The 144,179-nt window shown below is 38.8% G+C and overlaps 1 protein-coding gene across 2 annotated transcripts; it reads right to left on the bottom strand.

Moving 5' to 3' along the window:
- Nucleotides 1-26,560: 26,560 nt before the first annotated feature.
- On the bottom strand, nt 26,561-138,837 carry LOC149255516 (protein TRI1-like). Of its 2 annotated transcripts, none has more exons than XM_089457243.1 (3): nt 138,445-138,837; nt 34,212-34,352; nt 26,561-26,857 (listed from the first exon to the last, which is right to left on the bottom strand). In XM_089457243.1, exons 1-2 carry the CDS (start codon nt 138,700-138,702, stop codon nt 34,230-34,232), a joined length of 381 nt encoding a protein of 126 aa, XP_089313369.1. In that variant the 5' UTR covers nt 138,703-138,837; the 3' UTR covers nt 26,561-26,857; nt 34,212-34,229. The 2 variants fall into 2 exon arrangements, with proteins under 2 accessions (XP_089313369.1, XP_089313368.1); XM_089457242.1 differs by lacking the exon at nt 26,561-26,857 and adding an exon at nt 33,418-34,073 and having other exon boundaries at nt 138,445-138,835.
- Between the last annotated feature and the right edge of the window lie 5,342 nt (nt 138,838-144,179).

Here is a 144,179-nt window from a genome sequence, read left to right as displayed (position 1 = left end):
GATGGAGTAACCTACTTTGCAAATAAGTGAAAGCTCAAGCCATCAGGGCTTGGCACCATCAAGCTCAAATTGTTTGGTCTTTCAGACATTCTTCTACATAATGATCTCTACCTCCTAGAGTTGAGGAGAAACTTGTTGTCCTTGGTTCACATGTGTCAACAAGGACACTCCATTCACATATTTGATGGCAAGGTTGAGGTCAGAAAAGCATCAGACAACTCACTTGTCATTACTAGAATAGAAGAAGAAAGACTATTGAAGTTGCAAGGAACCTATGCTCGTGCACAAAACTTTTCATACAATTCTCACTAGGATGAAGGTACACTTCCATCAAGTCTTTTATGGCATGCTAGATTTGGTCATTTGAACTATGAAAACCTTCGTTTGTTGAAGAAAAATGGTGTTACTAGTTTTCCAACAATTCCTATGAAAGTTAAGAAAATGTAATGCTTGTATCTTAAGAAATGTAATGAAACTTCCATTTATGTGGCCTAATGCTTGTTCCTTTGCAAATGGTAAAATACATGATAACATTTATTGATGACTACACCAGAATGAGTTGGGTATATCTATTGAAGAAAAAATCTAAAGCTTTTGAAACTTTCATGCATGGATTGAAAATGATACACAATCTCATATTGGCTCTATTCGTACTTATAATGGAAAAGAATATACTTCATATGAATGTGAAAACTATCTTTGTCATCATGGGATCAAACATCAAACAATTGTGCCTTATAATCCCCAACAGAATGGTGTAGTTGAAAGAATGAACGAGACAATTTTAAATATGAAGCATTCATTGATGTTTTTCAAGAATGTTACGTTGATGTTTTGAGTTAATGCACTTCTATGTGTTGTGTATATTAAGAACAGGTGTCCATCTCACGCTCTCAAACAATACTTCCTGTGAAATGTGGTATGGCCACATTCCTTCGGTGAGGCATCTCTGAGCTTTTGGTTCCACCTGTTATGCCTTGATACCTAAGGAAAACAAAAACAAAAAAAACTCAGTGCAAGGAGTCAAAAACGTATCTTCTTGGGGTACTCAGATACCTCCAAAGCATATCGTTTCTATGATGAAGTAATAATTTTATAATATCCAAAGTTGTCATCTTTCCTGAATCTTCCAAGACTGACAATATTGTTGAGCGACAGCTTGATCTCTTGGACAGATTCGGGCATGCAAAAACTTTTCAAAAGTTTAATAATAAGATTCCACATCTTGAAAGGGGGATCCCTATATTGGATCAATCTATGGAATCTTCTTCTAAAACACTCTCTCCCCCTCATGAAGCTCCAACCACTGATCAAGAAGACACTTTGAGTGATGTGATTGAGAGAATTGGGCGGCTAAATCTTGATTCAGCCACATCTTAGTCAACTAAATAACCTGGGCCATCTCAAAGTCCTCCAAAATGGCTCACAAAGACACTTGAAAGCGTTCGTCCTAATGAGGTTGGAAAGACAGGGACAAGAGCCATTGCTAGACATAATGGAAGTGATATAGATGATTATGATTCACCTATTGATATGGATGTTTCGTATGATCGTGAATTAAACTTGTCTACTAATTTTGAACCAACTTCCTTCAAAAAAATCGCTTCTCATGATGAATGGAAAGAAGCGATGAAAAAAAATATGATGCTTTGATAAAGAATGGCACCTGGAAGCTGGTTGATCCTCCATTGGGAACCAAACTGATAGCCTACAAGTGGGTCTTCAAGGACAAGTATAAAGTTGATGGCTCACTTGATAAGCATAAATCTAGACTCGTGGCAAAAGGCTTTGCACAGAAGGAAGGGGTCGATTATGAGGAGACTTTTTACCCATAGCAAAATGGGCTACCATCCAGACTCTCTTTGCCTTGACAAATCAAGATGGTTGGAAAGTCCATCCGATGGATGTAAAAATTGCTTTCTTGAATGGAGATTTGAAAAAGAATCTTTTTATGTCCCAACCAAAATGACTTGTTGTGAAGGGTTGGGAATACAAAGTGTGCGAGCTTGTCAAATCCTTGTATGGCGTCAAGCAAGAACCACGAGCCTTGTACAAGAAATTGATTGAGCATATTCTAAAACTCAATTTCAAACACTATGATCTTGATGATGCAACTTTGTTGGTCAAGAAAGTTGGAAAAATAGTTGTATCTCTTCTGATGACAGTGAAAGAATGAGAATTGCTTTGCATCCATAAAGAAATAACTCAGGAAAGGTTTTGAAATGATAGATTTGGGATATGTTCACTACTATCTTGGTATTGAAGTGACCCAAAATATGAAGTTTATATTCCTCTCTCAGAAGAAGTACATTGGAGATTTGTTGAACAGGTTTGGCATGGTTAAGTGTAAACCTTTGACTACTCCAATGGAACAGAATTTAAAGCTCACATCCACTGAAGGAGATGAATTTGAGGATGCAACAAAGTATAGACAGCGCGTAGGAAATCTCAACTACTTGACTACTACTAGACCAGACATTTCATTTGTTGTTGGAATCCTCTCCAGGTTTATGAAAAAGCCTTGTGAGGGTCATTGGTCCACTGCAAAAATAGTTCTAAAGTACTTGAAGGGAACTCAAGACTTTGGACTCAAGTATACATAGGTGGATGACTTCAGCTTGATTGGATACTCTAATTCCTATTTTGATGGAGATAAATAAATTGAAGTATCTACTTCAGTTTGTGTTATGAGTCTTGGATCAGGAGTTGTCTCCTAGAAGTTATGCAAACAATGAAATCCAGCAGATTCCACAATTGAAGCAGAATATGTAGTGGCAGTTGAAGCAACTAAGGAAATTGTGTGGCTTAGGAAAATTCTGGAAGATTCGTAAGAGCAACAAGTGTATTCAACTCCTCTTTTGATTGACAACACTTTTGCACTAAAGTCGGCCAAGAACCCAAAGTTCCATGATCGAACTAAGCACATCAATACAAGTTATCATCTGGTTTGACATCATGTTGAGGCCACGACTGTTCACCTACGACATTGTTCCACAAATGAGCAGATTGCAAAGATCTTCACCAAAGCACTAGGAAGAAAAAAGTTTGAAATATTCAGAATTATGCTTTGACTCACCAACATCCCTTCGGATTAAGGGGGGATGTTGACACATAATCCTAAAGGATTGGGATTATTGTAAATATTGTAAATAGTTCAATCATGTATTGGAGAAAACCAAGAGACCTTGGAATTGGAATCCCAAGAGTCTCTCCACTCATGTATATTCATGATTTGGATAATGTAATATACAAGTCACACTGTGGAGTTACTCACCTTCCCTGATTACAATAATAATGATCAATCATAATGAAGCAACACAACTTCATGAGTTAATCATTTGGATGGGTTGTTTGAAGTGTCAATTCAATAAGAGCCTTGATGGTGTCTGTATGCATACCCGTGTGAGCTCCTTCTTGTATATAATCATTTAGGGCATTAACTGAGTACAATAACCCTCATTTTGAAGTGTCAATTCAATAAAAGCCTAGTTGCTACCTGCATGTATACCAACATGAGTTCCTTCCTGTAGGCGATCATTTAGGACATTAGATGAATACAATGACGATCATTGCTAGATTGTCCCTAATACTTTGTAGTATACCCTTAAAAATACTTAGTACTTGAAAGTATACCCCCCCATATATATATATATATATATATATGAGAGGGGTTTCACCCCTCAAACTTGCAAATGAGAGTTCAGATTGTTGGCACTAAGGAAACGAGCCCACACTATATTCATTTAAGAATGTAAACTCATCACTTATAGGACTTGATCCTAGGTAAGGACTATAACACCCAATCCTCCTAACCATCCAAATTAAACCCAATTGACATGTATGAATATGTTTGTATATATATAAAAACTTTAAAAATTTACTCACTTTTTAATAGTAAAGAACCCCCATATATATATATATATATATATATATAATGGTTCCTTATTGAAAACTCATAGCCATAAAAATATTATTAATATAAGAATGTGATGGTATATATATGCAATAACCTTTTCCTTCATTACAATGGAAATGAATGTTTTCTTGTCCTTTCCTCTCAAATACAAAGGAATGGTTTTGACTCGCAACAAAAAAATGAGTAGGTGGTTTCTTAACATTTTCTCTCTAAATATGATAGAACTACAATCAATTAAGAAGTCATTGTGCCGCAATGATTGAGTTGTGGCTACAACACAATAGCTCTCTTTGGGTCGTGAACTTAATCATACCCCTTTACTTTTCTAGAGTAATTGTTAAACCACATTATTTTTTCAAATTAATTTTAAACCACTCATAAAAGGTACAAGCCCTTGGAAATTTCAAATAAACCCTCCACCCCAAGATGTCAACCATTGCATTGAAGACTTTGGAAATAACATCAACATCTCTGGAAATAGATCGGCAATGCCCCACGATACTAACGTAAGTCACCCTTCGAATGTGTTGGCATACTCCACGACTTGTAACAATATTTAGATTCTTCTTGATAACATGTTTAGAGAACACTTTATAGTGGTTATACAAAACATTTGAACCCTTGTTCATGCTTTCATCTTTCTTTCGACGATGGTAAAAGTGTAGATTGATAACCTAATGTAGAAAAGTTGTACATAAAACAAAATTGTGGTTTGGTGGCTACAACTTTGTTCCTACAATTTGACATCCTATGAATCAATGGCAGTGGTCTTATTATCTTCCAATGATGGCAAAGATTAGACTAACAAACTAATGTAAAAGGTTTTGTCTAACTATTCTACATTTTGGATTTTCTTAGCTGGAATTTAGCAATACAATTATGGGGTAAATCATGATCTTTCATTGTCTAAAATGATTTTTTGACTACATGGATTCAGCGCCCTAAAAACCCCTCAAACACTTGAATTGTGTAGATTACACAACTCAAAGTTGTGATTCTTACAAATCTTTGTTGGGTTTCTCACAAAATTGGCCAGAAAAGATATGTTTGAGCTCCTTTTTGCATATAATGACCCTAGATATTAAGTGTCAATTCAATAAGAGCCTAGATGGTGTATGCATGCATACCAACCTAAGTTCCTTCATGTGTGTGATCATTTAGGGCATTAGATGAATACAATACAATGACCCTCATTGCTAGACTATCCTTAAAACTTTGAAGTATGCCCTTAAAATTCCTTAGTATTGAAAGTATACTCTTTATATCGTTTAGGGAATTAGATGAATACAATGACCCTCATTTCTAGACTACCCTTAACACTTTCAAGTATGCCCTTAATACTTGAGTATGTTGTCATCGATGTCAAAGTGGGTGCAGGTGCAGTAGTATATCAAGTAGGTGCAGGATATGTTGAGCAGATGTAGGGTGTCATCATTGATGTCCTTGATATGATGATTGTCTTGGATTAGATGGTGCAGTCATGAAACCCTAGTGTTATCACTCAGGTTGTCCCTTGGCTCCTTAAGGGATACGGCCGAGGTAACCACAAACCAATCTTTGGGCTGCAGTACCTAGCCTACCTGTAGTCAGAGAGGGCTCTCTCTTTAAAATTTAGCTTTGTTTTGGGTTGATTTTAGGCTAGTTATGGTGTACATGGGTTTTGTTTTGATTTTGGTGGAAAGATGATGTTTTCAAGCAGAGTTGGGATGCATAGAATGATAAGTTCAAACTATTAGGCATGGAGTCATGGATTAGGGCTTGCTGTTGCGTTTTCTTGGTCACAAGAGGAATACAAAGCAGGATAGCTATACATAGAACAATATCAGGCTGGAATAAAGATGGAATGAAGGTCAGATATGAAAGGCAACTAAGAATCTTTCATTAGCTAACAGAGAGGAAAGGTGAATGAAAGTTTGTCTAGGAGCAGTCAAGAATTCCTAAATAACAGTCATATGTGAAAGAAACAGGGTAAACATGATCATTTAAGTATGCATATTCATAACCGTTTCTAAAGAAAACATATAGACATAACAAGAACTGAGCATAGAGTGCAGTCAAGCAAAGCCTAAGCTATTCTTCTTTCTTGCTATGTAGATGGTAACACAATGGTGATGTAAACATATATAAACTGTAAACAGAGATAAGAAAACACTTATCAAGCCATGTAGTAGCACATGAATTCCACAGTCACTCTTTGTCCATTAAATAACACAACAGTTAGTTCTTCATCCAAAGCATTCCAGCAGTCTTTGATTAATAATAGAGTTCTCAAAATATACAGCGCAAGTCTAGAATAAGGATTATCAACCAACCAACCCTTTAAACAATGAATCAGGGTGGTTTATATAGAGAAAAATATCCAAAAATATCTATTACAGCAGACCTTAAACAGATCTGAGGGAAATGAGTTCTTTAATCTAATCTTGTCCTGAAATTAATGCAAAAAGATATCTATTTGAGTTGTGCTGGAGGCAACTGCATCAAAATGAATTAATATGGTGTCCTTGGTGGCTCGGTGCAGTGTTTCTCTATAACTGTGCCTTTAATCTCTTATCTGCACCTCTAAGGCGGTTCTGTTGCTTTTTAGGTGGCTTTAATGTGCACTAATCTCGATCCGATGAGCTTTGAATGGCCTTTACTGCTTCTTTGACTTGGATGGAGGCCTTTAATGTTCACCTGCTTTGATATTGCCAATCTGATACTCTTTGCCGCTTCACTGATACTCTTTAATTTAATCTGGGCTTTATCTTTCCTCTGATACTCTTTAACACTTGAATCGGGCCACTTTCTCTCCCTTGATATGCTTGAAACTATCAAATCGCCCATTTTCTGCCCTTTCAAGGCAAAAATAACTGTTGCAAATGCTTTTCGTGGCCTCTAGAATGCTATCGGCGCTGGCCAATTGAATATGAACATATATGAAGAAATCTTGTCAAATAATGGCGGAGGAATGCAACCTGATAACCGTGCTGGGCTGAGGCTGGCTTTTAATTTGCGTTTTTTGGGCCTGCTCTCCATTTTGAGCAATTTTTCTTAGAGCTAATCGCGCATAGAAAACTACCTCTGTTTCTCGTTTCGGGCACTCTTTGACGCGATTTTCGCCCTTTGCGCCTTTTCTATGATGACGTCAGCGGCGGGTCCCGGTACGGCAGGGTGACGTGGCAGTACGGCAGGATGACGACGTGGCACAGGACATAGTGGCGGGGTAGGGACGGAGGCAGATGCAGTGGCAGCGACGTGGTGCTGACGTCAGGGGTGGAGAGACAGAAGGCGGTTTGTGGTTTCATCGGACCGCCTTCTGTACGAGGGCGGTATGTGTCAGAGCCCTTCCGATGCAATAAAAGGCGGACACGCGTCCTTTGTACGATGGCAAAAACGTCGTGCCATCGGATGCTAACTGTCAGACGTCGGGGCGACTCCGAAATCGCCGAGAGCCGTCGGATCTGGGAGGGCGGATCGGAGGGCCAACAGAGCGCGAAGCTGGCGACAGGTTAGTGTACAGGGGCCCGCCATATATTTGATTTATTTATGTGGCGGGGGGGTCAAAACTTTGGGTTTGTGGGTAATGTGGGTTTTATTTGGTTTGTGCGTCGGGGGTAGAGTTTAATCAAATAATTAAACAAAACCCGAAAATGTGAACGAGCAGGGTAAAACATTAAGGTTTATGGGTAAGAGAGGGGAAGGGGATGGTTATTAATTTAACCAAATGCTAAATTAATTCCAGGTTTGAACGTGGAAAGGCTAATGCCAAGCCCCAAATGGACTTAGCATTTCCCCCAAACTGATGTTATAGGGCTATAGTGCCAGGGGATGGGAATATGTACATAGGGGAGCTATTTAATGTTTTTTAGTAAGGGGAAGGGGAAATAGATAGGGATTTACATAATAATGTTAGAAGTTAATATGAAAATGACAAGAAAGCGCTAAGTTTAGAGATCTTAGGCCACTTAAAAGGAAAAACGACTTATAGAGTGAATAAGAGTACTCCTAAGCAAAGCAAACCTTTACTTAGGCCAATGATACGACAAATGATGAAACTTAAGAGATATCAAGCAGATCTTGACCTCTTTGGGGAAGTTAGTGAATGATTTGGGGAATAAGAAGAAGGGGGAGTTAGACATGCCTCGCTTGAGCTCCTCCAAATGAAAAACTGTCTCATAATTGTGATCTGAATAGATATAACACTTGAAAACATGAAATGGATCACATAGCTTGATTCTGCAACCACAAAACTACTTACCCAGCCTACTTACCTAGCATTTTTTCTTCTTTTTGCATGGGTGCACTTAGACTTGCAGACCCTGATTGTCTTCTTTTCTTTTAACTGCCCTCCTATCTAAATGTGCCCTTATTTCTTCCAAGGGCCCAGATTAAGCAGTTGGGCTCCATTTCTCTACCTAACTACTCATCTGCCAAGCTTAAGCTGTTTGGACAGATATTCATTCTCTATCTTCTAAAACAAGCAATTTAAACCTAGGGAAGCCAAGATTAAGCTGTTTGGCTTTCCCTTAACTGTAAAACTCTTCAAAAATGGTATGATTCTTCAAAATGGAACTTCTTGGAAATATGGAACCTTGCAGCATGACAGGATGACATATTTGGCATGTAAAACAGTCAATCATGAAATATGAAACCTATTGCAATAGGAGGCTAACAATGGCTCCACTTGGGGATGGTTTTTCAGGATGAAAAGCCAAGAACAGCAGGTCAGAATGCCTTGATCTTCACTTGTTGCTGTAAACTGAAATTCTCCTTCTTGTCAATGCCTTTGACTGAATTCTTATAAGTTGATATGCAGTATCCTTTTGAGCTGAATTGCAGAAAAAATGCAGTGCTGCTTCTTGCCTTTTGGGTGCTTGTAAACATATTTAAATCTGCTTGAGCACTTCTTTGGATTTATTTCAAAAACGGAGATCTGAAATAGAGCTTTCTTTGATCTTTCCTTCAAAATTTGTTGCGTTGTTCCCTCTTATTGGCCTGCTATAAGAAAAAGTGTTGAAAATACAAATATTAATGTACAAATAGTATACAGAGCTGTGTTGCGTTCAACAAAAAGGATCATGATAGTGCTTTAACATTCGGCCATTGACAGGGCCTTCTTCCGCTATGCTGCCATCCAAACTCTTCAGAAAATATGTGTTGTTGCCTTGAACAGCAGAAATAATAAAGGTGCCTTTCCATAGGAAATCAAACTTGCCATGCTTTCCTTTGTCCTCTCTTCTTGAATCCCATATTAAGACTTTGTTGCCTATGTAGAAATCTTCAGCCTTGGTTCTTTTGTCAAACATTTTCTTGAGCTTCTCTTGTAAAATCTAAGGTCTGTCGTACACTTGCTCTCTTGTTTGCTGCAAATGGATGGTTTGGTTTATTCTTCTTTGGATATTATTTGGCTCTGCCTGAATCTCTTGCAGCAATTTGATAACAGGGATTCCCAAAGAAGAGGGGAACTTGGCCTCCATGCCATAGACTAACTCATATGGGCTCATCCCAATGGATCTCTTGGTTGACAATCTGTTTGCCCATAGGGCATTTACAAGCTTTTTGTGCCAGTTCTTCTTGTTCTCCTCCAAGACTTTCTTAATGATGTTAATCAAACTCTTGTTGGATGATTCGGCCAAGCCATTACCTTGAAGGTAATAGGTTGTGGAGTGACCTAAGGTAATGTGGAATTTGTGGCAAAAACTGATCATTTTCTTGGATTTGAAGGCAGCAGCATTATCTGTAATGATCTTCTCAAGACAGCCAAATCTGGACAAAATGTTGGTTTCAAGGAATTGGATGATGGTGGAGTCATTGGCTTGCCTACATGGGATGGCTTCAATCCACTTGGTAAAGTAATCTGTGGCTGTTAGAATCCACTTATGCTGGCCAGACGAGGGTGGATGGATTTCTCCAATGAAGTCAAGACCCCATTGTTGAAAAGGCTTCTCGGTTGAAATGGGCTTAAGGGGCAAGGGTAGAAGCTTTCTTTTGCCTTCAAAGATTTGGCATTTGTGGCATGAAACAGCAAATTTTCTCACATCAGCAAACAAAGAGGGCCAATAGAAACCAGCCCTTAGTATCTTATCAGCAGTGGAATTCCAATATAAGTGCCCTCCACAGTCCCCTGCATGAAATTCTTTCATGAAACTGTCAGTTTCATCCATAGTTAGACAATTCAACAATATTCCTTCATGGTTTTTCCAAAACAGGGCACTATCTAAGACACAAAACTTTGATGCTTTCATCTTTAAAAATATCTTTTTGGTTCTGGACAACCCTGGAGGAGCACACAGGTTTAACAATATAAAACATATATCAGCATACCATGGGGATTGCAAAAAAGCTTCACTGATCTGTGGAGTCGCCAGCTCCTGTTCATTGTCCATTTGATTAATGTCTAAGGCTTGAAAATTTGTTTCGGACATCAGTTTGGTTAAACCTTGTCCCTTTATCAGCTTGGTGGGTTTTATCTCAATGTCATACTCAAGGATATTGGCAATCCATTTGCCTCTTTTGCCTTCTATGCCCTCCTGAGTTAATATGTCTTTTACCACAGCATTTGGCACATAAGCAATCACATGTGAATATAAAATGTAAATTCTGAAATCTTTGATTGCTTTAACAAGGGCATATGCTTGCTTCTCCATGATTTGGTACTTCAAGGGTGCATCTCTAAGGCCTCGGCTGAAAAATGCAATTGGCTTTTCATTTCCCTGATCATCTTTCTGCAAAAGGACAGCAGCAATGGTGTGTTCAGATGCAAATGAAAAAATGATGAAATCTTTATCAAATTGAGGACTTGTGAGGACTGGGGCTTGAGTTAAGGCAGATTTTATGCCCTCAAAGGCTTGCTTGGCCTCTAAAGTCCATTTTACCTTGGAATCCTTCTTTAACATTTTATTTAGCATTCTTATCAGCTCGGCCAAGTTTGGGATAAATCTCCTTAGGAAATTGATCTTTCCTAGGAATGCTTGCAATTCTTTGATGTTTCTCGGATAAGGGATTTGCAAAATGGCTTGGATTCTTTCCGGATCTATTCTAATTCCATCTTTTGAAATGATATGGCCTAGCAATTTGCCTTCTTCTAGGCCGAAGAGAGATTTCTTAGGATTTAAGGAAATGCCATATTTCCTACAGGTTAGGAACACTTGTCTCAAATGTTTTAGGTGCTCTTGATCAGATTTTGAGAAAGGAGTAAGGTCATCAAGGTAAACCACTAGGAAATCATGGATTTCCTTGTCAAATGCAATGTCCATGGCCCTTTGGAAGGTGGCACCTGCATTCTTTAGTCCAAAAGGCATTTTCACATATTTAAAGGTTCCCCACGGTGTTGTAAAGGCTGTCTTGTCTTGGTCATTCGGGTGAACAAGTATTTGATTAAAACCTGAAAAGCCATCTAGCAAAGAAATTCTTGAAGACCCCACTACTCTTTGTAGAATGTGGTCCATTTTTGGCAGTGGGTAGTGATCTTTAAGGGAGACTTGGTTCAGATTTCTTAAGTCCACACATAGTCTAATCTCCCATGTTTTCTTCCTTGTGGGAACAAGATTGGATACCCATTCTGAAAATCTAATGGGTGCTATGATACCAGCCTCAAACATTCTTTTCACTTCTTTCTCAATCAAAGGGAGAAGCACAGGATTGATTATCCTTAGTTTCTGTTTAAAGGGCTTTTGATTTGGCTTTAAGGGAATGGTATGTTGAATAACGGAGGTGTCATAGGACTTAAGGTCCTCATAACTCCAGGCAAATACATCTTGAAACTCTTTAAATAAATCAACATATTTTGGTTTTTGATCGGGAGGCAAAGACTTGGACAGTTAATCATTTTGGGCTTCTCTACTGTCCCAATATTACAATCTTCCACAGCAGTGTTTAAGGGCTGCATCTTTGGCTTTTTGGGGACATCGTTTGAATCAAATATGTCTTCTAATGGAGTGATGCCATCGGGTAGAAAATTGTCTTTTAAATCAATCACTTCGGCCTCTGCTTCAGCTATTTCATCTAAATGCATTTGCTTCAGCTCTTGCATGTTTTTCTAATAAAAAATGGTTGGGTGCAACATTTGATTTGCTGCTTCAGCTGTTATAGTTTGCTCATTTTGGCTCATTTGCTGTTGTGGGTCATCCATGGCATCTTCATCAATGTTTGAGCTTGAGAATTCTTGCTGTAAGGTAAGAAAATTGTTGATTTGAGCATCATCCTCAAACACTTGCCAATCTTTGATATTGTTAGAGACAGCAGGTCTGTGCTTTATCTCAGCAGTAAAGTGGTAATTGGGCTCAAAGGGCAGCTTGCAAGTGCTAGCAAAAATAGCTAGACTATGAGCATGCATGTTATGGCTTCTAGAAATCTTAGCAAGCTTGGATTCGGTGAAGGAATTGAGTATCTTTGTGGCAACAGACCTATAAGCTCTTAGCCTATTGTCATTAGTAACAAAGTTACCTTTCATCTGTTGAATGATCAAATCGGAGTCACCTAGAATGGACACTTTTGCAGCTCCTAGAGCTTTGAGCAGTTTAAGGCCTAAAAGGAGAGCCTCATACTCTGCCATGTTGTTGGTGCATTTGAAGTTTAGTCTGTAAGCATGACCCTCTGCATGGCTGTTATGTGTATTGCGGATCCATATTCCTTCCCCTGCTCCTAGCTTATTAACAGAACCATCAAACTCTAAATACCATGTGATTTCTTGCTTGTGGTTAGTATTGAGAGTTTCAGTTATTTTAGGATTGGGCGGACCTAGGTTTTGTGCTTCATGTGGTTCTTCTTGTATGCTGGTTGCACTAATTGTTTTAACAGTTTCACGGGTATGGGAAACCGACTCTTGATTGATGCATGTTTCTTGTTCTAAAGGCAAAGGCTTCTCATCAGTGGGAGGGCAGCTATCATCATTGAACAATATAAAGGAATCCATATCAGAATGGATTGAGTAAATGGGAAAGTTTTGGGGTTTTTCCTCACTACTTACCACATACTTCATCAGTGTTTCTCTATACAGTCTCTTTGGTTGCCCAAAGACTGAAATAGTGGCATAGGAGAGGTCTAGTTGGAGAGATCCTTGGAGTTTTGCTCCCCAAGATCTTGATAAGAGCATGCCATACTTTGGTGGAATGTCAGCAACCACCACGTCCATTAGGATCGTTTTGTTGGGAAATTGGACTAAAGACACACAAAGGTCTTTGATTAAGCCTAAACACTTGACCTGACTAGAATCAAATGAGAATAAGTCTTTATAGGGTCTAGTGACATCAAGGTTTAGCTTCTCCATTACAGCTTTGGGCATTAGATTGTGTGAAGCACCTGAATCAAACATAGCATTGTGCAACACTTTATCATGAATGTGCAAACTGACATAAAAGGGTAGAACAGCTCCATGTCCTGATTTACCATTGACTTCAGGACCAAAAAGTAATTCAGGTTGATTATCTAAGACATTAACATCATCCCTGTTCTCTGGCATTTGCAATGATCTTTTGATTTGTTGTCTGTACACATCATGTTTGGCAAGCTCAGAGAGAGGAATAGATATCTTTAATTTACGAATTTCTGCTTCTAAATCAAAAGGTTTTTCTGACTGTGTTTTAGTATTGTGACTGGCAGATTTTCCATTTTCAATTGTATCTTCAGTGATCTTCTCTTGGTTATCAGTGATTTCTTGAGATTGCTCTGTTTTGGGAAGGCTTTAAGGAGTGCTATTTACATTGTCTTTTGAGGGAAAGGATACAAACGGCTGGTTATTAGAGGGTTGCATGTCAGATACATCCTCTATGGTCACTTCTTTTCATTTTGGGTCTGTTTTATCAACAGGTTCTGTGATAGCGGCCTTGTCTTTTACTTTCTTAGCTTGCTTGGCATCCTTTGGCTTGATGGGATCAGACACATCAATGGTTCTTGTTCTCAATTTGTATTGTTTATGGACTTCGTAGACAGCTAAATCATAGCCTTGTTTGAAGTCAAATGACTCTCCAGACTTGGTCTGAAATTGCTTTATATCATGGTCATCTTGGTCTTCTTGGGTTAGGAATACTTGTTGTTCACTCCTCAAACCCATCAAGTTTATGTGAGTGTCCTCTATATGCTCACTAGATGTGGATGCTTCAGCATAGTTTTCATGAAAAGGAGGTCTTATATCATGGTCAGGACTTGCCCTTCTAACGTTTGGGTTCTGATTTTTTCTAAAGTTTGGATTTCTGATAGGATTGTTTTGTTGTCCTTCCCATGAGGCTTTTCTTTCAATAGTTCCCATTCTATTTTCAAAGTTGTCCATGCCTTTGATGATTGTGTCCAATTTTTGCTCAAAGGCTGAAGGTTCATCTTTAAAAGTGGTTCTTCTCTCAGCTCTTGCTCTATTTCGCTTGGCAATCAGATTTGCCTCCACACTAACAGCTACATTCTGCATGTCTGCTAAGGTTTGAGGGGCTCTTTCCCTTAACTGATAAGCCATCTCTGAATCAAATCCATCAGGGAATTTGTATAAAGCAAGATCAGGTGGAGGTCTAAGGTTTTGTGGAACAGCGTTGTAAACATTGTTAGACCTGGCACAATAGTCTAAGACAGCTTCTTGAGGGCCTCTTTTGATAGTGTCATACTCGGATAATATGTGCAAAGGGTCCTTCTTCTTCTCCCATCTGTTAAGAAATGTTTGGTAAAGGGTCTCTGGGTCAGCTATGGAATTTGCAGGAAGAGCTCTAAACCAGGGCCTTACATCTCCTGTTAAACTTTGGACAAAAATCTTCATTCTTACACTATCATCATCTATTTCATAACTCTCAAAATAGTCCTGCATTTTCTTGGTATGTTGCAGGGCTGTGCCAGAACCAGTACCTTCAAAATATGTGATTTTGGTTTGATAATCCTGAGGCATAGCCCCTGGATTTGCAGGTAACTGTAAAGGTGCATATCTATTAGCTATGTTTACAGGGATAAGTGGAACGACTGGAACAAATGGAAGAGTTGTAATAACAGTGGTGGTAGTGGTAGTACGTGCAGTGAATGGAGGTGTGGAAAAGGTGCTTGGAGAGGTTGATGACGAACAAGGGGAAGTAGGGGTTGAACGAAACAAAACCTTAACAGGGGTTGGAAAACAGCTTGGTTGAACTGTTTCAGGACTAGAATCAGCAAACTCTTCTTGTTTTTGTTTGCTAAGGTTTCTAGAGATTAAATTGGGATTCTCAAAAACAGCTGGTGGATTTGGGTCTGGATTTGACCTAGTATTATGTGTTTTCTTCTTGGGAGCTAGCTTCTAACTTGTTTTTTGGAATTTTCTGAATAAGTTCCCCAACGGAGTCGCCAATGATGTTATCACTCAGGTTGTCCCTTGGCTCCTTAAGGGATACGGCCGAGGTAACCACAAACCAATCTTTGGGCTGCAGGTCCTAGCCTACCTGCAGTCAGAGAGGGCTCTCCCTTTAAAATTTAGCTTTGTTTTGGGTTGATTTTAGGCTAGTTATGGTGTACATGGGTTTTGTTTTGATTTTGGTGGGAAGGATGATGTTTTCAAGCAGAGTTGGGATGCATAGAGTGAGAAGTTCAAACCATTGGGCATGGAGTCATGGATTAGGGCTTACTGTTGCGTTTTCTTGGTCACAAGAGGAATACAGAGCAGGATAGCTACACATAGAACAATATCAGGCTGGAATAAAGATGGAATGAAGGTCAGAGATGAAAGGCAACTAAGAATATTTCATTAGCTAACAGAGAGGGAAGGTGAATGAAAGTTTGTCTAGGAGCAGTCAAGAATTCCTAAATAACAGTCATATGTGAAAGAAACAGGGTAAACATGATCATTTAAGTATGCATATTCATAACCGTTTCTGAAGAAAACATATAGACATAACAAGAACTGAGCATAGAGTGCAGTCAAGCAAAGCCTAAGCTATTCTTCTTTCTTGCTATGTAGATGGTAACACAATGGTGATGTAAACATATATAAACTGTAAACAGAGATAAGAAAACACTTATCAAGCCATGTAGTAGCACAGGAATTTCACAGTCATTCTTTGTCAATTAAATAACACAACAGTCAGTTCTTTATCCAAAGCATTCCAGCAATCTTTGATTATAAAGTTCTCAAAATATACAGCGCAAGTCTAGAATGAGGATTATCAACCAACCAACCCTTTAAACAATGAATCAGGGTGGTTTATATAGAGAAAAAATATCCAAAAATATCTATTACAGCAGACCTTAAACAGATCCGAGGGAAATGAGTTCTTTAATCTAATCTTGTCCTGAAATTAATGCAAGAAGATATCTATTTGAGCTGTGCTGGAGGCAGCTGCATCAAAATGAGTTAATATGGTGTCCTTGGTGGCTCGGTGCAGTGTTTCTCTATAACTGTGCCTTTAATCTCTTATCTGCACCTCTAAGGCGGTTCTGCTGCTTTTTAGGTGGCTTTAATGTGCACTAATCTCGATCCGATGAGCTTTGAATGGCCTTTACTGCTTCTTTGACTTGGATGGAGGCCTTTAATGTTCACCTGCTTTGATATTGCCGATCTGATACTCTTTGCCGCTTCACTGATACTCTTTAATTTAATCTGGGCTTTATCTTTCCTCTGATACTCTTTAACACTTGAATCGGGCCACTTTCTCTCCCTTGATATGCTTGAAACTGTCAAATCGCCCCTTTTCTGCCCTTTCAAGGCAAAAATAACTGCTGCAAATGCTTTTCGTGGCCTCTAGAATGCTATCGGCGCTGGCCGATTGAATATGAACATATATGAAGAAATCTTGTCAAATAATGGCGGAGGAATGCAACCTGATAACCTTGTTGGGCTGAGGCTGGATTTTAATTTGCGTTTTTTGGGCCTGCTCTCCATTTTGAGCAATTTTTCTTAGCGCTAATCGCGCATCGAAAACTGCCTCTATTTCTCGTTTCGGGCACTCTTTGACGCGATTTTCGCCCTTTGCGCCTTTTCTGTGATGACGTCAGCATGATGCCAGCAGCGAGTCCCGGTACGGCAGGGTGACGTGGCAGTACGGCAAGGTGACAACGTGGCACAGGACACGGTGGCGGGGTAGGGACAAAGGCAGATGCGGTGGCAGCGACATGGTGCTGACGTCAGGGGCGGAGAGACAGAAGGCGGTTTGTGGTTTCATCGGACCGCCTTCTGTACGAGGGCGGTATGTGTCAGAGCCCTTCCAATGCAATAAAAGGCGAACACGCGTCCTTTGTACGACAGCAAAACCGCCGTGCCATCGGACGCTAATTGTCGGACGTCAAGGCGGCTCCGAAATCGCCGAGAGCCGTCGGATCTGGGAGGGCGGATCGGAGGGCCGACGGAGCGCGGAGCTGGCGACAGGTTAGTGTACAGGGGCCCGCCATATATTTGATTTATTTATGTGGTGGGGGGGTCAAAACTTTGGGTTTGTGGGTAATGTGGGTTTTATTTGGTTTGTGCGCCGGGGGTAGAGTTTAATCAAATAATTAAACAAAACCCGAAAATGTGAGCGAGCAGGGTAAAACATTAAGGTTTATGGGTAAGAGAGGGGAAGGGGATGGTTATTAATTTAACCAAATGCTAAATTAATTCCAGGTTTGAACGCGGAAAGGCTAATGCCAAGCCCCAAATGGACTTAGCATTTCCCCCAAACTGATGTTATAGGGCTATAGTGCCAGGGGATGGGAATATGTACATAGGGGAGCTATTTAGTGCTTTTTAGTAAGGGGAAGGGGAAATAGATAGGGATTTACATAATAATGTTAGAAGTTAATATGAAGATGACAAGAAAGCGCTAAGTTTAGAGATCTTAGGCCACTTAAAAGGGAAAAATGACTTATAGAGTGAATAAGAGTACTCCTAAGCAAAGCAAACCTTTACTTAGGCCAATGATACGACAAATGATGAAACTTAAGAGATATCAAGCAGATCTTGACCTCTTTGGGGAGGTTAGTGAATGATTTGGGGAATAAGAAGAAGGGGGAGTTAGGCATGCCTCGCTTGAGCTCCTCCAAATGAAAAACTGTCTCATAATTGTGATCTGAATAGATATAACACTTGAAAACATGAAATGGATCACATAGCTTGATTATGCAACCACAAAACTACTTACCCAGCCTACTTACCTAGCATTTTTTCTTCTTTTTGCATGGGTGCACTTAGACTTGCAGACCCTGATTGTCTTCTTTTCTTTTAACTGCCCTCCTATCTAAATGTGCCCTTATTTCTTCCAAGGGCCCAGATTAAGCAGTTGGGCTCCTTCATTTCTCTACCTAACTACTCATCTGCCAAGCTTAAGTTGTTTGGACAGATATTCATTCTCTATCTTCTAAAACAAGCAATTTAAACCTAGGGAAGCCAAGATTAAGTGGTTTGGCTTTCCCTTAACTGTAAAACTCTTCAAAAATGGTATGATTCTTCAAAATGGAACTTCTTGGAAATATGGAACCTTGCAGCATGACAAGATGACATATTTGGCATGTAAAACAGTCAATCATGAAATATGAAACCTATTGCAATAGGAGGCTAACACCTAGAAAACCCTAGAACTAGTGTTTGCTTTCCTAGACGATGGACACACCCTGCACTTGTTGGAGATTTTTGATGATGCAGATAAGTGAGTTTACCTTAGAGATCCTCAACAGTAGATTCCCCTTGTCATGCTTATTTTGTTGATGTGTGGAGCTCTTCATGAGTCCTTGCGGTTGGAGAGATACACATGGTCAAAGTCCACTGCCTCATGTTGTGGTCAAAACCCTCAAAGGTTGATGATGTGGAAAATTTTCTTTGGCCCCAAAGGATGACAATGTGACATGTATCAAGAAGCTTCCATTAAAAAAATAAATGTATGGCGGTCAAGTCATGAATACAAAGATGGAAGTGGTTAAAATAAATTTGAATAAAGTCTAAAAGTAAAAGAAGTAGTTATCATCATAAAAGAATAGTCAAAGATGGAGGTAAAGGGAATTTTAATTCATTTTGAAATTAAATAAGGTTTCATGATACATAATTATTATGGAAGGCTTTCAAATATTTCTCTTAAATTTTAATAAGATGACAAGTCAGCGCTTATGTTGCCTTCCAAATTAAATTTGGTAGGTCTCCCTGTAAACCCTAAGTCAGCTGGACTCATGTGTTTCTCCAAAACTATATAAACAAATCAATTACCTCTCCAAAAGGCAATCTAATGATGCAAAGTCTCTTTGTAATCTACCTGCCGCTAAGAAGATTGAAGTTTTTGGATTGTTGTTTTGAAATAGGGTTTAAGGGTCATCTTGGTATTCGTTGTTTCTTCTACACAAGGGCTTCATCTTGTTTTTTTTGCAAGTTTTTTTGTATCCTTCGCGGCTTGTATAGCTTTTGCACTGCAGATCTGGAATAGCGCATTCTGAACCTTCAATTCCCTGCGGCCTATAGAACAATAAAGTGTCCCAGGAAGGCGAAGTTTAGACTCTGATCTCTTTTGTTGTTCGTTGAGAGTTTGTGAATTGTTAATTTATTTTTGGGCTTATGATCAAACACTTTCATCTCACCGGTTTCTAGGCAAAGTTATGGTTGTTGTTTGTGTAATTTTTGAAGAAACCTGAGAATTCGTCTAGATCCTGTAACTTCTATCAAGCAACTAAACCCAAATATATTCCTTGTGTTCCCTGTAATGGTGAAGTTTCGTTGTAATACATTACTATTGACGCAACAATCTTGTTAACATGATGATGAAAACCTGATGCAAGCAGATTAACTATTGTGATGTATTGCATGTCACAAATCTAGTGGTGGGGCTTGTGGTCTATATAGTAATTTGCGTGGAAGTGTAAGGCCCTTATGGTTTTTGGAATCCGTGAGCATGTGGATTGCTACAACAAGAGGAGGATCACCGTGAATGTCAGTCAATATATATACCTTTGCGTGAATCTACAACGTAGTATGATTTATAACCAATGCCTGTAGCGTGGACATACCTTACGTAGTAGTTATAGTTGTTCTAAGATGCATAAGAATATATTTGTTGAAGAGATCTTGAACCTTGATGCAATGAGTTAAGGATTTGTTAGTGGTAACGATCATTTGTCTTATGTTCCTGTGTGCATTGACGACATTTTGAACACAATGGCCTTGAAGATGAGACTATAAACAATGAAGTACTCGGCCCCATCAACCGCTACTCTGTTCATACCATTTTCTCAAGAATATTTATGCCCTAAGTATGTTTGCGGTCTTGGATGATGCATTCGGCCCTCATACTGTTAATGTGCAAGCCTCACACCAATCTGGAACAAGGTTGCAAGTTTTTTGGGCACATATATCAGTGCCTTCTATGCATTTTAATGGTACGGTCTGATTGAACTCCTATACAAGATTGTATGCAGTCCGAGCTACAACAATAAAACGCTTTGACAGTATAGTTCTTTACAGTCATACTGCTCCCCATTCTAAAAAACAATCCCAAGTATGATAGAGTTGTGAAGTAAGTATCCTTGGCAGAATATGATGAGACAGTCTAACCGGCGCAGCATTCTCTGGTTGGCAGTAGTTATGGTTTGAGAATTATGGTCTTATTGTCAGCAAGTTTGACAATCTATGTGGCAGTGACTTTAACATATATGACAGTGCACTTGTTGGCTAAAATTAAGCTTCATACATAACAGTGACACTTAATGTGACAGCAGCAGCAATGGTGATGACAGTGTTTGGAATTGGGCAGTAAGCATGAGATGTTGGCTTTTGGCAACCTAATGCTTGAATAAGAACACATATGAAGATTGAATTTGTTAATGTAGTTGAGAAAAACATGCTTGGATCAGTTAACAAATGCTTGACAGCAGAAGGAGATATGTGTTAGAACCTGTAGTCAACGATAAATGACAGTATGATAGTGAACTTGACATACAGCAGTGACCTTAAATCTTGTTGCATTACAATGACCCTTACAGTGTTCTTTGACAATGATATTGTTGAATGATTATCAGCTATTAAGCTGCTAGGGTTTGTATTGATTATGGCAGTATGACTCATACAGTGACAGTGATATGAGGCAATGTTACTTGTGCCAATTAAGCAAAGTGATGAGGATGGATGACTAAATGTGCAGCGTAGATAGGAGCAGTAGAAGTTGAAGTAGATTGTAGCAGTGATTTGTGGTTGACAACAGCAGTGGCAGAGGACAGTAGAGGGAAAAGGACAACGGAGGGCAAAAGACAGCAGTGTTAGTGGTCAAATTGAAGCAGGGGCAGTTGAAGTTGGAAGTAGTTAAAAGCAGAAAAGATAGCAGCGACAGTAAGAGCAGTAAACTGCAGCAAAGGTAGTGTGGACAGTAGATAGTGAGTGTAGCAGTGGGCAGCAGTTGTGGAGCAGCAGTTATTGGTTGACTTGTTGATTGTAAGAGGGACTGAAGACTCTTTCAGACTAGGTCTGCAAATATCTTCAGAACTTGGGGAGCATTAGCTTCCTTGGGGAGTATTTTACTTCCTTCCAATTCGACTGGTAAATTGTGTAAGTAAACCATACATAATGCAAAGCTTGTTTGGACGACATATCTTGTGCATTGATCATTGATGTGATGTTTTTTATATATGTTCCATTGCTATGAATAATTGATAATAACCAATTAATTGTAAATAGTAACAAAATATTGATTCACCCCCCTTTCAGTGTTTCCAACATATACATGTGTGTGTGTGTGGGGTTTCGCTCCTCAAACTTGCAAGTGAGAGTTCAGATTTTTGGTACTAAGCTAGCCAACCCACAATATATTCATTTTAAGAAAGTAAACACATCACTTATGGGAATTGATCCTAGGTGAGGACTGTAACACTCAATCCTCCTAACCACCCAAATTAAACCCAATTCACATGTGTGAATATGTTTGTCTGTCTCTCTATATATATACATTGACTTTTTGTCAAGTCCCACTAGTACCACTGGTTGAGGACAGGCCTCGTCAGCTAGGCGACCTAAGATCAACCTCACAAGGGGTGATTGTGCCCTATGGTAGGGGGAGAAGACATGCTAAAAATATCTAGTCAATGTAGTGTTGGTGTGGCCTAGGCCGGTGTGATCCCTGGGTGACTTTGACGGCTTAGATGCCCTTGGGTCGTAGTGCCTCAAGCATCAGGGCAAGCCTAGAGAATCACAGACAACTTGAAAAACAAATATATATATATATATAGACTTTTTAATAGTGGAGAACCATACATACATATATATTGGTTCCCTATTGAAAACTTGTGGTCTTTAGAATATTATTAATGTAAGAATGTGATGGTCTATCATAGGCAGTGACCTTTCCTTCATCACAATGGAAATGAACATTTTCTTATCCTATCCTCTCAAGTACAAAAGAAATAAATGAGTAGGTGGTTTCTTACCCTTTCTAAATATGATAGAACTACAATTAGTTAAAAAGTCGTTATGCCATGGTAATTATTGATTTTTCTACCACACAACAACTCTCTTTGGGCCACAAACTTAATCAAACCCTTTTACTTTTCTAAACTAATTGTTAAACCACATTGTTTTTTCAAATTAATTTTAAACCACTCATAAAAGGCACACCCCCTTGGAATCTTCTCCATCTTGGGTTGTCAAGCATTATATTGAAGACTTTGGAAATAATATCAACTACTTTGGAAATAAATTGGCGATGTCCCACAATACTAACATAAGTCACCCTTCAAATGTGTTGGCATACTTCACGGCTTGTAACAATTTGGAGATTCTTCTTGATATCAAATTTAGAGAAAACACTATAGTGGCTATACAACACATTTGAACCCATGTTCATGCTTTAATCTTTCTTTCGATGGTGGTAAAAACATAAACTGACAATGTAATGTAGAAAAGCTACACAAAGAAAAATTGTGGTTTGGTGGCTACAACTTTGTTCCCACAATATGACATACATACTATGAATCAATGGTAGTTGTCTTATCATCTTCCGACAATGGAAAAGAGTAGACTAACAACCTAATGTGAAAGGCCTTGTCCAACTATTATATAGTTTGGTTTTTTTTGCTAGAATTTGACAATACAATTGTGGGTGAAATCATGATCTTGGGTTGTTTAAAATGTATTTTTGACAACATAATTTGATTCAACATCTTAAAAAACCCTTGAAGCACCTGAATTGTGTAGATTACACAACTCAAACTTGTGATTCTTATAAATATTTGTCGAGTTTCTCACCAAATTGGTCAGAAAATATGTATGGGCTCCTTGTATACAATCATTTAGGGCATGCGCTGAGTACAATGACCCTCATTTGGAAGTATTAATTCAGTAAGAGCCTAGTTAGTGCTTGCATGCATACTATGTTGAGCTCCTCCTTGTATGTGATTGTTTGGGGCATTACATGAATACAATGACCCTCATTCATTGATTATCCTTAATGCTTTGAATTATGCACTTAAAGCTCAAGTACTTGAAATTACACCCCATATATATTAAGAGAGTGGTTTCACCCTTCAAACTTACAAGTGAGAGTTCAAATTGTTCGTACTAAGCCAGACAACCCACAATATATTCATTTAAGAGTGTAAACACATTGCTTAGGAGATTTGATCCTAGGTGAGGACTATAACACCCAATCCTCCTAACCACCCAAATTAAACCCAATTGACATGTAGCTGTAAAAATATTATTAATATAAAAATGTGATGGTCTATCATTTGCAATAACCTTTTCCTTGATTACAATGGAAATGAATGTTTTCTTGTCCTTTCCTCTTCAACACAAAGGAATGGTTTTGAGTCGCGGCAAATAAATGAGTAGGTAGTTTCTTAACCTTTTCTCTCTAAATCTTATAGAACTACATTCAATTAAGAAGTCGTTATGCTATGACAATGATTGATTTGTGTTTATTGCACATTAGCTCTCGTTGGGTCATGTACTTAATCAAAACCTTTTACTTTTATAAAGTAATTGTCCAGCCACATTATTTTTTTTAAATACTTTTAAACCACTCATAAAAGGTACAACCCCTTGGATATTTCTAATAAACCCTCCATCATGGGTTGTCAAGCATTGTATTGAAGACTTTGGAAATTATATCAACTACTCTGGAAATAAATTGGCAATGTCCCACAATACTAACATAAGTCACCCTTCAAATGTGTTGGCATACTTCACAACTTGTAACAATCTGTAGATTCTTCTTGATAATGTGTTTAGAGAGCACACTATAGTGGTTATACAACACATTTGAATTCATGTTCATGCTTTTGTCTTTCTTCCGATGATGGTAAAATCGTATAATGACAACCTAATTTAGAAAAGCTACACATAAAGCAAAATTGTGGTTTCGTGGTTGTACTATGTTTCTACAATCTGGTATCCTATGAATCAATGGCAGTTTTCTTATTATCTCCCAACGATGGCAAAGAGTAGCTGACAGCCTAATGTGAAAGGCCTTGTCTAACTATTCTACATTTTGGCTTTTTTTTACTAGAATTTGACAATACAATTGTTGGTGAAATTGTTATCTTTGATTGTTTAAAATCTGTTTTTGACTACATAAATGGATTCACCACCCCAAAAAACCCTAGAAGCCCCTAAATTGTGTAGATTACACAACTCAAACTTGTGATTATTACAAATCTCTATCGAGTTTCTCACAAAACTGGCTAGAAAATATGCATGAGATCCTTATCGTATACAATCATTTAGGGCACTAGTTGAGTACAATGACCCTCATTTTGTCAATTCAATAAGAACCTACTTGGTGTCTACATGCATACTAGCCCGAGTCCTTATATGTGATCGTTTAGGTCATTAGATGAATACATTGACCCTCATTGTTAGATTGTCCTTGATGCCCTTAAAACTTATATATAAAATGAGAGTGGTTTAACCCCTCGAACTTGTAAGCAAAAGTTCAGATTGTTGGTAGTAAGCCAACCAGCACACAATATAGTCATTTAAGAGTGTAAACACAACACTTATGGGATTTGATCCTAGGTGAGGACTATAACACCCAATCCTCCTAACCACCCAAATTAAACCCAATTATATATGTATATATATAACAATTCCCTAATGAAAACTTGTAGCCTCAGAAATATTATTAATATAAAAATATGATGGTCTATCATATGCAATAACATTTTCCATTGCAATGGAAATGAATGTTTTCTTGTTCTTTCCTCTCAAATATAAAGGAATGGTTGGGTCGCAACAAATAAATGAGTAAGTCGTTTCTTAACCTTTCTCCTCTAAATCTGATAGAATTATATTCAATTAAGAAGTTGCAATGCCATAACAATGATTGATTTGTGTCTACCGCACAATAACTCTCTTTTGGTTGTGAACTTAATCAAACCCCTTTACTTTTCTAAAGTAATTGTTAAACCACATTACTTTTTGAAAATAATTTTAAACCACTAATAATAAGTACAACCCCTTGGAAATTTCTAATAACCCATGCATCCTAAGTTGTCAAGAGTTGCATTGAAGACTTTGGAATTAGTATCAACAACTTGTAACAATCTATAATACTAACACAAGTCACCCTCAAATGTGATGGCATACTTCACAACTTGTAACAATCTATAGATTCTTCTTGATGGTGTGTTTAGAGAACACACTCTAGTGGCTATAAAACAAATTTGAACCCATGTTCATGCTTTCGTCTTTCTTCCGATGATGGTAAAAGCATGGACTGGCAGCCTAATGTAGAAAAGCTACACAAAGCAAAATTGTGGCTTGGCGACTGCAACTATGTTACTACAACCTGACATCCTATGAATCAATGGAAGCTATCTTATTATCTTCCCACGATGGCAAAGAGTAAACTGACAACCTAATGTGAAATGTCTTGTCTAACTATTCTACATTTTGGCTATATTTGGTTGAAATTTGGCAATACAATTGTGGGTGAAATTGTGATTTTTGGTTGTTTAAAATGCATTTTTGACTGCATAAATAGATTCAACGCCTTAAAAAAAAAAACCTTAAGCGCCTTAATTGTGTAGATTACACAACTTAAACTAGTGATTCTTACAAATTTCTATCGGGTTTCTCACAAAATTGGCCAGAAAATATTCCCTGAAAATACTCCAGGCATAGAAAACTTAAGGCATTGTTGAAAAGCTAATATAAAGGAAGATTCTGGTTTTATGGCTGCAACTCTATTCATGCAATCTGACATCCTACAAATCAATGGCAGAAGTCTTACTATTCTTTTTGGACAACTTATTTTTATGGCCCCTCTAATATTTGAAGATAGTAAAGCAATCTTTAGTTAGCAACAAAATACCTTCTTTACATAATTTCAAAATTTTTAACAGAACAACTTATATTCAATGACCAGATGTTAGGGAAACAACGAAAAAAATTTGAAAAATTAGAAGTATGAAAAAGGTTATAGATCAAAACATGCAAAGATTATTCACTAAATATCCAATACCAAAAAGACTAACTTAAAATCCGAATTTTTAAATACATTGTTATATGCAGTTGTACTTGCAACATCAACGAGTCACTAGCCACCTTGATTGATAGGCCATATCGCTTAATTTCAATTTTTAAATTATATGCAATTGTACTTACAACATCAATGAGTCACTAACCACCTTGATTGATAGCAGTTGTACTTGCAACATCAACGAGTCACTAGCAACCTTGATTGATAGGCCATATCCCTTAATTTCAAAGTCTCACTTCATTCATGTTGTTTTATTTACTTTTTTTTTCAGTAAGAGAAAAGCCAGATGCATATATTATATGAGTAGAAAATTACATAGATCATTTTCCAGATGCATTTATACATGCTACAGAGCTAGTAAGAACAGCTCTCAAGATATCAAAAGCAACTTGTTACAGCCGAGAGCCAGAGACGCACTTTGAGCAACATAGACTACATATAGAGCAAGATACTATACTGAGTCGATTTGACTGAAAGCAGCATATACAAAGGCAGGTATTGCAAGAAATATACAGGATGGAACATCATTTGTTGCTGCAATGATAGTCCACTCCCTGGAGTCAAAATGAATTCATTGTACAGCCTGTAGCATTTAAAGTGCCTGTGCAGAGAATAAAAAGTTTACTTATTATTTGTATATGTTTTTAGGTTCGTTACAAATACATCGTGCCCTAAATATTTATTTTTGAAAATGCAAAATTAAGTTGATTGATAAGCCATATCCTTTAATTTCAATGCCTCACTTCATTCATATTGTTTTATTTACTTATTATTTATATATGTTTTTAGATTTGTTATATGCATCGTGGCTTAAATATTTATTTTTGAAAACGCAAAATTAAGTAGAAATTTAAATTAAGAAAAAAAAAAAAAAATATATATATATATATATATAATCACAACAATCAAAACCATAAAAAACCTTACCATATATGTTAATCACAACAATCAACACCGTAACTAACCTTTATTACAATGATGATTAATTAATCTATCAAATTTAGAATTTAATTTTATGAAAGAAATTAAAAGATCTTAATTGAAATGTACTAACATGCTTCTCATCATAACCTAGAGTAGTCACAGAAGTCCACGTCCTAAGCTGATTTATTGAATATTTACTGGGTGGCAATATCTTTTTATTGTGAGCTCACTAGAACGTACTTGAAATTAAGATGTCGGTTGCAGTGAGATTGCCTTCAAAAAAAATTAACACATTTTCTGTTTACGGAATGAATTGGTTTTTTTTTCCCTCCTTCTTCTTTTTCTTCTCAGCCATCCAGAAGTGATACCCCAATTAATGACGTGAGTAGTTAACGGCCATAGCAAACTAATGACATCAGAACTCAACGGGCATAACCACTACTAATCCACAGTTAATTGCAGAGCCAGAGACCGAAAAAGAAAATATGTTTACTTTAACAGGTGTGCAACAACGCCCCTGCTTTTGGTCCCATTTGACACATTTTATGATGTCATCTAATACCTATACCAGGAATGCATGCGAGACACATATCCACGAATGAGGCAGCACAACCATATTGTCCTGCGCAAAACAATAGTGACTAGGCTGCAATCTATCTCTAGAAATATTCTGTATTTAATTCGACTTGTTATGCAATGATATGCTGTATTTAAATCAATTTAATTTTTAAGCTAAAATTATGTTGCACTTATTCAATTTGATTTAAATATCGACGTCCACTTGCCTCAAAACAACAATAAACATTAATGATTAAAGTAATAACTAAACATTGGAACTCAAGCATCATTACAACAACACGAACACTGAACATCAATATCAGAGTCCAAAAGAACAAGGACTAGGGTTTCAGATTATCCATAAGACCCAAACTAGGAAAGCCATAGATCTAGGAATGTCTAGGCTACATATTGACAAATCACTTGATTGATATGGCACCAGTATTTGCATTTTCTTTTGTAGACGCATAAGAAGGCAGTTATTCTATAGCAAAGTTCAGGTGGAAATTAAATAACTCCTCTCGTGAAATTTTTGCAGAATGATTAGAACTTGGCATCATGGAAAATAACACCATTTTCAAACTTACCACACGGACAGGTAAAATGAAATCAAACATCAAACACCCTACATCTGGAATCTAGCTTCTAAAGTTGCTAAAAACAAAATTCAGCGCCTCGAACCTAACTCTCGACTCTATTCTCGATTTTAGCTCAACTCACGTTTCCTAATGTCTTCACTGTCCAGACAAGTCAAACTCGGCATTGATGACATGCCCAACAATTAAAAAAGCTGTCTTTGTTTTTCAGAGACAATCTGAAAAATTTTAGCAGAAAAGTTGCGAGGAAGAGCTGTAGAATTGTAATTCAATTTCCTTGATTGGCAGATGTGCGATGGGTTGCCCTGCAGTGTACTCGCTAGGAAAAGCTCTGGATAGTGGCCAGTCTATGCATGGATCTGAGAACCACTATGAAAAGATAGAACTAGACAGCGATAAGAATTATATCAATTCAAAATTATCAATTTTATCAAATATAAAACTAGACCAACACAAGAAACAAATGAGCAAAAAGAGCTCCACATGAGTACACACTTTCGATAGTTGCATGACCTTTTTCCGAAGGAGAACCTCATGGAGAAACTGAAGGGTTGTTTCCTTGCATTAATGAATTACATCCCTATTAAACTTGTCAACATAGACTAATGCCCCTCATCCAACGGGACTAATGCCCCTCATCCAACGGGATTCGAACCAGATACCTACTAGCATGGAACTAGCCAAATGCCCAACAACAACATTAGCGACAAGGGGTTGAGCTAAGCTCTTCAGCTTAAATGTTTGATTCAATGTTACAATAATCGCGATTAGCATTACCTCGGGGAGGGTCCCAAAAAAGATAAAATCATTAGCGACAAGGGGTTGAGCTAAGCTCTTCAGCTTAAATGTTTGATTCAATGTTACAATAATCGCGATTAGCATTACCTCGGGGAGGGTCCCAAAAAAGATAAAATCGTAAAAATTGGCAAAATTAACAAAGAACAAATAAAATAAAAAAACGATTTTTTGGGGTTGGATAGCAATTTTTTTGAAAAAAATCATGAATTAATCGTGATTTTTTCATTTTGAAAAAATCGCCAATTTAATCGGCCAATTTAATTGTTTCAAAGAAAAACTCGGGCGATTAAATCGTGATTTTTGCAACACTCAGTTTGAAAACATCTCATCCAACCCTCAAGCACTTATGCAAGAGAGACTAGTGGTACCTTGCAAGCTGTATCGACCCATGAGGAAAAACAAGTCGCATGCAGGATTAAAATGTGGGTGGGGAGGATGACTATTAACAACTTTGTTTAACCACCCAAACTAAACCGACATAACAAACAGTTGCATGACATACCTAATCACAAAGGAAAACATCTTCTAAGATGAAATGAAATTCATCTAGATGCATTATACATGAAAAATAAGACTGGTTTATGGAAAATATTACATTGCTAATGAAATTCAAAATACTTGTAGACAAACTGTCATTTCTTAACCACAAACAATTTACAAAGAACATAATCAGGAACATCAAAACTTGAGAACCCACGAGAAAACAGTACGCAATGAAAGAGGATCTTGTCGGAACTCCAAAACTAAATGCCTATGATTTATTTGCAAATTTTATAAGTAGAGGTGATCCTGAAATTCTATTACGATAAGAACCAAATGTGGTGAGAAATTAGCTTGCACACGTAACACAGATTCACTGCAACGTTGCCTTTCGTAATATTAGGTTCTGTTGACCATTACGTGTCAACTACCCATAGCAGTACACCCCCTTTTCTTCGCAAAAAATGGATAGCGCTTGATCGACATGTTCGTGCCATTCGACAATCATCGTCGACTTGATCGCATTATGTTGTAAACCCAGTCTGCATGTGTGAATTGTAAATAATCTTAGCAGATATGAGTCATGTATGTAAATTGCCTAGGTAGACCTAATTTTCTAGTGATAATCTACGTTCCGGAAGATTTTTTGTCTCACCGATCCATGATCGGCAGCGTTTTCCTTCAGCCTAACCCCAAAGTCGAAATGAATTTTGTCATTAGAATCTTAGGATAATCCTAGTGTGTTGATCTGCTAGATTATAGTTGTGTCGCAGAACTGAGTGGTTTATGAGGGTCTATGTCAAATGGGTTTTCCCCCTTGAGATGTAAAGTTGTAAAAGTCATGATGTAAAGCGTCTTAAGGGTTAGAAAATGTTTTAATCCCCTCATAAGTCCTAAGTCCTAGGTCCTAGGTGATTTTTCCAAAGGCTAAGTTCGAGGATCCAATAAATTTAAAAAATTTAACTAAAAAGTAAACATTTAAAAAATTATAAAAAATTAAAAAATAAAATAAAATTTAAAAAATAAAATAAAATAATAAAATAGAATAAAAACTTAAAAAATAATAAAATAATAATATTTTGAGTAAATAAATGCAGAATTTCAATTTTTTAATGCATTAAAAATCCGACGGATGAGATTAAAAGATCTTTTGATCCTCATCAACGGTCGAGATCGTTTTGACATGGATCACTCGAACTAGTTGTTGGGAATTTTTCCTTTAAATAGGGTGCTAGGGGTCATTTGAGATCAGATTGGATCTGAGAGTCTAGTGCTAAAGAAAGCTCTCTTGTAGTCATTTTTTGTGCAATAAAGAAAGACTTTGGGGTTAAAAATCTTGCTGGTGTTACTCTTCTGAAAACGCTGTAAGATTGTTTTATTTTTCTGCATAATTTTATTTTCAGCCATTGAGGATAGCTTAATGAAGATTGATCTAGGCACAGGTATCTTGTCTGATCTTTGGGGTTTGAATGATAATTTAGATTCTGAAACATAGTGGCAGTTATCTCCATTTGATCTGGGTTTCGCTATTGTTTTCTCCCTCTATGTTAATGGTTGATTTTAAGCTGTGCAAGAAATCCTTTTTTTTCATATTACCGGGCATTAGGGGAAGTTCTCGACTGAACCAGCGAACTCCCGGATTGTGTTTTCTGAAAAAGCCCAGCCAGTTCTTGATCCCAGGCTTATCATTTGAAATTTTTTTTAATGCATTCAGGGTTTTCTAAAGCACCTCACATTAAGTTTGAAATTCTGAAAATATAACTATGGATTATTGACAAATCTGGCTGCTAAAGAGCCTTAGATCTGTAAATACTGTAAATTTTTAGCTAGGTTTAGGGTTTTCAGCTTCGTTTCTTGCACATATTATTTTTGGGTTTTCGGTTCTTTGTCATTGCAGGTTGCAGGTACAGGCTTTGAGAAATTTTCAGGGTTTCATCAGGCAGTTTGGAGCAGGAAAGATTTAAATTTTTTATCAGGTTTCTGGACTGCAGGTTTGCAAACTGCGTTTTCATTTTTCACTGCTGCCTGGGGTTTTACTGCTACAGAAAAATTTCAAAATTTTTTTAAGGGATCGCAGTTTTCGCTGCTACCCTGCACATGCAAGTCTCCCTTCAGCTGTTGTCACCAATCATTTTTCGAACCTGCGCAGCAAACGACAAGCAAAAAAAAAAAGGTCAAAGATCTGTTTTGTGTGGAATGGCATGATCAGGTTCTGAGGATAGCGTATCATTTTTTTTAAAAATCGATTTTCAGATCTGCTCCCAAATGCTCCACGCTACCACTGAACCATCGGTCCTCCCTCAGCAAATCCACGTTGTCCGAAAATTGTAACCTCTGCCTGCACGCTGGTTTTTCCCTTTCTCCCTGCGCTATTCCATCCAGCTCACTCAAACCCTGGAGCCCTGCGTCCTCTCATCCCTCACGTGAAGCCTGCAGCTTGTCCACGAGCAGCGTTACACACAGCCAGATCAGCATCTATCTACGCAGCTCCATCAAACCCCATCTGCTCTTCATCGATCAACCTGCAACAACACAAAAAAAGGAGTCGGATCCCATCTCCCAGTCCCTCCTGTGTCTAATCCTCAACCGGCGGCTCTATTTGTTGCAAACCAACGCTGCTACATCCATTTCCTCCCTTACGCAGCTACTCCTGCAGCATCCAAGCTCTCCTATCATCGACGTCTCTGCCTCTAACTTGCAGCAAAACCAGCACCTCTTCCGCAGCATCCAAAGTCTGTCGTTTATTCCCTTCCAGCTCTCACGCAAACCTGCACATCTACAACAGCAAAAAACAAAATAAACAAAAAAAAAATCGATTTTGGGTAAGTCGAATGAGTTGAGGTTAGCGTGAACATATAAGAAGTTTGAAAATAAAATAAAAAAGTCTATTCTCATTGTTTTAGGTGTAGAATAAGATTAAGTTAGCATTAGATTTAGATGAGATTAAAGTTTTATTTTTATTTCAGTACTTTAATATATATATATATATATATATGTTAGGATTTAGCTCTGATTTTACTTTTTTTTAAGTTTAAAATTTAAATTAAACAAAAAAATCTTGGATTTTCTTTTCAGTTTACATATATGCGTATATCCATTTCCATTTTGGTTTTTACTTTAGTTAGGTTGTGTATATATATTTTTCTTACTTTATGAATTTAACTTAGGACTTCATAAAAGAAACAAAATAAAAATTTAGATTTGATTTTAGGGTGGTCATTTGGTTTTTAAAAATTTCGATTTGGTTTTTGTATATATACATTTTTTATTTTTTATTTTTTAAATCATTTTAAAAAAAAAAGTTTTAACGGGTTGGTCTTTGGGTTATTTCTTTAATTTAGATTAGTTTAGTTCTATTTTAGAATAAATCAAAATTCAATAATAAAATCATAAAAAAAAAAAAATTCCACGTTTTAGATTTAAGTTGTATTAGAATTAGACTTTATATTTTTGTTATAAATTTAGAGATTAGGCATTAGTCTTTCCATTTACCTTTTTAGTTTAGTTTAGTTTTATTTTTGTTTTTAAAATAAATTAAAAATTCATAAAAAGGTTTAAGTTATAATGTTTTGGTTTCATTTTTTAATTTATTTTTTTTATTTATTTTAGGTTTATTTAAGTTTAGTTTTTGTTTAAATTTTGATTTAAAAATAATAATAATAATAATAATAAATAATAAATAATAAAAAAGGTTTCATTTAAGTTTTAAATTTTGTTTTATCTGAAAAAAAATATAAAAATATTTCGAGAAATTTTTTGCCAATTTTAGTCTTGGCTCAAGAATTTCTTATGTTTTTTCTTTTACGCTGAAGCTAAAATTTTGATGTGGAATTAATGTTTTTTTCATTTTTATGTGATTTAGCATGCTTGAATGATCATATTTTGAAGATTAGCTACATGAATGCGATACCTTGTTAGCGTTTAAAATTACGTGGTTGTGTATCGGTCGTTATCTTTCGAAATTTTAAATCGCTGAAGTATCATTAAGCCATTAAGCATTTTCTCGCATTTGATAAAAGTTAATCTTTGTTGTTTGAGGGTAAAACGATTGTTAATAAGTTCATATCTTTGCAGCATTTGATAAATGATCGTTTAATCAGGAACTGGTCCATTATCTTCTAAATCAATTAAGTGCTTGTTCCCCCTTCGTGTCTCCCAACCCAACTGGTCCCCAATTGGTCATCTATTTTCCTATAGGGTCTACCCCCCTTAGCCCCGGGAGACAAACTTAAACAGAGAGATCGGGGATCAGGGTGTCAGCCCCCGTTCTGAGCGTTGTCGTGACAATCCGTGCGACAACAGGTCCAAAGCTTGATCTACAACACTCAATAACATGACCTCCAAAACATATCCAGTCAACATTGTTGTGAATCCACTATGCATACTTCTGTGAACTGGATACTTCGTGATTTTCGCTAGACCACAAGCATTCCAAAATGATGAATTGACATGTTCTTATCACTGAAAATGAAAAACACAACGAAACACATCAAGTGTCAATAAACTGAGCTTTACATTAAACAGGGATGATTTTCGATTTATCAGCATCCTAATGAAGTCTAGGCGATTTGCTTGAACTGGACTGAATTCCAAATTTACCTGAGTAACCACCATCGCTTATTTTTTGTGAAAGTGTGGAGAGATTAACTTTGAAACCTCAAACATATTAACATTCTCCTTTTGACCAAAGATGCCTTTCAGTTTCTCGTCACACAGTATCTCTCGCTTGTTTGCAGGATTCTGTGAGTCATTAAGAAAACAATTTACCTGGATTAATGATTGTAAACAACAGAAAGCTGTGCATGATCTCAGTGAAAGGACAAAGTTAAGCGAGTAAACATGTTTCCCAACAAAATAACACAATTAATGGTGCCATATGTCAACGTAGCATAGAAAGGGGAAGAAAATAAAGGAAAAACATTCCTTTACAATGATGATACAGAAGTATGTGCAAATCGATTGCATCCATCATGTAGCTCGATTCTATGTACAGACCACGTAAGTAGACATCAAATCCGTCTATGGAACAATCTTACTCTAAACATAACCTAGAAAATAATATTCTACAAAGGTAAATACCCTCTCCTTCGAATAGCAAACATTATAAAGTCTCAGTAGCTTGCTTACCTAACCCAATTATTCTTCTGAGATATGTCGGGATTCTACATTTGCAATAATAAAAGAAAAGGAAATATCAAATTAAATTACAGTATATTTTCCCAACACTGTCATAAGCAATTTTTTAGAGCCAAACCAAAACCAATAAACTTTGAAGAAAATCCCAACTTCATACTACTCTAACCACCAAACATTTGTATCAAGCCTGTGAAAAACCTAACCATTCCATGCTACTGTAGTGATTTCTTCCATGGAAAACACAGATTCGTTGACACACACTGATAAAGAACATTTTGATCCTACTTCTCACATTACATACTACAAAATTGGCAAATCTGAAGGTAGTTCTCTCTAGGCATGAAAAAGATAAGAGTAAAGCACTCCATCAGATGCTATTGTTTGATTATGATGCCGCTTTTTATTGCACTGAGAAGTGCTCTCCAGCCCAGTATGGAAGAGATGTAATGTCCTGTTATGTTATGTAAGTATTTGACTTGGTCAAATTACATAAAAATTGAAATTAAATTAAATTAAAAAATTATAACTAATGCTTATAAATACTGTTATTACAGTACTTAAGGTAAAATTGAGATCATAGAGTCAATTTACCGCCGGCAGTTTTTGGGCTCCAGGTTTTGACAACTCATGGTTTTGCCAAATAGTATTCTTATGTGTGCACATGTGTGTGTGTATTTTAACTCCAGATCTCTCAAGCGCTGAGAGGAATCAAATCTGTCGAGGTGCAAATCTTTCCTCATGTTTTGCACTCAAAAAAGGTGTTTGCACCTTGAGAGATTGGATCCTTCTCAGCAATTGACAGATCCAGAGTTAAAATGGATCTAGGTTCTTACAATAACTAAATACTGGAAGTTAAAGTCTTATTCTTTTCATATAATTATATAGGTCTTGTGAATTTACAAATAAAATTTACAATAACCAAATACTGGAAGTTATAGGACTTATGAATTTAACTAAAATATAGGTCTTGTGAATATACAATAACTAAATACCGGAAGTTGAAGTCTTAATCTTTTAATATACTTATATAGGTCTTACAATAACTAAATACCAGAAGTTAAAGTCTTGATTTTTTAATATACCTACACAAGTCTTGTGAATTTACAAACACACAAAAAATTCAAGAAGCTCTGGACTGATTTCATGTTTAAGTGCTGATAATTTCAGACCATTCCTTTGCAAGGCCTCAGCATCCTTTGTTGCCTATACATCTTTGCACACCTGTATGATTTACAACTCAGCGATTTTGGAGTTCAAGCTTCCAGAAACTTCATGATCCAATACATATTAGCATGGCTTTAAAAACTGCAGTCTGAAGCGGAACCAGGTAAACCAGCCAGTTGGATAGGGCTAAGGATCAACCCGGTGAACAACCCAGACCGGTGGACCAAACCAGTGAAAACCAATCCGAACTAACCAGTCATGCCATGAACCGGCCAAGCAGCTCATAAGACCATATGCCTGAAACTAATACATGGGAAAATTTCTTATAAATAGAATGTTGGAAGCTTAAACTGAAAACCCTGCTAATAATAGCAGAGGATGTGCTATTCCCCTGAAACTGTTATCTGAACACTCCTAAGTACTCAAAACTAGTAAACTCTGGAACAAGGTAAGGCTAGAACAAAACTTTGAAACCATGTACCTAATAACTTATGTACTCATAAACCACCAATGTGGAATGGTGAACTCTGAAATTTGGCTCACCTTAAATTATATTCATGAACAAATGCCCGAAACAAATGCTCAGATTTACAAAAGTAAATCTGATGTTAACAGTGAACATTGCTTCCCAAGGGGTTGCAACTTGCAACCGATCTAGTTGGCTGTTCTATGCCCTGACCCTCAGATTAAGCTCCCACATCAAATGTGTTTGATGAGTGGTCATGTTGTGTCAGGCCAAGAGGTAACTCCACGAATCTGAATTGTGTTTTGCATTAACATGTAACATGAATATATACATGGAGAGGGAGACTATTGGGTTTCATCTCCCAATGTCTCTTCGTCTTCCAATTCTCTTTATTTTCCTATTTACATGGATTTACCTAATCCCAAAGATTAGGTGTCAACATTCTCCCCCTTAATCTGAAGGGATGTTGGTGAGTCCAAGCATCATTCTGAATCTTTCAAACTTTTCTCTTCCAAGCGCTTTGGTGAAGATGTTTGTGATTTGCTCATTTGTGGAACAATGGCGTAGGTGGATTGTCTTGGCCTCAACATGATGTCGAATCAGATGGTATTTTGTATTGATGTGCTTCATTCGATCATGGAACTTTGGGTTCTTGGCCAACTTTATTGCAGAAGTGTTGTCAATCAAGAGAGGAGTTGAATGCACTTGTTTCTCTTGCAAATCTTCTAGAATTTTCCTGAGCCACATAATTTTCTTTGTTGCTTCAGCTATTGCCACATATTCTGCTTCAATTGTGGAATCTGTTGGAACTAATTGTTTGCGCGACCTCCAGGAGATAGCTCTAGATCCAAGACTCATAACATAACCTGAAGTAGATACTCCAGTTTCTTTATCTCCATCAAAGTTTGAATCAGTGTATCCAATCAAAGCTGAAGTCGCTCACCTATGTATACTTAAGTCCAGAGTCTTGAGTTCCATTCAAGTACTTTAGAACTTTTTTTGCAGTAGACCAATGACCCTCACAAGGATTTTGCATAAACATGGAGAGGATTCCAATAGAAAATGAAATATTTGGCCTGGTAGTAGTCAGGTAGTTGAGACTTCCTATGAGTTGTTTATACTTTGTTGCATCCTCAAATTCTTTTCCTTCAGTGGATGTGAGCTTTAAGTTCTGTTCCATTGGAGTAGTCAAAGGATTGCACTCAGCCATGCCAAATCTGTTCAACAGATCTCCAATGTACTTCTTCTGAGAGAGGAATATAAACTTCAGATGTTGAGTTACTTCAATACCAAGATAGTAGTGAACATAGCCCAAATCTGTCATTTCAAAACCTTTCCTCAATTCCTTCTTTATGGATGCAATGTAGCTCTCATTGTTCCATGTCATCAGAAGATCATCTACATACACCACAAGATATATAGCAATTTTGCCAACTTTCTTGACCAACAAAGTTGGATCATCAAGATCAAAATCTTTGAAGATGAGTTAAAGAAAATGCTCAATTAACTTCTCGTACCAGGCTCACGGTGCTTGCTTGAAGCCATACAAGGATTTTACAGGCTTGCATCCTTTATGTTCATGACCCTTCACAACAAATCCTTCAGGTTGGGACATAAAAACGTTCTCTTTCAAATCTCCATTCAAGAAAGCAGTTTTTACATCCATTTGATGTACTTTCAAACCATTCTGTGTTGCCAAGGCAAAGAGTGTTCGGATGGTAGCCCATTTTGCTTGGTGGCAAAAGTCTCCTCATAGTCGATCCCTTTCTTTTGTGCAAAACCTTTTGCCACAAGCCTGGCTTTGTGCTTGTCAAGTTTGCCATCTGCTTTATACTTGTTCTTGAAGACCCACTTGCAGCCTATTTGTTTGGTTCCCAATGGAGGATCAACCAACTTCCAAGTGTCATTCTTTATCGAGGCATCATATTCTTTCTACATCGCTTCTTTCCATCCATCATGAGAAGCGGCATCTTTGAAGGAAGTTGGTTCAAAATCTACAGACAAATTCAGTTCACAATCATAAGAAACATCCATATCAACCAAGGAATCAAAAGAGTCTACATCACCTCCATTATGTCTGGTTGAATTTCTTGTTCCTGTCTTTCCAACCTTATAAGGACGAACACTTTCAAGTGTCTTTGTCAGCCATTTTGGAGGACCTTTTGAAATGGCCCATGCTGCTCAGTTGACTCAGATTAATCTGAAGTTAAACAAGAACACAACAACTTACAGATTTAATCATAAATACAGAGATGCAGCAGAAAAACACTTCATTTTTTTAATAGAAAAATATTGAACTATGCTTACAAACAAAATGGAAATAAGATAGCTCAGGCGATGGTAGCTGGCAACAAAGTGGACGAAAATTTATGGTCAAAGACCAGATCAAATTGGTTCTCTGCAGCGATTGAGCGGCCAAAAGATCAAATAGCTCTAATACCAATGTTATGAACAAAGTTCAACTCTGCAATAATCTTCATAACACTTCGAAGACAAAGACATCAATTGTAAGACAAGTAATTGTATATAAGAATATTTGAATATAAGTGAGATGATTTGATTACAACTGAGGGTCTCATATATATAGCTAGGTAAGTACCCTTTCACGAATGGTCATGTCCATAGAGGCATGCCTCTTCAATACTAATTATTAATTAATTAATTATTATTTATGATTATTATGATTTACATTATTTTATATATATTTTATTCATAACAGCATATTAATGCATCTTCCACCCCCATGATTTTTTTTGTTGTGGGAATTAAATCTCTGCTACAGGGCTTCCGAGTTGGTATTCTTTGCACAAATAGTGCCACATGTTGTATGTTGCACCAAGCACAGCGGGGGGTCACATGGGGGGGCGCCAACGCAACAGTGCCCCCAAACAAATGAAAAATAAATAAATAGATAAAAATTGAACAGTTTTTTGCATCTATTTTTGGAGGTTTTCAGCATAAGCTTTTTGCTAAAAGCAATTTTGTGGCACATGGTGGTTTTGCCATCCTTTTGTAGTTTTGGTTAAGAAACTACAGTTGTATTCTAATACAAGGTAAATGAATTTCTTGTCCATGGATGTTGCGAGATGGATATTGTCTCCTAATACTATACAAAAGCATATACTGAAAAATCTTGCTGGATTTCCCAATTTTGGGTTCCAAGATAAATAAATAAAAAAAAAAAAGTGTTAATGTGTGTGTGTGTGTTGGCAATTGCATCTTTTCTATTTTATTGAAAACTATGTTTGCAGCGATTAATTATACAGGGTTAAAACCTACATTACGTTCATAGTAAGAATCTCTTTTACATATCAACAATGACATGAGAAACGTTGGGATAACGATACTCTAGGGATTCTCATCAACAATCTCCCAAGAAATTGTCTTAACCAAAGAATCTCAACCTCCACTTTAACAATTTGACTTGCAAAACTATAGTGCACTAACAAAGATATCTCAAAAACTAGTATACAAGAAGAAAAAACTAGTGGAGCTCTTGTTTGTTAATTTTTGGCAAGAAGGGAGAAATCCCCTAGTCCTCCCTCCTAATTGAGCAAGTAAAGAAAATGAATATAATTATTGAAAGGACTTAATTATAATTTTATACCAAGTCGGCCTTAAATCTTGGAGGGAAAATTGTTTAATAAAAATTCAAATTTTCAAATTTATGTCGGCTCATTTGATCAAATCGACTTGGCAAATAGACATGTCCTTTCAAACCTTCAAACAACTATAAATACCCTATTGTGTTAGCCACTATGAGGATAAGAAACTCGGATCCCTCTCTGCAATTTCGGATGGCAATTTTACTCTGAGATATTTGGATGGCTCTGAGATATCAAATATGTTTCTAAGGCTCGATGTACCTTCCGGGGATTGTTATAGCTCCCTATGGTGCAGATCTCTCTCTCTATGGTGCGGATTTCAAGCTCTCTATGGTGTGAACTATACCTGCAGATTATATCTCTCATGTGACTCTGAGGTGATGGGTTTTGAGTATTGTTATGGCATTATATTAATTGAAATCTCTATGGCACTTTGTTCTCTATTAACGTCAGATCTCTAGTCTCGCTCTTGGAATATTCTTATAACCTCGCTATAATATGACTACAACCTCGCTCCAGCATGATCACGAACTCGCACTTATGGCATCTTTGTAATAGCAGTGGTCTCCTTCTTGTTTTCACTGATCTTGCATTACAATGATCTCATTTTGACATGACCTTGCATATGGATACAAGTCTACTCTCTTGCTCAAGGATTTGTTCATCACTATAGGACTCTTGCTATAGCACTATACTTTTGCACTTACTCTTTAGGACTATACTCTTGCAAGAATTCACTCTCGCTCATCTACCCATGACTACTCACATTATAGTACATTATCTATCTTTTTGCGGTATGCTATTTATCACAAATGTCATTCGCATTTGTCTGAAGTATGTTGTTATACTCCTGGGGTTCACATTATATTCTTGTCAATTTTTTTATGGTTCAATTATGTTCCAATGGCTTGCATTCCTGCTAGACTCACATCACATTCATTAAAGTGATATTTGATATACCCATGTACAGTGACATACAATATATTCATTGATATTGCATTACAGTGGTGCAGCATGGTATCTCTATATCCCTATGATAATCTAATACATGATTGCTTATAATAGTGTACACATGTTTGTACTATTTTTAACAGAGATTTCCTATGACCAAGTGCTCTGGCTTCATTGCTCAAGCGATATAATATTAGTGACCCTAAATAGATGATGATATAGTGATGTTGTAGTAACCCTACTTCATGATGACAATAATTTTTCTATTATCAATATCATTATTTGAATCTTGTTCACAAAGAAAGTTGTAAACAAGATATATTTAGGCCCTAGGTAGCCTGATGCGATGGATTATGTCTCATGATATTGTCCTTTGTATCTCAACTGAACAATTGATGAAATTTAATAGAAGACGAAGAATTGAATTTCGGGATTTTCCCCTTGCAGGGTGTTTCCCTGGTCTCCGACCAAATCCTAGTGTCTATATTTGCGCATGATGTTCTTTTGAAGTTCCTTTTATTTTTTTCGTTGCATTGTTGATGATATTGTTCTTTCCACATAATTGTTAATGATGTGATGATGTTATGATGTTGTGGGGTGAATTTAATGTGTAAAAGATTTAATGCAATTATCAGCAAAGAACAATATAGCCCTAAGAAAAATTAGCATTGTTGGTATTATATACCCACAATATATTTCCATTATCTCACTACCAATGTTATCAAAACCAAATCGGACCGATCAAAACCATCCAATCCGACTGGTTGGAGGGAAAAACTGTTTTGGACCAGTGAACTAGCCCATTTCTAGCCATAACAAACCAGTCATTTTTTACAATGCTACAAAGGACCCTTTGAACGCAAATTTTATTTTTAAAAATGATTTATGACTGGGGAAACCTAGATTTGACCATATTTCGCTACTAATGCGATGCAATTAATGGAAATGTTAAATTCTTAAATTAAAAGGTCTCCTTTTACTTAAATTTTTAACATTAGCAATAATTGACTTAGGCTGTTTGAGAGTAATTCCGAACTCATTGGATTTCATATGGAGAAAGTAGAATTTTAGATCCCACTCAAAATCTAACATGCTTAACAATTTTTTAAGACTTCAAGATTGGGGGGTTGCAATGTTGCAATTGGATTTTGTCATATACAACGGTATGGAACTAGCATTTAATCAAGAGCAACAATGCCTGTATGTACCTTAATATTAGTGGCATTGATTGCTGAACTCCTCTACCATGATCCTACTAAAAATTTAACCATCACTCAAACAAAATCTTGCCTTGACATGCTAAGCTTTTTCTATCTTATTTTAATGCTTAGAGGGTGATATTGATGACGAAGATCCCAGCATAGCCAAAGACTTTGATGATATGTAGGTATTTGTTGTAGCATGATTTCATTTGGATGCTAGAGACCATTTAGGGCCTATTTGTTGATGTATTTTCGATTCAGAGATGGATTGCACATTTTCCTATTTTGGTTATGTGCATCCTTACATGCCATATAAAGGAGAACTTTTGCTTCTTTGTGTATAAATGGTTTGGATTTATATGGATGCACATGCATTATATATATATATATATATATATATATATATATATATATATATATACTTTTTTCTTTAAAATTTGAATATTTTATATTTTTGGTTGACTGATTTTTTGGTCTGATTATTTTAGCAGTTATGGCCCAATTCTGACTGATTCCCATTTTGGGGGGTCTACCGGTTCAATGACCATTCTGATAACATTGGTCACTATGTGTTAATAATTAATATGTATCATTAAGACCCAAAGGTCATGTCCTCCACAAAGTTGAAAATAAAATAAAAAATGAAGCCGCAATTTGTATACTTGCTCTCTTTTCTTTCTATAAGCATCCTAACTACTTCCTATGTAGTCCCTCCCTTCTTCCCCCACCATGTTCCATCCAATTCCATTCAGAGAAAGGAAAGAAAAAAATATGAACTTCTAACAATAAAGTGGAGCAGCAAGAGAAATGTGGGTAAGAGAGAATAAAACATTGTCACTAGATAAATAATGTGAACCACATCACTTTAGATATGGGCAAGAAATGTTGTTATCCAAAGATACGAAACAATTCAAAGAGAATTAATCACCACAATTAGATACAAAGAAACCAAAGAAGAGATAGGAATAAGACCATGGCCAGTTTTAAGAACAATATGTTGGAAACACTGAGAGGGGGGGTGAATTAGAGTTTCTTTCAATTGTTATATTATGCCATTTAAGATTTTTATCACAAGTTAAACCAAAACACAAGAATTTGAACAAAAATAATTTTATTAACAGGATAATGAGGACTACAATCCTCTTTTTACAATAAATCAAGCTCCAACTTGTACAACAACATCTTTGACCTTTTCAAGGCTCCAACCTTGAACAAATACAAGCTCCAACTTGGACAAATTGAGGACTCCAATCCTCTCAATGATTCCAAGCTCCAACAATATCTTCAACAATGCTCCAAAAATAGTCAAGGATCTCAGCTCCAAGAAGTGGCTAAATTTTACTTTCAACAATACTTCAAGTCCGCTCAACAACTCTTCAATGAGGTTGCCTCAAGTCTGCACAATAAGTCTTCTAAAAGCTGCTCCAATGATTGCTTCAAGGTCAGCAAAACAAGACATCTAGAAGTTGCTCCAACAGGACTTCAAAAGTGTCTTCAACAATGCTCTATAATGCTTCATGAGATGCTTCAACAATACCTCAAATCTATCCTCAATAATGCTTCGACGATGGTTCCAAGAATGTCTTCAAATTTAGCCCAACCTTTGTTATAGCTTTAAAAATTTGCTTAAGAAATGTCAACAAGTCTATGAAGTAAGCTTCGCCCCTAAAGGTTGAAACTCAAAAACTTTCCATAGGTCTGAATGTTAAAGTTTGTCATAGGTCCAAGGCTACTTTCCACAGTTCGAGGTCTGTTTAGGCATGTCCTTGCCTCAGGTCCGAACCACAGGTTGAGGTTTGTCCTTGCCTCAAATCCGAATTACCTCTGTTTATTCTTGGTCGAGTTGGATGGTTGGAATGAGGAGCCATGTCCTGTATTTATATGAATTAATCCTTTCATTGAGGTCGACATGTTAGGGTCTAAATTAGGGTTTTTTAGCCTTAAAAAATTGATTTCTCTTTAACGAAGGGGAGTTAAAGTGCAAGTAAACGCTCATTGGAAAGATCATGGAATCCTTTTTCAGCCTGTGTTTTTTATCTCCATAAAGACACCCTTTGACATCAATAACAAATTCTTTCAACAATCTCGCCCTTGTTATTGATGGCAACAATATCCTCATATGTTGCTCCCCCTGTCATCGTGCTACTCTCCTTGTCATCGTGCTACTCCCCCTGGCATATTATCCCCATTTGACATCAATAGCAAAGGGTTGCTTTAATGGGATGCAAGAGAGATGACCCCCCATCTTTTGTTGAAAATGTTCAAATGCTTCTCAAGGTAGGGGTTTTGTGAAGATATCTGCAATTTGCTCCTTAGTGTTGACATACTCCATTTTGAAGGGTTGCTTTAATGGGATGCAAGAGAGATGACCCCCCATCTTTTGATGAAAATGTTCAAATGCTTCTCAAGGTAGGGGTTTTGTGAAGATATCTGCAATTTGCTCCTTAGTGTTGACATACTCCATTTTGATGTTCTAATCTGCAATTTGTTCTCGAATGAAGTGATACTTGATTGGAATATGTTTTATTTTGAATGCATCGCTAGATTCTTTGAGAGGCTGGTTGCACTAGCGTTGTCACAGTAGATGGTGATAGGCTAATTTGTTTCTATGTTGACATCCTTCAAGGCTTCCTTTATCCATAGGATTTGTGTCCAACAATGTGTTGTTGCTATGTACTTGGCTTCAACTATGGAGAGATATAGATTATTTTTTTTGCTTAACCGAGATACAAGATAGTCTCCCAAGAAGAATGCATTCCCACTGGTACTATTTTGATCATCAATGTTTTGTTAAAATTGGCCACTGGCCAAAGTCCATGTGGGTCACCTTATTTATGGCAGCCGATATTTTTTTTGGATTCCTCTCATCGAGAGGTGTAGGATTGATCTAACGATCATCCAATTCTGACATGTCTTCATGGAGATATGAATTTATTTGTATTCTTGACAATTTGTCAAGGTCGACCAGCAAGCAAAACAGTGTTTTACACCCCCAGCTTATCCTCAACGTGGCATATAAAAGGAAGAGACCTTGTGGCATAAACTCACTCATCTCAACACACATTCTTCTCTCTCTCTCCTACGCTTTAGAGGAGCATCTCTCTCTCACATGTGTAGCTGAAAGGAGGATGCAGATCTGAATTAGGGCAACATTGACTTGGGTTGACCGTGGAGCAGAAATGCTGATTCTTGGCAGCGTTGACCAACGTAGGGTCTCCTTGACTGCAGATTGGGTTGACCAGCCTCTCCTAGGCAGGCCACATTTCTAGGCAGCCTCGTTGACCTGTTTTGACCACACATTTGACCAACGTTGACTATTGAGGGTTAACCGCAGATTTGTCAGTGTTGACTGCAGTTTGACTGATCATTTCACACTGCTTTGGGCTGCCTATACTTGTTGTTGGAGGCTGCATTGATTGAGGTTGACTTGAAGTCAATTCTAACCTGTTTGACCAGCTTTGACTTTGCTAGTTAGTGTTTTGTTGCAGCTGTCATCAAAATTATAGATTTGTGTAATTGTACTATCTCTCTCTCTCTGCGGAATTATTGAAGAATATAAGAAGAATTGATCAAGGGTTTCCCCGCATTGGGGTTTGTCCTTGGCTGGTGCCACATCTTGTGTCTCTTGTCTTCTACTGTTTACATTTATGTTCTATCTGCATTTTACTATCATGCTGATGTGATTGCTATTCTGGAAATTGATATTGGGCTAATAAGAAAATTTGCAGTAAATTGCTCTTAAGCATAGAACATACCATAATTTAACATGGTATCGAAGTTGAGGTGAAGACAAAGCCCAAGCAAGAGTGAAAGAGCAATTACCAAAGACAGTTGGAAAGATCAAAAGGCCTCATGGGTTCCTCATCCCACTTCCCAACCGAAGACAAGCTCCGTGAGAAGTCTGACTATCACGGATGGAAGATGTCTCTTGCTCTGACATTGGAAAAGCAAGAAGTGTTGGACTATGTGCGGGGTAAAATTCCTGAGCCTCCATCAAATGCACCAGCTGCTACAAAGAACGAGTACACTAAGAGTGAAGTCAAAGCGAAGAAGGTTATTTGAGACTCAATTGACAAGCGTCTAGTGACCTACATTTCCGAGTTGAACACCTCCAAGGAGATCTACGACAGATTGGTAAGCTTGTTTAAAGCTATTGATGCAAATCAAGTTTCGTTCCTCAAAAATAATTGAAGGATATTAAGAAGGGCAAGGACAAGGATATTCAATCCTACTTCTTAAGGATCACTGAGATCAAGAATGATCTTCTATCGATTGGAGAAGTCATTCCTGACAAGGAACTAACTATCACTACCCTTGGAGGGCTCCCATCCGAATGGTATATATTTAGAACCACTCTTCTCAACAATGATCGAATTCCAGGGTTTGAAGAATTGATGTCGAGATGCATTCAAGAAGAGACAAGGATGGTGGAGCAAGAAATGCCTTCAAGCAAAGGCAACCCCACTGCTTTCTCCTCTCATGCCAAAAGGAGAAATAATTTTGGGTCTAAAGGTCATTTCAAAGGAAAGCCCAGATCGAAGGGTGGAAGGAAAGGAAGATGCTTTGTTTGCAATAAATTTGGCCACTATGCGAGGGAGTGTCCAAATAGAAAGGACACATCACATGATGATGATCAAAATCACTCCAGGGGAAACTCCAACAACAATCAAAGGAATGGCAGGTTCAATGGCAAAGGAAAGAGGAATGTGGGAAATCAAGGAAATGGTCAACCCTCCAAGAAAGCAAGGAACTCCAGGTATGAATCAAATGTTTTTAACAATAAGCAAGATGAGTATTATCTTATATCGGCCCTCTCCACTACCTCTCCTCCAGGCACTTCATTGGTTACAAGGAAGCTCTCTCTAATCTGATAGAGAAAGAGACAAACTTGGAGATTATTCTTGGAGACAATTCCACCTATCCCATAAAGGGTGTAGGGAATGTTACTCTTCAATTAAATCAGGGTAACACGATCCATTTGCAAGAAGTCTTATATGTACCTGATCTCAAGAAGAACCTGGTGTCCATTTCGGCAATGGAAGACAAAGGCTACAAGGTGGCATTCATCGATGGCAAGGTACGTGTTTGGAAAAGAATTTTAAAGATGCTTTCACTCTTCGGTTTCGAGTTGACTCTTTATATCAAGTTGGAGGAAGTCTGTTGGGAGTTATGTCTTGCGACACATCTCTACAGTCTGAACTATGGCACCAGAGGTTTGCCCACCTTCATTATAAGGCTCTATCGGACGTGAGACAGATGGTGACAGGGATGCCCAAGTTCAAAGTAGAGCATGAAGGTGTATGTCTAGGGTGTGCCGAAGGAAAGTTTAAAAGGGGACCATTCCCCTCAAGTAATAGCAAGACTACAAATATACTGCAGTTGGTCCACTCCGACATATCTGGTATGATGTCCATAAACTCTTTGGGAGAATATCTATATTATCTTAGTTTTACAGATGATTATTCTCGCAAGACATGGATCTACTACTTGAAAAAGAATGATGAAGTGTTCACCTGGTTCTGTCACTTCAAAGCCCTGATCGAGAATCAAACCAAGAAGAGAATCAAGATATTAAGGACTGATAATAGGACCGAGTATGAATCCAATGAGTTCCATGACTTTTGCAAAGAAGTTGGCGTTAAGAGGGAGACCACAACACCATACACTCCTGAGCAAAATGGTGTGGCTGAAAGGAAGAATCGTACGATTATGGAAGTTGTTCGTGCCATGCTCCATGATCAAAGGCTTTTGAAGTTTCTATGGGCCGAAGCTGCGAATACCGTCGTATATGTTCAAAACCGATGCACACATCAAGCATTGGATTCCAAGACTCTCGAAGAAATGTTCACTGATAAGAAACCCGATGTCTCTCATTTTAGAATTTTTGCAAGTCCCGTATATTTTCATGTGCCGAAAGAGAAAATATGCAAATTGGTTGCATCTGGAAAGAAAGGAATCTTTGTGGGCTATAGCGAAAATTCTAAGGACTATAGAATCTATGTGGCTGGTCAAAGGGAAGTTGAGATAAGTCATGATGTTACCTTTGACGAAGATATGGCTCTTAGAAAGGTTGACAATCTTCCTATTCTAAGGAAAGATAAAGAAGCTAACACCGGGAAGCCGGATAAAAAGGAAGATGAAACGATGCCCAATGTTGAAGAACCTATGGCTCTTATTAATCCCCCTCCGCAACAGCCTTCCTCCTCTAGGAAGAGGCCCTCATGGCTTAGGGGGACTCTTGAAGATGCCGAGAGACATATTGCACCCAAAGGAACTTTCTGTGAAAGCAAGAAGCCGACCAGGTATCAAGGATACTTGACCATTATGAGCACCATCATTCAAAACGAGCCTACATCGTTCGAAGAAGCCGTGAAGCATCGAGTATGGAAGGATGCTATGAATGAAGAATACGGGTCCATCATGAAGAATGATGTCTGGGATGTGGTCCCCAGACCCCAAGACAAATCAGTTGTCACCTCGAAATGGCTTTACAAAATCAAGAATGGAGCATATGGGAGTGCTGAAAAGTACAAGGATCACTTTGTTGCTCGAGGCTTCTCTCAAAAGGAAGGTGTGGATTACGATGAGATATCTGCACCAGTTGCCCGATACACCAACATCCACTCGATCATAGCCCTTGCTGCTTCGCAAGGATGGAACCTACATCAGATTGATGTCAAGACTATGTTCTTGAATGGTTCGATTAAAGAGGAAGTTTATGTGGAACCCCGAGGGGTTTGAGATTCATAATCGGGAATCTCATGTATGCAGGTTGAAGAAACTCTCTATGGGCTAAAGCAAGCAACCCGAGCTTGGTATGAGAGGATCGTTAGCTATCTGATGAAGTCGCGATTCACTAGGAGTGAAGGCGATTCAAACCTTTACTTAAGGTTGAAGATGATAAGCCTCTCATGCTAGTGTTGTATGTTGATAACCTCTTTCTAACAGGTGCAGACCCTCTCATTCACAAATGTAAGAGGGAGTTGGCTTCCGAATTTGAGATGAAGGACCTAGGACTGATGCACTACTTCCTAGGGTTGGAGGTCTGGCAAAAGCCAGGAGAAATTTTCCTATCTCAAGGAAACTACTGCAAGCCCGTGACTACCCTGATGGAGCTTAAGTTCAAGAAGTTATGTGGTAGTGTTGTCGTACCTATATTGGGAAATGCTTCTGAGAATCGGCAACTCATAGGAGCACTGATGTTCTTGGTGAACTCACGTCCGAATATATGTTTTGCAGTCAACACATTGAACCAATATATGGTTGAGCCTCATCACTCACATTGGATTAGTGCCAAGAATCTTCTGAGATATCTTCAGGGCACAATCACTCATGGACTAAGATACACTACTAGAGATGTGAGAATGCATGGTTATTCTGATGTTGATTGGGCAAACAGTGTGGTGGACCAAAAGAGCACTTCCGGGTGTTGTTTCTCTTTGGGTTCTGATTTGATATCCTGGATGAGCAGGAAGCAGAAGTCAATGGCATTGAGCACCGCTAAGGCCGAATACATTGTTGCGAGAATGGCCTCCTATGAAGCTGTCTAGTTGTGGAATCTCTTTAGTGAGTTGTTTGGACATATGTTGGATACTATTGTGATCCTCTGCGACAACCAGAGTGGGATTCGTTTAGCAGAGAATCCCATATTTCATGATTGCTCCAAGCACATCGATATCAGGTACCACTTTATCCGGGATATGGTACAACGAGGAGCAATGAGGCTCCATCATATTGGGATTGATGAGCAAGTCACCGACATTCTGATGAAGCCCCTGGGACAGGTCAAATTCTCGGCTTTCAGAGAATGACTAGGAGTCGTGGAGAGACCCTCTTATGAGGGTCTGTATGATATGTACATTGAGCTCTAGGAGCTCCAAGGGGCTTGGGGTACTTCTTAGAGCGATGAGCAACCACAGGGTGAGTGGTTCAACCTTTCCCTAGTGGTTTGCTGTGTACAGGGTGAGTGGATCAACCTTCCCCTGTGATACCCTATGTCGACATGTAGGCAAGATGAGTGGTTCATCCTTCTCCTACTGAGACATCCTACCCATGCAGTTTGGGACTCATGGAAGTACCACTCATCTGGCCAATGAAGGGAAATGAGAATAGGGACCATAGTACTACTGATGGACGCATCGTGTAACTACTGTACTCCCTGTTGAGCCACCAAATTAACATACATTTTCACTCCATTTTCACCTTTATCCTCATTTTGTCACATCATTTCATCACATTATCATTACATAACTCTATATTTCCAATACCTTATGGTTTCATATCTTCATTTTCCAAAGTTATTAATTTTATGTATTTAGCGTGAATTTATGATTAAAAGTTAGAGAAATAACATGTATTCGCTTATACCTAAAAGTGGCTTGAGTTTGATGACATGTGTAGATCATTTGGAAGCTTCCAAGGCACCCTTATGTGGCCTCCCAAGATCAAATTCGAATTTCAACTCAAGAGGTGGACCATATTCCAAGGAGACAAGTATGGATCTAGTAGATATTTAAGGGATCTACATTTATTGAGTAGATATCCCTAATTCATGTATAAATAAGAGGAGCATCCTTCAAAAGGAAAGAGAACAATTATCAGTTATTCATTAGCATCAGATTTATGTTCATTCAGCATGAATAATACCATTTTCTCCAAATCATGAGTTATGAGTGTTGTTTGATTCTTAAGGTGTGATAGTTGTTCATGTGTGCTCATTGAGGAATGGAAGGATCCACATACCGAGATAAGTATACTTTGTTGTAGAGTAATGTTGTGAATATACTAATTTTAATTCTGATGTTCATCTTATTTCTTTGATGTAAATACTTGTAGATAATTTCAGTATGAATTCATGTTATGGCCATGTTTTTGTTGTGTGAAGGTTGATCTCCTTCCAGTAGCCAGTTTTTATGTGAGAAGGACAACTAGGATCTCCTCAATTAGGAGCCTCTTCTCCATGAGCTAGACCAAACTGAAACAAGATTTACTTTCTTACATGCTTTCCTAGAATACATTTATGTGAAGATTGATTTCCTTTCAGTAGCTAGTTTTTATGTGAGAAGAACAACTAGGATCTCCTCAGTTAGGAGACTCTTCTCCATGAGCTAAGAACTGAACTAAAAACAATATTTACTTGCTTTCATTTATATGCTTTCTTTCTTGCTTTCTTAGATGTTTGGCAATGTTATTATAGAAAGATTGTAGAAGGACAATCAGGACTCTTGAACAAGAGACTCTTCTCTATCTTCTAAAGTAAAACAATTCCATTGATGATCAAACATTTTTATGCTTTCATAAAATAGATCTAATAGTTTAGATTTGTAATATGCATTTCCATTTTAAACAAACTTCCTACACCTGTTTCATCTGAGGTCCCATATATTTTGGTTCGCTTCTAAGTTTACGAAACCCCCAAGTTGACAAATTAAATGACAGGGATTTAATAAACAATTAAATAGCTCAAACATCCTATACTTTACTTGACATTTCACTATAGGTGATATGCCAACAAGAAATTTGTTGACTGGCCATTCCATATTCATCCCAGCCACTCTTTGTTGCAACTATATCATCACCTGAGACAACATGGCAGTTATCAATACGCAATATGAACAGGAATCTGGATCAATTCCATCGGTGTTTGGTCAGTCAAGTGGTGTATGTATTCTGAAAGCAATGATTTCATAATGGTCGGATCTTGTACTGTTCCTCCATTCTTTGTAGGCAACATATTTCTGAACTGTATTTCTACGAACCTGTTCAGGAAAAGATCAGGAAAACCAGATCTTCTCCTTCTGTCATGGCCGCAACTTGTATGTGCATTAAATTCTAAATCCATTTTTCCATGTAATCTGGCAAATAAGGCTCCAAAGAACCCCGAAAATCTATTGGTTATGAATTTGAGGAAATTGTTGATAGAGAACACAATTCACCCAGTTTTGAAGAAAACCCGTGTTTTATTTTTTTTAAATTCGCTTCCATTTGGTCATAAAATGAGTTTTAAAATGATGGGTCAAAATTGCTGCGTTTTTGGCCTCTGCTCAGGTAACTTTGAACAGGAGGACAAAAACCACATAGGCTTGTCTGGTTTCTGCAATGTTTTGACTTCTGTGTGTGACAACACTATTAATAACCCATTAAATTGAAAGATGAGTGGAATTTTTTCATTAAAATAGTATGCGTTCAACTGGAATCCAACCCCAGATTCTCAGTAATATTCTAATACCAGCTTACCTTCGAGTGACAGATCCAATTCCACGTGCATAGTCCCCTGGCAAAGATCCCAATCCGGTGCCAGAAGCTGGTTAAGTGCAAAATACAGATACATATACATATCCTGTTTAATAGCCCACGGCATCTCTTCCAGTTTGAGATTGAATTAGAACGGATGATGTTTGTATTCCACCATCTACATCACCAATAATTTGATCTTCCGGATGATGTTTTTCAACAAACTTTATCTTTGATGGAGTTTGAGATGGTTCTTTTTTATTTTTTGGCTTCTTTGCTTCTTTTGCGGCATCTTCTGCTAGATCTCCAAGGATAGGATCTTCTCCATTGATTTCAACATCCTTTTTCAGGAAGAGCCTTGTCAATCTTTACATCAATACTTTCAACTATATTTTGCAACTGTTTGTTGTAGCATTCGTGGGCCTTGCTTCTTGTAGAGTATCCAAGAAATATTCCTTCATCAACCCGAGAATCGAACTTGCCTAGTGAATCATCATTGATCTTCATAAAACTTACTTCCAAATATTCTGAAATATTTCACTGAAGCAGGTCTTCCTCTTCATAATTCATATGGAGTTTTATCAATATTCCCCTGAAGTTGTGCCCTATTCATATGATATACTGTTGCCCCAACTACATCTCTCCAAAATTTAGGTTGCAAATCAGTTGCTAATAACATTGTTCTTGCAGTCTCTTGTACAAATCTACTCTCTCTCAACCACTCCATTTTGTTGTGGAGTCCTAGCAACAAATAGTTCCCTCTTGATTCCATCTTTTTCACAGAATTCATTGAATTCCCTTAAGGTAAATTCTCCACCTCTATCTATCCTTAAACATTTGATCTTTGACTCACTTTCATTTTCAACAATTGCTTTGAAGGTTTTAAAACATTCTAGTGCTTCTGACTTAAATCTTATGAAAAATACCCACATCATTCTAGTATAATCATCTATAAATAATATAAAGTACCTTTCTCCTTGTAGAGTTGGAGTTTTGGTTGGCCCGCACAGATATGCATGAATGATTTCTAGAGGCTTTGATGACGAGCATTGCTTTGTCTCGAAGTTGGTCCTTGTTTGCTTTCCATGTTCGCATGGTGCACAAATAGAAGTGGTCATTGTTTGAGTTTTTCTAATCTTCACCAAATTATCAAAGTTTAGATGTCCCAGTCGCTTGTGCCATAACCATCTTTCATATGTTTGACTGAAATAACATATTTCTTGTATCTCGCTAAGAATGTATACATTGTATGTTGTTCTTACTCCTTTTCCCAGTAATTTTCCTGAAGAGGACTTTCTTATTTCACAATCCTTGGCAAGAAAGAGGATATCATGTCCTTGGTCACATATTTGGTCGATGCTTAGAATATTGTGCTTAAGTTCTTCAACAAATAGTGCATTTTGTGCTTTTCCTTTACCATTTATGAGACTTATTGTGCCTTTTCTAGCAATTTTAGCATAACCACTTCCAAAAGTAACATTTTCATCCTTCCTGTTTAGCAAGAGGAACCTCTTTTGGTTACTATTCATGTGCCTAGAACATCCACTATTTACAAACCATTTCTTTTCCTCATTTTGTGCACACAAAGCTAGCCCACACTTTTCATGGGTGGGTTCTCTAGTCTTCCTTCTCCATACCCTTTCTCTTGATTATAGTGGACAATTTTGTGCTTCATGACCTGGATTATTGCATTTGGAGCATTCTAGGCTATACTTTGAAAGAGGAGTAAATGAATTGTAAGTTTTGATCTGGTTTTGTCTCCTTAATCAATCGTATTATTTTGCTAATTAGTCATGTTACCACAAAATCTAGCAGGCCTTGGAGGGGAAACCCTAAAAGACAAGAGCTAGACAAAGTGCTAACAATAGGGTAGAGGCCCAATGTCACCTCAGCCAAAACCCCCTGCTCTTTTAATACGAACTTTCACCATGGGAGGAGTCTAGGTAGGAAGGAGATCACTTAGAATAGATATGCTAGGTATGGGGCACGAAGTGATCAAGCTAGAGCCCATTCGAAAAGAGAAAATCAATAAAGGTACAAGGCTTCAAGGAAGCAAATCGCTCTCTAAGAAAAGCCCTAAAAAGAGAAGGCATAAGACCAATAATCAATGCCCAAAATTCCCAAGAAAAACAAACTTGATTGCACAATGAAAAACATTCCTTTTGGGTTGGATTGCCCACCTTCTAACATATTCTCTCAACAGTTGGGCAAGGAAACACACAATCGATGCAAGGAGCAGAGATGAAGTGGCACATCATATCAACTATGGGTGGCTCTTAGGGGTTGTTGGTTATCAGCTGAAGAAGATGACTAGGAAAGAAGCTCTCCTAAGGGTCCCCACTTTTGGTGGGTAACAAGTCCCATACTTTCTTGAGGCAACATTATTACCTCCATAAGCCTTGCAATGCTTAGCCTAATGACCAAATTTTTTATAAAAGAAACAATGACCAAGGAAAATAGTTTGATACTTGTTGGTATAAACTTGGCTTGATGTGACATTCCTTTCTAGATAAGACAGCTTCTCATTCGTTAGATTATTGTGAAGAGGTTCTTTTGGCGTGCCATTTCGATAAAATTGTTTCTCACATCTTGGATGATTGCGAAGAGCATCAGCATAGCTTCTTGGTTCTTCTTCATGATGGGCACTAGTGTTCTCCTTTGAATTAGATGATTCACCTATATAGCCAAGTCTTGATTTGTCATGTTGTGGTCTTTGAGTGTTGAGGATGACATCTAGGGTTTGAGAACTTTTCAAGCTTTTGTTGACCTTATCCAATTCTCCTTTTAGAGAGACAACTTCAACTTCTAATTTCTCGCAGGTCTCTTCCTTTTCCTTTAGCTTGTTGTTCAATACTTCTTTTATCCTCTTTGTTTCTTTTTCGGTTTTGAGAGAGATTATTTCTTGTAATAACTTTCCATTCTTTTTCTTTAGTCTGTCATTCTCTTCAATGGCACTAGTCAGCAATTCATCCACATTTCATTCTTCTTCTTTAGGTTTATTTGTGTCATATGTGAAGGCCATGTATCATACTTCTCTGTTTCCTACATAATCATCATCTTTGTCAAAATCATCACTATCTAGCTTGGAGAAGAAATTCCATTTGTTTGAGCTTTTCTTCTTGAATGTTCTCTTCTTAGGTTCATCTTCATCAAAATCATCACTGTCTTGTTTAGAGAAGAAGTTATTTTTGTTTGAAACTTTCTTTTTGAATGTCCTTCTTTTAGGTTCATCTTCATCGTCATTGTCATTCTTGAGAGGGTACTTCCCTTTCAATTTGGATCCTTTCTTTAGCTTCTTGACAAATTGCGCCAATTCTGCTTCAGTATTAGAATCATCGTTGTTGCAATCACAGCTCTTCCCCTTTCTTGATGTTTTGGATGCCATGAAAGAAGCTTCCTTTTGAGTTGAATTTCCCGAACTCATCTCGTATTGCGTTAGGATTCCATGAAGTTCATCCATTAATAGAGAATCCAAATATTTTAATTCTTCGATGGCACATACCTTGGCATCAAAATGATCTGGAAGGGATCTCAAGACCTTTTGGACAATCATCTTTTCATTGATTTTTCACCTAGTCCTCTAAGAGAGTTGACTACCTCATCTACTCAGAGAAAGTAAGCAACAATATCTTCTTCATCATTCATTTTGAAACTTTCAAACTGCCTTATATAGGTTTGAAGCTTTGCCTTTTTGACCTTGTCATCTCCTTCATAAATATTGACAAGCTTGTCCCACATCTCTTTAGTTGTTTTAATACTCATAACTTTAGTGAATTTTGAATCTGACAGACCACTTGCTATAGAATTCAAAGCCTTTGCATTTTCCACATATGCTTTCTTCCTGTCTGGATTTGTTGGAAGAGGATATGGGATCTTGTATCCATCTATGACAGATTTCCAAACTTTGACTCCAAGAGACATTAAGTAGAACTCCATTCTAACTTTCCAAAAGGTAAAATTTATTCCATCAAATTGGGGGACCTTACCATCTTTACTGGCCATTGTGATTCAAAAATCCTTCTTCCAACCATTAGGTTGATCTTGAAGAAGCTAGCTCTGATACCAATTGTTGGAAATACTGAGAGGGGGGTGAATCAATATTTTTTTCAATTGTTATATCATGCCAATTAAAATTTTTATCACAAGTTAAACCAGAACACAATAATTTGAACAAAAATAATTTTGTTAACAAGATAATGAGGACTCCAATCCTCTTTTACAATAAATCAAGCTCTAACTTGTACATCAAAATCCTTGACCTCTTCAAGGCTCCAACCTCGAACAAATCCTAGCTCCATCTTGGATAAATTGAAGAATCCAATCCTCTCAACAATTCCAAGCTCCAACTAAGTCAACTCAAACTTTACAAAGAAATACTTACTTCAAAATGTGTTCAACAATACTTCAACAATGCTCCAAGAATATCTTCACCAATGCTCCAAAAATAGTCAAGGATGTCAGCTCTAAGAAGTGGCTAAAGTTTGCTTTCAACAATACTTCAAGTCTACTCAACAAGTCTTCAATTAGGCTGCTTCAAGTCTGCACAATATGTCCTCTAAAAGCTACTTCGATGATGGCTTCAAGGTCTGCACAACAAGACTTCCAGAAGTTCCTCCAAAGGGACTTCAAAAATTTCTTCAACAATACTCTATCAATGCTTCATGAGATGCTTCAACAATGCCTAAAATGTATCCCCAATAATGCTTCTAGGATGCTCCGCCGATGCTTCCAAGAATGTCTTCAAATTTAGCCCAACCTCTATTATAGCTTTAAAAAATTGCTTAAGAAATGTCAACAAGTCTGTGAAGTAAGCTCTTCTCCTAAAGGTCGAAACTCAAAAACTTTCCACATGTTTGAATGTCGAACTCTGTCACAAGTCCAAGGCTATTTTCCACAGGTCCGGGCTTCTTTAGGCATGTCCTTGCCTCAGGGCCAAGCCATAGGTTTGAGGTTTGTCCTTGCCTCAATGTCGAGCCACAGGTTTGATGTCTATCCTTGCCTCAGATCCAAATTATGTATCTTTATTCTTGGTCGAGTTGGATGGTTGGAATGAGGAGCCCTGTCTTGTATTTATACGAATTAATCCTTTCATGAAGCAACATGTCTCTTGGCAAGGGGGCTGACTTGAGCCTCGCCTGTCAGGGCAAAATTAGGGTTTTTTTAGCCTTAAAAATTTGATTTCTCTTTAACGAAGAGGAGTTAAAGGGCACGTAAATACTCATTGCAAATATTTGGATCCCTCTTTCAGCTTATGTGTTTTTTTATCTCCATCATGACACCCTTTGACATCAATAACAAATTCTTTCAACAATCTCCCCCCTTCGTTATTGATCGCCACAATCTCCTCATATGTTTCTCCCCCTGTCATGGTGTTGCTCTCCCTGTCATCATGTTGCTCCCCTTCTCATATTCTACCCCTTTGACATCAATAGCAAAGGGATGCTTTAATGGGATGCAAGAGAGATGACCCCCATCTTTTGACAAAGATGTTCAAATTCTTCTCGAGGTAGGGGTTTTGTGAAGATATTTGCAATTTGCTCCTTAGTGTTGACATACTCCATTTTGATGTTTTTCTCTGCAACCTGTTCTCGGAGGAAGTGATACTTGATTGGGATATGTTTTGTCTTTAAATGCATGATTAGATTCTTTGAGAGGCTAATTGCACTAGTGTTGTCACAATAGATGGTGATAGGCTGATTTGTTTCTATGTTGACATCCTTCAAGGCTTCCTTCATCCATAGGATTTGTGTACAACAATCTGTTGTTGCTATGTACTCAGCATGAGCTAGGGAGGGAGATATAGATGATTTTTTTTGCTTAACTAAGATACAAGACAGTCTCCCAAGAAGAATGCATTCTCATTGGTACTCTTTTGATCATCAGCACTTCCTTCCCAATCTACATCAGTATGTGTTGTCAAGGTAAGATTTGTGCTCTTAGGGTACCACAGTCCAAAATAAGGAGTGTCTTTCAAGTATCTGAGTATTCTCTTTACAAATATCATATGAGATTCCTTAGGGGCTGATTGGAATCTTGCCACTATTCCTACTGGTTGCATGATGTTTGGTTTTGAAATTGTCAGATATAAAAGATCTCCAATCATTAATCTGTAAAGAGTAGCATCCACCATATGAGATTCGTCATTCTTACTTAGCTTTCAACCTGTAACCATAGGTGTGCTCACAATAGCACATTCTTCCATCCCAAATCGCTTAAGCATATCACTAATATATTTTGCTCGTGACATGAACATACCTGCTTAGTTAGAGTTATATGAAGTCCAAGAAAGTAAGACAACTCACCAATCATCGATATTTCAAATTATTTTGACAGGTCTTGGGCAAATTCATGACTCATTTCATCATTCTTTCTCCCAAAAATCAGATCATCCACGTATACTAGTGCAATTAGCAAATTGTCTTTGTCCATCTTCATGTAAAGATTGTTTCCTGCAATGCCTTTCTTGGAGCTTGCTTTAATTCATATAGGGCCTTCTTCAATTTGCAAACAAAATCTTTTCCTTCTGCAAAGTCAAACCCTTCTAATTGTTCCATGTATACTTCTACCTTTAGGTCATCATTTAGAAATGTTGATTTCACGTCCATTTGATAGATTTTGAAGCCTTTAGAACAAACAAATGCCAAAAACATCCTTATAGCTTCTAACCAGGCAACAGGAGCTTCAAAGTCAATTTGTTCAATTTAAGAGTACCCCTTGCACACCAACCTTGCTTTATTTCTGATGATTTGTCCATCTTCATTCATTTTGTTCTTATACACTCACTCAGTTTCTCCGACATTCTTATCCTTTGGACAAGGTACTAGCTCCCATGACCCATTCTTTTCAATTTGATACATCTCTTCTTCCATTGCTTTTATCCAATTAAGATCCTTGCTTAAGTGAAGCAATATCATGCCTTTTTGGTGTATTTGTTATCTTTCTTCGAGTTTGTATTCCACCATCTACATCACCAATAATTTGATCTTCTAGATGATGTTTTTGAACAAACCTTATCTTTGATCGAGTTTGAGATGGTTCCTTCCATTTCTTCTTTTTTAGCATCTTCTCTTGGATCTCCAAGACTAGGATCTTCTCCATTGATTTCAACTTATTTTTCAAGAAAAGCCTCGTCAATCTTTACATCAATACTTTCAACTATCTTTCACAATTGTTTATTCTAGCATTGTTAGGCCTTGCTTCTTGTAATGTATCCAAGAAAGATTCCTTCGTCAACCCGAGAATCAAACTTGCGTAGTGAATTATCATTTACCTTCATAAAACACACACTTCCAAATATTCTGAAATATTTCCCTAATGTAGGTCTTCCTTTCCATAATTCATATGGATTCTTATCATTGTTTGCCCGACGTTCCGCCTTGTTCATAGTATATACTATTGAAATAAGGAATTGTTGGGAGGGGGGATGAATCCATAATTGTGAAACTCTTTTCCTTTTTATGTTATGCTTACAGTCCCTTCTTATATTCATTTACTTGTGAGAGCATTCATTCATAAAAGTAGTGAGTCAACAATTTCAAACACACATGTTCATACAGCAATCACATGTGCAGCACACACACATTTGACACATTATTTTTCACATGGAAACCCAGAGGGAAAAAGCCACCGAATTTGTTGTTTGTTTATGATGTAAATTAAGCACCCACTCACAGGAGGCACCGACCCCCTTTGGTAAGCAAGCACCAACTTGCCAAGAGGCACCAACTTCTTTAGTGTGCAGACACCAACCTGCTCTTGCCATTGTTCTACTATTTCATTCAATTTTCAAACTGAGAAAAGAGGCATACAATATTACAAGTAGAAATACCAAAGTGGTTGTTTGCATATTCAACTTCTGCACTCCGTCTTTTGTGCTCTCATGCAGCAGATCTCTACTTGCTGCTCACAGCAACACCTCTTTTGCACTCTGCCTCCTCTATCAAGGGCTCTTTGCTGATTCATCTTTAGCACTTATTGTTGTATCACACAGTATGCTCCTTGGTGCTTCGACCTCACTGTCTCTTCGCACACCACACTCTTCTCCACGCTTTCGCAATCTGCTCAACTCCCCATCTCCTCAATTGCAGGCGATGGTTTTGTTTCACTGAGGCACTTTGCACAAGGTAGTCTTTGTTGTCTGTACTTTACCTGCCCAAATGTACTTCGGCATGGCTTCCTTTTCCATTGTTGCGTCCCCTAGTAGTTTCTTGTCACAGTACCAAATCAGAGATGGACCTTGCAGTTCTTTGTCGTCTGATTGCGTAGAGCTCCATGCTGAGAAATTAATTCTCAAGTGACTTGCACACTCCTCTGAGAGCCCCATTCTCATTTATCGCTCCATAGAACTTGACAGTTCACAGAGGTGACCACTCTGATTCTCATTTATCACAACCATTCGTGCATGCGAAGCAACCGATTGCTTCCTTCATTCACCCAAATTTGTCTCTACCAGAAATGTCATCCTCGATTCCTTGTTACAGAGTCTTGTACAGGTTTAGCCCATTTCAAGGATCAACTCCCCTAAGCCTGCATTCAATTTCACAACTGCCGACCCATACACCCTTTAACTTGTTGTACTGCTTCATCAGAGAAATGCCATATCATAACTTTACAAAGGCAGAACATTACGATGTTGTACTCCTCGATATCCTTGGCTCCCTTTGCCTTCAACTCCTATGGCAACTGCTTTCTCATAGGACCAAGAGTTGTGACCAGGGCTTAGCATTGTATCGGAGCTCCTCAATATCGTAACTTTCACAATTGAAACGTTACGATATTTCTCAGTCCCGATATCCTTAACTCCTTTGACGCTTAGCTCCTTGAGCATTTCTCCTCCATGGGACCAAGAGTTGTAACCAACAGCATAGCTTTTAAGTGCTAAGGAATTTTGTTCCTATCGGGGGCCAATTTTCCTTTGTTAACTTCTCTGTGCCCTTGGTTCTTTGGATTCTCATGACCAAGTGCCAACCCAATATCAAAAGCCCCTTCCATCATAACTTTTCCAAAAACCATCTGCACTAAAGTTACGAGGTCTTCATCCTCCGATATGACGTCATTACTCCACGTGGCGACTCCATAATGGTGACATGTGTCACGCAGATTTGGCCCATTAGGCCACCCAATAATGTTAAAATTGCCTACTACACGTCCTGTCGTACTCCCACATCACGCTGAAATCAGATGCCAATGCAGCTTCTCGGAGCCAATCTTCTGCCTCCATGTGTCCTACCAGAGGGCCCGTCAAACCTTGGTTTTGCAACCAGATCCTTTGTTAATTTTATTCAGCATTTCTCAGCTCTTTTTAGTACTATTGGAACTATCAGATATCATAACTTCTAACGATTCCTCTCTTAAGAAGTTTTGATACTTCGATACCCGATATGTTGATGTCCCGATATTCCGATGCCCCAATGTGCTGATCTATGGGGTTTTGATATCTGATATGTTGATGTCCCAATGTGCTGAACTCCGGGGTTTCGATATCCGATATGTTGCCTACTCTGATATCTCATCCTTCTTAAGGTTGCAAATCCCTGGACTTCGGCAAACCATATCTTTTGATCTAGGAGTCCATTTTTGGACTTCCGCATATCATTGGAAAAATTCGGCAGACCATATCTTTTGATCCAGGAGTCCATGTTTGGACTTTCGCATATCATTGGAAAACTCTTCCAGGGCACTTTTCATTGGATAGGGTCCGATGTAGGCTTTGAGTCCATTTGCTACCTCTGAGATGGTTGCAAACTCTCTGCCACACTTTGCTCCTTGACTCTTCTTCTTGTGCTTGGAAAGCTGAACTCCCAACCACCATAGTCATCTTTTTATGGCTTCTCCAGTAAGCTTACTACTGTGATGATTCTCTACATAAATCCTACAACTACCATGGAATTCCTCCCGAACACCCAATCATCATACTGACCCTTGTTGACATCAATTCCAACACTAACACAACCACCCATACACCACCAATTGTCCAACATATACTGCTAGCCCCACTACTTCTCTCCAAAATTTAGGTTGTAAATCAGTTGTGAACAGCATTGTTCTTGCAGTCTCTTGTACAAATATGTTCTTTCCTTCAACCACTTTGTTGAGTATAATGTTGGCATTGATGTCAAATGGGCAAGGATGGCAGATGCATGATGTGTCAATTTCATGGGGAGTCCTATGGTTGTTGCAATCTTTTGTAGAGAATCATCATAGTAACAGTATAAGTGAAGAAGCTATAAAATCTTATAGCTATTATGGTTGGGAGTCTCAAGCCTTGAAGGCATTTTTGCCTAAGGAGATTAGCTCAAAGGTTCCTGGAAATGGCATAGTTGGATTGTGCTTGGAAAGAGCTTTCCAACGATATGCTCTAAGTTCCGAAAAGGCCTTCTAGATCATAAGTTATTGACAGTCAAAGGTAGCTAGCCCCAAGGTCAAAGTTATCAGCCTCCAAATATGGTGTAGGGTTAAGATTGGAGCAATTTAAGTTTGGTACCTTAGTCGAACACAGCGGAGTCATTGGCAAAGCAGCTAATAGAGAGTCAGGCAGACATGGGAAGACAATAGAGCAACGCAACAAATTTTGATAGGCCAGCAGAAGATCCCACAACCACATCATCCCAGATGTCCTTCCCCGGAAGAGCAAGACACAACAGAGTTTGGATGAACCAAGATGATGTCAGCATGACATCAGTACAAGGGGTACACGTGGCATGTGTTTTTGGCGTTTTCAAGTGGTCAATTGGGCCAAAAATGTGTAACACGTGTCACCACTTAGGAGGCACCACATGGGATTGTTGATGTAAGCATGACATCATCTCAAGAGAGCTTCCCCAGAAGGTTTAGAAAGGTCATAAGCAACAACATTCGAGCTGACTGGGCATCGAGACACAAAAGCACTGCAGTGGCATTGACAGCTCATTATGGATGGCATTTAATTGTTTTACGAGAGTGGCAGAGGTCCCACTAGGACATGTCATCCTGGAGGCTTGACCCCGAAAGGTTTCAAAAGAACACAAGAGAGCGAGCTCTGGGCTGACTAGGTGTTGAGATGTGATCCCGACATGACTAAGATGCTAGGGCCCACTAGCATCTTAGACCTGTGATCCCAAAAGGTTTTAAAAAAGGCGCAAGAGAGGTAGCTCTGGACTGACTAGGCACCGGGACAAGTTGACAGAGAAAGCGGTAACACAGGACCAATGGAAAAGGGCATAGGGCGGACCCACTAGACATGTAAACCCGGAAGGCTTACCCTGGAGGAAAACAAAGGCACATCACGAAATGAAGGCAGGGTAGCGGAGCCGAGAGACAGGGTTTTTGCTGACATTTGATTGTTCCATCAAATAACAAAAGGTGTGCCCAGGTCTTGGTTATGTGATGTTTTCGTGTTAAGTGATCAAGGGCCTTCTGGCTTATTTCAATAAAAAGAGCATTGCAGGCTGAGGGTTGTATGCAAAGCATTGAGGACTTGAGCACTGCGTGCATATTAGAAACAACTTAACGCTTGTGGACATGAACGGGTCAGCAATGTACTTGGCAGGGTTCCTCCCTTTATGGTAGATACACCAAAAATGGCTATTAGCCATATTGGAGTAATGTAGGCATTTGAAAACATTAACGGGTTGGCAACATTTGATGAATCCACCACACTTAGCAGTGCACCAAAGGCATTAACGAAGCACCACCTATTAAAGAGCGCCATCCCTGGTCACAAATGGTGACAAAGGAGAATTGAGCTAACAGTCAACAAGAAGACAACAAGGGCCACGATCTGCAAATGAGTGTTGGAAAGCCATGCATCTATACATACAAAATTCAATAGAGGAACTCCTTGAGTATGCAGGTGGACTAAGAATTAATTCTCGGTATGGGAAACACTCAAGTTCCCATTCTCTTATTTAAATGTTGTTGCAGTGGCCAACTAAATTGTTGAAATTGTTGCATAACTAAATCACTGATAACATAGCCTTACGAAGCTGCAATTGAGACCATGCTTATACTTGTTGGTTGAGTAAACTTGAACCCATACACATGTTCTTAATTAAAGACCAGTGTGCCATAATGCAAGTTGAATGCACTGGTTAATGAATTGACAGGTTGCATCGTTCCCTGTGTTGTTGTTGAACAAGAAACCTGGAAAACACTGAGTCTAAGGGGGGTTGAATGTTGAATATGAGTGTGGATTGCAGTAAGAGACTGTCTGTGTGTATAAGGAGTATAGTGGTTGAGAGTTGATATTTGCTTAGACAAATTGAAGGCCAAGAGGAGAGTTAAAGGAGCAGTGAAGTGTGTAGTACAGAGAGGGGTTGCAGAACAAAGTGGAAGGAGTTGTGTGTGACAATAGATCAGGTTCTTTATATTCTATGTAATAGTTGTAGATCTTTGTTTCTCAGTTCGAAAATTGTATGAAAAGTAGGACAATTAGCTGAAGTAGGTTGGGGCCTCCACCTATAAGAGGTTGGTGCCTCTTCGCTAGTTGTGGGTTCTTATTTTTAAGGGGTTGGGGCCTCCTTTGAGTGGGTGCTCACAAAAAGCAATAACAAACAGCTTGTTGGTTTTCCCATTTGGGTTTCCACGTTAAATCTTTGAGTCCATGTGTGTATGTTGCTCATGTTGATGATGTGCATTCATGAGAATGTTTTACTCTGTTGCTTATTGTTAAAATTGGCAACTAGGGACAAACTCCATGTGGGTCATCTTATTTATGGCATTTGATATTTTTCTTGGATTCCTCTCGTCAAGAGGTGTAGGATTGATCTAAAGATCATCCAATTCCAACAAGTATTCATGGAGATATGAATTTATTTATGTTATGGGACAATTCGTCAAGGTCAGTCAGCAACCAAATAACCCCCACTTGTGCTCAACGTTATAGTATAAAAGGAGGTGGCTTGATAGTCATTTAGACACACTTCATTCTTCATTTCTCTCCACTTGTTTTGGGTTTTAGTGGCAAGAGAAATCTAAGAGGATGAAGCCCTAAACGCAGGTCTAGAAGGAGACCCTATACGCAGCTACAGAAGGTAGTCTAACCGCAGTCCAAACAAGGAGACTTAGCCATAGTTCATGAAGCCTAGCCGCAGTCCAAGCAGGGAGATCTATCCACATTTAGGGGAGCTTCTATATGCAGCAAGATTCGTTGTCATGAGGAGGCCTTAAAGGAGCCCTCGCCACAGATCTAGGAGACCTAGCCGCAGCAACAGAAGAGCCCTAGCAGCAGCAGAAGGAGCCCTATGACAGCGTGAAGTATGAATGTGTTTGGGTGTTGGCATGTGCTGTTAGTTAGGCAGAATTTATGAGAAGACAACACTGTTGTTTGGGATTGTTTGGATGTCAAAACTTTGTTAGGGAGATAGGTAAAAGTTTTGGGCTTGAAACTACCTCAAAGGAGCGGCATGGAGGGCAGCATCTCCTTGGAGGACAACCGCAGTCATTAGGAGCAATTCTGGGCCAGTTTTGATGGGCAGTCAGGGATTGTGGTTAGTACCCTAACCAATCCCAGAATTGCAGCATCGCAGCAAGGCTAAGTGTTGTTGCGTTAATGATGATTGGACACTATCTGGGATACGTTTGCTACAAGGGTTGCCACATGCTAGGTCGCAGGCCATAGCACCATATCAAGGGTTGCTAATGGCAGTCAAGGGTGTGCAGCACAAGTGTCTCAAGATGCAGCGCAAGGAGGTGCAGCATGATGATATGGTGCAGCAGTATGATGTGTGCAGCATGATGATGGAGAGCAGCTAAGACTAGTAAGTGCAAATTGCTGATGGTTGCAGCATATTGGATGCAGTAGTGGTTGCAACATATTGGATGCAATGATGGTTGCAACATATTGGATGCAGTGATGGGTGCAGCATTGGGTGCAACTAAGTGATGGGAGCAGCGCAGTGATGAGAACAGCTCAGTGATTAGGTGCAACACAGTGTCAGTGCAGCACAGTGAGGAGTGAATGGTGATGGAGTCACCTTGGATCAATGGAAGCAGTATGCCTTCTACTCAACTCAGATCAGTTGCCTCATATGCTATCTTCTTGGAGAAGATCTCTGCTCTTATTTAGATAAATCAATATGTTGACTTCTGATGTATATGTATTATCTCTCTCTCTGCTGAACTATTGAAGAACATATAAGAAGAATTGATCAAGGGTTTCCCCACATTGGGGTTTGTCCATGGCTAGCGCCACATCTTGTGTCCTCTTGTCTTGGCTTGTCTTCTGCTATTTATGTTTATGTTCTATCTGCAATTTACTATTATGCTAATGTGATTGCTAATCTAGAAAAGCTATTGAGCTAATTGGAAAAATTGAAATAAATTGCTCTAAGCATAGAACATAACTAAAATTAACACTTATGTTTTTGTTATGATTGCTCATATTGGTGATTTCTAAGTTAAAAGAGATTAAAAGTTAAAGCTTACATCCATTATGATTTAGCTGTAGTTCATGAAGCCTAGCTGCAGTCCAAGCAAGGAGATCTAGCACGGTGAAGGAGGCCTGACAGCTGACCCTAACACAGTCCTATCATGCCCTAGCCACAAGTCTTATCATGCCCTAGCTAAGCACAGTCGTGCCCTAATCCTATACGTTGTTTTGGAAGGGTTTGAGACAACCCTTAGATGTAGTAGAAAGGGATGCCCTAACCGCAGTCAAAAGAGGCTCCTAGCCGTAGCAAAAGCAAGATCATTGAAGGGAGATCTATCCACATTTAGGGGAGATTCTATACGCAACAAGATCCGTTGTCATGAGGAGGCCTTAAAGGAGTCCTAGCCGCAGATTTAGGAGACTTAGCCACAGCAAGAGAAGAGCTCTAGCAGCAGCAGAAGGAGCATTATGACAGTGTGAAGTATGAATGTGTTTGGGAGTTGGCATGTGCTGTTAGTTAGGCAGAATTTATGAGAAGACAACATTGTTGTTTGTGATTGTTTGGATGCCGCAGCTGTGTTAGGGAGATAGGTAAAAGCGTTGGGTTTGAAACTACCTCAAAGGGGCAGCATGGAGGGCAGCATCTCATTTGAGAACAACCGCAGTCATTAGGAGCAATTCTGGGCCAGTTTTGATGGGTTGTTAGGGACTATGGTTAGTACCCTAACCAGTCCCAAAATTGCAGCATTGCAGAAGGCTAAGTGTTGTTGCATTAATGATGATTGGACACTATCTGGGATACGTTTGCTACAAGGGTTGCTATGTGCTAGGCTGCAGGCCATAGCACCATAGCAAGGGATGCTAATGGCAGTCAAGGGTGTGTAGCACAAGTGTATCAAGATGTAGCGCAAGGACGTGCAGCATGATGATATGCTATAGCAGTATGATGTGTGCAGCGTGATGATGGAGAGCAACTAAGACTGGTAAGTGCAAATCGCTGATGGTTGCAGCATATTGGATGCAGTAGTGGTTGCAGTGATGGTTGCAGCATATTGGATGCAGTGATGGGTGCAGCTCAGTGATGGGAGAAGCACAGTGATGGGTGCAGCTCAGTGATGGGAGCAGCACAGTGATGGGAGCAGCACAGTGATTAGGTGCAGCGCAGTGTCAGTGCAGCACAGTGAGGAGTGCATGGTGATGGAGTCACCTTGGATCAATGGAAGCAGTATGCCTTCTATTCAACTCAGATCAGCTACCTCATATGCTATCTTCTTGGAGAAGATCTCTGCTCTTCTTGGAGAAGATCTCTGAAGTCAATATGTTTACTTCTGATGTATATGTACTATCTCTCTCTCTGCTGAACTATTGAAGAACATATAAGAAGAATTGATCAAGGGTTTCCCCACATTGGGGTTTGTCCTTGGCTAGCGCCACATCTTGTGTCCTCTTGTCTTGGCTTGTCTTCTGCGATTTATGTTTATGTTCTATCTGCAATTTACTATTATGTTGATGTGATTGCTAATATGGAAAAGATACTGAGCTAATTGGAAAAATTGAAATAAAGTGCTCCAAGCATAGAACATACCTAAAATTAACACTTATGTTTTTGTTTATAATTGCTCATATTGGTGATTCACGCCCCGCCCCCCTCTCGAGTAATTCATTATTCCAACACACTCCATTTTGTTGTGGAGTCCTAGCAACATATGGTTTCCTCTTGATTCCATGTCTTTCACATAATTGATTGAATTCCCTTGAGGTTAATTCTCCACCTCTATCTGTCCTTAAACATTTGTCTTTAACTCACTTTCATTTTCAACAGTTGCTTTAAAGGTTTTAAAACATTCTAGTGCTTCTAACTTAAATCTCAAGAAAAATACCCACATCATTCTAGTATAATCATCTATAAATAATATAAAGTACCTTTCTCCATGTAGAGTTGGCGCTTTGGTTAGCCCGCATAGATCTACATTAATGATTCTAGAGACTTTAATGATGAGAATTCCTTTGTCTTGATGTTGGTCCTTATTTGCTTTCCATGTTGGCATGGTGCACAAATAGTCTTTTCAGTTTTTAAATTATGGGGATATCACTCACTGCTTGAGTTTTGCTAATTTTCACCAAATTATCAAAGTTTAGATGTCCCAATCACTTGTGACATAACCATCTTTATTTGTTTGACTAAAATAACATCTTTCTTGTATCTCGTTGAGAATGCATACATTGTTGTTCTTACTCCTTTTCCCACAAGTATTCTCGAAAAGGACTTTCTTACTTCACAATCCTTGGCACGAAAGATGATATTATGTCCTTAGTCACATATTTGGCTAACGCTTAGAAGATTGTGCTTAAGTCCTTAAACAAATAGTGCATTTTTTGCTTTGCCTTTACCATTTATGAGACTCATTGTGCCTTTTCTAGCAATTTTAGCATATCCACTTCCAAAAGTCACATTTCCATCCTTCTTGTTTAGCGAAATGAACTTCTTTTGGTCACCAATCATGTGCCTAGAACATCCATTATGTACAAACCATTTGTTTTCCTCATTTTGTGCACACAAAGCTAGCCCACACTTTTTAGGGGTGGGTTCTCTAGTCTTCCTTCTCCATACCCTTTCTCTTGGTTCTAGTGGACACTTTTGTGCTTCATGACCTGGATTATTGCATTTGGAGCATTCTAGACTATACTTTGAAAGAGGAGCAAATGAATTGTAAGTTCTGATCTATTTTTGTCTCCTTGAATCAATAGTTTTATTTTGGTAATTAGTCTTGTTACCACAAAATCTAGCAGGCCTTGCAGAGGGAAAAAGTTCCTAGTCAAGGGAAGTATTCCTAAAACGTTAACTCAAGCCTAATTGTTGTACTAATAATGAGAAATATGGTTTTAGTTAATTTAAGATACAAGTGCAAATCACATAAGTGAATGAATACGTTTAAGTGTGATTTGATTAAGGAATTGATTCAACTCAACCATGCAACCGAAATACATCAAGGTAATTATGCCCATTAGAAAGCAATTGTTTAAAAAACTGATTTACCAATGAATATAGCCAATGGAAACATGAATTTAGGAGCCATAATGTGTGTATGTAGCACATCTGAGCTAAACCATGTGATAACTTGTTATTCAATCAAACCCGGTGAAGATTGATTATGTCACAATGTTACTCAAACCATCAATTGAAAATTGCAAACCATGAACAATTAGCAAACAGAATTTCTCCACCACGAATTAGCAAGTGTTAAATTTGATATTGGATTCAATGACACATCCCATATGTTTGATCATCCATGTAAAGGTAATACAGCAAGTGATTTGGGGGGTCTGCAATTTTTATGTTTATGATGGCACGAGCCTGAGGCCACAAGCCCCAAGGCCCAGTATGGGCATATAGACGAGGTCTCGGCTTGCGAGATTTAACAATTTTGGTTTGTCTATTCCGGTGGGTGCTTGTCGAAATTCTTTTTTCAAGCAAAAGGCTTTTTCTCCTATGTCATGTGTCATGATATGGCTTTTTCTCCTTACAGCCCGCATGCGGTGTGAAGTAGTTCGAATAACCCAGCAAATCCGAGTGGCATGTTGGAGGATCGACATGGCAGAGGGTGTGTAGTCACAAAGATAACAAGACTTATTGTGCTACTAGATCGGCTCATTTCATTAAACCCTTTGAAGCGGATCATACAATCTTGTTTAACAAATTTCAGGTGATAAATGTGGATTATGTTGGATCTTTCACGAAGCTCAACAAAAAAATCCTCTTTCACCTCAATACATGGAATAATCTCTCCTCGTGCACAGTTAAGCTCGACCATTTTGTGCTCCCAAACCCCTATGATTTCTCGAAGGTGTATTCGCTTGAAACAAAGCAAGGTGTCCATGGTGGTTGGTAGAGACATGGAGCTTGGTGATACTTGACCACTAATGGACACAACAATGGTTGGGCAATTTTGTGGAAACACTATGCACAAGGGGGCCCTCATACCTTGGTTCTCTAAGCACTAAGTATCAATACTCGATTACTCTTCTTTGTTTCATATTCTTGCAAGAGGAAGGCTCTTATTTCATGCTTAGGTCGAGAGAGGATGTACAATTAATACGCTCAAAGTATTGGTCTTAGGGGCCTTCAGACCTCATTCTCCAAAGATGGTCAATGGACTTTGAACATATATGTGCCCCAGTTGAAATACAACAGGTATGGGCCATTTTATGTAGCCTTCCTCTTGGGTTTTAGTTTGATACGGTTTCCAAGATATTAGGGAAAAATTGAGACGTTATATATGTTCTGACCCAAATTGTTCTTTGGATCATGATTGAGGTAGATAAGATGATCTGGTTTAAATGATTGAGTATGGTCCCAGCGTGTTGATTACTAGAAGCTATTGTTTCAAATGCCATGAAACTAGTCATATTCAATGTACTACGAATTCGACGCCTTTTATTCGGAAGAAGCAGTGGGTGCAGACTATTCGATCGAACCACAAAGGGAAAGCTCGTGACAAGTCGGAAGTCCCCTTGAATTTGGCCTCTCTCCATTGCATCCCTACCATGGCGAAAGATTCGCCTTGGGAGACATGTCTTCATTTCTTTCTTCTCCTTCCCATGCATGCACACTCACGAAAGTTGAAGAGTCCAAGATTTCTCCTCCCCTTGGTCATGTGTTCGCGCCTCCCTCATTCCCACGAGGTTTTGATGTTGTTTTTATGAGGTTATTTCACTTCATCTGAGACAAAATCTTTCTCTAGTCTTACAAGAAATGTCAATACTCCTCTGGTGCCATATGCTCTTTGTTTGAAGGTTGAAATTGTAGAGGATTGTGTGTCAAAGGGAGGCCTATCTCTTATTGGTCGCAAATCACATCTTCTTCACGCACAACAAAAGGCTTTACAAGAAAAAAAAGGAGGGAAATAGGTCACTATCTCTCTGGCCCTTGGAGTAGGGAAAGCTCATTCCTTGGTTCCTCCGTGATCATCCTCTCACATAATGTCTGAGCGATGGGGAGCTCCCACAAATAATTGCCCCTCAAGCGGCTTATCCAAAGCCAAAGTCCGAATATTTCTTTTCTACAAGAAACTATGTTTGCATGCGATAGACTCATTGTTATGGTCAACTCATGGCTAAAAGACTAGTCCTTTGCCTCTTTGGATGCAGATGACATGTCGGGCAACTTGGTCATTGGCTGGAGGTCAACTTTCTTTGCTCTATCATCATCAGTTGCTTTGTCCTCCATCTCAGTCTCTATGGAGCACAAGGGATCTAGCCAACATTTCAACATTTTAAACATTTATGGTCCATATGCAAGTAGGAAGGATTATTGGGATCAAATGGGGGGTTATAGAAAGTTGGATGCACCTTCTCCTATCATTGGCAACATTGAGGAGTTATTTTCAATTACTTCTATAAAATCATCATCTCCTAGACCCTGAACCTGTCAAACATATGCCTACATGGAGGAATTTTAGGAGTTGCAACGAAGATGTGGCTAAGCGACTAGATAGATTTTTTTATCAATGACAGTTGGATGTCGAACAACTATATTGTCAAGACTTGGGTCACTTTTGTGGGTTTCTCGAATCATCTTCCTATCATTCTTATGGTTCAAGATGAAGGTATTCTATCATGTTGTCAAACAAACATGTAACCCCTCTCTGAAGCTTCTACTCAAACATATATGGCTCAATTTGTGAACAACATCTCTCAAGTGCGCACAGTGGCAAAGAAATGGCAAAAAGCTTCCAAAGCCAAAACTTCAACAGCCTTGAGGGAGACCAAATAAAAATTGAGGCCTTTCTACAAGAAAAGGATCTTAACTCTTTCGAAGCCCGAGACCTCTCACATATTAAGGGAATGGAAGAGTTAGAGAATTATTCCTGAAGATGGAAGAATCAGTGTGGAGAATAAGACGCAAGGCCTTATAGATTAAGGAAGGTGACAACAACACGAAATTATTCCAAAGGTACGCTAATCTTCAAACAAATCTTAATACCATTTGGAACATTCATTCGAGAAATGGTTCTACTCTACACTCTTTCTCAAATATTGCAAAGGAAGACATTAACTATTTTAGTCACATGTTCACTAACCTTCCCAGATGTCCCATGTGGGAAATTTTGTAAGTGGTCAATCTTTTCCCACAATCGATCATGGAGGAAATGAACTCTAAAATGTATGCCAAAATCAATAAGGCAGAAGTCATATATGCTTTCTCCTCCATTCAGAAAGATAAGAGTCCAAGTCCAGATGGCTTGCTAGTAGGTGGACATCCTACTAGTGGTTGGAAAGTCCCGGGTTTCCAAGAAAATTATGGGTTCTCTCAAAAAAAAACTCTAATTGCTCTCATTCCTAAGAAGCAATATGTGACATCCTTTGTGAACTACAAGCCAATATAATGTCGCAATGTCATATATAAACTGATACCAAAAGATTGTTGTCCGTCTAAAGCCTATTTTGAGATATGTCATCTTGAATGAACAATTCGATTTTTTACAGGGTAGGCAGATCCATGACGTAATGGCCATTACACAAGAGACCATCCACTTCATAAAAATATGTAAATATCTATGGTTATTGTGAAAATAGACTCTAAAGCCTACAATAGGATGAGTTGAACATTTATGCAATCAGTCCTAATAAAAATGGGATTTGACCTCCAAGTGGTCGATTGGATCATGAGATGCCTACAATCAATCTCATTTGTTGTTCCTATTAATGATGCACCCTCTTGTTTTTTTGGAGTGACTAGAGGTCTGAGACAAGAATGCCCTTTGTCTCCTTTTCTTTTCTTGATCGTGGTTGAGGCTCTTAGCAAACTGATTAGTCTTGAAAAGAGTTCCAAATTATTTTCAGGCATCAAGGTGACTCGAGGACAATCTGTTGAAGAATGTAACTAGTGTCAGTCTTCATAATTGTACTTGAGTCATGTAATAGATTTGTCAAAAGAAATTTTATTATTATTAAATTGACTTATTAAAGCATGGTTTTCAGGCTTGGGTCAATGGTCAATAGGTCAAAGCACCCATTGAGTGCTCAAGGATTCTTGTATTAAGTCAAAGTCGAAATTATTTTTGTAAGAGACCCTTCTTGGGCTCCTTAATGTTTAGAAAGAAAAATATCTTAATGTCATATTCCTCCTCCATCAAGTCAGCCTCTTCAACAGTCTACAAGTCGGCCTTAACAAATTCACAAGTCGACCTATTATTGAACAGTCCAGCAACTATTTAAAGGAATGAACTCGACCTATTGAGAGACACTACACACACATTCGATTTGCAGTTTGGTTTGGAGAAAAATGATGCAAATATCTTAAAAAAGGAATCTAGTCAAGAAAAGATTGTCATGCTATGGGAAACCGAATTTTTTATGCTACTCTTGATCTTGAAGCTGGATACAGGGGTCGAGATTAAGAGAGCGAGTTGCAAAAGTTGCAGGGAAGAAGAAGACAAGGATCCAAATGAATACTTGTGTTAGCGGCTGACATGGTGGATGGAGTGAGTATATTTTGGTCAAAGATCAGGATTGTATCACTTTTATTTGAATCTACTGAAGGAAGAGTTCTTGACTGGGTATTCCCCTACCTAGAGGTTTTGCCCTGCCTGAGGGCCTATATCTTGTGTTCTCTTCTTGTCTTTGAAGTTTTTGGCAATTGTCTTCATGATACAAGTATAATAAAAAAAGGCAGAAGAATTAACTAATCACAAGAAATTGTCATATAACGGAGAAATCAATTAATAAGAAGCCCTCACAGTTTTGCCCTAGATTTCTCAACATGGCATCAGAGCTTGATTCGTTTACATAAGGGTAGGAAGGAGATCACAAGGACATCTAGTCAAGCAAAGAAGTCTGATTATCCAAGACCGAGCTCCTAGAAATGGAAAAACTGAATTTTGAGCACTCTAATAAGTCCTAAATACAGTGACTAGGCCACAGACTTATGATTGGACAGTGAAGAAGTATTAGGAGGATAGAAGCAATATTTTGGGAGACCGAAAGGATAAAGAGATAGCTCACTCAATGTTTAGTTTCTTGAAGAAATGATCAAACCCCTGAACATAACTCCCATGAGCTGAAATCATCATTAAAGAAGTCTACATTCTGGCACCTTCTTCAAAGGTCAGTGCATAATTATGATCTACCGAATAAAGGAATGAATTGTCTGTTTGGGGATTTAACAAATCACTTGTTAAGAAACTAGGACTGAGGCATTGGAGGCCTATTTGGAAACTACAGTCGCAAAGACTTGTACATACATACAAAGACCAAGACCGAACTTTGGAAGATCTGTTACAGTCACATATATATGATCTGAATTCTGGACAGACATATGGCAGACAAGATAACTGTGGAGAAAAGCGAAGATTTGTATGATTAGAAAAATCTGAAAATGCCATCCCAAAAAATTTGTGAAGTCTGTAGTTTTGTGCTTAAACTAGTGACCAAAAATTAAAAGTTAAGGACTAGAGACAGTCCTTGTAGCAAGCAAAAAAACTACTTGAAGAGAAATCAAGCCAGAATCTCAGAATACTTCATTCAAGTTTTGTTTTACCAGCTAAGGAAGTCGTTATTTCATGTGGTCTGTATTCATAAGGACCTGGGAATCTATATAAATAAGATCTGATCCCCTACAGTAGCAAAGAAGTCAATCATATTCCATCAACAAAGAATCTTCTATAAGGATAAACAAAAATCTTTGCTTTGGGTCAACTACAGTGCTTGCTTCTTTGTCATATCCTGAAGTCGAGAAGAGAAGTCTTGTGAAAAAGGGCATCCCTGTTTAACGTTTTGAAGACATATTGGAAGAAAATTATAACAGTAGTCGTCCAGCACAGTGAAAGTATCTTAAAGACCTTATCAAAATTCAAGTAAGTATTGTTTTCATTCTTTATAACAATATGTCCTCAGTTTGCAAGAAGAGTAATAAGAAGACAAAGGTATATAATCTAGAGGTATATATAGCATATTCACTTGTTAAGATTTTAGCAAGAAATGTTTTAAGAATTAGTTAGGTTGGCAAGTTCTCAACATGTTACAATTGTTAATATCTAGAAATTGTAAACCCTAGATAGTTCATTCACTTACTCCCTCTTAGAAATCCTAACTCTTTCATATGGCAAACTTTTGGAATTAAATGATGTCTAGGTTTTACTCAAAATCCTAGGAATTCATTTAATAGATCATAGTCTTGTACTTTATGATACTTGTCAAGAAATTACTGCAGGTACCTAGAAAAAACGGTATTACTTCAAGAAGGTAACCCTACAAGGTTTGTAAAGGAGTAACTCAAGGTATGATTTATAATAATTCTTCTTCATATTAAAAGGTACAGTCATTCTAAAGGTTTGTTCTACATTACTAACTCTTTCATGTCTAGGTTTCTGAATCATGAGGATTCTTGTTTGGGTGATTAATCGTTACATTTAATCTACCCTCATTATATTATTATTTGATCATTCTTATGGAGCCCTAACTCTTAAGGTTCGTTGTAAAACCCTAATCTAAAGTTATGTCGATGCTAATAATAAAACCCTTGTCTACTTAAGGGTTGCTGATAAAGTCTAGAACATATAGTGAAATCCTATTCTTTTGATAATGTCTTGTTAAAAACCCTAGTCCTTTAGGGTTTGCTATTAATGTCTAAGTTGTGTATTGAAATCCTAGATCTTTAGGGTTTGGTGAATTAGGGTTTATGAGCAAAACCCTAGTAATAGTTAAAATAAGATCCTACGAATGAAACCCTGGATATGCATTCTTCCACATAATCGAAACCCTGGCTCAATTGAAATTGTTGTATATCTAACTTTGATGTATTGATGTATGTGTCTTAGGTTTACCTAGTAGTTATTGATGTGAAATGTTGGTGCATCCTAAATATGTATATGCGAGTATGTTAACTTAATTATTGATGCTCATGTTTTAGTTTGTGAAATCCAGGGTTTGTAACAAAACCCTAGTAACAATTGATATTCTAGGACATGATGATATTGTTTTCGATTATTGATATGATTTAGCTTTGATGATAAAATCTAGGAGAGTCTAACATACAATTCTAAAGGCATATTTTTGAAACCTTAGATGCATAGTAGAATTGTTATTTGATTGAATCACTGACATCTAAGGCTTTGTATCTCAAAAATGGAATCTAGGGTTCATGACAAAAGCAAGGAGTTGAAGTCTAGTATGTAAATAGATGTGTCTCTTATCAATTATGAACCTAACTAGGTTTAGGTATTTGATATCTGAAGTCTGAACGCTTTGATGCTTCCATTGTAATGGTATGATATGATTAACTTCATGCTTCTATATATATATGTTTGTATTTGGTTGTACTTGCTATTAAAATTTTGCATGTACATAATCTTCAAGAGTTGAAGATGAGCATGATGAAAGAAGCTATAAAGATGATGATGATCAAGATGACCTTGATGAAGTCGCGAAAGATTGAAGCTTTTACGATGTTATAGAAGAAAAAAATTGTTGATCTCCCTAAGTTAAGAGGGAGCATGGTTAGAAGAAAAGAGTACATCTCCCCAGTTAATAGGGAGGGTATATTATGAGAGTCATGATGGATACCTTCAAGAAGAAATCAGAGAATGAATGAAAGTACTACAAAATAGATTTACAATGTATTGAGGATGTCATGGTGTTGCTGAAGAAATGAAAGAAGAAAAGCTTCCAACTAGTTGCATATGAATAACTTGATATACGTGGCATCAGGATGATTGAGGACCCCAAAGGTTTGTGTTTACTTATATATGTATTTGAAAGTTTATTGTTGATTGGGGTTTGTCTTTGAACGAGTTAAATCTCTCCATAAAGAAGGACAAACACTTGGGAAGCATGCTTGGACAAATGGATATGTCTAGTTTATTTGGGAGAGATGAAGCATCTAATGGTGGATGCTTGGGAGGACATCTGGTTGGCCTATGTGTTGATGTCAAGATACCGAAGAGAGAGGGTGGCGTTGGTCATGGAGCTCCAACCTTGGATACACACCTAGATCCCTGGGTTGATGGTTACCAAGTAAGCCTGATGGTATCTAAACTCCAAAGTGGCTGAAAACTTGAGTCCATCTTAGTCCCACCCGGTTAGAATACCCTAGTCAAGTATCAAGTCTGTAGCACTGAGTGTGTTAGAACTCTTCATAGTTCATTTCATTTTGAGATCTTCCATGTACCTTCATATGTATGTAATTATGAATACCTCCCTAGTTAAGAGGGAATGTTGAAGAATGTAACTAGTGTCGGTCTTCATAATTGTACTTGAGTCATGATGTAATATATTTGTCAAAAGAAATTTTTATTATTATTAAATTGACTTATTAAAGCATAGGTTTCATGCTTGGCTCAATGGTCAACAGGTCAAAGCACCCATTGAGTGCTCTAGGATTCTTGTATTAAGTGAAAGTCAAAATTATTTTTGTAGGAGGCCCTTCTTGGGCTCCTTAATGTTTAGAAAGAAAAATATTTTAATGGCATATTCCTCCTCCATCATGTCAGCCTCTTCAACAGTCTACAAGTCGGCCTTAACAAATTGACATGTCAGCCTATTATTGGACACTCCAACAACTATTTAAAGGAATGAACTCAAGCTATTGAGAGACACTACACACACATTCGATTCGCAGTTTGGTTTGGAGAAAAATGATGTGAAGATCTAAAAAAGGAGAGTCTAGTCAAGAAAAGTATCTCATGCTATGGGAAACCGAATTGTTTATACTACTTGTGTGATCTTGAAGCCGGATACAGGTGCCGAGATCAAGAGAGTGAGTTGCAGAAGTTACAGGGAAGAAGAAGACAAGGATCCAAATGACTACTTGTGTTAGAGGTTGACTTGGTGGATGGAGTGAGTATATTTTGGTCAAAGGTCAGGATTTTCTCACTTTAATTTGAATCTACTGAAGGAAGAGTTCTTGACTAGGTTTTCCCCTACCTAAGGATTTTGCCCTGGTTGAGCGCCAATATCTTGTGTTCTCTTATTGTCTTTGAAGTTTTTGGCAATTGTCTTGATGATAATAGTGTAATAACAAAAAGGAAAAGAATTAACTAATCACAAGAAATTGTCATATAAAGGAGAAATCAATTAATAAGAAGCCCTCACAGTTTTGCCCTAGATTTCTCAACACAACCAACACTCATATTTTGTTTCTGGACGATGTACTCTAAATGGACCACAAGAAGATTTAAGATCATTGAGATCAATTTTGACATAGTTTTTGTATATCTACATGTATGGAGAATAATCAATAAAATTCTATCATTCTACATTAGTTCAGTTTGAGGCCTTACACACACTTGAGCTTTACTTCTCTGGATGTGGCTCTTAAATATTTTGGTTTTTTCTTCAAAACTAATGATATCGCATTTCAAAGTGGTCCTAGCTAATCAAAAAAGTTGAGGCTAGCACTAGAATTTGAATAAATCATTTTCTTACCAACGGTGGAAGATTAATTTTGGTTAAGTTTGTGCTGGAAAGCATCCATGTGTATCCATTGCAGCGATTCCTTTGTCCTTCTTGAGGCAGATCAAGAAGATAAGTTTACATTTCTTGTGGAGCAAGTCGAAGGACTCTTCCATTCCCCTTGCCATTTGGGACCAAATTGCCCCCCCTAAGTCCCTAGGGGGTAGGTGCTTAAAAAATATATCTTTCAATTTGGCAAGGCCCTAGTCATGAAAAGCTTGTGGAGGTTAACACTAAACAAAGCTTAATGGGGTCGCCTCACGAAGTCTAAATACCTTCGAGATCTCTCCATGATTCACTGGTTCCAAGCTCCCAATAAATCTGTGGCAGGTCCCATTGTATGGAAAGAGATTGTGAAGTCATTCCCCTTGATTGGTAATTGGCTATCATGGAAAACTGGCAATGATACAAATATAGGAATCAATGAAAATCCTTGGCTAGGCACGAAAGATCACTACAGGCTATCAAAAGAGCTAAAAGGAATCCTAAACAAGGAAAACATCTGGATTCTAGCAAATGTCAAATCACAGTCTCCACAGCCTTTAGGCTCATCTTGGTGGAAATCAACTCTATGGCTAGGTTTGGCAAGAAGAATAGCAAATAAATGGAAGGCCTTTACAAACCGTTTCTCTATTTTATCATCTTCAAGGATGATGTAGAGGACTCTCTGGTTTGGTCTAAAACTCAACTTCAAGGGCATACACAATAAAACTTGGATATAAAGCCTGGTGCAAAGACACTTATGTCGAGGAAACTGAATGGTGGTGGAAGATACTACGGAAGACCCATTCTATTTTTTTGTTAGCTACACACAATAAGCTTCTTACACAAGATAATTTCCAAAAGCTTGGTTGGAGTGCACTGAGTCGTTGCCCTCTTTGTAAATCCACTAGTGAATCATTCGTGCACCTATTCATCACTTGTCCTTACATGCAGCGGATGTTCTCTCTTCTAAGAGAGGAGTTGAGGATAGTGGTTGATTGGAACAAGCCTACTCTTTAGGAATGTCTCCAAGTTTGGCTGTCTAATTCCACTTTCTCTTGCTTTGATTGTTTTCCTTTAATTTTCAGCTTTCACATTTGATAGACCATAAATTTTTTCACTTTCCATGGAGAGGGAATATTGTTGACTTTTCCTTGGCACTTCAAAATCAACTTTATGTCTAAGACGCGGTCACAAACACACCAAAATTCCACAAGACAAGAACTTTGCACAACGAAAAATGTACAACAATGAATCAATGTAGTGCACAAGACAATTTTCAACCCAAAACTTGTTATATTACAAACTTTAATACAACAAACATAGGGCTCTTGTACCAGAGATCATGGCCCTTACAATTAGTCATGATATAAGAACAACTATGGTTTGAGATCAACAATGTATGATCACCAATCTACCCTTGAACAAGATACACTTGACTTACTTGTTGAAGGAGCGCTCAACTAAGCCCTTTCGATCCAGTACCTTGAACACCTAGCAAGTCCTTTGCCACCTCTTCGACTGCTCACAAGTACTTCTACAACTTCAGAATACTTGCATCTTCAGCTAACCAATCTCCCTCTATCAATGGCAATACTACTCCAATGACACTGAAATTAGGCTCACAAATTTTCCCTCTAACAACCCTCTTGCTATTCCAAGAAGTCTGCTCTTAGGGTCTTCACAATCATGCCCTCTCCCAAACTTCTAGATGCTCCCAGAATGTTGAACTTATGGCTTCACAAAGCCCTCTTATCATTGATTTGCCACACATCAAATCTCTAAACTAGGGCACAAACAACCAACCCTCACACAACAATAAGATTGTTTCTTTGTCACTAAACTTAGGGCTTACTCAGATCAGCCCACACTAAGCCCCTTAACAAATTATAAGATGACTGAACCGAGGCTATATGACACGTTGTCCAAACTCCTTTTGGACAGACCTTGTTACTACATCTTTGCAATCATTTTGCTCCATCAACAGACCCACTTTCACAGCCACAAGCCCAACTCTTCTTCCCTCCTTACTCGCTACTCCTATGCCCAATCTGAGACAAGTCTTGGCCTCACTTAAGACTGTTTATACCACAGAAAACCCATGCAAACTTCCTGTAGCTTTTGCGGCCCTACAACAGAGGTCTGAGGGCACCTTTAAGGGTCTCAACCCTCCCTTTCTCCACACAAAACAAGAGCTAAGATCCACAAAAGTTAGGTACAGAAATTTCAGTGATGTTGAGCTTGGATTTTGCAATAACTAGGGCACGAATAGCCTCCTATAGCCAACGTAGTCTTCTACACAAACTCGGCCTCTTTCCCTTTACAAAAAGACCATAAACCCTTGCTCCTGTGACTTCTTGAGACCATTGGCACTTCAGAACTGAAGATGACATAAGAATGAGATGTGATGTGTGTAATCCAATGGCTCATCCTTGTCTCTACTTATACTATTCTTGGTAGAGTTGATTTTCCCTCAAGGGTCACTACTGCAACCAAGCCGACTTGAGTTTGTGTGCTCAAACATAATTAACATAAGAGATAAGATTTCTTTAATGTGTTTTAGCCCCATCATTGAAACCTTAGGTGCCCCTTAGCTCATCAAGGGTACCCCACATGCATCCAATGATTAAACAATTATTTTTCATTTGGCCTTGCACCAACAACTTTGGGTACATTGCCCACAAACCACTTTTGTAGGTCAACTCCTCAAAAACACAATACCCTAGGGGTTGTGGGAGTACCTCCCAAGCTACACATTTCAACAGATCCCTCTAGAGATCTCTGTTTTTTCTATCACCGAATGACTAAGGAACATGTCAGACTCACTAAACTTGAAATACAAATTTGATAGGTGCAAAATGCATTCTTATTGACAAAATATAAATATAACTACAGTTCATTGACTGTCGGTTTTCATTTTCCAAAAGGTCCCTTAGACTTCTCATGACATTTGGCGTTCACTTGAGGAATTTCATCTTCCTCTCAAGTGAATAAGCCAAATATGCATAACCGAAGAGGATTATGTTTCCAACATTACCCCCTTTAATCCAAAGGGGTGTATGTGAGTCCAAGAAGAGAGCTAAAATACAAAGGTGGATACCAACCCATGGTTAATTGTGCTCTTTGAAATGGTTGTTTGAGGAAGACCACAAAACAAAAGAGTACCAAAAGCCAAAGTATTCTACTGGTGGTGGTTTAAGGTTGACCAGCAACTCTAGAAGTCAGCTCGAAGCAGTTCCAGGAACAATTCTGAATCTGGCCAAAAGTTGAAGTCTTCTATGAAATAGAAGTGTTCGCTGATGTCGGTTTAAAGATGACAACAAACTAATAAAATGGGTAGTAGAAGTTGAAGTATTCTATCAGTGGTGGTTTAAAGTCAACCACCAACCGAATCGTGCTCATGGAACATGACTCTAGCTCTAGTTGGCCCCAGCTCTAGGCTCTAGCTACAAGCTTTGGTTCAGGTTGTGGCTCAGGCTCATATAATATGACTTCAAAGCTAGTAGTTAACTATCAATTTTCCCCTATCAAATACAAGGTGAGAAGAGGAAGATCTATCCATTACAAGACGTGTCAATACTCTAGAATGACCTTTGTCATATGAACAATATATATTTTTGGCTATCGAACACCATTATCAAGAAGCAATCCATCCAACGTGAATCTTTTCTCTTGCAAGAATCTTGTGTCTGGAACATTTTCCTAACTGATGAGTATCTTTTCCACAGTGCTCACAAGGGTGGAGATCAAAACACTGATCATTCATGTGGCCAACTCGATCGCAATGTTGGCATTTGATAATCTGCAATCCCTATGGAGCTGGAGCAGGTGAAGAAGAATTGTCCTGGAGAAACACAATAGTGTAAAATGGGATTGGTATAGAATAGTCCAAAATGTGAAAGGTCGCTTCCTTTTCGTATTTGAAATTAGTTCTATGCTTGTCGCTAATGACTTCTTCCCAAGGTCCGATGTGCGGTAAATACTAAGAGGGAGGTGAATCAGTATTTCTTATCAATTAGTAACTTATTAATCTTTTCATAGCATTAATTAATCTTCAGCATCAAATCCAAAGCATAAACCAACAATAGATAGTAGACACCAGAATTTTTAGGTGGAAACCCTTCCGGGAGAAAAACCACCAAACGCTTTTGTAATAATTTATGAGTACATTAATGCTTCAGCTCCAACTGAAAAGGGAAACTCCAACTCCCTAGTACTCTAGAAAAGCTTTCAATTTACCAGCTCCAACTAGAAGGATGCTCCAACGCCCTGGTTTTGTCTGCTACTACTGAAAGGATGCTCCAACACACTTGCAAGCTCCAACTTGTCGTAGCACCACCCTACCACCCTGAAGTGTTTTCAAACTCCAACTTGAAAGTGACTTCAACCACTTGCCTAGCACCACTCAACCACCCCAAAAATGATAATGAATCTAATAACCATTGCAGGCTCCCGTACCAAAGACAATGACCCACTTACAATGAATGAACTCGTAACATGAAACCCCAACCGTGAAACCCCCTTAATGCCAATACCCTTCAGATGTATAATGACAATGATGAGAATATTACTGTTGGACACCTCTACCAGCTAATGTCAGAACCACCTTTATTTGTTCTTAGTATGTTGAAGTTTTGCTTCATTGTTGAAGATCTCTAAAACCCTAACTGAAACCCTACCGCAGAATTTGAAGACTTGTTTATTGTTGCCAAATAAGTTGATGCCTCTGTCTGAAAAGACCAATTGTAGACTTGTAAATAATGAAAGTGTACAATAAAACCCTAATTGCCAAATCTTACTGCAACCAAACTATTTATTCCAAACAATGACTGTAAACAGGTATCTCTATTCTATTCAACTCAAGGACCCTTGTTTGTTTATGGCATCCATTATAGTCACCAAATAAGAGGAACAATATTGTTATAAGACAATACTCCTATTGATGATAACACTGTTGTAAATGACAGAGAAACCCTTTGACAAAAATGTCCTTACCTTTGTAGGATTGTCGTGATAATAAGACCCTTGTTCAACTTAATTCAAAAGTAATTCTTCCATATGCTTCCAAATAAGATGCCCCTTTACGTTATAAGAAAATTCAAATTTTCCTTAGCATGTGCACAAGCTAGGGATTTTCAAAAAAAATCTAACATACCTTGGAAGTTACGTACACTTAAATTAGGTCGCCTTAGTTTAAAGCCATAGATACAGGTACATATATTAGGCCAAATACTTCTGAGTTAAATCACTTCTTTCTTAAGACGGAAATTCGCTTCAAGACTTCACAAAAGATCCCAAATTTTTATATTATGGTCCTTAACAGAGATGTTGCCTTGCAAAAGGGTATGCCAAAACAATGAATGATGGTTTCCACTAGTCAATTAGAACCACAGAGAATAGGCCTCAAACAACACCATTGTAATTCTTCCAGAACTGGAACAAGTTTTAGGACTAAAACGTTTTTGAACTGCTTCAAATTTTTGCATAGAGACTTACCTTTTACCAACTACAAAGTGCCAATAATAATAGTCCAGCAAAGCTTATGGCATGATGACCACATGGATTAATCGTTTCTTTTCTTCCTTGATAAGCCAAAGTGATAAATAATTGAACCTTTATGCACAAACAAAATGCTTTAAGAAGACCGAGACTGGGACAGAGTCATCAACAAATATTCTCGCGGTCCTAGTGAGCCATACCACAGATGTTCAAACAGTTGTGTGCCCAGAAATTAGTCACCAAGGTTGCAATTAGGTCACTGTGATTTGCTTCAAAGATGTTCTTTCCTCCTTCGTTGATCCTGCAATTTACCATAAACCCTTATCCCAAGAACCATAACCAAAAACCCTTCACAAATTCTACCTCTCGTCTAATTTTTCAATGACTCTACGAGGCCAAGAAAATCAGAGCTCAATCACAAAGATATGCATTGAATTGCATATCATTGGAGATGAGATGTAGCTCCTTTTTAGAGTTTGGAGGGGCTCCTAAGAGGTAGCTGAATTCCTATTTTGGAGGGAGATTGATATTTGAATTTCAAATATGTTGAAGGGAAAAAAAAAAACCTTTTCATGGTTTTTGACTTTTGAAATTCAATTTTCCTTTAAAAACATTCCATGGATTTTTTATTTTAAAAATATTTGACAAGCCTCAAAAATAACCTTTTCATTTTTTCTATTTGATGGAGAAGAGCCACGTTACATGACTATTTGACTTGGCCAAGAAGAGTTGCCACATCATCATTCTTTGGGGTTATTGCCCACAAGTTTGGGGCTTTAACTTCAAACAAGGATATCTCTCAAACTGTGAGGGTTTTCAGGGCGTGCCACATACCAATGGAATCGACTCGACGAGGAGAATCCATCAAGGATGTGTTGAGATTTGTAGCTTGAGAGGTACTCCAAACCCTAGGGTATAGGGTTGTGGAGGATTTGGCACCACAAAAGGGATTTGTGGGCTAAGCACCCAAGCTTGTGGGTGTGAAACCAAGAAGACTTGATTATTTGACACTTGGAGATGGAAGAGCACCCTTAGAGAAGCAAGGGGCTACTTCAAGCACCAAGATAGGATTTATATTTTGAGAGCAAATAATTTATTTGTGTTTCATGTGGACTTGCAACAAAGAATTCAAGTCAGTTGGCTTGAAAAGGTGCTCGAAAGGGTTGATAGTTGCACACCCTAGGAAGTATATAAATAAGAGAGAGTTGGAGGCTCAATACACACATCCAAGGAGTAATGTATCATAAGGAAGACATTTGAAATAGGTTACAGATCAAAAGGAGCTCAAGCGAAGGTGAGAAGGATCTATATTGTGACTTCTTGTGACTATCTTGAGGGCGAAGTTGATAAGGAGCAAGGCCGAGCAGGAGAGGATCATTTCTAGGTAAATTTTTGTGTGCAATTTTATGTGGGACAAACCTCTAAATCAGACCGCATTTTCTGTGATTGTTGGGAAGAGGGTTGAACCCTGTAGCTCAGGTTTGAAGGGGGGCAAAAGGGCTAAACAAGGGCTAGAAGCAGCCCTAGGAACCAGCAAAGGATGGTCGCAGCTAAGGAGAGTTTTTGGGAGTAGGAAGGAAGGGTTAACAAGGACTGTTAGAAGCCCTAACAAGGAATAGATTCTATAAAAGTATGCACAAGCCCAGAATGTGTGAAAAGGTAATTTGTTGATGTTTTCAAGTTGATTTGTTGCTGGTGGATGAGGTGTCCTAGTTTACGACAGATTTGTTGGACATTTAAAGGTCCATTTGGAGGGCAGCAGTAAGGTGTCATTGCAGCCCTAGATCAATCTGACAAGAAAGAATTTGACAGTTGTAAGAAGGGCAAACATGGAGAAGCCTAAGGGTTATGTTCTTGGAGAAATAAGAGCAGCCAAGTAGGCCTATGAATCAACCCCAAGTTGACTATTGGAGAAGGACATTTGACAGTCATAGTGGGCAGCCCTCCATGCCCTAAGTTTGTATTCATTAGAGCAGCACAGGAAGGCAATAAAGGGAAGAAGTCCCCAAGTTTTGAGGAGCAGCATTGGGCAGTCTAGAAGTTGTTCACAAACGAAGTTGTGAACAAATCACAAGAAGGCCCTATGTGTTGATTTGTTGATGGACTAATGATCAGCTAAAGGGCATATTATGGAGTCATGTTCAGTGACCTAAAGAAGCGAGACACATTGATAGAGGCAGATTGGTGTTGCTGCAAATTGGGAGCAGAAGGACCATCAGATGTGTTCAGGGTGCACTACATCAGCTAGTAGGTCAGTTGTATCTTCTTCAGGGTAGATTGGTTGTCATAGTTGTTGACACCAAACCCTAGTTAATATTCTTGTATCAGTGATTGCATGAGAGCCATGATCCTTGGTACGGGAGCCCTAGACAGTTGCATTACAGTTTGATAATATAACAAAGTTGGGGTTGTTAAAAAATTGTAAAAAGTTGTCTATTTGTGCACTGGTTGATTTACTGCTATATTTGTTTCGCTATGTAAAGTAGTTTATTGTGGAATATGAGTTGGTTGTGTCATATATTTTAAGACCCTAACCTAGATTATCCAGTCTCGTGGAAAAACAACAGGATTATTCAAACTCAAAAAACTATGATTTTCCATCTCATTTTGGTCAACAAAGGCGGGGCCTCTTCAGGTGTTGCTTCGGTTGACATCAATGACAACCACAATGCAACAATCTCCGCTTTGTCATTGATGGAAACACACGTACTCCCCCTACGACCACTACTTCATTGACTCTATGCCTCTGATCTTCTTGACCTATTTTTCTCCCCCTTTGACATCAATGGCAAAGGGTGACTTGCCTTAACAATTTGTCTATTGTTGTGTACTTTGTTGAAATTTCATGACCTTGGATCTATGTTAGTCTTAAATCACTGACGCTACCAAACCAAGAGTCTCAACCATAAACTACTTTGCACAGCGGAAATATAAAGCAGTAAATCACATATGCACAATACACACAGTTTTAAACAAAATTGTACAATAATGTACAATCACCAATCTTCGTTATGTTAATCCAAACTGATAAATACAAGTCTATGGTTACAAAATACAATGACAAACTTGGTTGCAACACTTCTATGTCGTATTTTGTACTATCGGTTTGTCGCACCCATACTACTCACTAGTAGTGCCTTAGTCCATCAAGGCATTTGCACATCAAGACTTCAAGAGAGATGCCTCCTATCACTGCTACATGTCACGTCTGCTACAATGAACACAGGGTCATCAACTGCTCTCTGGGTAGGCCTAATTCTTGAGCTCCAATCTGCCACGCTAGCAACAACTTTAGTCCATCAAAGTGTTGCACTTCGGCATCATCCTTCACCCAACCTTCAATTGCTCTTTGTCCTTCAAGATAGCTTGTCAAGGGCTTCTTTGGGTGGTCAATCACACTACCCTCCACCAGCTCTATGACTCCCAATCTACGACTATTGGATCTACACCTAAGAGGATAATTGCACCCCACAATATGTCTTTTACTTGGCTCCAACAATCACCAACAAAATTGATCCACTTCTAGTCAATACTTTGACCCAATCCTCCACAAAACATTGTTGTCACTACTGTCTGCATTGTTGCTCCTGCAATTCTAGTTAGGGCACACAATACAACCCTTAATCCTCCACACAGTCAGTAGATAAGCCCTTCTAGGGTTGCGGTCTACCTTGGAGAAGGCCCTACCATGCCATGTTGCCTTGTTAAGAGACTATTCTTCCTAACAGAACCCTTAAACTCCTCCAGCTGCTTGCTATGGCCTACGGCCTAGCAAAGCAGCTTGTTGTAGTTGCGTCTCCCCTCCAAAACTAACCCAAACAATCACCTAACAACCCTGTTTTGTCCCTCTGCTCCTCGGCCTATCTGCCCAAGAATTACGGCCCTAGAACAACCTTCTTCTGACCTATCTTTAGCCCTAAGACAATCCCAAACAAATCCGCAATCAGCCCAACACTTCGGCCTTCAAACAGACCTCTCCCACGCTGCTCCTCAGCCTCCACTTCAGACTTATCCCCACGTTGTCCTTGACCCTTTCTTGTTGCGGCTAGGGCATCCGAATTTCAGAGCTTATTCTTGGAGGAATGTCTCACAAATGGATGCTCAAAACAACATTCATTTGACCTCTATTTATACCAATAAAGGCCTCCATGTTCCTGTTTTGTCCCTTTGCTCCTCGGCCTATCTGCCCAAGAATTACGGCCCTAGAACAACCTTCTTCTGACCTATCTTTAGCCCTAAGACAATCCCAAACAAATCTACAATCAGCCCAACACTTCGGCCTTCAAATAGACCTCTCCCACGCTGCTCCTCAGCCTCCACTCCAGACTTGTCCCCACGTTATCCTTGACCCTTTCTTTTTGCGGCTAGGGCATCTGAATTTCAGAGCTTATTCTTGGAGGAATGTCTCACAAATGGATGCTCAAAACAACATTCATTTGACCTCTATTTATACCAATAAAGGCCTCCATGTTATGAAGAGACACCACTCTTTTGAACTTGTCAAGTCGGCCTACTTAACAAATTCATAATTATGTCAACTTCAAAAATCAATATCTCCCAAACGACAACTCGAATTTTGATGATTTTCGATGCGTCGGAATCGTCTTTCCGAACACTATCATCCTCACCCATCATATGTCATGTCTTCATCATGGTTTTGCCCCAAAATATGGTGGGTGCCAAAACCCCTCTCTTGGGTTCCAAGCCCACAAGCTGCCCTTGTGGTGCTTTGTCCTCCAACCCCTGAACCCCTGGGGCTTGGAGTACCTCCCAAGCTACAAAATTCAACATACCTATCACCTACCTTGTCTCCCCCTGTTTGCTTGCTTAGATAAAGAGTAGTTCAATGTGAACTTGGGAGAATCCCAAGTTTTTGTCAAAGATACTCAAACGTCTCACGAGGTAAAGGTTTGGTGAAGATGTTAGTTATTTGCTCCTTTGTCCCAATATATTCCACCTTTATGTTCCTCTCTACAACCTGTTCACGAACAAAGTGGTACTTGATAGGAATGTGTTTTGGTTTTGAACACATGACAACATTCTTGGATATGCTTACAACGTTGGTGTTGTCGCAGAACATCGGAATGGGCTCATCAAATTTCACCTAAAGATCCTGCAGTGTTTGTTTCATGCGGAGGACCTGAGTACAACATGTTGTTACTACGATGTATCCTTCTTATGCTGTGGATAAGGGGATTGAAGACTGCTTCTTGCTGATACAAGACAACAACATATGTAGAAAGCTATTGCACTGGTGTTTTTACAATCATCAACGTCGCCTGCCCAATCTGCATCTATATAGATTGTGATAGTTAAATCATTCCCTTTTGAATACCATAGGCCTAAATCTATTATTCCTTTGAGATATCAAATGATTCGCTTCACAGCAACAACATGGGATTCTTTTGGTGCTACTTGGAAACGTGCAACCTGACCAACAACTTGCATCACATATGGCTTGGAAGTTGTTATATACAGTAGACTGCCAATCACAGATCTATACATTCCCTAGTATGCATCTTTGGATATATCATCCATGCTCAACTTGCAACCAGTCACCACTCGGGTGTTAACTGGTTTGCAATCTTCCATCTGAAATATGTTCAACATTTCTTTAATATATTTAGTTTGACAGATGAATATGCCCCTGTTTTCTTGAGATATGTTGAGTCCCAAGAAGAAATCCAACTCACCAAGAAATGACATCTCAAACTCACTCTGCATATCTGAAGCAAACTTCTTGCTTAATGTGTCATCGTCGCTACCAAAGATGATGTCATCCACATATACTTCAATGATCCTCATGTTGAAGAATGTACCTAGGTTCGGTCTTAATATTTGCATTTGAGTCATTATGAAATGTATTTATCAAAGAATGAAAACGAAAAATTTTATTATTATTACAATGACTTATTAAAGCATGGGTTTCATGCTCGGGTCATCATTTTATAGGTCAAAGTCCCCATTGAGGACTTCTATGTTTTATACTGAATCATTAGAGTCACTTTCCATTTAATGAGACCCTTCTTGGGATTTTGAATCATGTAAAAAGAATTATTATTGAGTCAAACATGTAATTTGTCACCTTCACACCAAGTCGACCCTTGCTTGATGAAGTCGGCCTACATGAGGACAATTCAACCCACAGAAGAGGCTATATATACAAGTGCAGTTCGATCCATTTGCTCACCAACTCAACAAGTTCGATACACAAGAAGGAAGTGCAAAAAAGTGTGAAGTTCAAGGAAAAGAACGAGAATTGTTGGAGAAGAACAAGTCAAAGTTTTTGGGCTATCTCTACCTCTCTTTCGTACGAAATTACTGGGTTGTTGCTAGGGTCAAAGATCTCTATCGAGTAGGTCGAATTTCTAGAGTTGTTGGGGTCAAAGTTTTGTTGATGCATAGGTCGAAATTTTGTTGTTGGATAGGTCAAAGGTCTACTACTGAAGAGTCGAAGATCTAGATCAAAGTTACTGGAAGGAAGGGCTAACTTGGTGATTGGAGGAAGTCTGTGTCTAGGTCAAAGAGTCTTGGATTATCTCATCTTGTCTTGTGAAAACTATTGAAAGAAGAAGTTTGACTGGGTTTTCTCCTAGATAGGGGTTTTGCCCTGGCTGAGTGCCTACATCTTGTGTCTTTTGTTCTTGTGATCTTCATGCACATATAATTTGGTAATTTATGATGAAAGATAAGATAATAAAAAAGTAAAAGAAGCCAACACAATTCACAAGTAATTATCAAGAAAGAGAAATCAAACCCTAAGACTACTAGCGATGATTTCTCAACATCGTATCAGAGCTAGGGTGAAGAAGGAAAAAGGCAGCGTGAAGATCTATTAAAAGGAGAATAAGGAAATTTCAAGAAGTTGAATAAGGGTCATCAAAGGCGATCATATAAGGAGAGAAGACTACTATCTTCAAGAACCATGTCTAACCCAATAAAGGGAGAAAACAAATTAGAAGGAGCATCCACTTACAGGGCATGGAAAAAGAGGATAGATCTCATCCTCGAGAAGAATAAAGTCTTGGATCTAGTCAAAGGAAAAGTAAGGAAGCCCACAGATGAATCAAGTGAAGCAGTGAAAGCAAAGTTTAGGGAAACAAAATTTTTGGCCATGAGCATAATAGTGGATAGAATAAAGGATAACCTCATCCCATATATATCCAACATAGACTCTGCTCAAGAGATGTATCAATAGTTGGAAGGAAACTCCTACATTCGAACAATTATGGAATGCATATAGTCAAGAAGAAGTCATAATTTCATTAGTAAGTGATCCAAAATGGATCCTAAAAAACCATCTAAGTCTTCAAAAACCAAAAAACTATCACAAAGGATGAACCTTTAAAAATGGCGAAAAACACTATCGAGAGCAAAAAACATGAAGAAACAGCGAAAAACAGAGCTATTGGAGGTCAAAAGAACGATGCACAGGAGCCGTCGGATTTGGCCGATCAACGATCTAGATCCGATCAGCATATCGCAATCGGAGATGGCAAGGGGAGGCTATTGGAGGCTATCATGTGAAAGTTGCGACAGCGATCAGCGCAGGTCAACGAGGACCGCCGATCAAGCGCGCAGATCGACGGCCCAGGTTAACCCGCAATATCGCGTCGGCAAAACACAATGGAGCGCTTACCAAAGGCCCAGGGACTATGCGATATCGCAATATCGCATCGGAGCAATACAAAAGAGCGGGGAATGATTCATGCGACTTGCAATAACGTTGGACCCGATAGGTCTTATGGGTAGAAATATATATCTTTTAAGTTCCGTAAAAAGGCGTTTTTCAATGTAAATTCGCGTTTTCGTTAAATAAACGAAAAACAAAGGAAATGCGAATTGGGCGATAAAGCAGACCATAAAGGGTTTTTATATGAAGCGAGATGTGTTTTGAGTTCCGAAACAAGCGGGATTTCGGACAGGCCTTAGGTGGTAAGTGGTATTGGTCGGGCTCTGCCCGAGCCCATACACTGGCCGCCACGTGGCCAGGCACCGGAGAGAGAAAACCACCCTTTTCGGGCAGGTAACCTCCGTGCACGTTAGCCACCCAAAATGAATAGCAGTCGTTGGATCAACGATCATATAGATTAACAGTGGACATGCAATAGCAATATAAAGGCGGACCCGATGGAGTTATAAGGCAAAATTAATAATATTTCAAGTCCGGAAAAAGGCGTTTTGGCGGATTTTTACCGTGTTTCTCTGTGTAAACAGGGAGTGATTGTTTTTTTGGGGATTTCAAGCGTCGATGGTCCCTTCCGTTATAGAACAGGTGGTCACCATCCCTGAAAATGTTTAGCAATGATTGCTTAACGTTTAGAGGGGAGATTTGAGCGGACAAAGGCCGGGAGCCAAAGAGCCCAGAAGTGGAAACGAACAGACAGTGCCAATTGGCTTAAAAGCCACAGAATGACAGAGACAGAGGCAAGCAGTGATGATACACAGAGAAACAGAGACAGAGAAGGAGAGGGAGAGTCTGTGTACTCAGAGAGACTTGAGGGATTCAAGCACACTCCTGTTGTTTTATATCTGTTGTGTTGAGACTCAAATTGAGCTTACTTTTGTAAAACTCTGCTCTTGAAGACATAATAAAGAGGTTGCCACTGAAGGCTGGACCAAGAGATGTAGCCCAAGAGTTTTGGGTGAACTCCTTGATTATCTTGTTGTGTTATGTGTGTGGGTTTGTTATGTATCTTTAACTGCTTCATTGTCTACATCATTCGCAATCTTATCAATCCATGCACATGAGTCTGTAATACCTTAATATTAGTCTAAGATCTCATTTACAGATCAAGTGGTATCAGAGCTTTAGGTTTGCTAAGGTTAGACAAGCTTGTGCTGGATTGTTGAATGCTAACTAGGTCAAAGCTCAAACTAGGAGAAGGAGAACTTGTTGAGGGTAATCCAGAAATTGGAAAGTCTATCCTAGGAGGAGAATGGCAAAACGAACCCCATTGGAATCAGAATCTCAGTTCATGGACAGTTTCATGCCCATGAAAGCCATGGTGGAAGAGATGTATCGAGAATTTAAGAAAGGTCGAGGTGAAAGTACTTCAACCCCCAAACAATACAAGGGAGCACAGGAACCTTCTCTAGATGCCCCAGAGGGCAAAGGGAAAGGGGAAAAGCTTCCTCCATCATCTCCTCCACCATCACCCCATCATCCTCATCTGCTAGCCCTGAAAAGAAAAAGAAGAAAACATCTTTGATTAAATTAGATGTGAAATTTAATTTGCCAATCTATGATGGAGAATTAAATGCAAAAAAGCTAGATCATTGGATTAGACAGATTGATGTATATTGCAAGGTGCAAAACATTGATTCAGAAAAGAGAAAGATTCAGCTAGCTAGCCTTCGCCTTGGAGGAATTGCACTAGTGTGGTGCGAAGGCAAGACACGAGTTGATTTGATGAAGCATGGTAAATTTCTTTCTACCTGGAATGAATTTGTTTCTGCCATTAAAAAACAATTCTATCCACTAGCTTATATGCAACAAGCAATGATGCGCTGGGAAACTCTTCGCCAATTAAAGGGCCAAAGTGTACAAAGTTATACCCAGGAATTTAGAAAAAGAGCTTTAACACTAGGCATTTCTCTAGACTCACCTGAAACTTTGCTGAAGTATATAGGTGGTCTACATAGCTATTTGAAGCACACCATTCTCATGTTTAACCCCACTAGCCTAGATGATGTATCAATTCAGGCTATACATCTAGAGGCTAGAGGCAAGAATGTGAACCCAGAGATTGGGGGATCATCAAAACCCTCTGCAAGCAAGAACAAGGAAAAGAAGAAGCAGAAATGGAAGGAGAGGAAGGCAAACACTGTACAAAAAGACAAACCTTCATGCACTCACTGCAAGAAGGATGGACACGATGATGAACACTGCTAGTCTTTGCATCCGGAGCTGAAACCCAAGAAGTTCGGTGGTAAGAAGAAGAAGAATGTTGCTACTATTCAAAAAGACTTGGGATCAAACTCAGGTGATGAAACAACAGTCACAGCCACATGTATAAAAGGTAAAAATTCTGAAGCATCTACAAGTAATTCTGCACAATATATTGATAATGACGATAATGAGTGGAAAAGACATGAGCTTTTTCATATTAGAGTTATTTCCAAGCATCAAAAGATTGATACTTTATTTGATAGTGGATCACAAGTAAACTTGATTTCTGAAACAATTGTGAAGAAATTGGGCTTACTAACAACACCTCACAAGAAGCCATATCCATTAGGTTGGGTATGTCATAAAGCAAAGCTACAAGTGACTAGAATTTGTAGATGAGGTTGAGTTAGATATAGTTCCCTTGGATATATGTGGTATTGTTTTAGGAAGTCCTTACTTGTATGATAGAAAAGCCACTTTCTATAGAGCTGAAAATAAGTATCAACTCACTAAAGATGGAATAGAATATACTGTAAGAGCTCATAAACTCAAAAATAACTATTCTCTCATAAACTCAGGGCAGATGAAAAGAATTGTAAATTCATGCAAGCAATTTTTACTAATGATTGTAAAGGAAAAGACCCCTGATAAAACCAATGTATTTTAAGGCTGTGATGCTAAACAGAAAGCTGATTTAGATAAAGTTGTTTCAGAATATGATATCCTATTTCAAGAACCTAAAGGTCTACCACCCAAAAGGGAAATAGTACATGATATTCATTTGCAGCAAGATGCTCCATTGCCTAACATCGGAATGTACAGGTTATCCACTTTAGCGAATACAGAGATCAAGAAGCAGGTACAGAAGCTCCTCGATAAAGGGTTCATAAGACCAAGCACATCGCCATGTGGATCTCCAATTGTGTTGGTGAGAAAGGAAAATGGTTCGTGGAGGATGTGCATTGATTACAGAGCACTGAATAAAATAACGATCAAGAATCGTTATCCTCTTCTTCGCATTGATGATCTATTAGATCAGCTGAAAGAGGCAGTTTACTTTTCCAAGTTGGACTTGCGTAGTGGCTATCATCAGGTCAGAGTTGCAGAACAAGATGCATGGAAGACTGCTTTCAAGACAAAGCAAGGGATGTATGAATGGCTGGTTATGCCTTTTGGCTTAACTAATTCTCTTGCCATTTTCATGAGAGTTATGAATAATGTACTCCGACCTTTTATTGATGATTTTGTAATTGTATATTTAGATGAAATTCTTGTTTTCAGTAAAACATGGGAAGAACATTTGAAGCATGTAAAGCAGAGTTTAGATTTTTTGAAAAGAGAATCTCTATGTAAAGTTATCATAATGTGAATTTGGCAAAACATCTTTAAATTATTTGGGTCATATTGTAGGGGGTGGTGAATTGAAGATAGATCCCTCTAAGGTTGAAGTCATTGTGAACTGGCCTAAACCCAAATCTGCTACAGAAGTTAGGAGCTTCCTCGAAGCAGCGCAACATTGGAGAAAGTTTATTGCTAGCTTTTCCTTGATTGCAGCTCCCTTACTTGCTTTAACAGGATTGAACAAGGTGTTTCAGTGGGGAGGCAAATAGCAGAAAGCCTTCGACACCTTGAAAGAAAAAATTAGTACAGTACCAGTACTAGCACTGCCAGATCTTCAACGACCATTTGAGATTGAAACAAATGCCAGTGACTATGCCATGGGAGCAATGTTGATGCAACACGGTAAACCCATATGTTATCATTCTGAGACATTTACTTCTACAGTAGTTAATTATCCCACATATGATAAAGAATTGTATGCATTAGTATAGAGTGTGAAAAAGTGGAAACATTACCTAATGGGCAAAGAAGTAGTTATACATACAGAGCATCAACCACTTCAATATTTGCACTCACAAACTAAATTACAGCAATCAAGACACTATAGGTGGATGGGTTTTCTATAGCAGTTTCATCTTGTCATCAGATATAAGAAGGGCATAGACAATAAAGTTGCAAATATGCTATCAAGACCAATCATAAATGCATCTACCTGTTGGACATAAATTGTCATTGATGTCAATATGGCAATATTCGAGGAGCAAACGGAGCCAAGAGGATCCAAGAGGAGCCAAGGGGAGCAAACGAAGTCAAGAGGAGCAGACAGAGCCAAGACGAGCAGACAAAGCCACATATGTATATGTCACAGAGCCACATATGTATATGTCATACATATATGCCAAAGAAGAGGAGCACACAGAGCAGACGGAGGAAACAGAGAAACAAAACCATCGAAGAGCTTATATGCATGCGTTTAACAGCAAACAGAGCCATCGGAGCCACAGAGGAAGCAGACAGAGTTATCGGGAGCCATCGGGAGCCATATATGCCACAAACTCATATATCGGAGGCCAAAACTCATAAACACATATATAGATAGGGCTATATACACTATCGGCGGAGAGAAAGCCCATAGATATGTGTTTAACACTATCGGAGGCGCAAACGGAGGCCAAGGCATGTACATAGGCAAATACACTATCGGAGGTGGAAAGCGGACTTCAAACTTTATACATGGGAGCGGTAAGTCATATCGGGTCCGACACCTCATATCGCATCAGCACTTCGGGAGCGGCGTTACAATATGTCCAATGGACCATTGCAATCGCCGATAGCGATTATCGCATCGGCATTTCGGAGTGGAGGTAATACAACGTTAAGCGGCCCTTTTCTTGCAATCACCGATAACGATACACACACACACACACACACATATATATACGCGGACCCGATGCAATATCACAACTAACTTAATATAATATCGCGTCCAGTGGTGGATCGGCCGTCGGCCATCGGCAGTGTCATGGGTCCGATATATAAAGGACCCCCGGGTATCATGAATCGCCGATTGCGATTTAAGCGCGGACCCGATACAGATATTGACGTGGGTGCAATATACCCTGAAGTCCGCCCCTTCAGTCTTTTCGACTGTTTCGCACATATTTCCTGTGTAATCGAGTTTTTTGGTTTGCGCAGGGTTTTTAGGCCGAAAGGCCTATGATAACTATTCCGATGAATCAGAAGGTTGAGCATCAATTACATGGGGTGCATCAGGGCAATGGAGATTGCAATTGGAGCATAACACCTACGTTAAACTGGAAAACTGTGTATGCTTGCAATCATTGTCAAAGGAGCACTGTTACAATTGTAACCGGGAAGATGTGTTCTCAATGGATTATCTGGACCTCTCTAATGAATCTACGTGTCCTCAGAAAGTCAGTAAATTTGCACAACGCAGAGGAAACCGCAGCGACCGAGGAGGAAGCCTAAGACGCGGTGTAAGCGGAAACGAATGGACAGAGGTATGGGAATGAATAAAACAGTAAAAACAAAGAATTATTGTTGTTGTTGTGGTGAAGAACTAGAGTGTGAGGTAGCAGAAGCAGTAGAGGCAGTAGAGACAACAGAAGCAATAGAGGTAGCAGAGAAGGAGTGAAGGAGAACCTCAGCTGAACAAAGATTAGCAGCATACCACTTTATACCAAGGTTGGGTTGGAGCCTCAGAACTGAACAGGACTGAAGTCCTTAGGGGTAGGTGCTCCTAAGTGCAGAACCACTGCAAAACAGAGTTGGTGCTCTGGAGGTTGGAGCCTCACTAAAGTCCAAGTTGGAGCTTGGCAACTAATCACAATCAGATATATTCTTATATTGTATTTATTTCATTGCACTGTGTTGTGTTTAATAAAAGCATTAATTCCAGCTGTTGATTTCTGTGTTCTATATATATGTACATACATATATATATGCTTTTGGAAATAACTAAAACAATTAAAAAGAAACACTAATTCACCCCCCCCCCTCAGTATTTCCAACACTACCATCCTTAAGCATAACTCAGTATTGCTTGAAAGCTACATTGAACAATATGCTCAAGATGTAGATTTTAAAGATGTATATGCAACTTTAAGTCATGGCAAACAAGTAAAAGAATTGGATTATCATGTTAACGGCCAACTCTTATATCATTTGGGAAAGTTATGCATTCCTCAAACTGAAAGAGTTAACATAATCCGAGAAGCACATACTTCTCTAATATCAGGTCATTTTGGTGTAAGTAAAACAGTTGCAAAGGTTCTGTTATTGGCCAAGAATGCATGAAATAGTTTATAGATATGTTAAAGGGTGTACCATGTGTGCTACAAGCAAGCCCAGTAATAGAAAATTAGGCTTGTACACTCCACTTCCAGTTCCTTCTCGTCCTTGGAAAAGTGTTTCCATGGACTTTGTTGGGGGATTGCCAAAATCTAAAAAAGGTCATGATTATTTATATGTTATTGTGGATAGGTTCAGCAAAATGTGTATTTTAATACCTTGTAACAAGCAGATTACAGTTGAACAAACAGCGAAGTTGTTCTTTCAGCATGTATGGGTTCATTTTGGGTTACCCACTTCCATTGTATCTGATCGAGATTCCCGATTTGTTGGGAAGTTTTGGTCAAGTCTGTGGGAATTGATGGACACTAGATTGAAGAAGAGCACAGCATTTCATCCACAAACAGATGGCCAAACAGAGGTGGTCAATAGGACAGTGATCCATTTGCTCAAGGGTTATTGCAGCAAGCATCCCAAGCTTTAGAGATGAACATTTGTGTTATGTGCAACATGCTTACCGTGCCAAGCACTCTTCTACAAAGAGATCTCCTTTTAAGACTTGTTTTGGTTTTACACCAAAGTCTCCCTTGGATTTTGTCTTTAGTAAACACATAGCAATTGATGGACACAGTGATGTGGACAAAGCAACCAAATTCATTGAACAAATCCAAGATATTCACCAGGCAGTGCAGGAACATCTGGAAAGAATCCAGGCCAAGTATAAGGCAAGGCATGACAAGCATCGGATTGAGCATAGCTTCCAAGTTGGTGATCAAGTCTCGTTGTACATCAGCATTTACCAGGCTATATGCATATCTATTCAGTCATTAATGCAGAGAACTTGAGACTATATGAACCTTCATTGATTGAAGATCCCGAAGAGCAAAGTCAGTTGCCTTCTATTGATGATCAGTTGCCTGAATATCTCAATGAGTTGCAGGAAGACACAGTTCTGGACAGGAAGGTGAGAACTACGCGCAAAGGAGATGTTGAGTACCTGAGAATTGGACTCAAAGGTTCAAAACCAAGCAGTGCAAGATGGATAGAGACTGGACAAGTGAGGAAGTTGTAACCTCACTTGATCGATGCTTAAAAACCAACTTTTGGTGGTCCAAAAGCTTTTTCAGTGCGAAGGCGTGATCCAAAATGGATCCTAAAAAACCCTTTAAGAAATCAAAAACCAAAAAACTATTGCAAAGGATGAACCTTTAAAAATGACGGAAAACACTATCGAGAGCGAAAAACATGAAGAAACAGCGAAAAATAGAGCTATCGAAGGTCAAAAGAATGATGCACAGGAGCCGTCGAATCTGGCCGATCAACGGTCCAGATCCGATCGGCATATCGCAATCGGAGATGGCAAGCGGAGGCTATCGGAGGCTATCATGTGAAAGTTGCAACAGCGATCAGCACGGGTCAACGAGGACCGTCGATCAAGCGCGCAAATCGACTGCCCAGGTTAACCCGCAATATCGTGTCGGCAAAACACAATGGAGCGCTTACCAAAGGCCTGAGGACTATGCGATATGCGATATCGCAATATTGCATCGAAGCGATACAAAAGAGCGGGGGCCAATACATGCGACTTACGATAAAGCAGGACCTGACGAGTCTTATGGGTAGAAATATATATCTTTTGAGTTCCGTAAAAAGGCGTTTTTCAATGTAAATTCGCGTTTTCGTTAAATAAACGAAAAATAAAGGAAATGCGAATTGGGCGATAAAGCGAACCCAAAAGGGTTTTTATCTGCAGTGAGATGTGTTTTGAATTTCGAAACGAATGGGATTTCAAACGGGCCTTAGGCCGTAAGTGGTATTGGCTGAGCTCCGCCCAAGCCCATACATTGGCTGCCACGTGGCCAGGCGCCGGAAAGAGAAAACCACCCTTTTCGGGTGGGTAACCTTTGTGCGCGTTAGCCACCCAAAATGAATAGCAACCATTGGATCAACGATCATATAGATCAACGGTGGACATGCAATAGCAATATAAAGGTGGACCCGATGGAGTTATAAGGCGGAATTAATAATATTTCAAGCCCAAAAAAAGGCGTTTTGGTGGATTTTTACAGTGTTTCTCTGTGTAAACAGGGAACAACTGTTTTTTTGGGGATTTCAAGCACCGATGGTCCCTTCCGTTACAGAACAGGTGACCACCATCCCTGAAGACGTTTAGCAATGATTGCTTAACACTCAGAGGGGGGATTCGAGCGGACAAAGGCCGAGAGCCAAAAAGCCTAGAAGAGGAAACAAACAGACAGCGCTAATTGGCTTAAAAGCCACTGAATGACAGAGAAAGAGGCAAGCAGTGCTGAGACAGAGAGAAACAGAGACAGAGAAGGAGAGGGAGAGTCTGTGTACTCAAAGAGACTTGAGGGATTCAAGTACACTCCTGTTGTTTTATATCTATTGTGTTGAGACTCAAATTGAGCTCACTTTTGTAAAACTCTGCTCTTGAAGACATAATAGAGAGGTCATCGCTGAAGGTTGGACCAGGAGATGTAGCCCAGGAGTTTTGGGTGAACTCCTTGATTATCTTTCTGTGTTATGTGTGTATATGTTATGTATCTTTAACTGCTTCATTGTCTATATCATTCGCAATCTTATCGATCCGTTGCACTAAGTAATATAGGCAAATCCATGCACATGAGTCTGTAATACTTTAATATTAGTCTAAGATCTCATTTACAGATCAGTAAGCAACAAAGAGAATGAAGAGGAGAAAATTTCAAATGCATATTCCGCACATCACAAGAATAAAGGAACCTTCAAGAAGTCTAAAGGACCAAGAAGGAAGGTAGACCTATCCAAGATAGAATGCTACAATTGTCACAAGATGGGTCACTATAGAAGTGATTGTCCTGAAAATCCAAGAAATAAAAGGAGAGATAGGGATCAGCAAACTTTGTCAATGAAGGTTCACCAAAGAAGAACAAGATGAAAGAATTCAAAGTCAAAGACTTATTTGCTAGGAACTCTTAGGGACTCTATCCCTTACATATCCTTCTACTCATGTTTTGAATAGTTTTTCCTTAATGCTTTGATTTCTAGTACTTGTAGGTTTAACATGCTTTGGAAAAATAGTTTTGAATTATTTTGATAAAGTTATAGGTCTCCCTCCAGATTTGATTGAGAGGGAGCCCTCACCATTTTTCAAAAGTAAATATCTTATTCCTTGTATTATCCTTTTAAATTCCCTCTCTTTTCTAGATGTGTTTGTATTAGATGCTAATAACATTTTTTTTTCATATTTCCTTGTTTAGGAAAGGCTTGTTAAATGCTCAAGGACTATTGAGAAAACCTCACAAGACTAAGCATGATAGAAGTTCTATTAGAATTGATCTCCTATAACGTTTGTCTAACTCAAAGGTATGCCTTAGACTATAAGCTTTATTCTCTTCATGATAAAGGTATATTCATTCATTCTAATAAATTTTGTTTACATTACTAACAAGTGTTATGTCTAGGACCTTTGAATTGTAAAGATTCTTATTTGGGTGATTAATCATTAGATTGAATCTACCTTCATTAAAATCATCATGTTTGTGAAACCCTAATAGGTTCTTTGTAAAACCCTAGCCTAAAGGTATGTCAATGATAATGTGAAAAACCCTAGTAACATGATATTACCATCAAAACCCCAAACATTAAAAGAATAGTATTTTTCTAGATTACTCATTAGGTTGAATCTACCCTCATTAAAATCATCATGTTTGTGGAACCCTAATAGGTTCTCTGTAAAACCCTAACCTAAGGGTATGTCAATGCTAATGTGAAAAACCCTAGTCTACTTAAGGATATTGATGAAAACTAGAAAAATATTATTCTTATTAATGTTTGGGGTTTTGATGGTAATATCATGTTTGGAGTTTTAGTATTGTTATGGAAAACCCTAGTCCTTTAGGGTTGAATGGTAATATCTTCCTTAAGGTTTTGATAACTTAGGGTTTATGACCAAAACCCTTACATATCTAGAGTAAGATCCTAGGAATGAAACCCTAGGTGAATGTTTTTTTGGTTGTTTTTTTGGTTGATCGAAACCCTAGCCTGATCAAGATTGTTATATGTCTAACTTTACTTTTATTGATATTTGTGTCTTGGATTTACCTAATAGATATTGTTGTGATATGCTTATGCATTGTTATGAAATCCTAAAACATGTATATGTGCTAACCTACTCGTTGATGCTCATAGTTCTAAGGTTTGTAACTAAGCCATAGTAGAAGTTTGATATTCTAGGATATGGTGATATTGTTTCCATGATGATGATAAAATCTAGGGTTTGTGTTAAACGCACATGGACAGCAAAGACAATATGAAAGATAAATCATGCAGTACATTTTTTTTATTAACAATAGATATACATTTATAGTACAAATATGTGACTCTTGGGTTTCAGATCCCAAGGTCTCTTGGACTGCTTTTGTCCATTCGACTTCCACACTAACCCATTAGGATTAGGTGTCCAACATTCCCCCCCTTAATCCGAAGGGTTATGTATGAGTCCAAGAAGAGAGCTGTAATACAAAATGTGCAAATATGCATGGCAGCACTAGGCTGAATGTGCTCTATGAAATGTTGGTAAAAAAAGGGCGGTGGTTTAAGGATGACCACCAACACTGGAACGCTTAGTGCAGTTCCCGGAACTCTTCCAAACTGGCGAGAAACTGAAGTTTTCTGCTAGAGGAAGTGATCCTATTGTTTTAAAGAGGGAAACCTTCAACCATAAAAGGGAGGTCTCACCCCGCATAAAAGGTAAAACTTCAACCTGAAAAGGGAAGTCTCAACCTGTGATGGTTTAAGGATAACCAACAACTCTGGAATGCTTAATGCAATTCCTGGAACTCTTCCAAAGCTGGCAAGAAGCTGTTGTCTTCTGCTAGAGGAAGTGTTCTCAATTTTGTTCCTGGAACTCTTCCAAAACTGGCAAGAAGCTGAAGTCTTCTGCTAGAGGAAGTGTCCCAGATCGCCAACTGAAGGCATGTTCAGGGGCATCTTTGTCGCTGGCTACAACTCTGAAACTGGTGTGGCAGGTTGTGGCTCAGACTCGCTTGATGTGACTTTGAAGCTTGTAGATGACCATCATTTCCCCCCCTGTCAGATACAAGGTGAGATGATGGAGAAAACTCAACTGCAAGACTGTTCAATACTCTGGAACAAATTCTGACATGTGTTTGGAATATCTTCTTGGCTGTTGATGCCCATTGCCAAGAAGCGATCCATCCAAGATGAATCTTTGTTCTTGCAGGACGTTTGTTTCTGAAGCATCTGTGTGAAGAATGGCTGGTTTTATGACAGTGCCTACATGGATGAAGATCAAAACAGTGATCTTTCAGATGGCCAACTCGATCACAGTGTTGGCATTTCACGATCTGTTGTTTTTGTTGTTGTTGTTGTTGCTGTGGAAGAGGTGCAGAATCTGGAACAGCTGGAGGTGAACTGTTATGAGGAGCAAGTGAACTGTCATGAATGAATCCAGCACTCTGAAACTGAATGGGCTTGGCATAGTCTGGAATATGAAAGGACAAGTCCTTGTCATATCCAAGACCAGTTCTGTGCTTGTTGTGGACAAGCTGTTCCCAAGGTCTGATGATGGGCTTGGAAGGTGCAGACTGAGTTTCTGCATCTGCATGTACAATTGCTGCTTTATTGGGTACTGGATCTGAATGAACTTGAACAATATTGACATGCTGTTTATGGGAGTCTGTTTCAATCCTCTGAACAGAAACAGGTTCAGAATGATGACTCCACTGTTGTAATTCTTCCTGCTGTAGCTTTGTTTCCAGCTGCAAAAACTCAATATTTTCCTGTGCATTTTGTAGACATGTCTGAATTTCTGAGAGAAAATCCTTACTGATTCTGACTGTCCCATCAACGATGGAAAAGATTAGACTATTTAGTAACTGTAATGCATCATCAATTTGCTCCATTTAATGACAATGTTGCACAAATATCTCATACAATGCCAAATAACCGCAACTTTAAAGAATATAAATAGCCCCCAATGCTTCTGTCGTTCCAATTAATCCTCCAATTGATGAGGGTGCCCTTTTAACAGCTCAGACCACATTAATAGAAATGTCTCAGTTCTTTGATGGAATGGATGAGGATGGAAATCTTCGAAATACCAATGGACATGACACAGATGGAGATGCTGGTTATTTTGAAAAATAATGCAAAGTGGCACCTTCTAGTAATGGCAAGCAGCAATGCTATAAGGGAAGGTGCAATCAGTGGTAAACAAGGAACCCCAGGAGATAAAAAAAAGGCAATGGGAGACACAAAATCACATATTCAAAAGCAGAAGAATATTGATCATAGACATTCAATTACTATTCCAAATGATGGAGCTGCCACTTCTATGCGTGTTAAGAATACAAGTGGATTGCCTCAGAGGAATGAACTCAGGGACAATGTCCGTTGGTTTCGCAGGCGTGCAAAGCAAGTAAAGACTGTAAAAGACAATAAAAGTGAGCAAGGGTAGCAATGGCTGATCAATTTCAATTTGGAGATCACAGCACCGCTGACATTCAATTACAGTTAATCTACACAGATGGAACTGAGTACCAAAGAAAGCTTCTTCATCTTCATTCCATTGTGCTCAGAAAATCTGAATTCTACAACACCTTGTTGTCTGAGCGCTGGTCCTTGGAGAAGACGAAGCCTTTTGAAATCACTGTACCAAGCCGTTACAGTGGTGAGATTTATATTAAATGTATTCAGCTCATGTATTCTTCTCAGAATGTATGAAATATTTGAGTGTCGTTCCTTGGAGCACTAAACAAGAAGTCAAACTGCCTGCTGTGCGGACGGTTTAGCACTTCGGAGGCCGGTAGAGACCGAATTCGGGCGTCAAGATGAAGGTTTCTGTCAAAACTCGAGTGAACAGCGGCTGCTGATTTATCAGGGCAAGGCGCTGAAGGAGGAAACTTGCAATTCTCGAAGCAGAACCTAGCGAAAATCTTCAACTCGGAAAATTATTGATGCTACACAAGAAATATCCTTCAGCTTAAAGAAAACGGCAAGCAGGCCAGGTATTTCTTGATGCTTCTCAGAAATTTTTTAAAATGTTACCAAATCCTTCGATATTTAGCAGACAGTTACTCAAATCCTCTAATATTTTGAAGAAATCCCTCGACTGCTGCAAAACCGTCAGCTGCTAAATATCTTCAAGATAAAAATGTTAGCTGCTAACCATCGTAACGCTAGCCAACAAAACTGTACACAGTCTCTGTAATACAGATCAGTGGAAACTCCAATGAATCGGCCTCTTCACGCCCAAAGAAATTACAAAAAAATTCATCTTCCGTGTCGATATGGCCTTCAAACTAGCTTCTCCAGCAAAGGAAGCCAAATCAGCCCGGACTTTGGTGGAAAGTTAAAATTCCTTATAAAATTCATCCAGAATGGCTTCATAAAGCAGCTTTTACACCTCGCCGAAGATTTTCAAATAATAGGCCAAAAGTTCCAAGATTTGGCTCGATAAAGTCTTCAACAAGTGCAGAAGAAGGTCCAGTGCTTAAAAACTTCACCTGCTACTAATTCCTCCAGCATTTAAACGCATCTCTTCCCTGTGTTACTCCACTGAACAACCGAGCAAAAATCTCCTTCCGCATTCATGCACTCATCTCCTCTCGTCTCCTCTACATCGTCTGGCTCATCAGCGACGTTTGTCAACGACCTACTTACTATAAAACAGGTAGGTTCTTTAATGCGAAAACATTAATCAATGCTTCCAACGCACAACCAGCAATGACATATCAGAACCTTCAACAATCAATTCTTCAAAATCAAACTCAAAAAGGCCATCATCCATGGCTGGCTATCCACTGCAATTAACCACCATTTGGCAAGTCGGACCAGCGATATTCACTGAGCATAATGGCTGGAGGGCGGCCTATTCAGAGAATAAAACGTATACTGACACCATCTGCATGGAACAGGCTTCAGGCAACAGCAGCGAATAATACGCATTCAAACGCATTCAACAGGAGCAGACCATTCTGGGCGTTCATCAAAACGGCTCATCATTCAACAGCGTTAAGAACAAGAATTGAAGAGAGAGTACGTTTTGATTCTTGGAAATGATGGGAGTTTATGGGAGAGAACGTTTCGATTCCAGAACTGATAGAATGTTTTGATTACAACAGCCACTGAATGGTCTCCAGCAGCGTAACGCACCATTACACTCATGAACCATTTAATACCGTAACGCACCATATACCATTCAAATGATTTAAAAAACCAAGGCAATATCAAGCATCAACCATTCAAATGTTATTATTCAAACGCATTCCACTGGAAACGCATCGTTAATATGATTCAATACCGCATACCAGGAGCTGGAAAACTTCGGACCTTCATCGATGGTGGCGTATCTACCATTCAGCATTCAACGCAGATTCAATGATCTCTGCTTTACTTTGATTCCATGTCAGGCTTTAGCGATGTTGTCACTGCACCATAGGTTATCAGTCCAACGAACATATATACCAGCATATAATCGGTCTTCAAAATATATGTGCCATCACCATCTTACATATACAACCAGCGTATAATCGATGCGTAGGTTTACACAGGCCACACAAAAACAAGTGGCTCACAAAGGATTGAGCAGATTATGAACGTACTGGCTCTGATACCATGTTAAACACACATGGACAGCAAAGACAATATGAAAGATAAATCATGCAGTACATTTTTTTTTATTAACAATAGATATACATTTATAGTACAAATATGACTCTTGGGTTTCAGATCCCAAGGTCTCTTGGACTGCTTTTGTCCATTCGACTTCCACACTAACCCATTAGGATTAGGTGTCCAACAGTTTGCATCAAATCCTAGTAGAAGTTGATCATGTTAGATTGTGTTGTGATTGGTTTTATTTGTTGACATCTAAGGCTTAGTGTCTCAAATATGGAATCTAGGGTTTGCATTAAATCCTAGTAAAAGTCTAACATATGAATTCTAAAGTTGATGGATGCATTGTAGAAATATACTTGTTTGAATTGCCTCTATGGTTTGCAATATATTATAGTAAAGTTTGTCATATCTCTAAAAGAAATATTGAGGCCCTAGATATAATGAGACAGATATCTTGATTAAGTTAGATATGTAACTAGGGTTTGTAACAAAACCCGAGAAAGAAATGGAAGTATAGAAGTATGTGTCTCTTGCTGATTATGAACCTAAGTTCAGGTATTTGATGTCTAAAGTCTCCATTAATGTATGATTCTGATATAGTTAACTTCATGCTTCTATATATGTATTTGATTGTACTTGTCTAAGTTGTGCAGGTACATAATCTTAAAGATGTTTAAGATATTTGTAAGAAAAGTTGACTTGACTGATAAGTATGACGAAGGAAGTTATATGAATGATGATGATCAAGATAACTTTGATAAGAAGGGATGAAGCCATGAAAGATTCTTCGATGTTATAGAAAAGAAGTTGTTCTCCCTAAGTTAAGAGAGAGCTTGGATGGAAGAAATCTCCCAAGTTGAGAGGGAGGGCATATTATAGTCATGATGGATACCTTGCAAAAGAAATTGAAGAATGTATATTGGGGAGTTGTTAAAAGAAGGAGAGCAAGATCTGATTGTAGAATATGTTGTTGCATGTAAAGTAGGAAAGGAAGTTGTATGGTTGAGGAAACTTTTGTCAAGATTCGTTTGGGAAGCCTCTAAGTCCTACTGTGATAAATTGTGAAGCAGCATCAAGATGATTGAAGACCCCGAAGGTTTGTGTTTATTTGTGTATTTGAAAGTCTATTATTGATTGGGGTTGTGATTGTTCAGGTAAAATCTCTCGAAGTTTTGGAAGAATGCTTCATGTTACTGATATGTTTGATCGAGAGAGATTTGATGTGTTGAGGCATTATGTGCCTGGGAGTACATCTGGTTGGCCTATGTGTTGATGTCTGGTTCCCGAAGTAGGGAGGGTGGTGTTGGTCATAGAGCTTTGACCTTGAATTACTTACCTAGTTCCATGGGATGATGGTTAGCAAGTAATCCTAATGGTACCTAGAGTGGCTGAAAGCTTTAGTCCATCTTAGTCCCACCCTGATAGATTTCCCTAGTCAGGAATCTAGTCTGTCGCACCGTGTGTGCCTAAACTCTTTGTAATTCTCATGCTTTGAGATCTTCCTTGTACTTGTATATACATATGTAAATTATGAATACCTCCCTAGTTAAGAGGGAGTTTTGAATAATGTAACTAGGTTCGGTCTTCATATTTGTATTTGAACCATTATGAAATGTTAATATCAAATAATGAAAAAGAAAATTTTATTATTATTACAATGACTTATTAAAGCATGGGTTTCATGCTTGGGTCATCATTTTATAGGTCAAATTCCCCATTGAGGACTTCTAGGTTTTATATTGAATCATTAGAGTCATTGTCCATTTAATGAGACCCTTCTTGGGCTTTTGAATCATGTAAAAAGAATTATTATTGAGTCAAATATGTAATTTGTCACCTCCACACCAAGTCGGCCCTTGCCTGATGAAGTCAGCCTACATGAGGACAATTCGACCAACAAAAGAGGCTATATATACAAGTTCGATTCATTTTCTCACCAATTCAACATGTTAGATACACAAGAAGGAAGTGCAGAAAAGTGTGAAGTTCAAGGAGAAGAAGGAGAATTGTAGGAGAAGAACAAGTCAAAGTTTTTGGGTTATCTCTATCTCTCTTTTGTACGAAGTTACTGGGTTGTTGCTAGGGTCAAAGGTCTGTTGCTAGGTAGGTCGAAGTTCTGGAGTTGTTAGGGTAGAAGTTTTGTTGTTGCATAGGTCGAAGTTCTATTGTTGGATAGGTCAAACGTCTACCGCTGCAGGGTCGAAGATCTAAATCGAAGTTGCTGGAAGGAAGGGTTGACTTGGTGATTGGAGGAAGTTTGTGTCTAGGTCGAAAAATCTTGGATTATCTCATCTTGTCTTGTGAAAAGTACTAAAAGAAGAAGTTTGACTATACTTTCCACTAGATAGGGGTTTTCCAATGGCTTAGTGCCTACATCTAGTGTCTCTTGTTCTTGTGATCTTCATACACATATAATTTGGTAATTTCTTGACGAAAGCGTCTACCGCTGCAGGGTCGAAGATCTAAATCGAAGTTGCTGGAAGGAAGGGTTGACTTGGTGATTGGAGGAAGTTTGTGTCTAGGTCGAAAAGTCTTGGATTATCTCATCTTGTCTTGTGAAAAGTACTAAAAGAAGAAGTTTGACTATACTTTCCACTAGATAGGGGTTTTCCAATGGCTTAGTGCCTACATCTAGTGTCTCTTGTTCTTGTGATCTTCATACACATATAATTTGGTAATTTCTTGACGAAAGATAAAATAATAAAGTAAAAGAAGCCAAAATAATTCACAAGTAATTATCAAGAAAGAGAAATCAAATCCTAATCCTACTAGCAGTTATTTCTCAACAGGTCAAACTATCATGTTCAACCTTTACATAAAGGTTGCTATCGACATTTCCTCTTTTGAACCCTTGTTTCTACAAGTACTTGTCAAGACGAGCATACCAAGCTCTAGGAGCCTATTTGAGACCATATAATGCCTTCTTCAACCTGCAAGCATAATCCTTCTAATCAATGAGCAAAAATCCCTCGAGTTGTTCTATATATACCTCTTCTTCCAATTATCCATTGAGAAAGGCTAATTTGATGTCCATCTAATACACCTTGATCTTTCTCGAACATGCATAGGCCAAGAACATCCTGATGGCTTCCATTCTGGCAACAGGAGCAAATGTTTCTTTGAAATTTATTCCTTCAACCTATGCATATCCTTTTGTTGACGATGCTGGACCCGCCAACATTCAGGGGATCTCCCCAATATGAAGTCCCAACTAGACCTCACACCATTTGAAGTGGGAGTCCCAACAATAGGTGGTAATGTTATGCCTTGACCGCGGAAACACGCAGAGATAAGTATGATAACTTTGGGTGAGAGCAAGTGTGTGACCCTGCAAAGAGTCAAGTGTGATGCATGAAGGTTCCAACACACGAAGGGAAAGGAAGTGCGCCCCTTGGAAGCCTGTAATAGTACACAACTTGAAAGGAACACACGAGCGAAATGACATCACAAGCTAAAATGCAGAATAGTCCACAAGTTAAAGTGATGAGTTAATCCAACAACACGCATTCAACAGGATTCATACAAATGCAAACAAAGTAGTTCATAAGCATATGTGTAAGTTAAATAACATACATTGCCAATACAACAAGAATAGTCCTACTATATTAACAACATATGCATGAAAGCGTGTTGGCTCTGATTTTATTATTATAAGTGAAAGTTCCATCCATACATACACCATTGACGACCACTAGCCCCAATAGTGGAACATTATAGTCAAGAAAACCTGCTCCTCCAAAGAAGTATACTCGCTCTACGCTATGGAGAAGCCAAGGCTCTTCACAATACTCCCAAGCTCTTTCTAAGCCTAAGCCTAGCCAAAAGCTTGGCTCCCAAAAGCTTGTTACATGAGTTATGAGGTTTTATTTATAACAAGAGGGGGTGACTCTTCAACTCCCCTTTGTGACCTTTGGACTACCCTCATGACTCTTCAACTTCTTCATAAAATAACACATTACATTACATGATGAATTTTCATATTCCAATATTGACACTTGGAATTTCACTTAAAACGTATTTACAAATAATATTACATTTTCCACATGTACCCATATAAGACAAAATAGGATAGAGACAGCCTAACAAGACAACACTATGATTCTAGAGCTTGGGGGAAGTCCATCTCAACAATCTCCACTTGCTTCTTCTCGGTCACATATTGGTGCCAAGCTTGGTACTATGTGATGGTGTCCCCAAACTGCTTAACAGTGTCTTTTTGGAAGCGGACTCTAGCCTCCATGGCATCCGGGTATATTGTCTTGGAACCTATGTCCAACACATTCTGAAGCATGAGCAGTATTGTCTTGATCTTGACAGGAAGATCAATGTACTTTTGCATGTTGTGAGCGTTCAACTCCAAGTCTCCCCTGGTGGCTTCTTGTCTTAGCTGCTCCAAGTACTCATCGATCTCCTGTCGCACTTAATTCTTGGGTTTAGCATCAGTGATGGAACCGATTTATGGGTAGCATGACAAGAGTAGCAATCAAGGTGCATAATAACAGCAATAAGTTCACTACATGAAGTCTTCAAGTGGGAAGCATTGCATACGATCATTGTAAAAGTATCATTGTACAATGTCATTGTAAAAGTTGTACAAGTGTCTATCTGCGAAGAGTTGAAGAGGCAGTGTCGGGAGGTCTAGGATCATCACTAGGTGGTTGTGTCATAGTTGGGGTTATGGTCTAGTGTGTCTTCTTCTTCTACATCATTCTATATCATTGTAAAGTGGACCATTTTCCCTGGTACGGGAGTTCATTCTTCTTTTATTCTTCTATAGGGTGGTAGAGTGGTGCTAGGTTGGTGCATGAAGTCACCAACAGGTTCAAGCCTATGAAAACTTCAAGGTGGTAGGGTGGTGCTAGGGTGAGTTGTAGCTCATTGGGTGTTGGGGCATCCGTTCAGTTGACTACTGAAGAATCTCGGGCATTGGAGCGTCCATCCAGTGGGAGCTGGAGAAGAATGCTTTTTCTAGATTCTAGGAAGTTGGAGCTTTCTTTTCAATTAGAGTTGAAGATTAAAGAATTATTAGAAAAGCGTTCGGTGGTTTTTGACCCGGAGGGGGTTTTCCACCTAAAATTTTTGTGCCTCCTGTGTTCTTTTATTCACTGTTGTTACTGCATAAACATTAATGATAATTGAAGATTAATTAATGCTCTGAAAAGATTTAAAAGTGTGAATTGCTAAGGGATACCGATTCCACCCCCCCCAGTGTTTTCCTATGGTGTCCTGTCCCTCCTTCCTATATATCATGAACCATACTTCCTCATGCTTCTCTTTGTCTTTGGTCAAGTCCTCTAACTGAATTGTCAACGCACTCTCCAAGGCCTCTGATTCTGATGTAATTTCTGCTAGGTCAATGGTATTCAAATATGGGATAGTAGTCCAGCAATGAACCACTCCTTGTGTTGCACATTCAAAATCTAAAATGTTAATCTATCCATTGGTACCTTAAACGTTTTATCATAGCACCAAACAAACTCATTTTGACCCTACATAATTTCCTTCAATTCAGTAATACATTGTGACTCAGATTTGGGTTTCTGAAACTCTTTCAACAATGCACACTTTATATCTACCAAAGTTATCTACTATCCAGTTAGGGTGGTACTCTTATACTTCATCTATCATGTCAATGCACAATCTCTAAAGGTAGTTTCCAACGACGCAATGTTAGTAGGTTCTGTTAGGGTCCTATAATATAGGTAATTTGTTTGTGCAGTTATCTATTTTGGGAATCTACTGGTAAATTTTAACCTATGAATCACTAGGTGTCATAGCCTAAAGGTTGCGTGTCCAAGGAGCCATTTAGTTTTTGACATCTGGTGGCCAAGACAAAGTATGGATGTTTGGGAGATTTTTGCATATAAATTCTAGGTCAAATCATGTTGCAAGTGTTTTCATGGTAAAGTTCTTAGAAGCAGCTTTCCAACGGTATATCTAGTGCTTCAAACCGACTTCCGGATCAAAAGATAGGGCAAGTTGAAGTCTGCTCCTCAAAACCACAAAACAAAGAAAAATGCTTGTGTGAAACTATTTATTTGAATTATCAAAATTAATTCAAAAATAATAAAATCTATAAACTATATGCATCACATTTATTTATCATACGCCAGCCAAAGTCAAAAATCCAAAAGTCAAAGCCTATGGCCCACCCCGCACTTAAATATTAAATCACCCTACCCTTTCATGCATTGAGATATGTGCAAAGTCAAATCAATGGTTATTGATTAATTATGGACACCCCCAGCCCCTCCAACATTTAACCAAGGGGGGGTCCAGAAAGTTGTTTTCAAATTTACTGCCTTTTATAGTTTTCAGCTCCTGCTAAAGTCAAAGCCTATGGCCCACCCCGCACTTAAATATTAAATCACTCTACCATTTCATGCATCGAGACATGTGCAAAGTCAAATCAATGGTTATTGATTAATTACGGACACCCCCAGCCCCTCCGACATTTAACCAAAGGGGGGGGTCCAGAAAGTTGTTTTCAAATTTACTGCCTTTTATAGTTTTCAGCTCCTGAGTCACTCCGCACCCCCCTCCTAAAAACCATTTACTACCTATCCCCCCTGGAAAAACCATTTTTCCTATACATTTAAATTATGGCGGAAATACATTTAAATTGTGGCGGGAAAGTATATAAAGGGAAATTTCATATGTTATGAAATATGTTTACGAATGAAGGAGGATGAGTCAAATGTGACTGAGGTGAAAGGAAATTTACAGGTCATAAATTTATGAAATAAATTTACAGGTGCAAGTAAATGAAGTTACAGGTGAAATAAAATTTTGGTTGGAAAGTATATAAAGAAATGTTTCATACATTTATGAAATATTTTTATGGATGGGAGGCTGAGCGAAAATGATACTCATGTAAATGAGTTTTACGGATAGGAGGATAAGTAAAACAAGACTTACAGATGTAAAAAGAATTTACAGGTACAAGGGAAATAAAGTTTACAGGTACATGTGAATTTAAATTTACAGTTGCAGGTGAAAGCAAAAGGAAGGTCAGTAGAAACAACACATGATTTTGGTAATCCATGAGAAGTAAAAACAACACATGATTTTGGAAATCCATCCAAATATTCTACAAGGGTAAAAGGCAAAATAAAAATACTTTACTAGCCATGGAAAAACAACAATCGAATCCCCCCTGGTTGACACAAAGGTCACAGTGGTATCCATCATGTGTACAAACAGTTTGCTGAAGAGCTTCCACAACCAGGCAGCTTCACACGAGATCATACTCGTAGCTATGTATTCGGTCTCGACAGTGCTTATAGCAACCGACTTCTGCTTTCTGCTCATCCAGAATATCGAGCAGAACCCAAAGAGAATTAGCACTCAAAAGTGCTCTTGAGATCCTCCACACTGCCTGCCCAGTCAGCATTCGAATAATCATGCAGTTTCATATATCCAGTAGTGTATATCAATCCATGAGGGATTGTCCCCCGAAGATATCTGAGAAGATTCTTCTCACCAATCTAGTGAGGCTCAAACAAAATATGAGCCCAACATGCTAAATGCAAAACATATATCCGGACAGAAGTTCACCAAGAACATCAAATACGAATGAGTTTATGAAACTCAGAGGCATTTCCCAAATCTGATCCGGCATCACTACCATATAACTTCTGAAAGTTAAGATCCTCGAGTCGTCACAGGCTTGCAGTTTACCATTCCACATCCGGAATCCAACTCCCTCTTACTTCTGCAAATGAGAGGGTTTGCACCGGTCAGAAATAGGTTGTCCTCAGAAGGTGTCGGTATGAGAGGTCTATCATCCACAACCTTCGAGCAATGGTTTGGATCGGTTTCACTCCTAGTGAATCTCAACTTCATCAGACAGCTATCAATGCTCTCATACTACGCCTGAGGTGTTTTGCTTCCCCCTGCATACGTGAGATTCCCGATCATGAATCTCAAACCCCTCAAGTTGTTCCAAACCTGTGGACCTACTACATGAGGGGAATGGTCCCCTTGTAAGATTTTCCTTCGGTACATCTCAGACATGTACCTTCATGCTCTTCTTGAATTCAGGCATCCCTGTCACCATCTGACTTACATCGGGTAGGGCCCCATAAGTAGACCTCCGATGTTATAGATGAGATATGTCAATTGACATGATCCCCAATGGACCATCCTGCAACTTGATACAAATTGCCAACCCTGAACCCATGAGAAAAAGCATCTTTGAAAATTCTATTTTCAAACACGTACCTTTCCATCGATGAATGCCACCCTGAAGCCTTTGACTTCCACTGCCGAAATGGACACCGGGTTCTTGTGATTAGGTATATAAAAGAGATTCTGTAAATGAATCGAGTTACCCTCATTCAATTGAGGGGTAACATTCCGTACACCCTTTCCAGGATAGGTGGCATCGACTCCAAGTATAATCCACGATTGTTTCCGTCTCTACTAAATTAGAGAGACCACCCTTCTATCCAATGATGTGCCTTGAAGCACTACAATCAATAAGCCAGATTCCCACAGAATCTGAAGGAGAGGGCCAATACATGATAACGCTTCTTTATCTTATCAGAAACAACATTTGATTCTTCATACCTAGAGTTCCTTGCTTTCTTTGAAGAGTCGGTTGTTTCCTTGATGACCTGCATTACCTGTCATTCCTCCGATCCTGGAATGATTGTTATCTTCATCAAGAGATGTGTCCCTACCATTCGGACACTCCTTCGCATAATGGCCGAACTTATTACAAACAAGGCATCTGTCTTTCTTTCCACCCTTAGATCCAAACTTCCCATTGAAGTGATCTTTAGGTAGGCCATTAGAAGCTTCCATTGCACCATTCTGATAATATTCTCTGCTTCGACTTCACCCTTGGCGAATTTGAAGAGGGATGAGGAATCCATTGATCCTTTTGTCCTTTCCCAACTGTCTTCGATGATTGCTCTTTCACTCTTTCTTGGGCTTTATCTTCACCTCAGCTTTGATACCATGTTAATTTTAGGTATGTTCTATGCTTAGAGAAATTTGTTTCAATTTTCACAGTTAGGTCAATATATTTTCCAGATTAGCAATCACATCGGCATTAAAGTAACCTGTAGATAGAACATAAACATAAATTGCAGAAGACAAGCCAAGACAAGAGAACACAAGATGTGGCGCTAGCCAGGGACAAACCACAATGTTTGGAGACCCTTGATCAATTCTTCTTATATGTTCTTCAATAGTTCAGCAAAGAGAGAGAGAGAGATAGTACATTTACAAAAGAAGTCAACACTTTGACTTATCTAGATAAGAGCATAGATCATCTCTAAGAAGATGATACATGAGATCAATTGAAGACATGCTGCTTCAACTGATTCTCCAAGGTGAGTCCTTCACCTATCATTGTGTTGCATCTCGTCACCATTTTGCACCTCACCGTGCTACACCATGTTGCACCCATCATCACAATGTTGGATCTCATGACCATGTTGTACACATCATACTGTTGCACCTTATGTTGCATTGTTGTCCCATGTGCCATTGTTGCACCATGTTGCCACAGTTGTCCCATGTGCCATAGTTGGATCATGTTACCACACTGCTGTCCCATGTGGTATGCTGAACCATGTTGACATACTGCATGTCTCATGTGCTTGCAGCACCATGCTTGCTATGTTGTCCATGCTTACCATGTTGTCCATGCTTGACATGTTGTCCATGCTTGTTGTTGTCCCATGTTTGCCTTAGCATTCCTTTGTTGTCCCATTTACTATGCAGCCGTCCCTTGCCACTGTTGCCTAGATATATTGTTGTAGTTGTTGTCCGTAACAGTCATGCTATACCTTGATGTTGTCCCCTTGCTGATGTCCCCTTAGCCTTGCCATACCTTGATGTTGTCCCATGTGTCTTAGCAGCACCATGTAGCCCAACTGTCCTATTTACTAACACAGCTGTCCTGGGCATGTTTGAGTCCTCAAACTCTCCATGTTGTCCCTGTTTTGAGGTGATTAGGACTGCGGACTACCACAGTCGCACATTGTCACCTACAACCTACATTTTTGTTGCCCCAAACAACCCTTCTTCAACTCGGCCTACCCTCGGCCTCCTTTCAGCAAGTCAGTGCCTTGCTTTAGGCCTTAAAACAGTCCTCCCTTTTAGCTGCATTAGGCCTGTGACTAGAGCACCATATGCCTGTGGCTAGGGCACCATTGGTATGTTTAGGACAACGTCTATCTTCATCTTAATAGATAGCGTAGGTTGGGGCTGCCTTAGGATAGCGTTAGGGCTGCCTTCTTAGACTGCGTTAGGGTTGCCTTTAGGACAGCGTTTAGGGTTGCCTTAGGACTGCATTAGGGTTGCCTTTAGAACAGTGTTTAGGGTTGCCTTAAGACTGCGTTAGGGTTGCCTTTAGGACAGCGTTAGGTTTCTTCCTTAACCTCCTTTAGGTCCACGCATAGAACCCTTCCATCGCTTTACTGGCCTGCCTTCTTTGCTGCAGCTAGGGCAACCTCTTTTCCTCCAACGTCTAGGGCTTCCACTCCTAGATTTCTCTTCCACTAAAACCCAAGACAAGTGGAGAGAAATCAAGATAGAAGTGTGTGTGAAATGACTCTCAATTCATCTCCTTTTATACTAAAACGTTGAGCACATGTGGGGTTTATTTGGTTGCTGGCCGACCTTGACAAATTGTCTTATAACACAAATAAATTCATAACTCCGTGAATACTTATTGGAATCAGATGATCTTTAGATCAATCCTACACCTCTCGATGAGAGGGATCCAAGAAAAATATCAGCGGCCATAAATAAGATGACCCACATGGAGTTTGGCCCTAGTCTCCAATTTTAACAAAATCATAACCTTGCATTATTTTAAACACACTCTTAAAGCACTTAATTGACACCATTGCAATTTTGGTATCTAAGTGATCTTAAGAAATTGTTAATTGTGTTGGAAGATTGTCATTAGCATTCTAATAATGTTAAGATTTCATTGCCCACTGCGAGATTGCTAATCTTGAGATTGCTTTTACATAACATTTTCTGGAGCCTTCTAATTGGTTTATTTAGCACTGCTTTGGTGAAGGTTGTTATTGCCATTGTTAAGTGCTTCCCTTTATTGCTCTAAATCAAAAATATCGTTAAGTTAATTTGTCCCAAGGTACTTAAAACAATTAACAATCTCACCTAAGGCTTATCTCTCATCTTGCACTTGCATTTTAGGAGTAGTACTGCATTGTTAAAATTTACCTCCAAGAATAAGCTTGATTGAAAGACGATAGGACCGCCTCTCTCACCCAACTTGCGAAGTTTAGACCCTCACTTGTAATTAACACGGTGACCTTGTAGTCGTCAAAGCCACAGTCTTTGCAGCGCTGAAGGCATCGGGTGGTTAGAACTCCAAGGGAAGTATCGTTAATATAGCCTTTGCTATCTTCTCCTAGGTTTCTCTCCACAACTTACAAAGTTACACTTGAGACTAGCTTCAAAACAGTTGAGAGAAAGGATTCATTTTGATAGGCGTCTAATTTAAAATCAACCAAGAGTTTGCATTTGACTTAGTTTCTAGGTGTCACATCTCATATAGGATAGTGTGCATCCTAAGCAGTGATTGTTCATCTGGCAACTTGGTAGCTAATTTATATTTTGCAAGTAATTTGACTCCATAAGACACTGGTCTCTCAAATAATCTAATTAAAATGTGCTAATAATTACACTTGCGAGACATCATTAACCAAGTTGCTAAGCCATTCAGTTGTGTCTTTTGAACTAGTCTATTCCCGACAAGTCTCTCATTCACACATTTCATAGGGACTACCCCCCATAGCCTGTTGTAGGGAGACAGCTAGAACGAAGAGAGCAGGGACCAGAGTAACAGCCCTTGCCCTAAGTCATTCTTGCATTCACCTGTACAATTTGAGCAACAACACTTCCCAACTTCAAACTGTCCAAAACCGGAAGATGCATCAACTTTGACCAATCAAACTACTATGCAACATGCCTTACTATAATTTGGAGATGTCTGCTGCTATCTTCAACATAGGTTTACAGCCTTCAATTGTTGCTGGTATTGTTCCTTCAAATTTAATATCACAATTGTGGCCAATACTACTCGTCGTATAAGTATGTCTGTTGATAATGCTCACAATGGTGAGTTCAAAAACAATCACAACAATCTGCACTGTATCTGATCTGGCGTCAAAATCCTGTGATACTGCAACTGTTAAGACTATTGACTTGTGCCCACGAGCACAAACCTAGATGCCACCAATCTGACCTATGCCCAACTGTAGGGTGTCTTAACTTTCGTCTTGATGAATTTAGGATCATAGGATGTTGAAACAACTGAGCCTATGCTTCATATCATATACTGCAACAAACCCTAGCATGTGATTTCATCGTCCATATGACAATACTATTATCCTCAATACATCAATCAAATCATTTTCTTAAGGTATGCTTCAGTCAAGGCAGAATGATGTCTTCAAGACTCCTAGCTATATACAGTGAACAAACTCTGTTCTGCTTATGCACTATAGTTGATGTTTAAATGCATGGAGATGTTTTCAAAATTTGTCAGCTGCTTGGAGTCTCTGTAAGATATTCTTCTTCACTCTTCTTTCTTAAGGTCCTTTTGTAATAAAAGAATGTAACACATATAGCCCTTTGGTGATACCCCACTTAGTTCTCAGTGACAAGCTTCAATTCTGTCCTACAATACTTCCACAAATTTTCTCAGATAACCTATCAAGATAGCTATACCTGATGCTACTTTTAACATCAAATCATGGAGATTTCAGTTAATTGAAGTTTTCTTCTTTTATATGCCATAGGTGTATCAATCTTCTTTGGACAAGGTTGTATTATGAAAATCTGCACGAGTATTGAACAGCAGTCTAGGATCCTTCCAGATTAGAGAAAGTCTGCTACCTAATTGCACCCAACAGAGAATGACCATTATAACAAAGATGTCACAATGCTGAGATAGTGGCCGTTCACAACTTTCAGATCAGCTCTTTGTCAAAAGAGAGGCATGAGATAGGCCTGCAACTTTAGTCCAGCAAGGGTTTTTTTAACACACAGATTTAGAAGATTATACTGGTTGTTGTCATCAAAACAACCCAGTAGCTTGTAACATCTTAGTTGAACACAAGCAGACTTCAACACTTGATTTATCCTTTAAACCCTCATTAAAGAGACCTTGGACAAATCTGTCTTTAAAAATGATCAAAATTGATATCAAATAATCCCTGATGAACCAGCAAAATTAAGCTTCAGATCTAGGTGAAAAGGTGCGTGCCATATTTCCTTTTAGGGCAGAAATCTTGTTCAGAAATTCTGCCTGAAAGTTGTGAGACTAAGACCTTCAAAGAGGCTCAAAACAAATCTTCAAAAGATGCTTGATTACTTCAGATGTGAGTTACTCAAGGGGCTGATATACTTCACATTAGATCGAAAATTCATGTGCCAAGAGTCAAGTATCAGAAGCTGTAACCCCATTCAGTGCTCCACAAGATATAAAAAGAGAGAGCCAAAAGATGAACATGCATGCTACAGGTCTGTCATTGGATGTGGGACGTATGGCCCTCAAGACCCACAACTCATCATCATATTTGATCCCCAATAAATCTTTGCAAGATTTGATCTGTAATACTTGTGATTCAATAGAACTTTGCCCTCGGATGAGTACGTAGAGTCTATGGTTAGGGCTTCATTGAAAAGGGTCGAAACAAGGGTTGTTTTGCGAGCTAGACTGAGACAATTGCGAGCTGGAGCAGACCTGCACAGGAGCACAAAATGAAGGAACAGCAAAGCCCTTTCCCAAACAAAAGAAAACAAGAGACGGAGCCCTAATCCCAAAGGAAAAAAATGTCCTTCAATCCTGTGCCACCAGCAAGTTAGCCTCAGCCATCGCAGAGAATTTTCTTCAGATATGAGTGCGGAGTTTCTTCAAAAACCAGAGAAAATATATCTCAATAAAAATGTTGTTCCACGGGCCCGAGAAATAGAGAACCGATAAGATAATTCCAGTCTTACACAAGGTCAAGAAATATTTTAGAAGTGATTCGCATTATATCTTCTTTGAGAGGCTAACATGGCCTCTATATGAAGCAAACAAAGTTCCTTCTACAGATTAATTACTCCAAAAGACTTGAAATATAAAGATATCCATGAGGATACAAGAATATATGTTAGAAAGTATGAATAAGAATGATTTTACAATGAAAACGAGAGGCTTGCTTATATACCAAGCAGGTGTCTCTTCATGGAGAGTCATGTCCCATTTAGACATGCCTCTTCAACCTAATTACTAGTTTAACTAATCATTATTTATGATTATTATCATTTACATTATTTTACATTATTTCTTATATATTTATTCATAACATTGTCTTCCTCCTCAAAAAGCTTTGTCCTCAAATCTTGTTAATGAAAAAGGCTTGATCTCTTTTTCGGCTTTGAATGTCTTTCTGTCTCAGAACTACCATCTTTGTCGATACATGTTGATATGATGTTCTAAGTGACAAACAAAACTGTCGCACTGAAAAAGAATAAGACCATCCTAGATTAATCTTTTGTGTAATATTCTGATCACTGGAATTTTGTAACGACTTGTCATCATAGGACTGGATTGAGGTTACATCACTATTCTCTGGAACATCAGTTTGTTGTTTCGGTTATGAATTGTAAATTTGTACATATATGTAGCTTGATTGAGTTGTCTACTATCGTGATTCGGATGTCAATATGGAACTTTTTTGGTTTGACTTTCACTTATTGGGCATGTGGCAATTTTTAGATTTTCTTCTGGCGAAAATGTTGTCGAGTTGGTTATGGAACATTCACTTGGGATGTTCATTGTCTGAACTGCAACATCTAAGTGTGTCGTTTCTTCAAATGACTTGTCTTCTTGAGTTGTCATATTCACTGGATCGATTGTCGTTCCCTTATTTTCAACTTGGACTGTTACGATTGGAGATTTCGATACTTCTTCTTGAGTGAATTGTTCCAACTTGTCTCTTAATGCTTTCTTATCATCCTTAAGTCTCTTAATTTGAGTGAGTAGACTTTGATTATGGTTTCTTAGGCGTAAAAGTTCTTTGATTTTTGATTTATCAACCTTGTTTTCAGTGTTTTGAATTTTAAGCTTTTCATCTTTTAGATCTCTGATTTGTTCTAATAAATTTTTATTAAGGTTCTTTAAACGCAAGGTTTCCTCTTCTTGTTCTCATAAGTGCTTCTTAAGTTCTTTCTTTGTGACCTTAGACTTCTTCACTTGCGCCAATAATTTTTTGACGTGGTCCTTGAGACGAGAGATTTCTTCATCCTTTTCCATTACTTCTTTGTAATGCATATCCACAAGATTTTTATGTTCGTGTTCTAACGCTTTCTTGTTTTGCTGAAGTTTGGTTATTTTGTCATTCTCTTGATCTTTTCGCTGCACTTTCTTGGTACACTGGCTTACATCGTTTTGTGAGAGTGATGATGGACGTTCAACTTGCAATTAAGATTCCCATTTCTTTCTCTCCTCATTAAAATCAGCGTGTTGTCACTCAAATATTGTTATTAATTTTTCTATATCTCTCGCAAATTGTTTTTGTTCATTACTTAGAGATTCCATATTTTCTTTTTCTTTTTCTTCACTTCTTTTAACTTTGTATGGAATTTTTTTTTTTTGAAGATTGACTCTATTTGTATTAATTAATATTTTCATCAATGATGCTTAACCAAAAAGCTTATATATTCTTTCTCCAATATGTAACTATTTCCTGTTTTACTTTATAAAATATAACTTCAAAATATTTATATGTAGATATATTGCTTCCTTTCTCTCTTTTTTTTATTATTATAAACTTCAACTTTATTAACTTTTATCTTCTTCTTTCTTAAATACCTTCAAGGCTTTATTACTCCTTCAAAACTTATCGTTTATGCTCCCTTTTTTACTTTTGTTATTTCTAATTACCCTTTTTCTTTTTATTTCTTTTTACTCCCTTAGGTAACATTTATATTAAATATAATAATGAGAATCCCTATAATATTAAATAACCTTCCAGTTGTCCCATGATGGAATGAGGGACGAACACTCCTAAATCGCTAAAAAAAAAGAAAAATTGCTGCTACGCGTGCGAGCAACCCGCGATCGAGCCTCGGCCTGGGACGCCTAGGACGCCTGAACGAGCTTCATCATGGATCCTCCGGATCCACCCGGTGGGGATCCGGAGCTGCAAAGAGCCTTCTCCAACCTGGTAAAGTCTCTCCCTCCGCAAAGACCTAGACCAACAACAACAAAGTTTGTGAAGAAGCTTGATGTATTACAAGAAGTTCAACTGCCACCTACCATTCCACGCATGGCAGCCATTTCTCTAGCGGAAAAAGGGTTAATCGGGCAATTTACAGGACTGTGGCCATCACCCAGAACAGTGCAAAGATGGGTCGAGAGAAACTGGTCGGACAAGATCCAGGGTAAAATATCCATCAGATTCTGTGGCAGAGGATATTTTACTTTTCATTTTGAAACCAAAGAGGACAAAGATCTAATATTCAGAAATGGGCCTTACTTTATGGACTCCAGGGGTCTCTACCTCAATAAATGGACCCCGGATTTTGATCCAGAACTTGATATACCAAATGCGGTTCCAGTTTGGGTTAGACTGCCACATCTTCCCCTTCACTGCTGGGGGGATGACTCGGTCAAAGCAATAGGAAATGCGGTTGGGAAATACATAGATCGCAGTGAACCTAAAGACAACATGCAGGCATGTGCGCGGATTTGTGTTGAAGTCGATCTGGGCCGAGGACTGCCGGAAGCGATCAAATTGAAAGTTGATGATTGGTGCCATATTCAGCAGTTGGACTACGAGCAGATACCCTTCAAATGCAAGGTATGCCATGAATATGGACACTTTGCAAATAGATGTACTAAAATAGTTAATGTAGAATCTGATGAGCAGGATGGGCAATGGGAAACTGTAAAAAGGAAAAAAGCATCTCCTCCCCTCAAAACTATGGATCCTGAAGCCCCTGGTTCTTCCCAACAGCATCCTCCCCATCAGCATCCTTCCCATCAGCAACCTTCCTCCTCTCAGCAACCTCCCCTTCAGCAACCTTCCTCCCCTCCTCTGATTCCCGATCCTCCTCTCCCTCCATCCTCTAATCCCTTCGCGACCCTCTCTGAGGCAGAATCCGGACCTGATTTCCCTTCCACAGATCCCCCTATCCATCTTTCTCCTCCCCTCATCATCCAACCCTCTCCTGATCCCCCCTCTTCAAGGATTACCAGGAGCTCTTCAAAGGAACATGGAGCATCCAGTGATGTCCCTAAAAAGCCAGGGCCTGGCAGGAAATCGGCCAAGCAACAGAGGGATGAAAGTACTCAGAAAGACATAGCCCTGGGCACCCAAACTCCAATAGAGTCCTTCATTCTTGGACACTTGGAAAAAGAAAATAGTAACAAAGGCAATGAGAGGCGAGCACCTCTCCATGTAACCAGTAAATCATGATGAAAATACTATCTTGGAATAGTAGGGGCTTAGGGCACCCCTCCAAGCTAGTTGCCCTCAAGGACTTAATCCACAGTGAAAACCCTGAAATTGTTATTATTCAAAAAACAAAGCAAGATCAATCAAAAATGAGTAGAGTAATAAGCCAGCAAAAGCACTTCAATGGATGTGCAAGCGAAGCAAGAGGAGCCTCAGGCGGTATATTAATTATGTGGAATAGCAATAAATGGATCTGTGACTCCACCAGCGTACACCAGAACTGGATTCGAGTCAATCTAGAAAGCAAAACAGGTAGCTCAAAGGTAACAGTTTACAACATATACGCTCCGAATCAGTACAGAGAGAAAGAAATGTGTTGGAACACATTGGAAGCAAGTATAGAAGAAGAGCAGAACAATAATCTCATTATAGCAGGAGATTTAAATCTGGTGATGCACGCTAACGAAAAAAGAGGAGGAAATTTCATCCCTGATCCATTCAGAAGTCGACTTGAGGCCATCATGCAGGAGCACAACCTTGTTGATATCAGACCCAAAAACCGAAGGTACACCTGGAGTAACAGAAGAATTGGTGCCGGCAATATCATGGAACGACTTGATAGGTTCCTTATCAGTGTAGCATATCTGTCCACCTTCTCTACAGGCCATTCAAACATTCTCAATGTCTCTGCTTCTGATCACTACCCAATAACGCTTACTCTTCATAGCCAATGTCAGCTAGGACCCATACCCTTCAAATACTGCTCCATTTGGAATCGTTCCTCAGCAGCAAAAGATGTGGTGCGGCAGGCTTGGGTTCAACATGTAGAAGGTTCGCCAACCTTTATTTGGGAGACAAAATTGAAGAGAGTAAGACAGGCTTTAAAGAATTGGGCAAAGAACAATTATCAAGAGCCCGAGATGAATAAAAAGAAAATTAAGCAAGAACTAGAGGAAGTGCAGCAAAGAATCGAAGTTCTTGGGCTAACTCAACAAGCTAAAGAGCAAGAAACTAGATTATACTCACAGCTGAGTCAAACTATTAGGGATGAAGAAACAAAATGGAGACTGAAATCAAGGCAACTCTGGTTGCAGGAGGGAGACAAAAACACTTCTTATTTCCACAAGCAGGCCACGGTTCGAAAGGTCAGAAATACAGTGAGCACAATAATGGATAATGAAGGGAACCGTCACAATACTCAGGACTCTATAAAGGAAGCAGCTACCAAGCACTTTAATAATCTTCTGACTGAGGATAAAGCTGAGGAGGATTATTCAAGCATGCTACAGCATCTGTCTAAAGGAGTCACTCAAGAAATGAACAGCAGTCTCAGAAAAGAAGTAGAAGAAGAAGAAATCCAAGCAGCAATTTGGAGTTTACACCCAGATAAAGCTCCAGGACCTGATAGGTTTTCCATTAGCTTTTACAGAGAATATTGGCATATGATCAAAAAAGATCTCTTAAAGATGATTTGTTGGGTTTTAAAAAAAGGCAAAATGGGGGAATTTACCAACTCCACCTATCTGGCCTTAATCCCAAAAGAGAATCGACCTTCCACTTTTTCAAGATTTCGGCCAATATCTTTATGCAACTCAGCATATAAAATAATTTCAAAAATCCTAGCATCCAGGCTCAAACCACACCTCTCGTCCCTGATCTCCGAAAATCAAGGGGGCTTTCTCCCAAATAGGCACATCACTGACTCTATCCTACTTGTGCAAGAGGCCATCCACTCAAGCTTAAGCAGAAAAGAGAAAGGGTTTGTCCTGAAGTTGGATCTTGCCAATGCTTTTGATAGGGTAAGGCATTCCTTCCTGTTTACTGTTCTTCATAAAATGGGGTTTGATCCCTCCTTCATCACAATGATCAAAGCTTGTATAACGGATCCCTGGATCTCCCCTTTGATTAATGGGAGACCGTGTGCTGCCTTCCAATCTTCTCGTGGCCTCAGACAAGGCTGCCCCCTATCTCCTTACTTGTTTATCCTTATGGCTGAAGCATTCAGTCAAACCTTGGATTACAACCGGAGAATAGGCATAATCACTGGCATCAAGATTGAGCAAGGAACAAAGAACATCAATCATTCTCAATTTGCAAACGACACTCTCTTACTAGGAGGAGCTTCCACCACTTTAGCAAGGCACTTTAAGAAGATTTTGGATCAATTCATGGATTACTCAGGTGGGAAGGTCAATCAGATAAAAAGTTGTATATATGGTTGGAATACACCAAACCATACCATCCATAACATTGCAAGTATATTTGGAGTCTCCTGCAAACTAGTCTGGAATCATTTCTCCTATTTAGGGATGCCAGTAAGTATGGGACCGCTGAAAGCCGATACCTGGAACGAAATTCTTGATAAAATAAAGAGAAAAGTTCAGCACTGGGGCACCATGTGGCTGAATCCAGCAGGATGACTAGTTCTTCTAAAATCAGGTATAGCTTCTCTTCCCATATATCATTGTTCCTTATATCAAGCTCCTGTTGTATTTCATCAGAAAATGGAGAGAGCCCTCAGGCATTTTCTTTGGCAAGGAGGGAAAACGGATAAGAAAAAATTCAATCTTGTAAGCTGGAAGAACATAATCCAATCTCAGGAAAAAGGAGGACTAGGCATCAGATCACCAAAATTGCTAAACTTAGCACTTGGAGCTAAAATAGTATGGAGGATGATCACATGGCCTACAGCGTGGTGGAAGAAGATTTTAGAAGCAAAATATCTGAACTGCACAAGGCAGCAACTCCTGGAGACTAATATTCCTAACAGAGATATTACAAAAATTTGGCAACTCTGCAAGAAGGCCATTACCTTTATGTCTCAGAATATCTCAAAGGTCCCAGGAGGGGGGAGCAGCATCAACTTCTCCACAGACAGAATTTTAGGACAGCAACCCATTGGAACAAAGACGGAGGCAATCCCTGCCATAAACTGGCTCAATGGCAAAGGGATAATGCACTTGGCTCAAATATCTCAATGGGACAGTCACTCTCAAGCCTGGACAGGTTGGAAATTCCCGGACCACCCCAGGGAGCTAGACACTAGCCTCACTGCCCTAAAAAATTTCCTTCACAGCAAAGCCCCGGTCCAAGAAGGCAAACATGATGGATATCGCTGGGACCCAACTGGAACTCAATACACGGTTAAAGTTGGACATCAATTTCTTTGTGATAGCATCCTCCAACAGGAAATATGGAACCAATGGAAACTTGTATGGAGAGCAGAAGCACCCCCCAAAGTCAAGTTTTTCATTTGGCTTCTCCTGAAAGGAAAAACGCTAACAGCGGAAAATCTAAAGAAAAGAGGCATATTGGGGCCATCCAGATGCCCAAACTGCTGTCGATCAGAGGAAACAATCCAGCATCTGTTTATAGAATGTCCGGTGGCTGATGAATGTTGGAGGAAGATGGCCTCAATAGGGGAAGCTCCCTGGGAGCCCCAGGCAACTATTGCAGAAACGATTCACAAATGGAGGAAAAATTGTCCATGGAAAGAGAAAAGGAGTAAATTGGCGCAAAGGGTATGGAACACCATTCCTCTAACCCTTTTATGGCGCATATGGTTGGCAAGAAATGGAAAGGTCTTCCAGGAGAAAGGCTGCAACACCAGGATAATGTGCCATAAGGCTAAAATGTTAGCGTTAGAGACAGTCACAAATCACACCAGAGGCAAGATCGAGACAACAAATTATAGCATGGAAGAGAGAAATTTGATCAGTTATGTTTTTGAGAACATCGCCAGTGCTCAGGAAACAAACAAAGGAAGGACACAAACGAAAGAAACGAATAGTGCATGGAAAATGAGATTAAAGGATGAGGAATTTTCGAATTGGTTGAGTAATTGTAACAAGTTCTATCTGTTTTTTGATGGTGCTTCTAAATCGAACCCGAGCCAAGCAGGCACAGGGGGACTAATTTGCAACGCAAATGGAGAGAGTATACTTCATTTCGAATGGGGGCTAGGAGAGATCTCCAACAACAGAGCAGAGGGATTAGCACTGTATCAGGGACTCATACAACTGCTAAAGTTAGGGATAAGAAAGGCAGTGGTGTTTGGGGACTCTGCAATAATTATCAGGCTTATGGCGCAGAGACAGAGCACGCCAAATATTCTCCTTCAGCAGATAAACCACCGGAATCAGATCCTGCATGCTTCAATGGAAGAAGTCGAGTATTACCACATCCTACGTGGATTGAACAAGGAGGCCGATAAGCATGCCAGCAGGGCATGCGAGTGTGCCAAGGGCAGCCTGAGCTGTAATAATATTGTCTCTTTTCAACCTTTACCATGAACCTACAACATTCAGTCAACAGCAGATGTACCTCAGCTGACAGAATCAGTGACATCAGTCAAGCAGTCAGTGTTGACGACAGAGCAGGTAAGATAGGCAGGATTTGGATCAGAAACGAGATCAGGATATCGCTTCAATGCATGGGAATCAAGAGAAACTCAGGAGAAAATCGTCCTTGCAGAATGATCCCATTTGCGGTTAAAGATTTGCATTTGACCAATCCAGGGATTACCATGAGACGTGGATGGGCATCTTCCCGCCTGCACGGCATGCAAATGGAATCTATTTATACCCCAGGTAGCAGAACTCCTCAAAACATTAAGAAAGGGAGGTCATACAGGCAACAGGCTTTTAACGCTCCCATCTGCCTCCAATCAGCCCAAGGTAGATGTCTTAGCGCTCAGCAGCATCGTAACAACCCTGCGAGAGTTGTGGTAGCAATCTGCTATAAGTGGAGAGGCCAGAGAGTTCAGAGGTTCTGCGTTATAAAGGTCGACACCACTGACAGGAAGCACTCAGTGATAATGGACCGCTCAGAGGACTGCTTCCACTGCAGAGACCTTCAGGCAGAATTTGAGGAATTGAGAGCGCAACAGCGTGCATTGGAAGACCAAGTCCGAAGTTTGGAAACACGAATCGAAGATCAGTTCAGAGTTCTAAATGAGAAGTATCGGGCAGAAATCAATCTGTTCCTGCACAGAGTTCATTCTCTACATGAGCAGTTCAGCAACTTGGCCAACCGGTGCAGCCACGCCGAAGAATCGATAACTGTTCTCAAGTTCATGATGGGCAAAAAGCTCAAGGAAGCCCCTTCTACCTCCAGTGCAAAACAGAATGAGCCAGATCCATACCCAGAAGAGTCCACAGCTAGGAAGATTAGTCATATAGAGATAGATTAAATATGTTTTGAAGCTGTAAGTTTTGGTGTTTGCAATATGTAAGGATTTACAGTAGTATAAGAAGCCTTAGAGGCAGGAATATTAGAACAAGGATCAAGGAAGGGACCCTTTTTGTAATTCCTTGGATCCATGATGTTCAGGAAACATTGTTTGTATGGCGAACCGCCTCTCTTTTCTTTTTCAGATCATAATATAGCAACCGAAATTTGTCTAAAAAAAATATATATATTAAATAACCTTCCTTTTATTCTTTTGTTGTTTAAATAGTCTTTTCACCTTTATAAATATCAATACTCTTCTTAAATACCCCATAAACCTTTGTATAACTCCTATAACTTTTATAATATTTCAATTGATAAATATATTAATTTTATAATCTACTTTTATAACTATATAGTTAATGTTATAACTATATTATGGACCCGTACTATTCTAATTGACCGACCAATTCTTGATTGGGTGACCGCGGGAAGCAACGGTCAACGGATAGATGGACAGGAGAACGGATAGAGATTGACTACAATGCGGACAGAGACGGGAAGACAACGATCCAGCAAGGGTGGCTTGCCACAGTTGTTGACAATGACCAAGCAGAATGCAAGGTTTTTTTGCAGACGATTCGAGGCTTCAATGGTTGTGCAAATAGCAAAGGCAACGGAGGAGGCGCTACGCTTAAGACAACAGTGATTTTAGAGCTACACTGAGGAGGTTATTTTGGCTGTGGCGTCGATGTTGTGGGGAAAGCACAACTACTGTACAGTGTCAAGCAATCTATTGTTTCAATGGTGTGGCTTTCGACCAGTCAAGGCAGTGAACGACTATTATAGGTAGTGCCCCCCCTTTTTTTAGTTTTTTTATCATTTTTTTTCTTTTGACTATATTTCTTTTTATATTTTTTTTTTTGGTATTTATTTATTTGACTTCTGAATTTTTCTGTTTTTTTTTTGATAATTTTTTTGTATTTTTTTTTTTTTATGTGGCCAAATGCCTAATGGCGAGACAGAGAAACTCTAGTTGTAGCGAAACACTTGAACTATAACAGCAATAAAGTTGACGAAGCATCGATGGCCAAGGGCCTAGATTGAAGAGCGTGGCTTTGTGCGGCAGTGAAGCAGCCAGAGGATCGACTGCTCTGATACCAAATGAAGCAAACAAAGTTCCTTCTACAGATTAATTACTCCAAAAGATTTGGAATATAAAGATATCCATGAGGATACAAGAATATATATTAGAAAGTATGAATAAGAATGATTTTACAATGAGAACGAGAGGCTTGCTTATGTACCAAGTATGTGTCTCTTCTTAAAGAGTCATGTCTCATTTAGACATGCCTCTTCAACCTAATTACTAGTTTAACTAATCATTATTTATGATTATTATCATTTACATTATTTTACATTATTTCCTATATATTTATTCATAACACTATATATACACATCACATGTGCCATTCAACTTTTTGAAGCCGACTTATGATGTGGGCAAATCAAATTAAAATTTAATATTTTGTCTTTTGGGGCCACAACATGGAAGAAGCCCTTCCTCATTAGAGACTAATCCCCACAAATAATTTAATAAAAATTGTAATCAATATTCCCATGACCTCATAATTTTCAAGTTGCCACATCAACTGAATTTTGGGGTTTTAAACCAACGATGGGGTCTTGAGCTTTAATTGCCAATATCTCCTCAACCATGAGGAGTTATAAGACGTGCCATATACCGTCGAAATCAGCATGACAAGGGGCACCCATTGACGATGAGCTTGAGATCAAATTCATTGATCTTCATCCACAAAAACTAAAACAAATGTGGGACCACTAGGGTTTCTTGCCATCCTTCCAGGGTTGCTTGTCCATTGAAGTTTTCCACTGATGTAATCATGGCGTATATTAAGAGCATTCAAGAACCGACGTTGACATCAGTGACAACACCATTCAACAAAAAGTGAATATTGGCATTGCGCAAAATCCAAAACTTGCCATTATAAGAGATTGTTGGGGTGATGGACAGTGGAAAAGGTGGTTGATTTACTAAGAGTATACAGTTAAAACCCTCTTTACTATAGTGTTCCACGGGGACGTGTCCCCCAGGGTCGGGTGCGCGCACCCTTCACACCCCACGCACCCAGGACGAGGAGACTCTCGGGGGTGCGTTTCCCTAGTGTGGGAGACTCGACTCCCCGAAAGGGGTACTTCTGGGTGTCCCCCCAAAAAATGGGGTTCTTCTGGGCATCCCTCCGAAAATGGGGTTCTTCTGGGTGTCCCCCCTTCATTTTTGTCTAATTACCCTTTATATTAAAAAAAAATGAAAATAAATTTATTTAAAAAAAAAAAACTAAACTAACAAATAAAAAATTACATGAAAAGTTAGGTTTACTTTTCATTCTGCCGCCATTTCATTATGCTCCCACTTCTACCTCTGTTAAAACTGTTGAGCGCATTTTTTTCTTCCACCGTTTCAGTCTGAGTCTGCTCCCACTGCGCCCACGAGAGCCTCAAAGCTCATGGCTTATCCTCCCTCTTCTCCACACAGCAGTTGCCTCGTTGTTACCTTGCAGTGGTTACCTTGCTGCTCCATGCAGCCGACAACATTGCTGCTCCACGATTCCACCAGCCCTCCACGCAGCCGGCAGCATTGCTGCTCCACGCATCTACAAAGTGCTGGCAGCTCGACTACCCGTCCCAGCATCCATGAAGCTCCACGCAGCAGATTGCTCCACAACCCATCAGACGCAGCAGATTGCGCTCCACGAAGCTCCACGCAATGCTATCCAGACTCCACGCAGCGCTGAGCCAGTGATCTTTGCTGCTCCAGTCTCTAGACTCCACGCAGCTGCTCAGGACCCGTCCAGACTCCACGCAGTTGCTCCAGATCGTACAGTAAGTTTCGCTGCAACTTTTTTTTCATGTTTCAATGTTCAAGTTTTATCATTTATGTGGCATTAAAAAACTCAGAACTGTAAATTGTTCTTAAGTATGGGGGATTTACGCAGTGCATTATATTAGATATCATTTTTGGGATTCAACTGCGTTAAGTAAGTCATTCAAACGTATGACCATTTCCATGAGAGGTAGTCGTAACTGACTAATTTCTCATGATTTTTGAATAGTTCACTTAGCACTCATTGCATCGGGTGATGCTCACAGGGGTGAAGAAGTGGGATTGAAACTAGTGAAATGTGGAGAACGAATCACATAGCATCAATCATCACTTCCGGGGCTTGCACCCGGTAACCAGGACTTCCCAGGAGGTCACCCATCCCAGAACTCCTCTGGCTCAAGCGCGCTTAACTGTGGAGTTTTCCCCACAATCAAGCCCACTTAGCTTGCTACCCCATTTGCAAAACCTTAGCAAGTATTGTGCCTCATGAACCATTCAAGTAGAGATCCCTTGACTCTTTTTGAATTTAAGTATGGGGGATTTACGCAGTGCATTATATTAGATATCATTTTTGGGATTCAACTGCGTTAAGTAAGTCATTCAAACGTATGACCATTTCCATGAGAGGTAGTCAAGGGATCTCTACTTGAATGGTTCATGAGGCACAATACTTGCTAAGGTTTTGCAAATGGGGTAGCAAGCTAAGTGGGCTTGATTGTGGGGAAAACTCCACAGTTAAGCGCGCTTGAGCCAGAGGAGTTCTGGGATGGGTGACCTCCTGGGAAGTCCTGGTTACCGGGTGCAAGCCCCGGAAGTGATGATTGATGCTATGTGATTCGTTCTCCACATTTCACTAGTTTCAATCCCACTTCTTCACCCCTGTGAGCATCACCCGATGCAATGAGTGCTAAGTGAACTATTCAAAAATCATGAGAAATTAGTCAGTTACGACTACCTCTCATGGAAATGGTCATACGTTTGAATGACTTACTTAACGCAGTTGAATCCCAAAAATGATATCTAATATAATGCACTGCGTAAATCCCCCATACTTAAATTCAAAAAGAGTCAAGGGATCTCTACTTGAATGGTTCATGAGGCACAATACTTGCTAAGGTTTTGCAAATGGGGTAGCAAGCTAAGTGGGCTTGATTGTGGGGAAAACTCCACAGTTAAGCGCGCTTGAGCCAGAGGAGTTCTGGGATGGGTGACCTCCTGGGAAGTCCTGGTTACCGGGTGCAAGCCCCGGAAGTGATGATTGATGCTATGTGATTCGTTCTCCACATTTCACTAGTTTCAATCCCACTTCTTCACCCCTGTGAGCATCACCCGATGCAATGAGTGCTAAGTGAACTATTCAAAAATCATGAGAAATTAGTCAGTTACGACTACCTCTCATGGAAATGGTCATACGTTTGAATGACTTACTTAACGCAGTTGAATCCCAAAAATGATATCTAATGTAAATTGTTCGTCAAATTCACCGTTTAAATTTTTTTGAAGCAATATCAGTAGTAATAAAAAATAAAAATTAAGAATTTTAATTGTTGTGAACTTAGAAGTATTCTGTTTTATAAATTTAAAATTATAATTTATTAAAATATCAGTGTTATAAATTGGTTACTCAGTTTTATAAATTATCAGTTTTAAACTTTTATAAATTATCAGTAGTTTTAAATTTTAGATTTTGAAACCCTTCTTGCAGGGCATTAAATAATACAAAATCTGCAAAATAAATTATTTGCAAAATGAGTGACAGCAACCAAAGTGGCAGTGACAGTCAAACTGAAAGTGAATATGATCCTCAAACTAAAACAACAAGTCCTCTTCAAACTGAAACTCCATCAACAAGGAATGAAACCCATGGCAGTAGTACAGCTAGTGCTAATGTCATTCCAACGACTCCAACCCCATCAAAGTCATTGGCAGAATATGCAAAGGGGACATTCAATCCAAGCAAACCTCTTTTGCTATATGCTACCAAAATCACTGGCTCTTCAACCCAACCAAAACCGGGAAGCAAAAGAGGTGGGACACGCCATTGGAAATGCAACATTTGTGGCCATTCTTGGGCTGGGAGTTATAGTCATCACAGGATGCATCTTTTGGGTGTAGGTGGCAAACGGGTTAGTATATGTTCACATTTAACCATGCTGCAATAATCAGAGCTCTTGAGAATGCAAATGGCAGCAGATGCAAAGGGCACGTTCTCAAGCAAAAATGTCATGGCCCAAGCTCAAGAAAATTTTAATGAAGCCACAAGCTCAAAAAGAAAATTAAAGAAAGATATGCCTTCACCATCTCCTATTGGGACTACGGGTTCCCGCTCTTGTGCAGTGGGACCAACTCTTGCAGGGATGTATAGTAAGTTGAACCGTGATGATATAGATGATGCCATTGGCAAATTTCTTTTTGCCAATGGAATTCCTTTCCATGTTAGTCGTTCTCCTTACTACAAGGAGATGGTCAAGGCAATTGCAGCAGCAGAACCCTCATATGTGCCCCCAGGTGAACATAAGTTGAGGACAGTGATATTAGAAAGGCAAGTGGCCAATATTAATGTGCAAAAGGAAACTTTGAGGCAAACATGGGTGAGGGAAAGTTGTTCTATTGTTGGATGGGTGGACAGACATTGCCAAACGTTCACTTATCAACATCATAGTTACTTGCCGAGAGGGGCCTTTCTTTCTTAGAGCTATTGATTGTTCTGGAAAGCGCAAAGATGCAACTTTCCAATTTGAGCTTCTTCGTGATGCTATAGAGGAGGTTGGCTCTACAAATGTTATACAGGTTGTGACAGATGCAACAACAATGTGTAGATCAGCAGGATTAATGATTCAAAGTAAATACAGACATATTTTCTGGACCCCTTGTTGTGTGCATGCACTCAATAATGCATTGAAAGACATTGGCAAAATTGAGTGGGTATCTAACTTGGTGACAGCTGCAAGAAATGTACAACGAGAAGCCAATAAGGCTCCATCACATTGGGACTGATGAGCAGGTTGTCAATATTCTAACAAAGCCCCTGGGGAAGGTCAAGTTCTTGGCTTTCTGAGAATGACTTATAAGGGTCCTATATGAGATGGACATTGAGCTCTGGGAGTTCGAGGGGCTTGGGGTACTTCTTGGAGAGATGAGCAACCATAGGGTGAGTGGTTCAGCCTTGCTCTAATGGTTTGCTATGTACAGGGTGAGTGGTTCAGCCTTCCCCTACAATACCCCTTGGCGACATGTAGGCAGGATGATTGGTTCATCATTCTCCTATTGAGACATCCTACCCATGCAATCTGGAACTCATGGGAAGTACCTCTCACCTGGCCAATGAGTAGGGAAATGAGGATAGGGACCATAGTACTACCAATGGACGCATCGTGTACTACTGTACTGCCTATGCTAGGATGATCGATATTGATCTGGGATCAATTAAAACTGAATTCAGGTCAGTAAGAGTAGTATGAGACACTCTCTTTTGATTGGAACTGACTTCGGGTCAGTAAGAGTAGTATGAGACACTCCCTTTTGATTGGAACTGACTTCAGGTCAATAAGAGTGGTATGACACACTCTCCTTTGATTGGGACTGACTTCGGCTCAGTAGAGAAAGGTACAATACATTCTCGATCACTTCTTCTTCTTCATAATTTAGCAGTGCATTGATGGCAAAGATAGTACAGAATGGCAGATGGAGTTCTCCCTAGTTGAGAGGGAGTGTTAAAATTGGCAACTAGGGCCAAACTCCACATGGGTCATCTTATTTATGACAACAGATATTTTTCCTGGATTCCTCTCTCTGATTCCTCATCCGATTCTGACATGTACTAATGAAGTTATGAATTTATTTTCATTATGGTCAAATTGTCAAAGTTGGCCAGCAAACATATGTAAGCTCAGAAGCCCAACAGTCACGTCTATTCATCCTCAACGTTGCATATAAATAGAAGGTGACTTAGCCTTATTTGGACACGCTCATCTTCACACTTCTCTCTCTCTCCTCATTGATTGGGTATGGATTTCTGAACCTCCCTCTCTCCACACGTCCGAAATTTCAAGAGCGAAATTTCAAGAGGCCGAAATTTCAGGAGACCTAATTTCTAGACAATTTTACCAAGCGTTGACCAGCATGCATTGACCTCCTTTGACTGCGTTTTTGTGAGGGTTATCTCTGTTTGGTCAGGCAACATTTTTGGGCACAAAAATCGAGGCTAAACATTGATTGTTGACCAGCATTGGCTACAGCTAGGGTTGACTGCAAGTGGGCTATTTGACCAGACTTTGATTGGGTTGAATTTAACTGTTTTGAGGATTGTTTTATCTTGCTGTCTGGAAGCTGAAGTTGACGGAAGTTGACCAATTTGCTAAGGGTCAAATCTGCCCTATTGATCAGCATTGACTTTTATGGTTAGGGCTCTTTTGCTGCTGTTATAAATTATCAGATTTGTAAATTGTACTATCTCTCTCTGCTGAACTATTGAAGGCTAAAAGAAGATTTGATCAAGGGTTTCCCCACATTGGGGTTTGTCCCTGGCTAGTGCCACATCTTGTGTCCTCTCGTCTTGGCTTGTCTTCTACTGTTTATGTTTATGTTCTATCTACATTTTACTATCATGTTGATGTGATTGCTAATCTGACTATTGATACTTAGCTAATAAAGAAATTGAAGTAAAATTGTTCTAAAGCATAGAACATAGCCTAAAATTTAACAAAGACACACACAATAAACAGTTGAAGGTCATTCCCCTTCAAGGTCATTCCCCCCACCTAGCTAAAAGAATGTGTCTCCTGGAATAATGAAATAGAAGCATATTAATGCCCACAAATGACCAAAATAGACCGAAAGAACAGCAAGTAATGACAGCAATAAAAGGAGTGATGCACGTATATCCTAGCTAACCAACCAAATTGAGACGACACAACAAAAATAATAACAAAGGAACCCAAAATGGCTTACCAATCATAAAGCTTGAAAACATGCAAGTGGCATAAGAGGGGGCCGAAAGACGTAAACAACCCTGGAAATATAGCTAAAAGCAAATTTGCAGAAATAGGCAAAGCTAACAAGTGGCTTTGAGGCAGAAGTTGAGAACTCGATTTAACTCAGGGTTGCAAGGTAGACTCGAACCCTTTAAAAATTAAATACAAAACCCTGGTCACGACAATTCTACTAGCTTCGAAGACAAAAATGCATAAAAGACGAGGAAATACCCACTTACATAACCTAGCTGACTAACTAGCTCATATTTCAAAAGTTGAAACCTTTGGAGCAGGTATAGTTTCGTCGCTATTCATTTCTTTCTTTCTTTCTTCCTTTCATGAGAAAGGAACTAGTAACATCGCAGACAAAACTAACGAAGCGATAATTCAAAATAAAATGGCAAAATCAAACAAAACTACTCATATATTTTGTCGCAACCAGAAGCTTCCGTTCTATTTATAAGCGACAATAACCTGATACAACTCTGTCAAAGTGCCGCTCAGCTCTACACTTAAAATCTAGCAATAATAAGATTGATATATAAATGGAAGACTGAAACCCTCAACAATGTATGTCGAATGAAGCAATTAAAGCATTAAAGAAAAATGAAGTGAAATGAACCTGGAGACTGTTAGCTTTGACGTATTCCCAGATCTTTTTCACTGCTTCTACGCGGGGAACCTCAGAAACGCCGAGGAACTGCTCCATTTCTGGAGAAACCGGCACAGGAATATAAAGCCGTGACACCTTCGTGACCTTCGCAGTACTTTCTCCGGCCGTTGCTGCCGTCTTTTTCGTTGTGGCCATGGCAGTGCCGCTCGGCTGCTGAGCTTTGGAAGCCACCATTGCCAGCCTGCTTGCTTTGTAAACCATCGCCATGTTTAGTTTACTGAATTATCACCTCAGACACACAATGCTAGTCCTCCTGAGACCGACGATTCAGCTGGCCAGTGCAAAATAGAAAAAATAGCGCCATGAAACATCATATATATATATATATATGTATCAATTGAGAATATATGTAACAATTGATCGTCAGATAGAGTCGTTATAAATGCAAACGCAATGGACATGGTAATAGGGGGTATTTTTTAATGTAATATTAACATTAAACTCACTGGAACTTTGTTTGTCATAAGATTTCATTTTACCTTTTTGGGGCATGTGATATCTGGGTACTCTCGTATTCACCGGACATTGATACGGAGTGGTTAAAACGGTAATTTGCATTGCTAAAAATACGAATTAGCTTAAGATTACCATTTTAAATGGCTTAAATTCTTATGTTTAGTATTTTATGTGAAATTAAAGATTTTATTTATTGAAATAAAAATTTTAAGGTTTATATTTATATTTGCCAATAGGTAAAGTATATTGTAATTATTTTATATCAAAATGGGTTCACATTAAACCAAAAAAATATATAAATATATATATATATATAATTTTAAAAAAATTTAAAAAATATTACAAATAAATTTTGAAATTTGAATTTATATCTTTTTATTGGTTTATATAGATAAAATGATTAATTTTATTGGGTTATAAATAGAATTTGTCAAATAAAATTTATTTTTAAAATCAAAAAATTTCCATATGCTACCAAGTGTCATAATAGTGCACACATCAAATCTCAATATTTATAAAAAAATTATTATTTATGAAAATTAAAAATCAAAAAATATATATAACACCAAGTGCTATAATAGTACACACATCAAATCTCATTATTTATGAAAATTTCATTTCTATATAAGTGTGTCAAATGGTTTGACTTTTAGTTAATATGTAGCTTTTAAAAATAATTTACAAAGCTTACTTAAGTTTTTGAAAAAAATTAACAATCACATTTTTAGTTTATGAATTTTTAGTGGTTTAATATATATATATATATATATATATATATGATATTTTATATTTTAAATGTGAACTCACTTTATATAGATTCACCTTTATATATAATATTGACACATGTAATCTATTTAATATAAGAAAAACATTTAAAGTTATTATGTCACTACTTAAATAAAATATTCTTAAATTATAATGGGAAATTTTTAACAAAAAAAATGTAAGTCTTACTATTAGGACTTCAATACTATTGTAGTAACTATAAAAAAAATCCAACAAACACATTTATGATATTCAATCACTTTCTATATCAATATAAAGATATTTTTCGAAATGCAATCTAGATTCTTCCTCTAAACACTTATTGCATTTGAGTTTGTTCCTGCATTAATACAATTTCTTTACACTGATGATCAAAATTTGAGTTGAATTATATATATAAATGAAAAAAAATCATCGAAATTTATTTTACCTTCAGAAACTGATTTCTAATTGGAACTGATATTATAGTCTCAATTTTACATTTATTGTCCATCTAATCTATTAATAACTTAAAATCTCACAATACTTATAAATAATTTTATATTTTTTTTTCATAAAAATATAAAATACCTAAAACTTAACTATTTCTTTACTAACAACATATTTCAAAATAATATAATGTATTGATAAAAAAAAAACAATGTTATGCAAAATAGTGGGCTTCTCTGGGGCACAATAATAATAATATGGGGACAATAGGGGCACAACAATTACAATAAGGGCTACAATGACAATAGTAACGGGGAAATCACTAGTATGACAGGGACCTAACAAACAATGTCTCATCCATTATAAATGTGTATAGCTCTTTGGTATCCCCCTAAGTCAACATGTCTTTTCATAATTAATTATGTGTTCCTTTAATCTTATATAATGTTTTTCTTTCAAACATTTTTACCTAACTTTAATAGCTAGCTTGATTTTTTGGGCAACTTGTTTAAGAGTCATATAAGGCCTTGAAATATCAAGTTGTCAAATAATATAAAGTAAACATTTGTAAGCATATGTAGATGCATTAATTATTTAAGAATATAGACAACAAACAAAAGCCAATTAATGTCATTTGTTGTGGAAATTTTTGTTATAAATGATTTTAATGCAAAATAGAAATTTCATTGTTTTAACTAAACACTTATTGAATCTTAACTTTGTGAATTCAACTATAAAAATCTCCCTACTTAAAAACTTTAACAATTCTATTTGTTTTAATATTTTGAAATTTTATTTTAATATTCTGAAGTAGAAACCTAAATTCAAAAGTTGAAGAAGATCTAAACTATTATAATGTCGCCTACAAAATGGAACCTTGCAAATCACAAGTTTTAATAATTAAAAAAATTTAAGATCTTTATGCATGGGCATGAGGGGAATTTTTATCTTAGATACAATAACTTTTGTTATCAATTACTTTTGCATAAGAGGCAGGTACTAAGCAGCAATGTTACATATTACACTTGTTTTGTATTGCAACAATAACAAGAAATACATAGTAATAATGTATTTATATTTTTTAATATTAAATGTCTACCCTGTGACTTTGGAGGACAAATAAAATATGAATTTTCATGGAGTATAGGATTAGCATCAAACAACCAATCAGAGATATATATGTTACTTCAAGGCATTTTTTTGGTCTTTGATATCTTAATTAGATCCTCGTGATTGTGGGAGATTCAAACAATACAATAAGTCATTTAGGTTTAGGAATTAGATCCTCTTATGTAAAATTAAACTATTTGTTCAAGAGAATTCAAGTGCTTCTTTCTTAAATACCAAATGTTCCGGTTAAATATGTCCTCCAAACCTCAATTTAAAAGCAGATCACTTAGCAAACCAAGCACTTGATCTAGCTCTTGGAACCATGATCCATAGCGGAAACTATAGGGAAGCCTCAATCCCATAATATAAAGTCATGGATTATCAAATATTTAGAAGGTGGTGCATCCCTCAAATCTATGAGCATTAAGGATGATTTGCATATGGAAATTGGTCTAGTGAGCATAAATGTGAATAAAATGAGTGCGCAAATAGCCTCTTTGACAAACATTTTATCTTCACATTGTCGGTGACTGCATAACCCTAACACTAAACTGAACCAACTTCAAGGTCAACTATTGATCCAAATTGGATCCATAAAGAACTGTCAAGAGAACCATGACTGTATCAGGTCGGGACAGACTTCAAAGAACTCAAACAGTGAGCAAAAACACCTCTAAACCAATAGCAGTGGCAGCCAGCGTGGAACGACAAGGACCTCAGTCAAAGTGCGCTGACCGAAGCCCATGGAGACTGCGCGGGAGGCGAAAGTAGCCCCTAGGAGGCCCAGATCAGGAAATAGAGGTCGCGCATCGCTGGGCAAAAAGGCTTGAAATGGAGAAGCTGCGAGCACTTGGTCGTGTGGAGAGCCGGAGAACCGAAGGACAAAAGGCGAAAAGAGCTAAAGGACAAGGCGAGACCCGCTCCGAGAAACCGGCGGTATTGATCGGGGGCTCCTTGAATGGTAAGCAGTTTTGGATGAAAGCGGAGCGATTCCACTCAACGATCGACGCGTGGCAAGCGGAGGAGAGAGAAAACTGCCGCTCATCGCGCGCTAACAGTCGAGCAAGTTAACCGCGCGAAATGAGCGAATGGCGTTAGATCTGGGGGATCTAAATCGGACGGCTAAGATCACGCCCAATGGGGAAGCGGAATCAACGAGGGAATAAGCCGCAGTTTGTAAAGATTTGAGGTCCGTTTTGACCGCCACGGTGGAGGAAGACTCATTCCACGACGTAATCGAAGAAATGAACCGACGAAGCAGGCTGGCGCTTTACAGGAGGACATGTGGCCACTCCTTGTGAGCTTGGTGATGACGCCGAACAGGGAACTCCAAACGCAGTTGCAGAAGGCGATTCGATGGAGGTGGAAGAGGAACTGAACAGTCTTGAGCTCGAATGGCTTAAAGCCATGAACAAAGACAGAAAACATACAGGGAGGAGGAACCAGAACCCCGAGAGGAGGAAGACAGAGAACAAAAGAAGACAGTGAAGCAAAGCAGAAAGAAGACAGAGGGTCGAGCTGACCAAAGGCAGCATTGAGCACCAGAGAGCTTGAGAGATTCAAGCCATCCCCGAGAGGATCTGTCAGACCAGAGAGGTCAAAGAGTTGGTAGGCAACAGAGTCTGTGACTCCAGTGGCTTGGAAAATCCAAGAACCACCCGGCCAAGCAAACTTGTTTCAGGAGACTCATATTGAGTCCCTGCATTGTAATTCTTTGCTTAAGACACAATAAAATAAGGCCACCACTGAAAGTTGGACCGGAGATGTAGCCTGGAGGATAGGGTGAACTCCTTATTAATTTCTTGTGTTCTTGTATTTTCTTGCTGTAACTCTCTGCTGTCTTTCCATTTCAAGTGTCTGTGTATTGGAATCTGATCGATCTGTTGCTTAAATAACATAGACACACACACCAGCGCATGAGTCTGTAATACCTTTATTCAATAAATCTTTAACTGAGGTCACTCATAGGGTGATTATCATATCAAGTGGTATCAAAGCTTTAGGCTGTAAGGTTAGACAAGCTTGTGTTAGTTTAGCTGTTGAATGCTCACTAGATCAAAGCTCAAATCAGGAGAAGGAGAGTTGGTGGAAACTAATTCTGAGATTTGGAGAGTCTATCCTCGGAAGACAATGTCAGAGGAAGGTTCTGTGGGGCCTCACCCTCAATTCATAGAAAGTTTCCTAGCTATAAAGTCTATGGTAGAAGAGATGTATAGGGACTTTAGAAAGCATAAGGTTGAAGATTCATCAGGTTCTAAACAAGATAAAGAAGAAGATGAGTCTCACTTCCATGACCACTCCAAAGGAAAGGGGAAAGAGGAAAGCTTTCTCACACCTCCTAATAGCCCTGTGCATAATAAGAAAGCGTCTTTGATTAAGCTAGATGTTAAATTTGATTTGCCTATATATGATGGAGAGCTAAATGCTGAAAAGTTGGACAATTGGATTAGACGAATTAATGTGTATTACAGGGTACAGAACATAAACTCAGACAAGAGCAAGATTCAGCTGGCAAGCCTACGCCTAGAAGGCACTGCCTTGGTTTGATGGAAAGGCAGAACCCAAGCTGACATGAAAAGACATGGTAAAACCATCTCTGTCTGGAGTGAATTTGTTGCTGCAATCAAAAAGTAGTTCTATCCATTGGCCTACATGCAACATGCCATGATGAGTTGGCAAACTCTTCGACAGTTGAAAGGGAAAAGTGTGCAAGGGTATACTCAAGAATTCAGAAAGAGAGCATTGATGTTGGGTATCTCATTAGACTCACCAAAGACTCTTTTGAAGTACATTGGTGGTCTACACAGCTAAATGAGGCATACCATCCTCATGTTTAATCCCACTAGTATAGATGAGGTATCTGTACAAGCTACTCATCTAGAAGCTAGAGGAAAGAATGGAAATCCAGAAGTTGGGAGACCATC

The sequence above is a fragment of the Pinus tabuliformis genome, chromosome 7, assembly GCF_031772625.1.
Source record: "Pinus tabuliformis cultivar Carrire ecotype Pingquan chromosome 7, CPIR1, whole genome shotgun sequence".
NCBI lineage: Eukaryota > Viridiplantae > Streptophyta > Pinopsida > Pinales > Pinaceae > Pinus > Pinus tabuliformis.
The sequence above is the reverse complement of the archived record's forward strand: the minus strand, read 5'-3'. Positions and strand labels throughout refer to the sequence as shown.

Coding starts and splice junctions, on each gene's coding strand:
- LOC149255516 (XM_089457243.1), bottom strand. CDS start 138,702: ATGGCGATGGTTTACAAAGCAAGCAGGCTGGCAATGGTGGCTTCCAAA. Junction 34,353..138,444: donor TCAAAGCTAACAGTCTCCAG/GTTCATTTCACT, acceptor AATGACTCACAG/AATCCTGCAAACAAGCGAGA.